The following is a 144,179-nucleotide window of genomic DNA, read 5'->3' as shown; positions in this document are numbered from 1 at the left end:
AGGAATAGATAAACTTTGACTGATATGCTTGTACTATTTACTCATTAAATCATACACAACAACACGTTCTATAACATCAAGTTACTGATGCGTTTTCGCATTATCAATGCACAACCAACTTGCAAACAACAACTCATATATCTCGGTTTAAAGATTATACGATATTATCGTCTCACAATCACTCGTGATAAATTCCATGAAGTGATTCAAATGAGCGTGGGTTTAATCCAATACGCAAATCGTATTTCAGAAGTACTCATGAATGTTGCAGCAAACCTTTGCTATGTATAAGCACCTAGACAATCTACAACCAATTCATGACAGTATAATCTCATAACTTACTCCCAAAGTATGATTGACTATGGATAATTTGAACAATCTAATTATGCTGGAAGTAAAACATGCAAAAGTGAAATAATGGTAAACAATCGACACAAGATAGTAGACTTTACTAATAAATAAATCTCCATTACTTAATCATCAAATGTCAATTACATTTATCTATTACAAGTTTCTAAATATCTATCTAATCACTAAAACTAATATCGTCCTTCAGACCAATGCTCTTCGCATGTTGTAAGTGCTTAACCCTGCTCAGCCCCTTTGTAAGAGGATCTGTTGGGTTCGCCTCTGAAGATACTCTCTTGACTACGAGGAATCCTTCTTCTACCCGATGTCTGATGAAGTGGTATTTTCTATCGATGTGTCTGGATCTACCAATCCCTTGGTTCCTTGGTTAAGGCAACCGCTCCTTCATTATCACAGAAAATCTCCATAGGCTCCTTTATGGCTGGTACAACTCCAAGGTCTCCAATGAAGTTCTTCAACAATATCGCCTCCTTCGACGCTTCGCTCGCTGCTATGTACTCTGATTCACACGTTGAATCAGCCACGGTCTCCTACTTGGAACTTTTCCAAGTAATCGCTCCTCCATTAAGGGTAAATACCCAGCCCGACTGAGAGCGGAAGTTATCTCTGTCGGTCTGAAAGTTGGCGTCACTATACCTTGTCACTCTCAAGTCATCACTTCCACCAAGGGTAAGGACCCAGTCCTTAGTCCTTCGCAGGTACTTAAGAATGTTCTTAACTTCTATCTAATGAGTTCTACCCGGGTTCCCTTGATATCGGCTAACCATGATCAACGCAAAAACCACATCAGGGCGAGTACATGTCATAGCATACATGATCGAGCCAACGGCGGAAGCATATGGTACTCGACTCATTTCCGCTATCTCAGCATCGGTACTCGGACTCTGAGTCTTACTCAGCTTGGTATTACTTTGGATTGGCAGTTCCCCTTTCTTGGAATTCTCCATGCTAAAACGTTTTAGCACCTTGTCCAAGTAAGTACTCTGACTAAGTCCTATTAGTCTCCTACTTCTATTTCTCAATATCCTTATCCCCAGAATATAAGCAGCTTCTCCTAGATCCTTCATAGCGAAACACTTCCCAAGCCAGGTCTTAACCTCCTGAAAAGTTGGGATGTCGTTTCCTATGAGTAGTATGTCATCAACATACAAAACTACAAAGCTAACTATACTCCCACTAGTCTTGACATACACACAGGACTCATCCTCGCTTCTCGAAAACCCAAACTCTTTGACTTTCTCATCAAAACAAAGATTCCATCTGGGAGATGCTTGTTTTAATCCATAAATGGATTTCTCAATCTTGCACACTCTATTCGGGTACTTCGCATCTACAAAACCCTCTGGCTGACACATGTAAACATCTTCAGCCGGCTTCCCGTTAAGGAAAGCAGTTTTGATGTCCATCTTCCATATTTCATAATCATGAAACGCAACTATGGCCAGCATAAGCCTTATAGACCTGATCTTTGCTACTGGTGAGAAGGTCTCATCATAGTCAACCCTTAGGGTTTGAGTAAAGCCCTTCACAACCAGTTGTGCCTGGAACATGTGCACTTTCCCATCCATATTGGTCTTCTTCTTGAAGACCCACTTGCACCCAACCATTTTACGACCTGGCACATTTTCAACGAAATTCCAAACTTGATTTTCATACATGGACTGAATATCGCTGTCCATTGCCTCCTTCCACTTTGCAGATTCTGGGGCTGCCATGGCTTCCTTGTAGTTGTTAGGTTCATCCAAATTTATTAGTGTACTATCACTGATAAACGTATCACCCTTAGCAGTTATATGGAAACCATACAACACAGGTGGAACACTAACTCTACTGGAACGTCTCAGAGGTAAGGACTCGTCAACTGGTTCAACAGGAATCTCTTCCTCAGGTTGAGTGCTAGTGTTAGAGGTTCCTTCATCGCTTAACTCTTGAAGCTCTTCAAAGTCAATTTGCCTCCCACTGTCCTCTTGGCATATGAGTTCTCTCTCGCGGAAAACCCCTACCCTTGCTACGAAGACCACGTTGTCACTAGGTCTGTAGAAAAGATATCCGAAAGATTTATGTGGGTAGCCGATGAAAATACATCGCTCACTACAAGGTTCAAGCTTGTCATGAGTCTCTCGTCTTACGAATGCCTCGCAACCCCAAACCTTGATATGTGCCAACGAGGGAACTTTCCCTGTCCACATCTCGTGAGGTGTTTTGGCAACCTTCTTAGTTGGGACTAGATTAAGGATATGGGCAGCAGTCTCTAACGCATACCCCCAGAATGAGATATGTAACGAAGCTTCACTCATCGTGGAACGAACCATGTCCAAAAATGTTCGATTACGCCTCTCAGCTACACCATTAAGTTGTGGTGTCCTAGGAGGCATGAATTGTGAAACAATTCCACATTCCTTAAAATAGTCGTGGAACTCGATACTAAGATAATCACCACCCCTATCAGATCTAAGCATCTTTATCTTACTGCCCAATTGATTCTCCACTTCATGCTTAAACTCCTTGAACTTTTCAAAGGTTTCCGAATTGTGCTTGATTAAGCAGATATTTCCATATCTGCTATAATCATCGGTAAAAGTCACATAGAAGCGGTTAGCATCCCTTGTGGTGGATTTGAAGGGTCCACACACATCTGTGTGTATGAGATCCAACAAATCCTCACCTCTTTCACAAGTACCAGTGAAAGGTGATTTAGTCATATTTCCAAGTAAACAAGATTCGCACGTGTCATCTGAATTTAGGTCAAATGACTCCAAGACTCCATCCTTTTGGAGTTGGGCTATGCACTTCTTGTTGACATGTCCAAGACGACAATGCCACAAGCATGCCTTGTCTAAACCAATAGACGAATCGATATGCAACACATTATTTCCTAAGTTGTCTACAACCATCACAATTTTGTATACACCATTTCAAGGCAATGCTTCAAAATATAAAATACCATTATAGAAAGCATTAAAAGAACCAACTTCATTATTAAATGAAAATATAAAACCATGTCTATACAAACCATGAAAAGAAATAATATTCCTTGTCATTTCTGACGAGTAGCAACAATCATTCAACTCTAATCCTAACCCACTACTAAACACTAAAGAATAAATACCGATCTTGGTGACAGGAGATGATTTCCTATTTCCTATTATCAGGTTCATCTTCCCATGCCCCACATCCGTACTTCTTCTTAGCTCTTGCGAATGAGGGATTTATCTTCCTATCCTTCATGTCCTGCAAGTATTTCGGGCAGCTTCATTTCCAATGCCCCTTTTCGTGACAGTAGAAGCACTCTGCTTCTTTTGGATCAGCCGAAAAAGTAGCAGAACCACCTTTTGGACCCACTTGAAGAAGATCCATCATGAGACATTCCCTTTTGATTCTTAGAGGGAGCTTTCCTCTTTTTACCTTTCCCATGTCCAGTAGCCAGGACTGGGGCAGCAGCAGTTGGAGTGGATACGATACACTTACCTTTCAATCTACTTTCACCAGTTCTCAAAAAACCTTGAAGTTTGCTCAAGGTGACTTCATCCTTGTTCAGATGATAAGTCATCTTGAACTGATCATAACAAGGAGGCAAAGTGTGGAGAATGATATCAATCGCCAACTCTTCGTCAAAGCTGACATTCAACTTGAGCAAACGATCCACATACCTTTGCATTCTTTTTAAGTGGTTCGTGATGGACTCTACATCTTTCATCTTGGTTGTTATCAATGAGGCAATAATCTCGTACCTTTCTTGACGCGCATTTTGATGGTACTTTTCCATCAAGTCTTGGCACATCTCGTAAGGCCAGTAGTCCTCGTAGAACTGCTGGAGCTCAGGAGTCATAGTGGCTACCATTATACACGACACTTTTGTCACGTCTTTCTCGTGAGCCCTATACTCAACTATAATTGGTATGTACTTGACCCGAGAGTGGCATGGTCCATTTCGGGTTGCATTTACCAGGGCAATTTGATAGGATGGATATTTGAGAAAGAGGTTATTTGTGATTTATTAATGTATTATAAGTATAATATATTAAATTAGTATTGATCAAAAATTAATTTGGAATTAATTTAGTAATCAAAAGAGACTAATTAAATTAACGGGGACTGATTATGTAAATCAATGATACATATGGTTTGGGCTATTGATCCATGATGGACTAAGTTTATATAAGTTTCCATGAAGAGTTAGTCCATATGCGGTATTGGATCATAAGCCTAAGTGTAAGAATTAGGGTTTTCATACGACTCTTGGAATTCTACACTATATATGTATTTCCCTAAGCCTAAAATCGGACCTATGAGTTCAAAGGAAGACCTAGCTGATTTTGTGTCTCGAAACCTATTTCTCATATTCATCCAATTGTTCATGGTGTCTTGTGAACCGTTTGAGGCATCACACTTGGGGTGGTAAGCTCTTGAAAGGCCAAATTCAACAAGCTACAACAAGAGGTAATCTTCTAATTTACTTTTATGATTCATATGTCAAATTGTATGCTAGTTGTAGACTTCTCGCTTTGGAAATTTTTATTGCATGTATAACTATTGAAAACTTAGATTTAAAGCAATTAGGGTTGTATGTGCACCATAGGAGTGTTATAGTACATAAAAACCAACAGTGGTATCAGAGCCATGGGTGTTTTTCTGTTATATAGATGCATTGCTTAATTGTTCAAAGCTAGAAAAGTCGAAAAACTGCACTCTGAAAGGGGGACTCGACGAGTCCATACATGAACTCGACGAGTCCATTATCTGACTCGATGAGTCGGATAGCCTGTTTGTAGTTTTTCGGGGTTTTTAGCCAGAATTGGATTTGGTAATGGTAATGGCCATCCACATCCAATTAAAAGATAGTTGTCAAATTTTTAAGATAATTGTTAGTTTGAAACTATCTTGCTATAGGAGTTGCATTAGGTCAAATTGATAAAAGATAAAGAATATATGATTATTTATATTAGTTTTAAATTTGGTCTAAATGTTTTAAGAGGTTACAAAACTTATCATCAAGTTTTTGGAACTCAAAAGTTTTTTAAGAAGTTACAAAATTAAGTCCATAAGTTATGGAATCCAAAAGTTTTCAAGAGTTTCATAACTTGCCCTCAAGTTATGGAATATGAGAAGTCTCATTCATGAAAACATTAACTCTTGTAATTGAAAGGTTTCAAAAGATGCAACTCTTAGGTTCATAACTTAAAAATTAATTAAGTAGTTTTTAATTTTGAATTTTTATATTTAGAACCTTGATGCTTTGACTAGTTCAAATTACACCTTTATGGATTTCATTTAATTAATTAAAGTGTTTAATTAAAAGAGATTAATAAATCCATAATCACATGGTTCAAGTTTAATTAAATTAAGAGTATAGTTTAATTAATAAATTAAACCACAAAGTATTTTAAAAGTTTAAAATACACCCTTATACTATATAAAATTAAAAGTTTAATATATTTTATATGTATAAGTAAAAGTTCAGTCTTACCGTTAGTAGGCCTCATTCACGAAGCCGGTCTATAAGGGGCTATAAGGTTACTGCCTATAAAATGGTGATTTAATGGGTGTCCACTCTCACCCACCGCTTCCTTGACTGGTGGAGGATCGTTAGCCGAATGGGTAAGATAGGACACTAAACCCTCATTAAAAGTATAATGAATTATAAAGTAACTAAACCCTTATAAATTTCCAATCTTAGTTACTTTAGGAAAAATGTGAATTTGATACTAACCCATGAAATTGCACTTTGCACCTTACCATGTCGTTAGTGGAGCGTGAGTGGTTAACCGGCACACTAACTTGGACTAGTAACGGTGGAAAAGGGTAGCTCGATGTTTGTCATAGATAAATGGAGCGTGTGTGGTTAATCGGCACATTGATTAGTGATATTGCCATATTTATACATATTTTTAGGCAATATTTGTTTACATTTTTATTGATATATTGGTTATTTGCATGGAATTATGGTACTTATAAGGATAAATTGTTATTTACAGTCACAGTAGAGCATTTTCGAAGAAAGGGACCAGAATTGACAATACTTGGAACATTGGAGAGTTGGAGTACAAATGTTGAAGAAATTCACGGATTTAACCCATGTCACGACGTGGAGTCGTGGAGCACTAGCACATGACGTGGCATGAATATTCCATAAGATAAGTACGCGCGAAGCAAGAATCCTTACCTGATACGGATAACTCTTAAATCACGATGTGAAGCTTTCTGTCACGACGTCGATAATGATTTACGGGAAAACTATATAAACTCTTGGCTATTACGACTTGAAAAACTGTTGGCTGATAGAAGGAAGACCTGGAGACGATTTTCAGAGGAGATCGAAGAAATTCTGGAATAGGGTTTCAACACCAAGGAAGAAGAAGTTCATAATTTGATTCATAGTTTGGTACACTTTTATTATGGTTTTGATTATGGATTGTGTTTGCTTATTTGCTAGGATGTCCAGCTAAATCTAGCTGCTTCTGTTAGCTAGATGAAGCTGGAACTCATGGTTTTATTTAATTAAACTAGACTTTGCTTGTTGGTTATGTATTGTGTTTGATTGGTTTACCTAGCATGCTTGACTTGTTAAATTTATTGCTTAAACTTCTCATTCTTTGTAGTTAATGACCATTATTCTGCATGAATTTGAACACTTAGTAATTTAGTGAACATTAGATTATTAGAGCTAAGATCAAACCAATCTTAGTTAAGAACTTGAATTGATGAAATAAGCTGTGCTAGAGAACTCATATTATGACCATAATTGTGTTTATCAAACCAATCTTACATAGCTCCAATTTCATTTAATAATTGATTATGTGTTAACTATTGTGTGACCATACATAGATTTACATTAATTGATTAATGTTGGTATATTTAGAACTAAATTGCTAATACTGTCTTAATTGGTAACCAACAGTAATTGTCATAGCTAATTTATAATCCATTGAGGGAAAGTGGATTCGAACTAACAGAAGTGTTTGTTTATTGATTGAATTTGTGTTAAAGAATTAAGTTCATCTAAACTTGCAAAATTAAATAAAACCCTTTCCTTTGTTAATAATTAGGTTAATAGTGAGTAGATTAATTAGTTAACACCGTTCCCTGTGATCGACACCCGACTTACCCAACTATTCTATAATTCGACTAGGTACACTGCCTAGGTGCATTTTAGTTAGTTAAGTTCGTTAGGTTATAAATATAAAATTAGTGGGTACTTTTGTGCACATCAACTTTTTGGCGCCGTTGTCGGGGAACGACTTAGTAATTGCTAATTTATTTGCTTTAAATTAATCAATCCTTTTTGTGGGGTAAAACCTGCAAAGAGTTATTTTTTTCAGTTTCAATTTTTTTTCTGCATTACATAACTCACGACGTGAGCTTTACAGGCTCACGATGTGAATCCTGTGATCCTCGTTTTCTTAGTTTTTAGTTTGTATTTCTTAGTTCAGTTTTACGTTCTTTTTCTTTATTTTGTTTATCTTGCAGAAGTACGTGACCAGAGGGTCCAACACACCTTTGGTGCTACCTCTTGAAGATCCAGAGTCTGCCCTTCACAAAAAGAAAGATAAGAACGTGAAAGAAGATCAAACACCAAAGAAGACACCCTTACAAGAACTCAAGTCAGTGTTCTCAAAGAAGTCGGGGAAGAAAACGGGAGAGTCAAGTTCATCTATAAAGGACAAGAGCAAAGTTGAGAGCATCGATCAAATACCGATCCCAAACGAATCCGAATACGAATCGGAGATCGAGTTTGGACTATTTACAAGTGAACCCAAAGACGAGCAAGGTGACGAGATGGAAAACATTGAAGAAATGTCCATGGGAGCTTATAAGAAGCGAATTCGAGACGATGTTGGTCCCGGTTTAGTACAACCCGCGATTCCTGCCACTGCCACATTCGAGCTGAATGGACATATCTTGACTGCACTGAAGGATTCCGCTCTATGGAAAAGATCATGAGGATGCTTTTAAGCACCTAGATGAAGTTAATGACATTGCAGATTATTTTAATGTTCCGAATGTGAATAGAGATACCGTCTTATTAAGGATGCTTCCCGTTACTTTTAAGGGAGCTGCAAAAGACTGGTTGAAAGCACTTCCTCTGGGAACAATCACTACTTGGGCTCAAATGCGTGAGAAATTTCTAGATCAGTTTTGTCCACCTTCCAAGATAGCTAAACTTAAGAAGGCGATAGCCAACTTTGAGCAACAACCGGGGGAGTCATTATACGAAGCTTGGGAGCGCTACAAGGGGTTATTAAGGAATTGTCCTCAACATGATCTAAATGTTCAACAAGAGATGTCTATTTTCTATGATGGGGTCAATGTTATGACAAGACAACTCCTTGACTCTCAAAGGTCATTGACAAAGAAGAATCCAAGGGAGGTCAAGGAGTTAGTTGAAGAATTCGCAAGACACTCTCGTGAGTACCACAACCCAAGAAAAGATGGAGCAAAAGGTAGTGGGGGTGCACATTCTGAAGAAATGACTGCTATGATGGCGATGCTCAATACTATGGACCGGAGATTGACACAAATGGACCAATCAATTCATGCAGTTAAAGTTGGGTGTGAACGATGTAATGGACCATACTTGACTAAAGATTGCAACTTGGATGAGTATGGGAACAAAAGGGCTCAAGTTTGCTACTCGAGTGGGGATAAGTATGATGAGGATTGGAGAAAACCAAAGAAAGAGTGGCTGCCATATGATGAATACAAGAAGCAAAAGGAAGAGAAATTTAAGCAGACAGGCTGAGGCTTTTATCAAAAAGAGCAACCACCAGCCGAGAACAAAGTAAACTTGGAAAATAGTTTGACCCGATTTATGGAAGCATCCGATAAAAGGCATGATGATACCGATACAGTGCTAAAGGAACACATGAATATGATGACAAAACAGCACAAAATGATGATTGACCAGCAAGCTTCATTAAGAAATCATCAAGCATCGATTCATAGTTTAGAAGTCCAAGTTGGTCAACTCACTACTTTGGTGAACAATAAATTATCCTCAAAACTTCCTGAAAAGAAAGCTCAACCTCATGTTATGGCTATTGATACTGAAGAAGAGGCAATCTCTGAGTTTTTGGAGGCACTAGAAGTGGAACCAAAGCAGCCTGATCCAAAGCCGAAGAAGCCGAAGCTCGAAAATGAAGATGTTGTTGAAACACCAGACTCACGTCGTGAGCCCGCCATGCTCACCTCGTGGGCCCAGTTAGAACAAAAAAATTCAGAATCCATTCCGGCTTACCGACCGCCTTTGCCGTTTCCATCCCAAGCTAATTTCAGTCCACTAGAAAGAGAACATTTGGAGTTTATCAAGCAAGTAAAGGGTATTCCTATTAATACTCCTTTTATAGATTCACTACCCAAAATTCCAGAATACACGAAGTTCCTACAAGATCTTGTAAACACTCGTCAGTAACTAAAGAAAAATTCTAAGGTCATTCTTAGTGAACAAAGCTCAAGAGCTGTATTGGGAGAGTTGCCCAAGAAAATGGGAGATCCAGGCCGCCTCGCTCTTCCATGTGAGTTTGGTAACAATTTGAAGACATATGCTTTAGCCGATTCAGGGGCTAGCATAAATTTGATGCCATCTTCATTCTATCAAAATCTGAACATTCAGAAAATGAAGGCTACAAAGATGACAATCCACATGGTCAACCGTTCAGTGACGCAACCAAGGGGAATTGTAGAAGACATCCTTGTTAAAATTGGGAAGTTTGTTTTCCCAGTTGACTTTGTGATCATGGATATGAAGTAGGATGTAAATGTCCCAATCATTCTTGGTCGCCCCTTGCTAAATACTGCTGGCGCTTTAGTTGATGTTCGTGAATCCAAGCTTACATTGCGGGTTGGTGATGATAAGGAAGATTTTGGAATATAAGATGGGTTTCAAGGAATTGATGTTCAAGATGAGGTCTTTAATATTGATGAAGATAATGAACTTGAAGAACTAGAAAAGCTCATGGAGGAAGAAATCAAGACAATTAATCAAGTCAAATGCACAAAACCGAGAGCATCCGTCCCGTTTTTCGTTGAAGTCATTGCATACACAAAACCGACAACTTTGATGAGTAAGGAAAGTGATGATTTATCAAGTGATGAAGACAAGGCTACTTCCAAGGAAACGGTTCCAGTGGTGAAAGAAGAGAAGGTTCCTATTGAGCTAAAGAAGAATGAAGAAAAATTGGAAACAAAAGGGACCAAAAGGAAGCTTGACATAGACGAGGCAAGGGGTAAAAAGAAAATTTCAAAAAAGGCGTACATTCGACGTGTTCAAGCATACAAGAGGCGATGGCAGGAGCAAAAGATACAGGTGGTGGACTCCTCTGACAATTCAACGTAGGAGGCACGAAGTCCAGATCAAGACTCCTCAAAAAGAAGCGCTTCTCGGGAGGCAACCCGAGTTTGGTTTGCATTTTCTTTTCTTTTCTTTTGAGTTTTTACATTTTTAGTTTAGGGAAGTGATCAATTCATCATCTAAAAACTCTTAATTGGTAAAAAAAAAATTAGCTGTGGGGTACTTTAGAGTTAAGTGGTAAACAATTAAACTAAATACATGTAATTAACTTAGTTAATTTTTAGTTCATACTGAAATCATGTCGTGGACATGTGTTTCACGACGTGGCCATAAAGGAATTACGGGGACTGACTTCCAGTAGCCTAATTTTTCAGCCCAATGTTTTTTTTATTTATTTTAATGGACCAGATTAATTTGGCCCCTAAAACAAACCACGACGTGTAAATGCCGTTCACGCCGTGGCCGTTAAAAGGACACGGGGGGTGGGGGACCAGTTACATAAGCACTTTGACCTACCGTTTGTTTACTCCACTGGTTGCACGAACGGGAGCAAGAACACCCCACAGCCGATTTTCTTCATTTTTCTTCCAAATCACTTGCGTTTTCTTATCTTCTAACTCCATTTGGTATGTATTTCATCCTTTAATTGCTGCCATTGCTCTTAATTTTATGCATTTAAATGGTTAGGGTTTGCTTAGAAATTAGAAGTCCCAAATTGGTTAAATTAGTTGGTATTATATGGATGCATGGTCTTAGATTAGTCAGATAAACAAACCCCAAGTGTTATTTTTGCTGGGTTTCGACTGTGTTATGCTCGATCTGAGTTTCATGTTCGCACGCATTTCACGACATGGACCGCTAAACCACGACGTGAATCCTGGGCGACCAGGTTTCCTGTTTCGTTTTTAATGCCATATTTTGGGTGTTTTTGTTTTGTTTTGGTTTGTTTTTGATGATTTCAGGAATGGGACCTAGAAGGGCTGTTCAGCAGGAAAATGACCCGATCGACATGGCGAGCATTCACTTATTGTATCGATTTCCACGGAATATATCTCGGGCATTATTGACAACATATGAGAACCGATTGGGATGGCTATATAATCGGGAGTTTGCGATAGCACCCATTGTAGATTGGAATTGGCTTAGAGGTGTGGGTATGGTTTCAGAATTGGAGCATTTCTGGATGAAGGTGTATGAAGGCAATGATTTTTCTTTTACATGTCACGGTTGGAGGAGCTTGTTTACAATTCAAGAACCCATTTATCGGGAATTGTCGGTGGATTTTTTCTCTACCGTCAGCTTTGAGGAAAGGACTATGGATTTTGATTACAACCGGGCGCTTCTTTTCCGGTTGGGCGGGGTTTATCGCGAGTGCAGTCTTCGCGAGTTCGCATGGCGCATGGGCTTGTACACGGAGGTGGAAACTCAATCTCCATTTTTTGTGCCATTTTTCTTGGATGTGTTCGGGATTTTACACCCGACAATTTCGATGCCCAATATTGGAGGATTATCTTAAATCACGCGTATGATTCTCGTGATTCTAGTGAATCACAGATTTGGAATACCATGTATCGTTTTCTTCATCGCCTTGTCACCTTTTCTATCAATCACAAGCACCATGGTGATAAGGTTTCCCTCCGGAATTTGTTTTACTTGTGGAGTATTATCACTCCTGGGGTTTGTTGCGACCTTTCCTACATGCTTGCTCGATTTTTGGGGAAGAAGGCGGTTAATTCTAGGCCTGGGAGTCCGATAACAGGTGGACATTTGGTCACCCGCCTTGCCCGGTCGTACAATATTTTGACACCTAATTTAGTTCGAAACCTTACCCGATTTCCGGACAATGATTTGACAATTCAAGTATTGGGAGTTATGCGGGTAGTGGTGAATGTAAGGGGGCGGCTATGTTATACCCCCGGAGGATGATGAGCAACAAATGGAGCAACCCGAGCAACAACCTCCACCGAGGCCCAGAAGGCGGAATGTTAGAGCCCGGGGAGACGTGGAGAGATATCGTCAAGCAGTGCAACAATATGAGGGTGGAGTACCCACCAACCCATTTCAAAGTCGGGTTGGTTCTTACTTGGATAATCTTCGCGGCGGGTAGAATTATAACACCCAACTTCTTGAAACCATGTTTTCTCACATGGGTGTGGTTCGGCCACCTTCCGTGCTACCGCAAGGCCCTTACATACCGACTTGGGAGGAGCTTTGGATACCCAGGGGAGATGGAGAAGGACCGAGTGGAGCTCAAGGACGTGAAGATGATGATTGATCGCTTTATTTTACTTTTTATTTGGTTTTTAGTTTTTATTAGCTTTTGTTTGGTTTGGAACTTAATTTGGATTGTAAAACTTGTTAAATTCTTATGTTACTGCTATCTTTCCTTTGGTTGCTATATTTCAGATTTGCTACGGAGTCTAGGGAAGGAAGTCGGGAGTTATGAGCGTTTATGTTTAGCCAAAGGTCGTTTAGAGTTTCAAGTCAAGAGTCGAGACCCACAATTGGAAATAAGTATGGGGTGCGTCAAAAAAAAGAGAATGGAGTCAGAAAGGGTCCTTAAAATACTAAATTAGAAGGGTCTTAACCAATTGCGACATTGGTAAAAATTCCAAAGTTGAAAGAAAAATGGGAAAATTATATTTCTGATAGCCCAGTTTTCACGACGTGGTTCAACATTTCACGTCGTGAATCGCAACTCATTGGAGTTTGCAGAACGCGTTTTAAGCGAAACCACGACGTGGCTATTCTACCCAAGACGTGATTCACAGAAAGAAAATCCATTGATGCATTTTACTTTTTGTCTTGCCATGGTTCTTCGTGGGATCATTATGAAGACAATTATGGCTAGTTTCCTCTACCATACAATGTAGCGTATGCTTTCCCACATTATTCTACACGCTTTGGAGATTTGCATCCACTCTTATGGAAGATTGAAGTTTCGATTAGTTGCTTGTTGGCTCATTCACATATTTCGCGAGTTCAAGGTCCAAGTTCCGATTTAGAAGAAGTCCATATTCAAGATGCACATTTCATCCACACGATTGGAGTGCGATCACGCCACTATCCCAGGGGAGTCTGTTCATTTTTCTCCCTTTTATTAGTTTTATTTAGTTTATGCATACAATTAGGGCATTGTATGTAATAAGTGTGGGGTAGGAGGTCGAAAAAGTAATTGCTTAGATTGCTAAAAGTAAATTGCTAGAATTTAGTAGAATTAAAAATTTGGATATCGATTTGAAATAATAATCTAAATAAAAATTCTAGTTATAATGATAATCTAAAACCTTAAGTTGCTAGTGTTGTGTGGGATGATCCGATAATAGCTCAAATGTTTAGTTGAGCCAATATACGTTATAGTGAATTTGTGGCCTCCTTTATTCTAGTGAAATAATGGGACAAAAACACAACCTCGCTTAGTTTGAGGAATGCAATATGTTTAGCAGCCTGTACTTGAAATGTATCCAGGAAAATTAATATCCTTAACCAATAAAGGTTGAAGTTAAGCGCCCCTGCTTAAGCATGTAGGTTTTGAGTGGAAAAAGTGAGATATTTATATAAAAAAAAAGAGAGAAATGACCAAAAAGTGAAAAATTGAAGAATTTTTGGAGCTATAGAAGTATCAAAGTTGAAGATCAAAGATCAAAAATTCTGAAAAAAATCAAAAGTTAAAGATACCGAAAATTACAAAAGATGGTCAATTCAAGGAAATTGAAGATCAAATATCGAACAAGTGAAGAATTCAAGAGCTCCATAGAGTGGTATCTTAAAAGTTGTAATTCTCTAGTTTATGTATGCTTGGGTAGCTTTACAAAAATACCTTGAGGTTAGAAAGTTTTCTACGGATGGATTCGGAGGGATGCATAAAATGAGCATTGTTCAAAAGAAGTGGGCGCGTGTTTATGAGGATTGTGAGTATTTAGAATTGAGGGGGGTTATTTAGGAAACATTTTAGACACAAATGCACACGTTGAGGTGTTGGTATAATGGCCGAGATTGAGTTGGATCGTTCTATGTGATGTTGGTGATAAAGGTTTAATTTAAAAATAATCAGATTTGATTGAGGGCAAGCAAAGAATAAATGTGGGGTATTTTGATATTGCCATATTTATACATATTTTTAGGCAATATTTATTTACATTTTTATTGATATCTTGGTTATTTGCATGGAATTATGGTACTTATAAGGATAAATTGTTATTTGCAGTCAAAGTAGAGCATTTTCGAAGAAAGGGACAAGAATTGACAATACTTGGAACATTGGAGACTTGGAGTACAAAGGTTGAAGAAATTCACGGATTTAACCCATGTCACGACGTGGAGCACTAGCCCACGACATGGCATGAATATTCCAGAAGATAAGTACGCGCGAAGCAAGAATCCTTGCCTGATAAGGATAACTCTTAAATCACGACGTGGAGCTTTCTGTCACGACGTGGATAACGATTTTCGGGAAAACTATATAAACTCTTGGCTATTACGACTTGAAAAACTGTTGGATGATAGAAGGAAGACCTGGAGACGATTTTTTAGAGGAGAAGAAATTCTGGAATAGGGTTTCAACACCAAGGAAGAAGAAGTTCATAATTTGATTCATAGTTTGGTACACTTTTATTATGTTTTTTATTATGGATTGTGTTTGCTTATTTTCTAGGATGTCCAGCTAAATCTAGCTGCTTCTGTTAGCTAGATGAAGCTGGAACTCATGGTTTTATTTAATTAAACTAGACTTTGCTTGTTGGTTATGTCTTGTATTTGATTGGTTTACCTAGCATGCTTGACTTGTTAAATTTATTGCTTAAACTTCTCATTCTGTGTAGTTAATGACCATTATTCTGCATGAATTTGAACACCTAGTAATTTAGTTAACATTAGATTATTAGAGCTAAGATCAAACCAATCTTAGTTAAGAACTTGAATTGATGAATTAAGTTGTGCTAGAGAACTCATATTATGACCATAATTGTGTTTATCAAACCAATCTTACATAGCTCCAATTTCATTTAATAATTGATTATGTGTTAACTATTGTGTGACCATACATAGATTTACATGAATTGATTAATGTTAGTATATTTAGAACTAAATTTCTAATACTGTCTTAAATGGTAACCAACGGTAATTGTCATAGCTAATTTATAATCCATTGAGGGAAAGTGGATTCGAACTAACAGAAGTGTTTGTTTATTGATTGAATTTGTGTTAAAGAATTAAGTTCATCTAAACTTGCAAAATTAGATAAAACCCTTTCCTTTGTTGATAATTAGGTTAATAGTGAGTAGATTAATTAGTTAACACCGTTCCCTGTGATCGACACCCGACTTACCCAACTAGTCTATAATTCGACTAGGTACACTGCCTAGGTGAATTTTAGTTAGTTAAGTTCATTAGGTTATAAATATAAAATTAGTGGGTACTTTTGTCCACATCAATTAGGTGGTAAATGACTTCGAGAGTACCAAGCTAATTTGCATGGTTATTCACACCTTGTTTGTGATCTTTGGTATCCCAGTCACAAACTTGAAGGGCATAATCGAGATTAAGCATGCCATTGAAAAGTTTAATGAATCTCAAAGAATCGAGGAATTTCAATTCATTTAAAACCAAAAATTCATTTTCGTTTTTCATGGTGGAAATTGGTAAATCGTCATTTACCTACCTTCAAATATTTTACAATTGTATTACGACATCCCTCTTCCGAATTGTAGAATATTGTGTTGGGTCCTAGCCTTATTATCTCATTTTGGGTGTTATATTAAGGACTTAAATCAATTAACTTTAATTTCTCCCTTGTAGATGTCTAGTTCAGACAACTATGGTCTTCCCGAATCTTATGGAAAAATCTTTCCTCATGAAGATGATGTTCACAGAAATCATACTTCACTTCCTCCACCTCCTCCAATTGTTCTCTCTGACCCACATGTTCGTCGACTTGAAAAGTTCAAGGTCACTCAAGCCCTACTGGCTAGAAAACACCAAGATGGAAGGTCTGTGTGTAACGCCCGTAGATCCGGGCTAGTCAATTTAGAGATAATAGGGGTCGAAAACGACTTTTTGGCAAAATATTATTTACAATAAATAATCTTAACCAAGTTGTAGAATACGTCTCAAGGGTTCCGTACATATAAAGAACGTTGAAATCCGAGTTATAACGAAGAAGTTATGGTCCGTCGAAGTTTTACGGCAAAACCGGCACGACACCGGGAGACGTAAATAGTGAATTTACGATGGAGGACTTTTTAGCCTTAGAAATCTAAACAAAAGTTGTAGTATACGTTAAACCGAGAACATACAAAAAACGAACGCCCAAATCTAACTTCGTATGAAGAAGTTATGAATTTTCTAAGATTTGGCTTAACAGTGCACAGCCCGAAACTCGAATTTTAGATCGAGCGGTTTTTGGCCTACGCGACCTAAATGAGAATTGAAGATCTCATTAATAGGAACTCAACGGTAAAAAGACAGATGAAAACAGAGTCCGTATGTAGAAGTTATGAATTTTACGCGGACATTTAACAATATAATCTCCTCGTACTGTTAAATTTAAGATCGGTCGAGAATTAGCCGACAGAGTCAAAATGAAAGTTGTAGATCTTATTTTAATCTACGCGTGGAGATAAAGAACGTCAAAAATGGAGGTCGTATGTGAAATTCACGGATTTTAGAAGTCGGAAGTGTGGTGTGCGAAAATGGGTGATGTGGCACAATCTTGGCCATTGCTTTCTCCCTAAGTCTTGCCACTAGATGGTGACATGTGGCACCAAGTTCAGCCATTTTTCACCCTATAAATAGAACCTCTCCCACCCTCATTTTCTTCACACCTTTCCCATTCTTTCTTCTCTTTACTCTCTCTCTAGAACCTCTCTCTAGCCCCGAAACCCCCCGAAAAACCTAGGGAACCTCCCTAGCACGAGGCGGAAGCCCCGGAGTGTTCGACGGCTCCGAGAAGAAGAGCTTTTCGGCTCGGGAACGCTGCTCCAAGCAAAACCCGGTTTTCTATAAAACCCGCTGTAAGTGAGCTACACCTACGCTATTTTTAATATCGCTTTTATTTAATTATAGTAACGTTATTAGGAACTTATAATAAGTACTTGGGCTATTATTATGGGTTATATAAGTATTTTTTAATGCTTATATAATAGTAATAATAGCTAGACTATTAATTAGTCTCGGCGAATAATATACTAAACTCTACTGGTAATAATACTAGGTTTCGTCGAAGGAAATTATTTTTTAAGAAGCGAAGCGCTGTCTGAGTTCGGAATCACCACCTTTTCAAGTGAGTGCATGGTCCCTTTCATCTTACACATAGATATGAAGTATTTAATATAAATTACGTGCTATGTGCGCATATTGTCTGAATACTTGCTGTCTATGATGGGTGAAATATTTTTATACACGTTTTAAATGATTTAAATTGTATATGTATTTTACATCTACAAAACGTGTTGGGTAAAACATGGGTAGATGTAATAAAAATGAATAAAAATACTAGTGATAATGAATGTAAGTTCTGTTTATGCTTATGCTTCTGTATTGACGATGACATCCCAAATGTTTTAAAATGAATAAAAATACTTTTCTTCAAAAATGCTTTGATAACGTATTTATCATGTTTTACTGGGAACAAATTCCGCAACATTTTTATTAAAAGAGGTACTCTGATTTTTATAAAGCATAAACAAAATCGGTCTTTTCTGGCCGTGAAAATAGGGATGTCACACTGTGTGTGCACATGTCTTGGATATGAAGTCGCACATTGATAGGTTGGGAATGTTGGGTGTCGTTTTCCCAAGGAAGTTGGATGTTGACTCGGTTCTTCAGTCACTTCCCGAGTCATATGGTAAGTTTGTTAAAGACTACTATATGACAGATCACGACGTAACCCTTATCGATCTTACCTATTTGTTAATTGCTGCCAAATCAGCAATGATTTGGCGCACTGGTCAAGCAAATTTGATTGGAAGATCTATTTCCCAAGCTGCCATGGACATAGGCAATGACATAGATAGTCTAGAAATGATCCTTTCTCCTATGGGAAGGGAATTGGATATGGTCAAAAGATTTGACCATAAGAGAAAAGCCAGTTCTGAGATAGTTCCATGTGCAAATTCCAAAGAGTCTACTTGTTTCTACTGCCATTTCAAGGGACATTGGAAGCGAAGCTGCCTTGACTACCTGAAAGATTTAAGAGAGGGTAAAGTCAAAGTATTTGACTCTGCTTCAGGTAAGTCCACTGTCAAACTCTATTAAGTTCCTATTTGTAGATTCTTAATACATGATGTGATAAGATTACATTTTGATGTTTTGTAGAATCGAAGGAAGCTTAAAGGAAGAAGCAAGCTGAGTCTGGTCGCGAATCAGATTTTTGAGTTGTTGCTTAGGAGTTATGATAGATTGCTTAGAAATATTTAGTAACATAGTTTTCATTTGTAGTTGCTTTGTAAGGACACGTTTTCTGCAATTTTATAAATAATTTTTTTATCTTATTTTTATATTTATATTTCCTTGCAATGGAATTTGTGAAAATTGATGTTAGTATGTTTCTATTTTTAGAAATATGGAATTGATTCTTTCGTTTGTGGTACTGTCTAAATTTACCAAATAAGGAAAGATTCTCAGCACCAAAGTTTCGATTGGACAGAAACTTGGAATCATGCAACTTGTATTGTATGATGAATGATAACCTTTCTCTTTGGGATATTAAGACTAATTCCTTGTCCACATGTATATGTGAGTCAAGTGAAGGACTAGGGGATCTAGTACACTTTGGTGTGCACTAGTCAAGTCCACCACAAACAACGATAAGGCTATTCATCATGATTTACTAAAGTTTAGTAAATATGGTTATGCTTACAAGACTAAGTGTAATTTTGAATCATTGAAACAGTTTTAATGTATAGCAGGACGAATAAGAAGAATCAATTAGGCTGAAAGATAAAAGTTTCTCCAATCTGAAAGGAAAAAAGAGTACTTTAGTATCGTGTTTTATGATCATCTTGATGATTATGAAACCATATCAAAATTGATCCTCTAAGGACACCTTAGTGCATTTGTATGGCTAAGAAGAGGAATCGGGAATTGTTGAAATGGTTAAATCAAATAGGTGAATCATACTTCGTTCCAAAATCAAGTCTTAGAATCATACTCCAAGATTGTGCCTTGAGTGACATATCTTAAGTAGGCTTATAACACATCATAGAGTCCAGAGTAGAAAATTTTTCTTACTCATGCACATTTGAAATTGGTAGTTGTAATGTTTTGGATAAAACAAAGACCAACTAAGACCAATTATATGAAGTGTCATTCTTGATAAGAATCCATACTGACTCTTGAATATTTGTTTGTCAAGGAATGTCTTGACAAGAGAAACTTATATGTCAAGAGGTCAGTGGGAGTCTTAAAGGCCTTGAAAAGCTTCAACAACTAATCAAGAGTAAACCTATTGTTTATCACTAGCACACGACTTGAGGTTTGTAACCTATCGTGTTGACATATTTTTATTTCTGTGCCCATTCCAGTTAAAGTTGACTATGCATGTGAGTTCTATGAGTTCTCAGTTGTTTGCATAAGGCAATGCACCTTGATCAGTGAAAGTTCATTGATCAGTAAGGGTGAGTTGCTAAGCAACTTGGAAAACATGGTAGGCCCTTGTGCTGCCAAGCGACAAGAAATTAAGATCAAACAAGTTCAGTCCATATGAGTTTGAATTTGTCATAGACCTTGTCTTATGATAATGGTTGGAAATGACAGATTCACATTGATAGGAACACACACACCATAAAATCGAAGTGTCATAAGGTTTCTCTCCAATTCATGAAAATGATTGTGATGAAACGTTGTCACTAAGTAGACTTTTGAGGAGATAGCAGTTGTGATAATTACGTTCTCAAATTCGATTATGATTACGACATCCCTCTTCATAGTTTGAATTGTGAGAAATGGCAAATAGTTTGAACATTCAGAACTTATTGCTGTAAGTTCTGAAATAGTTTAGACACACAAATAAGCTTTCTAATAAAAGGTGTGTGAGCTTAGATAAAGGATTATCGAAACATCTCGCATTAGAAATCTGAACTTTGGTAAAAAGTCAATAAAGTATTGATTTCTAGAGGTCCAGCTGATTTTGGATACATGTCAAAGCTAGTGGGAGCATAAATGTTATGCTAGTAACAAAATAATTGTTATGCTAGTGGGAGCATAATTATTATGGTAAGTGTTGCGAGTTAGCAATACTTTATATAGGAAACAAAGTTCTAATTTGCAAAGGTTGAAAAGTTGTTTCGCTATAATAAGGGAGAGGATACTTATACTTTATTTAAAATCTAAAAGTTTAGATTGAAGTATTAATAAAACTTAGTCATGGATATATATATATGAATACCATGTTGAAATATTTCAACAATGGAAATTCTATATATGGAAATATTATAGCAAAAGACTGGTCAGGTATCATGTGTTTATGTAAGACATTATGGTGAAGGCAACCCAAAAGGACCATGCTACTATCGATTCAAGTACATACCAATTATAGTTATGGGCTTAGACACCTATTCCAACATTTATATGTGTGTATGAATTTCGGGTGGGGCCTGATGCTAGGCAGGACCTGATAAATATGTTGGGTGGGGCCCATCTCATGTTCTGACAGATCTGTTCCGAGCGGGGCTCGATGCCGGTCAGGGCCCGATGGTTGTTGGGCATGGAACATTGTATGTTTCATATGTATGGTATGAGGTATTTTACGGAACTCACTAAGCTTTGAGCTTACGGTTTTTAGTTATGTTTCAGGTACATCCGGATCGAAAGGGGAGAGCTCTGGGTGATTGCATCGCACACACACACAAATACACGCACCATGATTTCTACTTTATATGACTCTGATGTATTGAGATGATTGTTTGATTTACTTTGATTTTCCTGTATGTTTTTATGAACATGGTTGGTAGGTGGTTTTATTACTATGAAAAATGATATTTTTGGGTCTTGAATTTGGGACGTTACAAGTTGGTATCATAGCTTTTGTTTGAGGGACTCGGGCATACTCTTCGGTGTGTCTGAACTCAAACTGAGGGTTTGGTAAATTTTTATAAAATTAAAGTTTTATTAAAGGATTTTATAATAAAAGAAATGGGGTTTGGTGCGTGCAATCAGCCGAGCTCAAGTAAGTGATTCCCAGAATACCCATACATGTTTGTTATGTTATATGTTATGACAATTGCATGCTAGTAGGGCTAAGGATCTTCTCAGGATTTCATGACTAGGAGAGATGCCTTTATATGCTTAATTGTTTGAGCTTTTAGAATTGCATGCTAGTAAGAATTTCAGATGATTGGATGGATTAGCCTGATATGTAATGCCTTGTTGCCTAAGTGGAATTGGATGTTATACTAGATTTGGAATCTTTTTTGGATGGAAGTGAGCTTGAGATGTGAGTGTTACTGCACGAATGCTTCTTGCTTTGTGTTTTGTGGGACTCTTGATGATGTGAGTTAACTATTAAGTGAATATGTTAAGTCACATGTGGCATAGGTTAAATAATCTCAGAATAACGAATTTAACCCTACTGCGCAACTCTCGTTTGAGTCTAACCGTTGTAGGGATGAGTCTTTTACTTGAAGTATTATCTAAGCTTTGTCGTATGTGATTGTATTCATGACATAGTTAACTGACATTATTGGGAGTTCTTCAGCAGATGATGGTAGGGTGAGGCCAAGAACCTATGAGAGCCTAGGTTGTGCTGTAGTGAGTTGGTTGTGTTGTTTAGTAGATATTTGGTGTATCTGTTTGAGAAGGTGACTTGAGGATTCAGGGTAATTCTTGAGGAAAGTATGGATAGGTGTGGAAGGTAGTATTGGTCCCGTACTACTGAAAGCACATGATCCATACTCGACTCGAGGAGAGTCACATAGAATCTAGGAAGCCAATGCATTGAGGATTCCTTGAGCATGTTCTGATTATTGTCTGGCTGCTTTTCAGAATGGTTATGAGCACACGTTGAGGAGGTTCAGGTTCTGGTCCAGGCTCAGGTGCTGGTACTGAGCTGATGGATAAGCCAGATGCGGGAGGTCATCTCGTCGAAGATCAGCCGCGGTATGTTAGAGCAGAATTAAGTGATGTTTGGTACCATCAAAGAAGGGATCATGGAACTCTTAGATGATCGTCTCGGGCGTTTTGGACCGAGATTGCAGAAGGCCCATCAGGAGCTCAAGGCTTGTGGAGCTCTAAAATATTTGGGGGAGGATGATCCTATTGCTAGCTCTTGTGATGAGAGATCGAGGGTGGATTATGCATCATGCCTTCTGGGGGATCGATTCCATAATTGGATTGCCATTGAGGTTTCGTGAACTTTATGCGAGGAGTTACCCGACATTATTTGTTATGTCACTGATAGATTGGTCGCCATGTTCGAGGATTGAATCTTGGCTGTTCGTGCAGTTGATGGGATGGTCGAGGTGACTCGGGAGCAGGAGCTTGGTTTGGAGAGGCAATAGGGGAAGAGGAAGAAGACTCATGATCCAACTCTTCTAGCATCATCTACTTAGTTGGATGTTACCATGTCAAGTGCTAGAGGCCCGAGGGGCCACAACATTTATGCGAAGGGTGAAGGTACACTCGTGCGTGTGCGCGACAAGTCTAAATGCGACAGGTGGAGATGGAAGGGCCACCTTCGCCAAAAATGCACCCTGGAAGTAGAATTGTGTGATCGTTGTCCCTAGCCTAGTAATATCAGGGCAAATTGCCCATGTTTAGTGGTTGGGGCGGCTCAGGTTCCATTGCATGTGTTTCTGGAGGAAGGGGGAGCAGAACCCTAAGACATTACGGGTATGTATCATATTCTTCTCTTTCACGCTTTAATCATTATGCTAATAATTCCATGTTGGTGTGTGTGAATTGTTATGCTCTGATTACCTAAGAATGGAAGCACCTTTATGAGTAATATAGTTATTTTATTCGGAAAGTTGTCATATGTCATTTTGCATACCATAGGTTGTGATTAGAAGAGGATTGAGTATTCCACTTAGGAGACTAGCATCCGGTCTGATCTTTGGTAGGTATCAACGAGAATTCAAGGAATCCGCAAGGTGGGCATGTCGGGTTTGAAGGCTGGATTTGTAAAGGTTCTTCATGGTTTCGAGGCAATAAGGAATGGGTTTGATGGTGAGTGTAAGATCAGTAGTTGTCAAGTTTATGGTAATAATGAAACTCGAGCTGGTGAAGATCTGTCACGATTGATAGGTATAAAGGATTGTTTAAAATGCAAGTGTCGGATGAGTATCTGCCAATTCATGTCTTCAGGATGTAAGAGGGGTACTCTCATAAGGGGCTTTTAAGAAAGGATCTTGTGGAAACTGGGTATCCCCATCTAGGAAAACGAAGTCAAAATTCAGGAGCACTTGTATGGCTCAAGAGGGATGCCAGGTGATTGGTGTCAGGCTGTGAGTCAACTACTACTGTTGGTAGGGCAAGAGAAGAAAAGTAGCATCACTCCATAGTGTAAGTGGAAAATTAATCGCTTGAGTTGGTTCTGGTGACTGGATTGTCGAGAGGATTTAAATGGACTCTGATAGAGATATATAGAGTGCATTGATTTTTCGATAATTGGGTAGTTAGATTGGTGATCCATCCATTCCGGTCATGGGTTATAGTTCTATGACTCGGGCTGAAGTGGATTAACGATTTGGAGTTGTATTATGGGAAGTACTTGGGATTATTGAGCTCGTTGAGATTTCGGGAAGTACTTATTTGGTTTTGGAATGAGTGTGATCGCTAAGGTTGGCTAGTAATGGAATGCTAGCTTTTGCAAGAGTAGGTTGTTGCAAGTTTGAATTGTAAGGTTGAGAAATGGATTGTGAATCCATCAATTTTTGGTGGAGTGGAAGAGCGTAGTAGAATCAAAGTGGGGGGAATCGTTTGGTTTAAAGGCTGCACAATAGTGGATATTCAAGTTTCATTGCACATCAATAGTAACGCATGATGGGTATGGAGATGGATCCAGGTTGAGGGTTGTGTTAGAGCCTCTCTGCCAGTTCTTGTCTGATGAAAGCTTGGGGGTTCGAAACATAACCCAAACATTTGATTGGGTATGGTCGGAAGCGAGTTCGACTCATAATGATTATGGTTGGTGTAACATTCTGTTTGAATAGAATAATTAAATAATAAATCTGGAAACCCGAGAAGTCAATTTTATTATTATTTTATAACATTATAGCCCAAAATCAAATAATAATTATCGGATTTATTTTGCAAAGGATTTTAGAAGTCAGGGGCTAATTGGTATCATTGGACTTAATATAAAAAGAATTTATGGAAGCAGGGGTTAAAGAGTAAATATCGGACTTAAATTGAAAAGATCTTGGATGATGGGGGCTGATTTGTAAATTCTAGCCTTATTATGAAAATAAATTGGGAAGGAAGGACCAAATGTGTTAAAATGCACATGTTTGATGGTGGACACGGGTTGAACCCGTCACCCTCTTTCAGCTTACATATATATTCATAATGCACCCCATACAAACCGTAACCCTAATTGAGATGCCAGCCGCCACCTCCTTCCTTCATCTTTCGGCTACCAACACACACTCTCTCTCCTCCATTCTCCGGCGTTGTCACCCCTCCAACCGATAGCCGCCATCGCCACCCCATAATCAACGTCGTGAGCCTTCATCGAAGTCGTGCATTGCCGCCGCTGTCCGATACATCGAAGCTGTGAACCGCCGGGGGCCGGCGAACACCGTTGCTCCATTAACCAGTGCAACTGAAGCGCTCTTCTCCATCTTCTTCTTCCACTATGCTCGCCAACGTCGCCGTTTCGGGCGGCTGTTGCGACTAACACCCTTCCCCAACTGCCTCATTTCCTTCCCGTCCCGTAGTTGCTGCTACCGATGTCGAGTGATACCGCCGATTGCTGCCGCTGGCGCCACTCCAAGCCGCCGCCGCTGTTTGCCGCCGTAAGGTGGGTGATTGTACTCATTTCCCGAGCAATAGATGGATGTGGGTTGCGTGATCAGGAAGCGAAAGTGAACCACCACCACCACCATGAGGTGGTGGCTGTCACCCTCTACCACCGCCGGCCACCACAAGGTGGCTGTGTGTGTGTGTTTAGCGTAGCTTAGTGTGTGTGTGTGTGTGTGTTTAGCTTAGTGCGTGTGTGTGTTAATTGAGATTTTCATTGTAAAACTGTAATAGGGTAGGAATAATCAAAGAAAGCTCGAAAACCACCACCGTAGGGTGGTGGCTGCCGCCTCCTGCCTCCACCAGCCACCATGTTGGGTGGCGGTGTGCTTTTGCTTGTGTTTAGTTGCTTGGACAAAAAATGGACTACAATCATAACCACCACCTCGAGGTGGTGGCCGCCGCCGTAAGCCAGCATTGACCACCACTACCCGAGGTGGTAGTGGGTGGTGCCCGACTAACAAAACCCTAATGGGCCTAGTGAAAGCCTAGTGGGCTTAATGAAACCCTAATGGGCCCAATGAAGCCCAAATTGACCTAAAAGCCCAACCATTTGACTAATGGGCTAGTATTGGGTTGGAAAACCCTAATGTCAAGAAACCCAAATTTGGGGATTGATATGAAAACCCTTATCGTCATTTCATATGAAAACCTAAGGCCTAAGGCAATATTGGACTTAATGGATTAAGTCCTTAATGGGTTAAGTAGGAACACTTAACCCTAATCGTCATTTCATATGAAAACCCTAATTGCATTTGGACCTTGAGTTGGGCTATTATTATGGGTTATATAAGTATTTTTTAATGCTTATATAATAGTAATAATAGCTAGACTATTAATTAGTCTCGGCGAATAATATACTAAACTCTAGTGGTAATAATACTAGGTTTCGTCGAAGGAAATTATTTTTTAAGAAGCGAAGCGCTTTCTGAGTTCGGAATCACCACCTTTTCAAGTGAGTGCATGGTCCCTTTCATCTTACACATAGATATGAAGTATTTAATATAAATTACGTGCTATGTGCGCATATTGTCTGAATACTTGCTGTCTATGATGGGTGAAATATTTTTATACACGTTTTAAATGATTTAAATTGTATATGTATTTTACATCTACAAAACGTGTTGGGTAAAACATGGGTAGATGTAATAAAAATGAATAAAAATACTAGTGATAATGAATGTAAGTTCTGTTTATGCTTATGCTTCTGTATTGACGATGACATCCCAAATGTTTTAAAATGAATAAAAATACTTTTCTTCAAAAATGCTTTGATAACGTATTTATCATGTTTTACTGGGAACAAATTCCGCAACATTTTTATTAAAAGAGGTACTCTGATTTTTATAAAGCATAAACAAAATCGGTCTTTTCTGGCCGTGAAAATAGGGATGTCACACTGTGTGTGCACATGTCTTGGATATGAAGTCGCACATTGATAGGTTGGGAATGTTAGGTGTCGTTTTCCCAAGGAAGTTGGATGTTGACTCGGTTCTTCAGTCACTTCCCGAGTCATATGGTAAGTTTGTTAAAGACTACTATATGACAGATCACGACGTAACCCTTATCGATATTACCTATTTGTTAATTGCTGCCAAATCAGCAATGATTTGGCGCACTGGTCAAGCAAATTTGATTGGAAGATCTATTTCCCAAGCTGCCATGGACATAGGCAATGACATAGATAGTCTAGAAATGATCCTTTCTCCTATGGGAAGGGAATTGGATATGGTCAAAAGATTTGACCATAAGAGAAAAGCCAGTTCTGAGATAGTTCCATGTGCAAATTCCAAAGAGTCTACTTGTTTCTACTGCCATTTCAAGGGACATTGGAAGCGAAGCTGCCTTGACTACCTGAAAGATTTAAGAGAGGGTAAAGTCAAAGTATTTGACTCTGCTTCAGGTAAGTCCACTGTCAAACTCTATTAAGTTCCTATTTGTAGATTCTTAATACATGATGTGATAAGATTACATTTTGATGTTTTGTAGAATCGAAGGAAGCTTAAAGGAAGAAGCAAGCTGAGTCTGGTCGCGAATCAGATTTTTGAGTTGTTGCTTAGGAGTTATGATAGACTGCTTAGAAATATTTAGTAACATAGTTTTCATTTGTAGTTGCTTTGTAAGGACACGTTTTCTGCAATTTTATAAATAATTTTTTTATCTTATTTTTATATTTATATTTCCTTGCAATGGAATTTGTGAAAATTGATGTTAGTATGTTTCTATTTTTAGAAATATGGAATTGATTCTTTCGTTTGTGGTACTGTCTAAATTTACCAAATAAGGAAAGATTCTCAGCACCAAAGTTTCGATTGGACAGAAACTTGGAATCATGCAACTTGTATTGTATGATGAATGATAACCTTTCTCTTTGGGATATTAAGACTAATTCCTTGTCCACATGTATATGTGAGTCAAGTGAAGGACTAGGGGATCTAGTACACTTTGGTGTGCACTAGTCAAGTCCACCACAAACAACGATAAGGCTATTCATCATGATTTACTAAAGTTTAGTAAATATGGTTATGCTTACAAGACTAAGTGTAATTTTGAATCATTGAAACAGTTTTAATGTATAGCAGGACGAATAAGAAGAATCAATTAGGCTGAAAGATAAAAGTTTCTCCAATCTGAAAGGAAAAAAGAGTACTTTAGTATCGTGTTTTATGATCATCTTGATGATTATGAAACCATATCAAAATTGATCCTCTAAGGACACCTTAGTGCATTTGTATGGCTAAGAAGAGGAATCGGGAATTGTTGAAATGGTTAAATCAAATAGGTGAATCATACTTCGTTCCAAAATCAAGTCTTAGAATCATACTCCAAGATTGTGCCTTGAGTGACATATCTTAAGTAGGCTTATAACACATCATAGAGTCCAGAGTAGAAAATTTTTCTTACTCATGCACATTTGAAATTGGTAGTTGTAATGTTTTGGATAAAACAAAGACCAACTAAGACCAATTATATGAAGTGTCATTCTTGATAAGAATCCACACTGACTCTTGAATATTTGTTTGTCAAGGAATGTCTTGACAAGAGAAACTTATATGTCAAGAGGTCAGTGGGAGTCTTAAAGACCTTGAAAAGCTTCAACAACTAATCAAGAGTAAACCTATTGTTTATCACTAGCACACGACTTGAGGTTTGTAACCTATCGTGTTGACATATTTTTATTTCTGTGCCCATTCCAGTTAAAGTTGACTATGCATGTGAGTTCTATGAGTTCTCAGTTGTTTGCATAAGGCAATGCACCTTGATCAGTGAAAGTTCATTGATCAGTAAGGGTGAGTTGCTAAGCAACTTGGAAAACATGGTAGGCCCTTGTGCTGCCAAGCGACAAGAAATTAAGATCGAACAAGTTCAGTCCATATGAGTTTGAATTTGTCATAGACCTTGTCTTATGATAATGGTTGGAAATGACAGATTCACATTGATAGGAACACACACACCATAAAATCGAAGTGTCATAAGGTTTCTCTCCAATTCATGAAAATGATTGTGATGAAACGTTGTCACTAAGTAGACTTTTGAGGAGATAGCAGTTGTGTTAATTGCGTTCTCAAATTCGATTATGATTACGACATCCCTCTTCATAGTTTGAATTGTGAGAAATGGCAAATAGTTTGAACATTCGGAACTTATTGCTGTAAGTTCTGAAATAGTTTAGACACACAAATAAGCTTTCTAATAAAAGGTGTGTGAGCTTAGATAAAGGATTATCGAAACATCTCGCATTAGAAATCTGAACTTTGGTAAAAAGTCAATAAGATATTGATTTCTAGAGGTCCAGCTGATTTTGGATACATGTCAAAGCTAGTGGGAGCATAAATGTTATGCTAGTAACAAAATAATTGTTATGCTAGTGGGAGCATAATTATTATGGTAAGTGTTGCGAGTTAGCAATACTTTTTATAGGAAACAAAGTTCTAATTTGCAAAGGTTGAAAAGTTGTTTCGCTATAAGAAGGGAGAGGATACTTATACTTTATTTAAAATCTAAAAGTTTAGATTGAAGTATTAATAAAACTTAGTCATGGATATATATATGAATACCATGTTGAAATATTTCAACAATGGAAATTCTATATATGGAAATATTATAGCAAAAGACTGGTCAGGTATCATGTGTTTATGTAAGACATTATGGTGAAGGCAACCCAAAAGGACCATGCTACTATCGATTCAAGTACATACCAATTATAGTTATGGGCTTAGACACCTATTCCAACATTTATATGTGTGTATGAATTTCGGGTGGGGCCTGATGCTAGGCAGGGCCTGATAAGTATGTTGGGTGGGGCCCATCTCATGTTCTGACAGATCTGTTCCGAGCGGGGCTCGATGCCGGTCAGGGCCCGATGGTTGTTGGGCATGGAACATTGTATGTTTCATATGTATGGTATGAGGTATTTTACGGAACTCACTAAGCTTTGAGCTTATGGTTTTTAGTTATGTTTCAGGTACATCCGGATCGAAAGGGGAGAGCTCTGGGTGATTGCATCGCACACACACACAAATACACGCACCATGATTTCTACTTTATATGACTCTGATGTATTGAGATGATTGTTTGATTTACTTTGATTTTCCTGTATGTTTTATGAACATGGTTGGTAGGTGGTTTTATTACTATGAAAAATGATATTTTTAGGTCTTGAATTTGGGACGTTACAAGTTGGTATCATAGCTTTTGTTTAAGGGACTCGGGCATACTCTTCGGTGTGTCTGAACTCAAACTGAGGGTTTGGTAAATTTTTATAAAATTAAAGTTTTATTAAAGGATTTTATAATAAAAGAAATGGGGTTTGGTGCGTGCAATCAGCCGAGCTCAAGTAAGTGATTCCCAGAATACCCATACATGTTTGTTATGTTATATGTTATGACAATTGCATGCTAGTAGGGCTAAGGATCTTCTCAGGATTTCATGACTAGGAGAGATGCCTTTATATGCTTAATTGTTTGAGCTTTTAGAGAATTTCAGATGATTGGATGGATTAGCCTCATATGTAATGCCTTGTAGCCTAAGTGGAATTGGATGTTATACTAGATTCGGAATCTTTTTTGGATGGAAGTGAGCTTGAGATGTGAGTGTTACTGCACGAATGCTTCTTGCTTTGTGTTTTGTGGGACTCTTGATGATGTGAGTTAACTATTAAGTGAATATGTTAAGTCACATGTGGCATAGGTTAAATAATCTCAGAATGACGAATTTAACCCTACTGCGCAACTCTCGTTTGAGTCTAACCGTTGTAGGGATGAGTCTTTTACTTGAAGTATTATCTAAGCTTTGTCGCATGTGATTGTATTCATGACGTAGTTAACTGACATTATTGGGAATTCTTCAGCAGATGATGGCAGGGTGAGGCCAAGAACCTAGGAGAGCCTAGGTTGTGCTGTAGTGAGTTGGTTGTGTTGTTTAGTAGATATTTGGTGTATCTGTTTGAGAAGGTGACTTGAGGATTCAGGGTAATTCTTGAGGAAAGTATGGATAGGTGTAGAAGGTAGTATTGGTCCCATACTACTGAAAGCACATGATCCATACTCGACTCGAGGAGAGTCACATAGAATCTAGGAAGCCAATGCATTGAGGATTCCTTGAGCATGTTCTGATTATTGTCTGGCTGCTTTTCAGAATGGTTATGAGCACACGTTGAGGAGGTTCAGGTTCTGGTCCAGGCTCAGGTGCTGGTACTGAGCTGATGGATAAGCCAGATGCGGGAGGTCATCTCGTCGAAGATCAGCCGCGATATGTTAGAGCAGAATCAAGTGATGTTTGGTACCATCAAAGAAGGGATCATGGAACTCTTAGATGATCGTCTCCGGTGTTTTGGACTGAGATTGCAGAAGGCCCATCAGGAGCTCAAGGCTTGTGGAGCTCTAAAATATTTGGGGGAGGATGATCCTATTGCTAGCTCTTGTGATGAGAGATCGAGGGTGGATTATGCATCATGCCTTCTGGGGGATCGATTCCATAATTGGATTGCCATTGAGGTTTCGTGAACTTTATGCGAGGAGTTACCCGACATTATTTGTTATGTCACTGATAGATTGGTCGCCATGTTCGAGGATTGAATCCTGGCTGTTCGTGCAGTTGATGGGATGGTCGAGGTGACTCGGGATCAGGAGCTTGGTTTGGAGAGGCAATAGGGGAAGAGGAAGAAGACTCATGATCCAACTCTTCTAGCATCATCTACTTAGTTGGATGTTACCATGTCAAGTGCTAGAGGCCCGAGGGGCCACAACATTTATGCGAAGGGTGAAGGTACACTCGTGCGTGTGCGCGACAAGTCTAAATGCGACAGGTGCAGATGGAAGGGCCACCTTCGCCAAAAATGCACCCTGGAAGTAGAATTGTGTGATCGTTGTCCCTAGCCTAGTAATATCAGGGCAAATTGCCCATGTTTAGTGGTTGGGGCGGCTCAGGTTCCATTGCAAGTGTTTCTGGAGGAAGGGGGAGCAGAACCCTAAGACATTACGGGTATGTATCATATTCTTCTCTTTCACGCTTTAATCATTATGCTAATAATTCCATGTTGGTGTGTGTGAATTGTTATGCTCTGATTACCTAAGAATGGAAGCACCTTTATGAGTAATATAGTTATTTTATTCGGAAAGTTGTCATATGTCATTTTGCATACCATAGGTTGTGATTAGAAGAGGATTGAGTATTCCACTTAGGAGACTAGCATCCGGTCTGATTTTTGGTAGGTATCAACGAGAATTCAAGGAATCCGCAAGGTGGGCATGTCGGGTTTGAAGGCTGGATTTGTAAAGGTTCTTCATGGTTTCGAGGCAATAAGGAATGGGTTTGATGGTGAGTGTAAGATCAGTAGTTGTCAAGTTTATGGTAATAATGAAACTCGAGCTGGTGAAGATCTGTCACGATTGATAGGTATAAAGGATTGTTTAAAATGCAAGTGTCGGATGAGTATCTGCCAATTCATGTCTTCAGGATGTAAGAGGGGTACTCTCATAAGGGGCTTTTAAGAAAGGATCTTGTGGAAACTGGGTATCCCCATCTAGGAAAACGAAGTCAAAATTCAGGAGCACTTGTATGGCTCAAGAGGGATGCCAGGTGATTGGTGTCAGGCTGTGAGTCAACTACTACTGTTGGTAGGGCAAGAGAAGAAAAGTAGCATCACTCCATAGTGTAAGTGGAAAATTAATCGCTTGAGTTGGTTCTGGTGACTGGATTGTCGAGAGGATTTAAATGGACTCTGATAGAGATATATAGAGTGCATTGATTTTTCGATAATTGGGTAGTTAGATTGGTGATCCATCCATTCCGGTCATGGGTTATAGTTCTATGACTCGGGCTGAAGTGGATTAACGATTTGGAGTTGTATTATGGGAAGTACTTGGGATTATTGAGCTCATTGAGATTTCGGGAAGTACTTATTTGGTTTTGGAATGAGTGTGATCGCTAAGGTTGGCTAGTAATGGAATGCTAGCTTTTGCAAGAGTAGGTTGTTGCAAGTTTGAATTGTAAGGTTGAGAAATGGATTGTGAATCCATCAATTTTTGGTGGAGTGGAAGAGCGTAGTAGAATCAAAGTGGAGGGAATCGTTTTTGTTTAAATTCTGCACAATAGTGGATATTCAAGTTTCATTGCACATCAATAGCAACGCATGGTGGGTATGGAGATGGATCCAGGTTGAGGGTTGTGTTAGAGCCTCTCTGCCTGTTCTTGTCTGATGAAAGCTTGGGGGTTCGAAACATAACCCAAACATTTGATTAGGTATGGTCGGAAGCGAGTTCGACTCATAATGATTATGGTTGGTGTAACATTCTGTTTGAATAGAATAATTAAATAATAAATCTGGAAACCCGAGAAGTCGATTTTATTATTATTTTATAACATTATAGCCCAAAATCAAATAATAATTATCGGATTTATTTTGCAAAGGATTTTAGAAGTCAGGGGCTAATTGGTATCATTGGACTTAATATAAAAAGAATTTATGGAAGCAGGGGTTAAAGAGTAAATATCGGACTTAAATTGAAAAGATCTTGGATGATGGGGGCTGATTTGTTAATTCTAGCCTTATTATGAAAATAAATTGGGAAGGAGGGACCAAATGTGTTAAAATGCACATGTTTGATGGTGGACACGGGTTGAACCCGTCACCCTCTTTCAGCTTACATATATATTCATAATGCACCCCATACAAACCGTAACCCTAATTGAGATGCCAGCCGCCACCTCCTTCCTTCATCTTTCGGCTACCAACACTCTCTCTCTCTCCTCCATTCTCCGGCGTTGTCACCCCTCCAACCGATAGCCGCCATCGCCACCCCATAATCAACGTCGTGAGCCTTCATCGAAGTCGTGCATTGCCGCCGCTTTCCGATACATCGAAGCTGTGAACCGCCGGGGGCCGACGAACACCGTTGCTCCATTAACCAGTGCAACTGAAGCGCTCTTCTCCATCTTCTTCTTCCACTATGCTCGCCGACGTCGCCGTTTCGTGCGGCTGTTGCGACTAACACCCTTCCCCAACTGCCTCATTTCCTTCCCGTCTCGTAGTTGCTGCTACCGATGTCGAGTGATACCGCCGATTGCTGCCGCTGGCGCCACTCCAAGCCGCCGCCGCTGTTTGCCGCCGTAAGGTGGGTGATTGTACTCATTTCCCGAGCAATAGATGGATGTGGGTTGCGTGATCAGGAAGCGAAAGTGAACCACCACCACCACCATGAGGTGGTGGCTGTCACCCTCTACCACCGCCGGCCACCACAAGGTGGCTGTGTGTGTGTGTTTAGCATAGCTTAGTGTGTGTGTGTGTTTAGCTTAGTGCGTGTGTGTGTTAATTGAGATTTTCATTGTAAAACTGTAATAGGGTAGGAATAATCAAAGAAAGCTCGAAAACCACCACCGTAGGGTGGTGGCTGCCGCCTCCTGCCTCCACCAGCCACCATGTTGGGTGGCAGTGTGCTTTTGCTTGTGTTTAGTTGCTTGGACAAAAAAATGGACTACAATCATAACCACGACCTCGAGGTGGTGGCCGCTGCCGTAAGCCACCGTTAACCACCACTACCCGAGGTGGTAGTGGGTGGTGCCCGACTAACAAAACCCTAATGGGCCTAGTGAAAGCCTAGTGGGCTTAATGAAACCCTAATGGGCCCAATGAAGCCCAAATTGACCTAAAAGCCCAACCATTTGACTAATGGGCTAGTATTGGGTTGGAAAACCCTAATGTCAAGAAACCCTAATTTGGGGATTGATATGAAAACCCTTATCGTCATTTCCTATGAAAACCTAAGGCCTAAGGCAATATTAGACTTAATGGATTAAGTCCTTAATGGGTTAAGTAGGAACACTTAACCCTAATCGTCATTTCATATGAAAACCCTAATTTCATTTGGACCTTGAGTTGGGCCTTTCTATTTGACTTTGGTGATTGGGCTACTGATGGGCTATCCAAGAACAAGTAAATGGACTAAAATATTTGGATGGGCTTTAGGATAAGGCCCATGCGAGGGTTTGGGCCCAATTTGGAAAATTGGGCCATAGATGGGCCATAACTAGGCCTTTAGGATTATGAGAGGTTGGACCTATTGAAATGCCAAATGTTTGGACTGGACTAAGTGGTTGTGCCTTAGGGTAAGAGCAAGTAGATGTCTGGGCCCAATTTGGAAAGTTGGGGCATATGTTGGGCTTTGGTCCATTGGCTGACTATTGGGCCTATGGAATGTGAGTTGGACCTTAGGCTTGGAACCTAATTATTAATTGGGTGTTGTTTTGATGTTGATAGCTCGGGAATCTGTCAACCAGTAGCTAGAGTTTTATCCGCGGGACTTCAGCAGTGTGAGGTGAGTTTTGCCTCACTGTACCCGTGGGTCTAAGGCACCAAGGTCGGCCCACTAGTATTGATTATCTGCTAGTAGAGGGATGCCCTAGGGACCGTATATAGTCATGTAGGATAGACTGAGGACTCTTGATCTAAGCTCTCTTACCTGTTCCTTGTTTGGTTGTGGTTTTAGAGTAGGGTCACCTGTCCGGGTGACTATCCCACCTATGAGTATATACGGTTATGCATTCCTTGGATTGTTGATATTTAGTATGTTGTTATGCTGTAGTGATCTAGTACATCTGTGTTCTGGTATTGAGTATGCTGTTATGCTGTAGTGATATGCTAGACCTGTGTTCTGGTATTGAGTATGTTGATATGCTGTAGTGATCAGTTAGATCTGTCTCCTGGTATTGAGTATGTTGCTTTGTGGTAGCAACCTGTAGAACTGTATGTTATCTGCGCTTACTGGTTATCATCTATGGGGTGTCCTTAGGGACTGTCGGTGGTTATGTAGGATAGCCTGAGAACTCTTGTCTAGGCTCTCTGGCCTATTCCTTGTTTGGTTGTGGCTCTAGAGTAGGACTATATGTTCCAGTGGCTATCTCACCGCTGGTTACTTATGGTTATGCATCCTATGGGGGTAGCTGGTGGCGGGACTGTATGTGGTGATAGGATTAGTAGGCAGTAGTGATTTGTATGATTGTTGTTGCATGTATTATGTGCCTACTTGACCATGATTGTTTATATGTCGACATATTGTGTTTGGTTGGGTTGAGGCGGTCCTGTTTTGTACGGTAGGCCAAGATACCCTGTGCGGGCCGGCTGTAAGCCGTAGGCACGGAGGCTCGGGAGGAGCGGTAGGGTTGAGGCGGTAGGCCAACAAACCCTGGGTATTCCAACCTAATGGTTGATTGGACCCGACATACTGGTATTCCAGCCCGAGGCTGATCGGTCCAGGCATGAGTATTTGTGTTTATGCTTATTTTATGTAGGGGTATTTTGGGGGAACTCCCTAAGCTTCGGGCTTACAGTTTCAGTTTTGGTTTCAGGTGCATCAGATGTTCGCGGGAAGGAAAAGGCATGATCCTACAGTTCCTCATGTTTATGACTTGTTTCTGGGATACTCTGATATTATACTATTTGAAAACAAGTTTTGTAATAATTAATGGTTTTTAAATATTTTGAAAAAGTTCAAATTTGGCATGATTTTTATGGATATTATAGTTGGTATGGTAGATGGACTTTAAAACCATAGGATAAGTCCATGGCAGTATGGAAGTGTTGTAAGACTACGGGGCAGTCGTAGCATTCACGAGGTTGGCAGGCTTGGGTGGGAATATTGTTAGAGTATGGGGTAGCCGTAGCATACAAAGGATGATTGGCTGTCAGGGAAGTGTTGTAGGTTTGCGATGGGATCATAGCGTTCACCAGAATGAGGTAGGCTATTGTAAGAGTGGTCGTGGGACTGAGTAATGATCAATGCATGCTCAGATTGAGGCGGGCAATATTGTCGGAGGATTACACTTAGCTAGTATGATTATCGTTGTAACCGAGGCAAGGTTACACCTGTACAACACTCGATTGGGTGAGACCCATGGGCGAGGCCCATTCGATTATGCAGTCTGGGTGAGACCCGTGGGCGAGTTTCTATGGTTATGATCATGCGGTTGAGACCCGATGGAGATCGGTTGGAGCAAGGTATTGAATTATGTTTAGAATGGGGGACTCCATGGTCAGTGATTGATATTCATATGATGTATAGGCTAGGGTAACCTTTATCAGTTAGACTCTTAGTAGGAGCCTGGTGGTTGGACTAGGTGTGAGACTGACAGTTACAATGGAAGATTGGGGATTTTATATCTCAGTTTAGTGAAAGGTCACCGTGGAATAAGAATATCTTAGATAAAATGCAGGTGTTAATCTTTAGATTTTGGGATATGGGTCATGTATCGAGTTGGAAAATGGGCGGGACTCGCATTGAAAGATCGTTTCATCATCAATTTATGGTTAAGTAATCTGTTTGTCAAAGGTATCTGTTGGGTAGTACAGGACCAAAAGGGATGTTTTTCAGTTCAGATTGCAGTGCATGGTCCTAGTGGTTATGTTTCGGGATTGTCCTACCTGTGAGGAGGTCAGGAAAATTTTTGGGGGTTTCAGAAACATAGCTATGAGGTGTGGTTTGATAGTTAAGGGATTAATGATTTGTTCAGCATTAGGAGTATGAGTTCTAACAAGCTTGGGTTTCGGTGGTAGCCTTGGAGGGTCGTAAAGAGTATGATACAACCATTCTGGTGATTCGGGAATCAGGAGGTACTGGACGGAGCGTTTGGGTTCAGGGAGGATGGCAAGGATGTGATTTCGAGGACGAATTCTAATTTAAGTGGGGGAGAGTTGTAACACCCTGTTTCGAAACGTTACCTAGTTCAGGGCCGTGACCCGAAGATCAGTTATCATAAGGCTATGGGCGTTAGGGAGGGAGAGATTTAGACCCCTTGGGTCTGGATAATGTAGATTAGGTGATCTGAGAGTTCGACTTGTGTTTTGGAGCCCAAGGGTATAACCGTAAAGTGATAGTTCGGGCCTTTTATGAATTTTGGATTTAAGAATGGGAAGTTTTAAGGTAAAGGAGAGTTGATATAATTCTAGATCTTCTCATTACCTTTCCGTGGTTATAAATAACGTCAAAATCGGACTTAGAACGAAGAAGTTATGGCCTTCGGAAGATTGGGGTGGGGGGGGGGGGGATTGGTCCCTAGCTGAGTACGCTGGACGTACTCTATGAGTACGCTGGGCTTATTGGCCCGTTCGGTTGGTCGCAGAAGCGTCCACGTACACAGGGCATACGTAGGAGTACGTAGGGCGTACGGTCGGCTGGGGCAAACCCTAATTTTTAGGGTTTGTCCCCTATTTAAACACCTTAAGGTGCTCCTAGGCTCTCTTATGACCAGCCTCCACCTCTCCAAACCCTATGAACGAAACTTGAATTGCCTGTTGAGTTTTTTGAGCTTAGAAGTGAACTTTGAGGGTATTTTTGGCGATTTTGAAGGAATAGGAACTCTTGGGAGTTGCATTGGTGTGGCTAGAGCTTGTGGATCCAGAATCATCATCAACATGGAAAGCTTTTTGAGGTATAAAGCTCTTAACTTGATGGTTCATTTTGTTAGATCTAGCTAGGGCTTATTTTTGTGCTTTTTATGGTCCTTTAAGTCATGCATGAGAGTATGAGCTACTCCAGAAGATAAGGATGATAGATCTTAGCATTTTTGAGGTCCATTGTTCATTAAAATGAAATTTTGATGAGTTATAGTGGACCATGCATGAGTTAGGCTTCTTACTATGGATTTAATTGAGTACTGGGTCCCATTAGAACATGAAAACGAGTAAAGTTGCCAACTTTATGTGTTAAGACATCATTTAGGATCAGATCTAAGAATTCGACATAGTGTCTTAACCGATTAAGCACTTAATGGTGATATGGGTTGGATATGGAGTATGCTGGGCGTACCCAGCTCATACGCCGCGTGTACTGGCAAAAGTTGGCGTATGCTTGGCGTAAGTTTGAATACGTCGGGCGTAGTCAGCGGCCGTTGACTTTTTTGAGTTTTGGGCCATTATTAGACTATTAGGGTTTTGGGCCTTGTTGGGCCACTAGTCTTTCTGAATTTTGGCCATTGTTAGGCCTTGGGCCTTCTTGGATTTGGGCCCATATTGGGCTTTGGGCATCGTTTAGGAATTTCAGCTATGTTAGGCTTATGGGTGTCAATGGGTGGGGCCCGGTTATGGTTTATGACTTGATTATTAATTGGGATATTATTTGATGATATCTAGTGTGGAGGTCTCCCGAATCAGCAGTCCAAGCATTTACCTGGTTGTCTCAGCAGTTTGAGGTGAGTCTCCTCATTGTGCTTGACGGGTCGAAGGCATCAATGCCGACCCATGATTTATTATGATTAGTATGCTAGGTGGATGTGTGACTTTTTCATGTGTAGTATGTGATATGTATACCGGGCGGGGTCCGGTGCCAGGCAAGGCCTAATGGGTGTATTGTATACTATTTATCTTAGAGATTGTTGCACGTGTTTATGTGTATGTATGAATGTCGGGCGGGATCTGATGAATGTGATGGGAGGGGCCCATTCCATGTTCTGTCAGATCTGTTCCGAGCGGGGCTCGATGCCGGGCAGGGCCCGATGGTCGTTGGGCATGGCCCATTATATGTTTGATATGTACGGTATGAGGGATTTTGTGGAACTCACTAAGCTTCGTGCTTACGGTTTTCAGTTATGTTTCAGGTACTTCCAGATCGAAAGCGAAGAGCTCGGGGTGATCGCATCGCACACACAACATGATTTCCGCTTTACATGACTATGATGTATTGAGATGATTGTTTGACTTACTTTGATTGTCATGTATTTTTTTATGAACATGGTTGGTTGGTGGTTTTATTACTATGAAAAATGAAAATTTTGGGTTTTGAATTTGGGACGTTACAACATGGGGGCTATGGATGATAAAATTGGATGGAACATGTTCTCAGGATTCCATGGATACAAAGAACGTCCAAAACGGAGATCGTAAGAGAAAATTATGCATGTTTTAAGATTTTAAGCGGGTATATACCTGATTTTACCCGGTACCGGACATTACACTGCTCCATTTGGGATAGTTAGACATCTCGTAAATTAATGTTGAGCACGTTTCTGAACTCATGTTTCTGTCTAGTATTTTCATTTACTATTCCAATATTCTTAGCCCGGACTGAAATCAGAATCGCGAAAACTGCTGAATCGGAACCCGATTAACGCGAAACTTTGAAAGTCGTTTCTGGAGATCCGTATATCGGATTTGAGTTCCATATGAATATTTGAAACCACCACGACCATGACATTTTCCCGACACTTTCAAAATGTTTTTATGATCTCTAAAACTAACGTCACGTAAATCGAGGCAACTAGTGATGGGTTTTATAGATAACAAAAATCATATTTGTTTGCAGAAAACATATAACCCTAAATTTGCATACACCCTAAAGGATCTATATTTTCACTATGATATGAAAACAACAATTTGAATTCAAGAACCCTAAATTCGATTGTTATGTTTGAAATTGGAGAAGGGTTATTAGAAAACATACTAATAACATGCCCTAGCAAGCAAGAGAAGAGTTGCACCCGGCCGCGACAGAACGCCTCAACGCATAGCGCGCCCGGCAGGACAGACCCAACGGAGCTTAGCGCCCGCCAGCGCCCCAGAGAGCAGGGCGCTCCCATAGAAAGGATTGTGCCCGCTTAGGGTGCCTCCCGCTCCAAGACAAATGTTACGGTCAAGCGACAAAGCACACGTCCTGGGCATTACTGCTAGAACCAATCACAATGCTCTGACAGATAGAGGAGCACGATCCTCCAATCAGCGCTCCTGATCCTGTTGGCTCTAGCGATGCTGTCCCGTACGGATGATCAGGAGCGTATAGTATAAAAGGCTACACCTACAGCCCCAACAAGTAAGCAATCTTCTCCAAGTAACATACACCAAACCCTAGAATACCTAACTGACTTGACTGTTGGAGCATCTTTCCAGGAGCTCCTCCCGGGAAACGGCTGACGGCCTTCTTTTCACTGTGACCTTGCAGGAGCAGCGAAGCAACCTTTGCCTGAGTTCGAGCTGACGGAGATTAAGGTCGCATCATTTGGCGCCATCTGTTGTGTGAACAAAAACAAAACTAAAGGCACACCGTTCATCAAAAAGAAATGGCATTTGGCGACACCGGCGGTACCAGTGGGACACCGACCAGTCCCATTCCATCCATGACGTCGTTAGAAGAAACACCACCACCCATAGTGGTTGCCAGAGAGGTGCCAGATAAAGGTGGTTCGGTGGTAACCGCCGAACCATTAGATAGACAACAACAACCGGCCGACGAGGGACACCTTTCCTCCGCTGTCGTCCTAACAACAATCACTCCGACGCAGACGTCTCAACCACCGCTTACGTTGTCAACGGAAAACGCCCATGTCGCAGCACCGGTCCCACCCCAACAGCCGACGCCAGTCCAGAAGACAATGCCACAACCCATATTTCTTCAAACGTCGACACTGGGCCAACTGGTAGCGGTGCAACCGATAGTCTCTCAGATACCGCCGTTGTTTCACCTAGTGGCGAGAGAACAACAAACGACCCTTCAAGCAATGCTGCCACTAAATCAGACGACCGGCATCCAACCAATATTCCACCCATCGTCGACAATCCAAACACCAGCGGAGGCACAAGCAACCCCCTCAATGCCGCCGTTGGTCCAAACGATTGAAACTCAAACACCAGTTTTCTTGACATCGTTGTTTCTGGCGAATGCACCCCTCCTCCCTGCAATTTCCCATTACCAACAAGCTACGCCGAACAACCTCCATACCCAATACCTGCCCACATCATCCAACCAACTGCTAAAATTATCGTTTCCGCAACAAGCGTTCTATGGTCCAAACCATGGTTATTATACACCTTATAATAACTCAATTGTGCAATCGCATGTCGTAGCCCAGCAGTACAACTTGCAAGGCATGCTGCCGATTCCAAACCAAGATTGTTTATCACGTAACGTGGCATCTCTGTTCGCCAAAGAACTACTAGACTACGAAATCCCAAAAACAGCTAAACTCCCAAATCTAAAAACCTACAACGGAACCACAGACCCGGACAGCCACATCGATACATACGAATGGACGATGACGTCACTTAAGCTGGACGAACGATTCTCGTGCACATACTTTCCGACATCCCTGGATGGCAACGCCGAATATTGGTTCAAAACGCTCCTTCCAGGAAGGATATACAATTTTGGGAAACTGAAGTACCTATTCCTCACAAACTTCATGCAGCTACGGAAGTATAAAGGCGACTCACATTCCATTATCGGTTGCAAACAGAAAGAAGGGGAAACGGTAAGAGAATACCGCACAAGGTTCACAAATGACACGCTGGATGTCCCATGGCATGACGAAGGCTTAATAGCAGGGGCCTTCACATGGGGATTCCTACCAGGCCCTTTGTCCCAAAAGCTTATGGGCAAAAAACCGCAGACACGGGCCGAGCTAAAAGAAAAGGCAGAACGATACTTGATACAAGAGTAAGGAGAAGCGACGAAACAGGCATACCTGAACGCCATGACCAACCCCAAAAAGCGCCACAGCCCGCCTCATTCAGAGGCGTAAGGTGGGAACATGCATTTTGGGCGAGGAAAATGCTTGCATGGGAGTTTCAGGCTATTCACCAGGGATGACAGGCGGGGCCGACGACCTGACATCTATGTGGTCGCAGACAAGAAGCCAGCAAAAGCAGGGAAGGAACGGTTCTGCGAATACCAAAAGAGCAAAACACATGACACCACCAACTGTTCAGTGTTGAAGAGAGAAATGGAGGAAAAGCAGTTAAAGGGAAACCTCATCGAGGTAGGGCGGAGCCTCCGTGCCATATTTGACGCTGGAAACGCCAAGGATGCAACAAAAGAGCATGCCTAACCCAGGGAAATTCTCATGATACGAGCTAAGCGGGAGCGAAAAGACGAACAGGACGACCTGACATGCCTTACCACGACAATGCAAGGGCTCACATTTTCAACGAGAGACCCCCGACCCAAAGGCTGGAGGGAAGACAACCCGCTCATAATCCAAGGGTCCATTGAGAATGTAACAATCCATAGGGTGTACATCGACACAGGTAGTTCGACGGACATCATCTACGAACATTGCTTCCGCCTCCTCCCCGACAGATGGAAGGATAATCTCAAGCCCGCCACAAGCAGGCTCGTAGGTTTTACGGGGCATAGCCTGTGGCCCATAGGCACGATTCACTTTCCCCTCACGCTGACTAGCTACGACAAACAACGAAGGAAGACGGACCTAATCCACTTCGTAGTCATACGACACCCAGAAGAGCATAATATTATTCTGGGGAGGACAACTCTACTCAATCTTAGAGCAATCCCGTCGACAATGCACGGGATCGTAAAATTCACCACCACCGAGGGGCCATGCACGGTCCTCGCAACCCCACCAAAAGAGCTGTAATGTTTCGAGATCATGCAACCGGATGAGATAGCACATGAAAGCAAGAAGGCACGTGTCGAGTTAACAAATGGAAAAGAAATTATCCGCGAGGAATACCCAGACCAACCGGTAAGCATCGACAGCAACCCTCTAGACAAGCGCTGATTAGCCTCTTAAAACAGTATAAACATGTGTTCGCATAGACCCCACTGACATGGTAGGGGTAGACAGGGAAGTTATAGAGCAGAAGATGATCAAGACGGGTACAAAGGAAGTTAAGTAGAAAAAAGGGTTCAAGGGGGAGACCGCAACAGAGCAAGTAATGCCGAGGTAGCCAAGCTAACAAAAGCAGGAATCCTAAGGGAAGCGATCTTTCCAACCTGGATCGCCAATCCCGTTATTGTAAAGAAGCACGACGGCTCATGGCGTATGTGCATCGACTACTATGAGATGAATAAGGCATGTCCCAAAGACTGTTATCCCCTCCCAGAAATCGATCAGAAACTAGAATCGTTGTAGGGGTTCAAGTTAAAATGTTTCTTGGACACGTACAAAGGGTACCATCAGATCCTGATGAGCAAGAAAGACGAAGAAAAGACATCCTTCTACATAGACCACAGAGCCTTCTGCTACACCAAGATGCCATTCAGACTAAAAAACATAGGCGCAACGTACCAGCTACTGGTGGATTCCGTATTCGCTAAACAGATCAGAAGGAATATCGAGGTATACGTCGATGACATGGTCATCAAAAGCCCGGATGAAGGAAAGCTACTAGAGGATGTGGAGGAAACCTTCAAGATGTTAGAGAAAGTCAAGATGAAGCTAAATCCCAACAAGTGCACCTTTGGAGTATAAGAGGGGCAGTTCCTGGGGTACTATGTCACTAGGCAAGGAATACAGCTGTAGCTCCTGGTTCTTGGTATGTATTTTTATTTAAGTATTTTTGCATTTTTGGCCTTGGACTCGGCGAGTTGAAGGACCAACTCGCCGAGTAAAAGCGGGATGAGGCGCGGGATTTAAGTGATGGACTCGTCGAGTCGGGTCCCGGACTCGACGAGTAGACTCTGACTGGACAAAAACCCTAATCCGAGGGTTTGCACCCTATTTAAACAATGTTATGTCGGCCACAACGTCCCTTATGCTCCCAGAACACCTCTCATTGAAACCCTAGCCGTTATTGAAGCAATCTAAGCCTTGTTGGTGGATTTTGGTGCTTGTGGTCTTAAGAAGGAAGGAGAAAGGCTTGAGGAAGCAAGTAAAGACCAAGGGAACCCGAGTTTGTGCACCTTCTACAGTTCATTGAAGGTAAAAAGCTGTAACCTTGCTCTTTCATTTGTTAGATCCCTTTTTGGGGAGATTTAGGGCTTTTATAAGCCACTTTTGATGGCCAACCATGTTTGAAAATATGGTTGGGGGTTAGATCTTCGGAATCACGTCATTAAAGGAGTCACAAGGCAGTTGGGGACTGCTTTTGCACCCATGAAAGGCCCCATGCATCTTAAGAGCTTGTTTTATGTCTTTTTGAGCTCAAAGTCCCATGCAAGCATGTAAAGTTTGTAACTTTACGTGCTAGATCGATTATAGAAGCTTGGATCTATCTTTTGAGCCCCATATCTGTTGAGAGTCAAAGGAACCCAGTTGAGTGTTAGAAGGGTTGTAATCGGACAGGAAGAGTTACCCAATGTATTGGACGTGATTTTAGACCTGGAGTTCATGGGACTCGACGAGTGCTAGAACAGACTCGGCGAGTCCAAGACAATCTTCTTAAGGATGAAGATGAACTCGACGAGTTGTTCATCAACTCGGCGAGTCGAGGACAGAACTTGTTCATAATATGAAGGTGAACTCGACGAGTTGTTCATCAACTCGGCGAGTCGGATGAGCGTCATCCGATGTTCATGTGAGGGAGGAACTCGTCGAGTTGACGGCCCAACTCGACGAGTCGGGTCATGGATAAGGACGAGTAAAGGGTGAGGGACTCGGCGAGTTGACGGCCCAACTCGGCGAGTCGGGTCAACTTGAAGTTGACTTTGACTAGACTTGGACTGACCCTGTTTAGGGTTGTACTGGCTGTTTGTTGACTTGAAGGTCATCGTGTAGGGATCGAGGAGTCGAAGGGAGTCGACTTGTGCGCCGAGGATAATTCAAACACTACACGACATTGAGGTGAGTTACCTTCCAGTAGGGGTGGGTCTAAGGCCACAATGTCGGCCCACCAAAGAGGAGTATTTGTAAGATGATTGTCTTTGTGATAATTATCTTGTTTTGGTTATGTGCTTTGGTCACGAGTATTATATGCATGATATGTTATGTGTATAGTAGGGATTAGGATCCCTGACAGCGGCCCTTAGGGCCGTGGGGTAGGTCAGTACCCGGATATGCCTGACTGTATGATTGTACCTTGCTATTGTATGCTAGTGGTAGGGGGTGGAATAGTCCCCAGTTACCGGTTGAAAGATACCGATGACAGTTACCGGTTGAAAGATACCGACGACAGTTACCGGTTGAAAGATACCAATGATGGTTACCGGTTGAAAAATACCGATGATGGTTACCGGTTGAAAGATACCGATGAAGATTACCGGTTGAAAGATACCGATGTTGGTTACCGGTTGAAAGATACCGATGATGATTACCGGTTGAGAGATACCGATGATTTTGTATGGTATGTGGTATGATGGGGGAACTCACTAAGCTTTGTGCTTACGGTTTCGGTTTTGGTTTCAGGTACCTCTTCGTCTAAGGGGAAGGAGCCGGCGGCGTAGCATCGCATCACACACACACATATGATTTCCGCATGGAGTTTTCTGGGATTGTACTCTGATATGTTATTATTCTATGGCTTGGGTTTTCAGACATGATACATTGTTTTATGAGATGATGTGTTTTCACAGTATTTTCTTATGAATGTTTTTATGTGTTGGTTAATTAAAAAGAAATTTTGGGACCTAAAAATTGGGATGTTACAAGTTGGTATCATAGCCCTGGTTTGAGGGATTCGGACACACCCTCGGGGGTGTCTGGACTCAAACTGAGGGGCTCAAAGGTTTTTACAAGGAAAAATGGTTTTCTAAAATCTAAATGGAAGGATTTTAAGAAAGACGAAGTGTGTGATGCATGCGACCGGTCGGGCTCAAGTAAGCTTTCCCCAAGATACCCATACTTGATATGTTATGCTATATGGTTTTGATTCAGAAAACTGCATGCTAGAATAGGACTAAGGATCTAGGAGGATGCCTTGTGTGCCTGATATATGATTCTGAGAATTGCATGCTAGTTAGGGCTAAGGATCTAGGAGGATGCCTTATATGCATGTTGTATGAGCTGTATGCTAGGACTGTTTAGTCAGCAGTAGGATGGCATGTGTAGGTTATGCCTGATTTAGTTACCCAATGCTCGAATGCTGCTTGCTTGGTGCTATGGGGGTTCTGGCCACCTTCAACTAGCTAAGGAACGGATATGTAACAGTATCCGCAAGTTAGTTAGGGGCAAGTGGTGGGGACTCCTAGTGCAGCTGATGGCGGAGGGTAGGTCGGAGAGTGCCCTAGGAAAACCTAGGATGAGGTCAGTGGAAAGGGGTATCGGTGAAAGGGCCTTGGTGAAGTCGAAGCAGTCCTTGAGGAAAGCACAGATAGATGTGGAAGGTAGTATGGGCCTGTACTACTGGAAGCAGAGGATCCGCACTCGAATCAAGGAGGGCCTAGATGGAACCGGGAACCTTGGAAAGTGTGTTAGGCCTCTTGGGAGTATGTATGATCCTGACATTTATGCGTGTATTTTCAGCATGGTGACCACATGACATGGAGCAAGAGGTTCCGGATCAGGATCAGGGTCGGGCTCGGGTGCAGGATCCGAGCAGGTTGATGAAGGGCTGCGCGAGTTCATCGCGTTTGAGATCACGAGAGGCATTCTGGAGTCGACCCCGGTCATTTTCGGGTCGATCAAGGAAGGGATTGTTGAGATGATGGAGGATCGCCTCCGGGCATTCAGGAGTGATATGGCGTCTAGCCAGACGAGTACGTGCACACTGTCCTTTAAGGACTTCCGATGGAGCGGTGCGCCGGATTTCCATGGGGTGAAAGACCCCATTGCTGCTAGGAGATGGATCGCAGACATCGAGTCTGCACAGCTGACCAGCTTCTGCCCCGAGGGGTCGAAGGTGAGATATGCAGCAGGGTGTTTGAGAGACAGAGCTAGAGATTGGTGGGAGTCTGTTGGTGACTCATTGGGAGCCTCGGCTGTTGAGGCTATGACCTGGTCAGACTTTGTGACCAGATTCAGGGCGGAGTTTGCGCCAGCTGTGGAGCTTCAGTAGTTGGCCAGAGAATTCTTGGACATGAGACAGACTACGGAGACTGTGGCGGAGATCACCGCCAAGTTCCGGGACAGGGCATTGTTGGTGCCCCAGTATGCGGGTGATGAGGACATGAGGAGGGCCCGCTACCATGATATGTTACGAGCTGACATCCTAGAGCATGTCAGTTTCTCAACTTGCCCTACCCTAGATTCCATGATTGCCAGGGCTAGGGAGAGGGAGATTGATCTGGAGCACATCCGGAAAAGGAAGGCAGCGGAGGGGCTGACGACGGGGGCTTCGGGGAAGAAGCCTACGGGATCCGATGGTAGGCCGAAAGGCCAGTCTGGGCGGGACCGCTGTGGGAAATGCGGTTGGTCACACGAGGGAGCTTGCCGCACTGGGCCGGGTTCAGGCTGCTATAACTGCGGCAAGGTTGGGCATTTTGGCAGAGATTGTACCGCCCCTACTCCTGCGGTACATATGACAGACCTGATTTGCTTCCATTGCAATCAGAGGGGCCATAAAAAGGCCAACTGCCCGAGATTGTCAGCAGTGTCAGCAGCGGCGCCAACAGTGGCGCCGGTCTCAGTGACAACGCGGGTTGCAGATGGCCGGAAGGCCGAGACAGAGGCTCCAGTGGTGCGGAGCCGAGCATTTCAGTTGACAGCCGAGGAGGCACGCGTTGCACCTGATGTAGTGACGGGTATGGTTCCTTTCTTATGCTTTTATGATATGACATTGTGATCTTGATATGTTAGGTATGTGCACTGTTTAGGATCGTTCCATGTGAACGGTATCCCAGTTCAGGTATTGTTTGATTCAGGTGCCACTCGATCATTTGTCTCTCTTGCGCTTAGCAAGAAGTTTCCTGAGTCTTCGGGAATGCTGGATTGCCCTCTAGAGATTGAGATTGCGGACGACCGGTCGGTACGAGCGTCGGAGGTTTACCGAGATTGCGTCCTACGACTGTTTGAGGAGCGTTATCTGGTAGATCTGGTTCCCATACCTTTGCGGGGGAACAAGGTTATTATCGGTATGGATTGGCTGAGCCCCAATGGGGCAGTGATTGACTGTGCGCAGCAGTTGGTGCGGATCAGGACCCCACGTGGGGGAGAGCTGGTAATTCAGGGCGAGAGGCCACTGCGAGGACCAGCTTTATGTTCAGCAGCGAGAGCTAGGCATTATCTCCAGCAGGGTTGTGCAGGTTATGTCGCCTATGTTATGGATACCCGGGAGACGGGTAGGGCGACGGTGGGCGATGTGCCCGTGGTGCGAGAGTTCGCGGACGTATTCCCCGAGGAGCTGCCTGGGATACCTCCGGAGCGACATGTGGAGTTCAGGATCGACCTAGTCCCTGGTGCGGCTCCGATAGCCAAGGCACTGTATCGGTTGGCTCCTCCCGAGATGCAGGAGTTGTCTACACAGCTGCAGGAGCTGTTAGACAAGGGATTCATTAGACCGAGTAGTTCTCCCTGGGGAGCCCCAATTCCGTTCGTGAAGAAAAAGGACGGGTCGCATCGGATGTGTATACACTATAGGGAGCTGAATAAGGTAACAGTGAAGAACCGTTACCCACTCCCGAGGATTAATGACCTCTTTGACCAGCTACAAGGAGCGTCTTGGTTCTCCAAGATTCATTTGCGTTCAGGGTATCATCAGATGAGGGTCAGAGAGGAGGATATACAGAAGACGGCGTTTCGGACGCGTTATGGCCACTATGAGTTCGTGGTAATGCCTTTTGGGCTCACCAACGCTCCTGCCGCGTTCATGGATCTCATGAACCGTGTGTGTAGACCGATGTTAGACCGGTCTGTGATAGTGTTTATCGATGATATCTTGGTTTACTCCAAGACGCGTGAGCAGCATGAGGAGCACCTGCGAGAGGTTCTGGAGACTTTGAGGAGGGAGAGCTTGTATGCTAAGTTCTCCAAGTGCGACTTCTGGTTGCGCGAGGTGCAGTTTCTTCGGCACCTTGTCAACCAGAACGGGATTTCGGTAGATCCGGCCAAAGTGGAGGCCGTGATGAGATGGGAGGTTCCGAGGTCTCCATCTGAGATTCGGAGTTTCCTGGGATTAGCCGGCTACTATCGGAGATTCATCCAGGATTTCTCCAAGATAGCCTTACCCCTGACCAGGATAACGGGGAAGGTCGTGGTCTTTCGTTGGGGGCCTGAGCAGCAGGCTGCATTCGAGACACTGAGACAGAGATTGTGCGAGGCGCCAATCTTTGCCCTGCCCGAGGGCATGGAGGATCTCGTCATGTACTGTGATGTGTCCATCTCGGGATTGGGCGCAATATTGATGCAAAGAGGGCATGTTATTGCTTACGCTTCGAGGTAGCTGAAGCCTCACGAGGCAAACTACCCGACGCACGATTTGGAGCTGGGGGTTGTTGTGTTCGCCCTCAGGATTTGGCGTCATTACCTCTATGGGGTTCGTTGTATGATTTACACGGACCATAAGAGCCTGAGGTATCTCATGGACCAGCCAAATCTGAACATGAGGCAGCGTCGGTGGCTTGATGTGGTAAAGGATTATGATTGTGAGATCCTCTACCACCCGGGGAAGGCCAATGTGGTGGCCGACGCGCTTAGCTGCAAGGCAGCGCCGATCAGGGATATCTGTCTGAGGATGACAGTGGTAACTCCGCTGTTGGAGCGGATTCGGGAGGCCCAACAGGAGGCCATGAAGGAGAAACATCGGAAGAGCGAGCGGATTGTGGGGCAGGTTTCCTCCTTCGACTATGATAGCCGAGGGTTATTGACTCTTCACCATAGGGCGTGGGTCCCTTATCATGGAGGCGTGCGCCAGATCCTGATGGAGGAGGCACACAAATCCAGATTTTCTATCCATACAGGACCGACGAAGATGTAGAGAGATCTTCGTCCCGATTATTGGTGGCCCTGCATGAAGCGGGACGTAGCATGGTACGTGGAGCGGTGCTTGACCTGCAGGAAGGTCAAGGCCGAGCACCAGAGGCCACAGGGCAAGATGCAGCCGTTGGATATCCCGCTGTGGAAATGGGAGGATATTACGATGGATTTTATCACAAAGCTTCCCAGGACCGTGCGAGGGGTGGATTCGATTTGGGTCATCGTCGATCGATTGACCAAGAGCGCTCATTTTATTCTGATTCCGGAGAGTATCTCGGCCGAGAAGTTGGCCGACATCTATATCAGGGAGGTGGTGTCGCGGCACGGGGTGCCAGTTTCAGTGATTTCCGACAGGTATGTACGGTTCACTTCTAGGTTTTGGAAGAAGTTTCATGACGAGCTGGGTACTCGTCTGCATTTCAGCACCACTTTTGCACCCGCAGACGGATGGTCAGAGCGAGCGGACCATCCAGACGCTAGAGGATATGCTGCGGGCATGTGTTTTAGACTTCGGAGGTAGCTGGGATACCAACCCTTCGTTGGCGGAGTTCTCGTATAATAATAGCTATCATGCGAGTATCAATCGACCTCCCTTCGAGATGTTGTACGGGAGGAAGTGCAGGACCCCGATATGCTGGGGCGAGGTTGGCCAGAGGGTCATGGGGAGCACCGATGTAGTGCTCAAGACGACCGAACGGATCCAGCAAGTCAGGAGCAGGCTTCAGACCGCTCAGAGTCGGCAGAAAAGTTACGCCAACAAGTGCCGATCGGACCTAGAGTTTCAGGTCGGGGATATGGTTCTCCTGAAGGTGTCGCCATGGAAGGATAATCTCAAGCCCGCCACAAGGAGGCTCGTAGGTTTTACGGGGCGTAGCCTGTGGCCCATAGGCAGGATTCACTTTCCCCTCACGTTGACTAGCTACGACAAACAACGAAGGAAGACGGACCTAATCCACTTCGTAGTCATACGACACCCAGCAGAGCATAATATTATTCTGGGGAGGACAACTCTACTCAATCTTAGAGCAATCCCGTCAACAATGCACGGGATCGTAAAATTCACCACCACCGAGGGGCCAGGCACGGTCCTCGCAACCCCACCAAAAGAGCTGCAATGTTTCGAGATCATGCAACCGGATGAGATAGCACATGAAAGCAAGAAGGCACGTGTCGAGTTAACAAACGGAAAAGAAATTATCCACGAGGAATACCCAGACCAACCGGTAAGCATCGGCAGCAACCTCCCTGAACCCGCTAGACAAGCGCTGATTAGCCTCTTAAAACAGTATAAACATGTGTTCGCATGGACCCCACTGACATGGTAGGGGTAGACAGGGAAGTTATAGAGCACAAACTGATCAAGCCGGGTACAAAGGAAGTTAAGCAGAAAAAAGGGTTCAGGGGGGAGACCGCAACAGAGCAAGTAATGCCGAGGTAGCCAAGCTAACAAAAGCAGGAATCCTAAGGGAAGCGATCTTTCCAACCTGGCTCGCCAATCCCGTTATGGTAAAGAAGCATGACGGCTCGTGGCGTATGTGCGTCGAATACTATGAGATTAATAAGGCATGTCCCAAAGATTGTTATCCTCTCCCAGAAATCGATCAGAAAGTAGAATCGTTGCAGGGGTTCAAGTTAAAATGTTTCTTGGACGCGTACAAAGGGTACCATCAGATCCTGATGAGCAAGAAAGACGAAGAAAAGACAGCCTTCTACATGGACCACGGAGCCTTTTGCTACACCAAGATGCCATTCAAACTAAAAAACACAGGCGCAACGTACCAGCGACTGGTGGATTCCGTGTTCGCTAAACAGATCGGAAGGAATATCTAGGTATACGTCGATGACATGGTCATCAAAAGCCCGGATGAAGGAAAGCTACTAGAGGATGTGGAGGAAACCTTCAAGATGTTAGAGAAAGTCTAGATGAAGCTAAATCCCAACAAGTGCACCTTTGGAGTAGAAGAGGGGCAGTTCCTGGGGTACTATGTCACTAGGCAACGAATACAGCTGTAGCACCTGGTTCTTGGTATGTATTTTTATTTAAGTATTTTTGCATTTTTGGCCTTGGACTCGGCGAGTTGAAGGACCAACTCGCCGAGTAAAAGCGGGATGAGGCGCGGGATTTAAGTGATGGACTCTTCGAGTCGGGTCCCGGACTCGGCGAGTAGACTCTGACTGGACAAAAACCCTAATCCGAGGGTTTGCACCCTATTTAAACAATGTTATGTCGGCCACAACGTCCCTTATGCTCCCAGAACACCTCTCATTGAAACCCTAGCCGTTATTGAAGCAATCTAATCCTTGTTGGTGGATTTTAGTGCTTGTGGTCTTAAGAAGGAAGGAGAAAGGCTTGAGGAAGCAAGTAAAGACCAAGGGAACCTGAGTTTGTGCACCTTCTACAGTTCATTGAAGGTAAAAAGCTGTACCCTTGCTCTTTCATTTGTTAGATCCCTTTTTGGGGAGATTTAGGGCTTTTATAAGCCACTTTTGATGGCCAACCATGTTTGCAAACATGGTTGGGGGTTAGAGCTTCGGAATCATGTCATTAAAGGAGTCACAAGGCAGTTGGGGACTGCTTTTGCACCCATGAAAGGCCCCATGCATCTTAAGAGCTTGTTTTATGTCTTTTTGAGCTCAAAGTCCCATGCAAGCACGTAAAGTTTGTAACTTTACGTACTAGATCGATTATAGAAGCTTGGATCTATCTTTTGATCAAAGGTTGCACATCAGAAATCAAGGATTTAGAGTGTGGACATGACTGACTCGGCGAGTCCGTTCTTGGGACTCGACGAGTCCGAGGCTTTGAGCCCCATATCTGTTGAGAGTCAAAGGAACCCAGTTGAGTATTAGAAGGGTTGTAATCGGACAGGAAGAGTTACCCAATGTATTGGACGTGATTTTAGACCTGGAGTTCATGGGACTCGACGAGTGCTAGAACAGACTCGGCGAGTCCAAGGCAATCTTCTTAAGGATGAAGATGAACTCGACGAGTTGTTCATCAAGTCGACGAGTCGAGGACAGAACTTGTTCATCAGCTGAAGGTGAACTCGACGAGTTGTTCATCAACTCGGCGAGTCGGATGAGTTTCATTCGATGTTCATGTGAGGGAGGAACTCGTCGAGTTGACGGCCCAACTCGACGAGTCGGGTCATGGATAAGGACGAGTAAAGGGTGAGGGACTCGGCGAGTTGACGGCCCAACTTGGCAAGTTGGGTCAACTTGAAGTTGATTTTGACTAGACTTGGACTGACCCTGTTTAGGGTTGTACTGGCTGTGTGTTGATTTGAAGGTCGTCGTGTAGGGATCGAGGAGTCGAAGGGAGTCGACTTGTGTGCCGAGGATAATTGAAACACTGCACGACATTGAGGTGAGTTACCTTCCAGTAGGGGTGGGTCTAAGGCCACAATGCCGGCCCACCAAAGAGGAGTATTTGTAAGATGATTGTCTTTGTGATAATTTCTTGGTTTGGTTATGTGCTTTGGTCATGAGTATTATCTGCATGATATGTTACGTGTATAGTAGGGATTAGGATCCCTAACAGTGGCCCTTAGGGCCGTGGGGTAGGTCAGTACCCGGATATGCCTGACTGTATGATTGTACCTTGCTATTGTATGCTAGTGGTAGGGGTAGAATAGTCCCCAGTTACCGGTTGAAAGATACCAATAACAGTTACCGGTTGAAAGATACCGACGACAGTTACCGGTTGAAAGATACCGATGATGGTTACCGGTTGAAAGATACCGATGATGGTTACCGGTTGAAAGATACCGATGACGATTATCGGTTGAAAGATACCGATGTTGGTTACCGGTTGAAAGATACCGATGATGATTACCGATTGAGAGATACCGATGATTTTGTATGGTATGTGGTATGATGGGGGAACTCACTAAGCTTTGTGCTTACGGTTTCAGTTTTGGTTTCAGGTACCTCTTCGTCTAAGGAAAAGGAGCCGGCGGCGTAGCATCGCATCACACACACATATGATTTCCGCATGGAGTTTTCTGGGATTGTACTCTGATATGTTATTATTCTATGGCTTGGGTTTTAAGACATGATACATTGTTTTATGAGATGATGTGTTTTCACAGTATTTTCTTATGAATGTTTTTATGTGTTGGTTAATTAAAAAGAAATTTTTGGACCTGAAAATTGGGATGTTACAACAGCCCAGCCCAGTCAAGGTGGATGAATTTATGGAGACCCCATCACCAAGCACCCTCATAGACACCCAAGGCCTGAACGGAAAGCTGACATCTCTAAGCCGTTTTATATCAAAATCGGGTGAGAAGACTATGCCGCTTTTCCACACACTCAAGGGTTGTATCGAGAAAAACAACTTCCAATGGACGGTAGCAGCGGAGGCAGCGCTTAACCAAATCAAAGAAGCCCTGCATAAATTGCCCACGCTGGTCAATCCTATTCCGGGCGAGACATTGCAAATGTACCTCTCAGCTTCAGCAGAAGCCATCCCCTCGGTTTTTGTTGTGGAAAGGGAAGGAAGGCAGGCACCAGTCTACTTCGTCAGTCGGGCATTGCAGGGCCCCGATCTCAATTATCCCACTCTTGAAAAACTAGTGCTTGCACTCATTTATGTTGCGCGATGCTAAAGACGCTACTTCCAAGCGCAGCAGATAGAAGTATTAACAAACTGTCCAATCAAGCAAATACTGCTCAAGCCGGAAACCTCTGGACGGCTCGCAAAGTGGGTAATTGAACTGGGCGAGTACGACATTAACTACCTTCCACGAACGAGCATCAAAGGGAAGGCGCTTGCAGATTTCCTACTTGAAATCCCCAGGGAAGGGGAAGACATGAACCAGGAAGGAATACCAGCGACAGGGAAATCACCAAAGGTTAGTTGGAGATGGACTCTATAGACGGACGGTGCATCTAGCAGGGAAGGCTCAGGAGCGGGCCTAATCCTAACCAGCCCAGAGGGGGAGGAAGTCACATAAACCCACCTTTTTGACTTCCATACCTCGAATAATGAAGCGGAATAGGAGGCTTTCCTCGCCGGCCTGCGGTTGGCCAAACAAATGGGGGCGGAAGCCGTGGTAGCCTTGACAGACTCAAGATTGGCCGCCAACCAAATCAACGGAAGCTTCGAAACAAAAGATAAAATGATGGAGAAGTATGTCAAGATAGTACAGCGGCTTGTCAAGCCCTTCGAAGAGTTTATCATCAAGCAGATACCAAGAAGCGAGAAAGAGAAGGGTAGACGCCCTAAGCAAGCTGGCGTCGACATGATTTGACCACCTGTCCAAAAAGGTCCTAGTGGAGGTGCTCAAAGAAAGATGTATAGTCGAGCGGCAGGTGAACACCTTGACGTTGTCCAGACGCACATGGATGATCCCGTTGATCGAATATTTGCAACATGGTATTTTACCAGACATCCATGAAGAGGCAAGGAAAGTACGCGTTAAAGCGCTCTCATATGCACTCGTGGACGGAGAATTATATCGAAAGGGATTTACGACGCCTTGGCTAAAGTGTTTAGATGAGGCCAAAGGCAGAGAAGCACTCTAGGAGTCACACGCTGGTCAGGCAGCCGCACACGAAGGAGCGCGCGCTTTGACCGGAAAGGTGCTCCGCATGGGCATCTACTGGCTAACCACACATCAGGATGCGGAGAAGTTAACAAAAAAGTGTGTGGAATGCCAGGCTTATTCCCCAGTCAAGGGAAACCCCTTAGCTCCCCTGACAAACATATCCAGCCCATGGCCATTTTACCAATGGGGGATAGACATCGTGGGGCCTTTCCCAGAGGCCCCGGGCAAGGTAAAATATCTGATCGTGGCAGTAGATTACTTCACAAAGTGGATAGAGGCCGAACCATTGGCATGTGTATCGGGGAGGCAGGTAATTAAATTCATGTAGAAAAACATCGTGACCAGATTTGGGATTCCCAAGATACTCATCAGCGACAATGGGCTGCAGTTCACTGAGAACCCTCAGAGATTGGTGCACCGACAAAGGAATCACGCAGATGTTTACATCAGTAGCGCACCCTCAAGCGAACGGTCAGACATAGGTGTCCAATAGAACGATCATAAATTGAATAAAGAAGCGCCTTGGGAAAGCTAAGGGCAATTGGGCCGAAGAACTACCCACCGTACTATGGTCATACAGGACAACACCAAGAGTGGGCACGGAAGAGACTCCATTCAGCCTGACATATGGCGCAGAGGCAATGCTACCAGTGGAACTGACGGTGGGCTCACTAAGAGCAACCCACTCCGAAGAAGAAACCAACTCCCAGGACCCGAGAATGAGTTTGGACCTCCTCAAAGAGCGACGCGAACAATCAAGCGTCCGGGAAGCTGTTACAAACACACTGTTGAAAAGTACTATAACCAGCGGGTCAAGGAAAAAGCTTTCAAAGTGGGAGACCATGTGCTAAGGCGCAACGAAGCAAGTCGGGCCCAACCACTGGGCAAGCTGGGTCCCGTTTGGGAAGGACCATACAGGGTCGTCGAGGCCAGTCGCAGTGGGGCATATACGCTAGAAACGATGGAAGGTAGACAAATTATGAGGACCTGGAATGTGAGAAACCTGAAGAAGTTCTACTTCTAGTACGCCCCCAAGTTGATCACTTAAAGAAAACAACCAATGCCAAAGACTCAGGGTGCTTGGGCAGATAACTTTATCTTTTATTCAATATAGTGTGGGGTCGAGCAACATTTCTCCCCGACTTCAAAATACTCAGTGTATTGAAAACAGGAGTCCTATCCATAATACATAGTGTATTAAATCAAAAATACTCAGTTTCCTATTTTTAATGCTTAGTGTATTAACTCTAAAATACTCAGTGTATTGAAAACAAATGTTCCTTCCATAATACTTAAAGTATTAAGCCTAAAGGCTCAATGCATTGGGATAAGCTCTTTCCGCAGTACTCAGTGTATCAAATACTCAGTGTATTTTCATGGCTCAGTACAGGCCACAAAGGTTTAAATACTCAAAATGTTTATGCAATGGAGATAACAAACACACCCATGCGGCTCAGAGCCATAATTGATATAACATGCATGGGACGCCCACAAAGTAAATAGACTAAGAGGAAAAAAATACATAAGAAGCAATCCATAAGATAGAGGTCTATTACAAAAGAAAGGCCTAAGAGGCCGACATTAACAAACTATCCATTAACAAAACAACAAGTTACAAAGCTTCAAAGTTTTTTGACACCCTAGAGGGGCAGCACACGGTACAGAGTACCTCCAGAAACAGCAGGATCAACACCACTAGCACCATCCTCAATCTCGGATCACCGGCATCAGTGCTGACACCGCCACCCACGTCCTTGCCATTATCATCACCGCTATCACCATCACTAACACCAATATTACCACCAACCCCCTCACTGCCATCACCGTCAATTAGCATACCCTCATGGGTCTCCTCAACACTGTCAAAAGCACAAAGTCTCGGACGCCCTGCATGTCCAAGTCTCCTAAACCTAGCAGAGACGCATGATCCATGCTTGCAAAAGCAAGAAGGGCTTTATTCACACTTAAAGCAGGGCCCAATCGGGAGTCACTAGCATTCAGATTGTGTGAACCATAACTCATTTCAGACATCAAGTTGCTACGAACAGACTCCTCCCCAGCAACAAACGCAATGTGGCCAATGAGACTCACGACACCGGTGAACTCCTGATGCCCGATCAACTTGTCCACAATTTGGACAACGCCCATGCGTAAGAACCAATCCAGATCGCACCGAGTAGCTTCAACGTTCACCTGAACAGTAGCAACCAACTTATCACAGTCAGCAACACCACGCTCAAGACTTTCATTCTGGATCATCAAACCCGCATTTATCTGGGTCAGGGAATCCACTTTTCTCTCCAGGAAAGATCGAACCTCTTCTACATCGGTCTTCTCAGCAACAAGCAGCATGCACTTCTATTCTAAACCCTTTACATCGCTCTCAAGCTCAGAAATGCGATGCCTCAAACCACCTTCACGGGCGCTACACCCCGAATGAGTGACCTCCATTTCGCTAAGTAACTGAATCCGACAGGCACCTGCAACAAGGTAAAACATGTCATGCGCAGCAGCATAGGACATATTGTGGGACAGGGCAGGACTGCCCATGGTTTGCATATCAGAGACAACGGCAGGTGGAAACGCATGATGGGCGAACTCCATCTCATTCACACGAACAGATAGACGAGAACCATTCTTAAGACTCCAAGCGGGAACAAATGTGCAGGGCCTAGGAAGATCCCTAGAGACCCCCTCGCGGGGAGGGGTCTGGTGCTGCTCAGTGTCACCAGAACCCCTAGGGGGAGAAAGACCAGAAGGAGTTTGAGGAACAGGTTGGATAAGAACTTCGGGATACTCAGTCGCCCCTGATTCCCCTCAGAATGTTAAATGTCATCATTAGGAATCACAACAACCGCTTCCAGCGTCGAAGAAATCGAATTCAGGAGGCGAGTAAAGTTGCGCCTTGACTGAACTCACTTACCAATGTTAAGCGCACCGGTAACCGCCTCACCCATGGCGAAAACGGCTTTCCTTTTGGCATGCACACAACGGGCGTCTAAGATTATACCATCCTTACTATCTTCAACCACCTACGTGGAGCTAGAGTAAGCACCAATAGGAGGGGAGACAGTCGAGATAGGGCGGGCGGTCAAAGGAGTTTCCTCGACCGACGCTGATGCTCCTTCAGTCATGGGTGGGGCAGGAGTAGTACCGGTTAAAGCAAGCTGGTCGATGCGACGGGGAGGAGGGAGATTTTCGACCAAGTCGGTCTCCCGATGCTCTAGTTTTCCTCGATAGCGCTTCCGCAAGACCTCATCCATAGACAGCGGGAATTCGTCGCCTGCACAGACACCAACGCACCAGAAAAATATGAAACCAAGTACAAAATCATTAGCTTGTTAATCTCCTTCAAGAAAAAAAAGGCGGGAAGGAAACGATAATGTATGAAAGAAGCACTTACCATCAACAATAGAGAAAAAGACCGCCATCTTCCCTAGTCGCCGCCAGGAGGGGCTCATCCCCACACCAGGAAGCAGCGCTTCGGAATAGTCCTCAGGGGCGACCTGGACACTCTTCGAAAGATCGGAAACGGCCTGATTATAAGGAAACAACTTAGGAGTGACGTCAGCAAAGGTATTAGCACGATACCGACCGCTACCCACCAAGCCTTGTTTGAACCACAACCATTTGCCCTGCCAGTTTTTGGAGGTCCTTCCATCAGGGACCAAGGTATGTCCTCCTCGTCGGACAGAGAAAGTACATTTATCTCTGGTGCAGCAGAACTTGAAGAAATATTTGAAAATGAAATAATCCGGGAGCAAGCCGTTAGCACTACAAATCATCTTGAATGCCACCACCTTATTTATGGCGTTGGGGGTAAGCATCTGAACGTTGCACCCAACTTTTTGCAGAACTTGCTCTTGAAAGTCCGTAAGAGGAAAACGTAAACCAGCGTCAAGATTCTTCAAGTAGACCCCCACCTTACCTGGTGGGGGGGGGGGGATAGAATCGATGAACCAGGCAACACGAACTCAACACCGTCCGTCGGGGAAAGACCATATGTATCCCCAAGAAACTTGAAGTCGGCCTCAGAAGGGAGTGCACCAGGTTGACCAGCCATGAGAAAATAGATAGAAAGAACCCTAGAAGAAAAAAAGGAAGGGGGGAAAGGTAGCGTGAAAAGAGGGTGTGAAGTACCCTTATAAAGAGAGGAAAAGGCGGGATGTTCAAAATCCCTGACACAGTGACGTAACTGACAGCCATGATGAGCGGTCGCGTCGCCATTAAAATCGAAATGGAGGATAAACCAGCGACAGACACGTATACAGGGTAGTTGAGTCCAGAATGTTGTAGCTAGCGCAGCAATGCTACGACTACCAGACTAGAGGACTTGATAACGTGCCCTAGCAAGCACGAGAAGAGTCACACCCAACCCTCGACGGAACGCCTCAAGGCATAGCGCGCCCGGCAGGACAGACACAGCGGAGCTTAGCGCCCGCCAGCACCCCTGAGAGCAGGACGATCTCATAGAAAGGCTCGTGCCCTCTTAGGGCGCCTCCCGCTCCAAGACAAATGTTATGGTCAAGCGAAAAATCAAATGTCCAGGGCATTACTGCGAGAACCAATCACAACGCTCTGACATATAGAGGAGCACGATCCTCCAATCAGTGCTCCTGATGATGTCGGCTCTGGCGATCCTGTCTCGTACGTGATGGGTTTGAGCCATAAGAACTTTCCTGTGTGCACATGAAAACCCTAATGCTTGGATCTAGGTTTCTCTAATTGAACATGCAATGTTTCCAAGGCTTACAATGCTAGATCTAGAGATAACAATTGAATCATAACACATGAAATCAGATCTAGAAGAATACCTTAAGTTGCTTGCTTGAATCTTCTTGTTCTTGGAGCTTACAGTCACAATTGTCACTCCTCTAATGGCTTACAAACACCAACTAGCAAGAGGATGATTTGGAGAGAGGGGGAAGATGAGAAAATCGGCTCTAGGGTTTCAGTCTAACAAGAGTGGCCGATTTCCCTCACCCATAGGGTCTATTTATACTATGAGCTAGTAGGGTTACATCCTTAACCCTAATTGAATAACTTAGGCCCTAAGCAATCTAAGGATCCTTCTAGATATGAGGCTTGGACGAATTTAAGATATCCTAACCCTAAAATTCGGCCACCCTAATATCCATAAGGATTCATAGCCCAAAAACACAACTATCACACATTTGACAGTTTAAGCCCCTTTATTCAATTAACCTCTTTTAGTTACCAAATTAAGCCCTAATTAATTTATGACTAACATTAATCAAATAATATTATTATTCTTTTAATATATTATTCTCATAATATATTAATATAATAATATCTCTTCTCTCTTCATAAATCGCCCTGTCACGTTGCTATGGTGAAGGCAACCCAAAAGGACCATGCACAATCGGGTCAAGTACTTACCAAATATAGTTACTGGCTTAGACACTAATCCAATAGTCTCCCACTTGGATAAGTCTAGTAACTATAAATGCAAACACAATCCGATTAGCAATCGTAGCTCTCAAAGATGCTGTCAAACTCTGATCTTATCAGTATCATGTCCTTCAGATAAGGGATCGTATAATCCTCTGTTGTAGATATCGTGCGGACAATTACACGGAACATGATCATACTTATTGTCCTGCAATTGGTTTCTCGATCTCAGATTCATTTGACATAGAACTTAATTGAACACATCAATTCAGTCCTGACTGGGCCCGACACATAAGTCAAATCAAATCATCAAGGGGCCCTGATATCGCGTTTACCCTCTTAGAATAAAAGGAATAGATAAACTTCGACTTATATGCATCTACTATCCACTAATCAAATCATACACAACAATGTGTTTTATAACATCAAGTTACTGATGCGTTTGCGCATTATCAATGCATAACCAATTAACAAACAATAAACCATATATCTAGGTTTTAAGACCATATGATATTACCATCTTGCGATCACTCGTGATAAATTCCATGAAGTGATTCCAGCAAGTGTGGGTTTATTCCAATGCTCAAATCAAGTTCATAATCACTCATGAACGTTGTAGCAAACCTTTTCTATGTCTAATACACTTTAGACAATCTACACACCAATTCATGACAGTCTTCATTCATATCTACTTCCAACATATGAACGACTGTGGACCGTTCGAATAATTCGATTATTATCAAATAACTTAATTATTCAGTAAGTCAAAACATGCAAAATGAAACAATAGGTAAAAGATTAACATAAGACAGTAACATTACTAATAAATAATACTCCTTTATTTAATCATCAAATGTTAATAACAACTTATCTATTACACGTTTCCAAACTATCTAATCTAAACTAATATCGTCCTTCAGCCCAATGCTCCTAGCGTGCTGCAAATGCTTAACCCTGCTCAGTCCCTTCGTAAGCGGATCTGCTGGGTTATCTTCTGACGATACCCTCTTCACTACGAGGAGTCCTTCTTCCACCCGATGTCGAATAAAGTGATATTTTCTGTCGATATGTCGAGATCTACCGTGATCTATTGGTTCCTTGGTCAAGGCAACCGCTCCTTCATTATCACAGAAAATCTCCATGGCTCCTTTATGGTTGGCACAACTCCAAGGTCTCCAATGAAGTTTTTCAACCATATTGCCTCCTTTGACGCTTCACTTGCTGCAATGTACTCTGATTCGCACGTTGAATCAGCTACAGTTTCTTGCTTGGAACTCTTCCAAGTTACTGCTCCTCCATTGAGGGTAAAGACCCAGCCCGACTGTGAATGATAGTTGTCCCTGTCGGTCTGAAAACTGGCGTCGCTGTACCCTCGCACCTTTAAGTCATCACTCCCACCGAGGACTAGAAACCATTCCTTGGTCCTCCGAAGGTACTTAAGAATGTTCTTGACTGCTATCCAATGCGCTCTGCCAGGGTTCCCTTGATATCTGCTGACCATGCTCAAAGCGAAGGCCACATCAGGGCGAGTACAAGTCATACCATACATGATTGAGCCAACTGCAGAAGCGTAAGGTACTCGGCTCATTTTTGCTATCTCGACTTCAGTACTCGGACTCTGAGTCTTACTCAACATGCCATTACTTTGGATTGGTAACTCCCCTTTCTTCGAATTCTCCATACTAAAACATTTTAGTACCTTGTCCAAGTAAGTATTCTGACTAAGTCCTATTAGTCTCTTACTTCTGTCTCTCACTATCCTTATTACCAAAATATAGGAAGCCTCTCCGAGGTCCTTCATAGCGAAGCACTTCCCGAGCCAGGACTTAACCTCCTGCAGTGTCGGGATGTCATTTCCTATGAGTAGTATGTCATCGACATACAATACGAGGAAGCTTACTACATTTCCACTGGCTTTGACATATACACAAGACTCATCTTCGCTTCGCAGAAAACCAAACTCTTTGACCTTCTCGTCGAAACAAAGATTCCATCTACGAGATGCTTGCTTAAGTCCATAAATAGACTTCTCAAGCTTACACACTCTATTAGGATGCTTTGCATTGACAAAACCCTCTGGCTGAGCCATGTAAACATCCTCAGCCAACTTCCCATTAAGGAAAGCGGTTTTGACATCCATCTGCCATATTTAATAGTCATGAAATGCAACAATGGCCAGCATCACCCTGATAGACTTTATCTTCGCAACTGGTGAGAAGGTTTCGTCGTAGTCAACTCCAGGAGTTTGAGTGAAACCCTTCGCAACCAATCGTGCCTTATAAGTGTGCACGTTACCATCCACGTTAGTCTTCTTCTTGAAGATCCACTTGCACCCGACCGTCTTACGACCTGGTACATTGTCAACTAAATTCCAAACTTGGTTGTCATACATGTATTGGATCTCGCTATCCATAGCCTCTTTCCACTTTGCAGACTCTGGGCCTTCCATGGCTTCCTTATAGCTGTTAGGCTCCTCCATATTCACTAGTGTACTATCACTAATGAACGTATCCCCTTCCATAGTAATATGAAAACCATAAAACTGGGGTGGAACACTAACTCTTTCGGAACGTCTAAGAGGTAAAGACTCGTCAATCGGTTCAACCGGAGTTTCCTCCTCAGGTTGAGCGCCAGTGTTAGAGGTTCCTTCATTACTCGACTCTTGAAGCTCTTCAAGATCGATCTGCCTCCCACTGTCTCCTTGGCTTATCAGTTCTCGCTCTAGGAAAACCCCTCTCCTCGCAACGAAGACAACATTGTCACTCGGTCCGTAGAAGAGACATCCAAAGGATTTCAATGGGTAAGCGATGAAAATACATCGCTCACTACGAGGTTCGAGCTTGTCGTGAGTTTCCCGTCTTACGAAAACCTCGCAACCCCAAACCTTGATATGTGCTAACGAGGGAGCCTTCCCTGTCCACATCTCGTGTGGTGTTTTGGCAACCTTCTTCGTAGGTACTAAGTTAAGGATATGTGCGGCAGTCTTTAAGGCATACCCCCAGAAAGAGATAGGTAGTGAAGCACGACTCATCATTGAACGAACCATGTCTAGCAAGGTTCGATTACGCCTCTCAGCTACACCATTCAATTGTGGTGTCCTAGGTGGCGTCAATTATGAAACTATTCCACATTCCTTGAGGTAGTCGTGGAATTCAAGACTTAGGTACTCTCCACCTCGATCAGATCGAAGCATCTTGATTTTCCTGCCCAATTGATTCTCCACTTCTTGTTTAAACTCTTTGAACTTTTCAAAGGTTTCTGACTTGTGCTTGATCAAGTAGATATACCCATATCTTCTATAATCATCTGTGAAAGTCACATAGAAGTGATTCGCGTCCCTTGTGGTGGATCCAAAGGGTCCACATACATCTGTATGTATGAGATCCAATAAACCCTCACCCCTCGCACAAGTGCCAGTGAAGGGTGACTTGGTCATCTTTCCAAGTAAACAAGACTCGCATACGTCATCGTCCCTAAGGTCGAATGACTCCAACACTCCATCCTTTTGGAGTTGGGCTATGCGTTTCTTATTGACATGTCCAAGACGATAATGCCACAAGCATGCTCTATCCATATTATTGGAAGAATCCACACATAATACATCATTTCCTAAGTTGTCTACAACTATCACAGTTTTATATATTCCATTACAAGGCAATGCTTCAAAATATAAAACATTATTAAAATAAGCATAAATAGAACCCTTTTCATTATCAAATGAATATCTAAAGCCTTGTTTATATAAACCATGAAATGAAATGATGTTTCTAGCCATATATGGCGAATAGCAACAATTATTCAAATTTAAATCTAAACCATTACTAAGCACTAAGGAATAAACTCCAATCTTGGTCACAGGCGACGATCTTCTGTTTCCCATGATCAGATTCATCCTTCCACGCTCCACATCCTTATTTCCTTTTAGTCCCTGCAAATCAGAACATATGTGAAAACCACATCCTGTATCAAGAACCCAAGAAGTAGCATGTGACAAACTATTAGATTTAATTGTGTAAATACCTGCGAAAGATGGCTTGATCTTTCCATCCTTGATGGCCTGCAGATATTCTGGGCAGCTTCTCTTCCAATGCCCTATCTTGTGGCAGTGGTGACACTCTGCCTCCTTGGGGTTTGAGTTGGGTTTAGCATAACCAACTTTGGTTCCACTAGAAGAGGTGTCATCTTGAGACTTTACCTTGTGGTGACCCCTTGAGGAGGCCTTCCTCTTCTTACCCTTCCCTTGCCCTATTGCCAAGACAGGGGCAGCAGCTGGAGTGGGATGTGATGCAACCGATTTATCCTTGAGGTTGCTCTCAGCAGTCCTCAACAAGCCCTAAAGCTTGCTCAAGGAGACCTCTTCCTTATTCATGTGATAGGTCATGCGGAACTGGCTATAGCAGGAATGCGATGAGTGAAGGATAATGTCAATCGCTAGCTCTTCATCGAAGTTCACATTCAACTTCAGCAGGCGATCAACGTATCTCTGCATCTTTTGCAGATGGGCAGTAAGAGACTCTCCATTTCCCATTTTGATAGTGATCATCGAAGTGATGATCTCATACCTTTCTTGCCTGGCGCTCTGGTGGTAGCGTTCCAGCAGATCCTGATGCATCTCGTAGGGGTACTTGTCCTCATAGGACTTTTGAAGTTTAGCAGTCATAGTCGCGAGCATGATGCAATGGACTTTCGTGGCATCACGCTCGTGGGCCTCGTAGGCCGCGATCTCATCGGCAGTAGCAGTTTCGATGTCAATCTCCTTAAGCTTCTCGTCGAGGACATACTCTTTGTCCTCGTAGCGAGTGACCATGCGAATGTTGCGGATCCAATTACTGAAATTGGTCCTATCGAAGATCACTTTCCCACACAAGTTCATGAGTGAGAATGAACCAGAGGAGTTTGACCCAGAAGCGTTGTTGTTTGCGTTCGACATCTGAAATGGAAAAAGAAAAAAGTTGATTAGAAATGAATTTCCCAAATTAATCACCCAAATGAAAAATTAGGGCTAGGAACCAACAACATTATTCACTAATTAGAAGAGGGATGCCGTAATCTAATAAGTAAATAATTTGAAGGCAAGTGAATGTCGATTCACTAATTCTCCACCATGAAAAACGAAAAAGAAATTAGGTTTTAAATGTATTGAAAACTCCTAGATCTTTTGAGATACATTGAACTTTTCAATGGCATGTTTAAATCTCGATATGCCCCTCTCGTTTGTGATTGGGATGCCGAGGATCACAAAGTGGGTGTGAATAACCATGCAAATGTACATGGTGCCCTCATTGTTACAGTTACCTATTCAATGTGCTGGTTAACCACACACGCTCCATTGAACTATAACAAACAACGAGTCACCCTTTGTCACCTTTGCTTAGAACCCAATTAATGTGTCGGTTAACCACACACGCTCCATTAATGTCTTAGCAAGGGTACAAAGGGTAATTTCATGGAATTGCATCAATTCACTTTTGCCTAAAGTAACTAAGACTGGGAATTTTTGTAAAAACATTTAGTTACTTAATATAGATTCATTATACTTTTAATGAGGAAAGGTTTGCCCGATCCTACCTGTTCGGCTAACGACTCTCCACCAATCAAGGAAGCGGTGGGTGAGAATAGACACCCATTAAACGACCATTTTATAGGCCATAACCTTATACCCCCCTTATAGATTGGCTTCGTGAATGACGCCTACTAACGGTAAGACTAGCATTTAAGTTATACATATATATATATATATATATATATATATATATATATATATATATATATATATTAATCTTATAATATTATAAGTATAGGGTTGAATTTTAAAACTTGTAAAAATCTAGGGTTTGAAATTTAAATTATTCAAATTAAACTTTTAATCACAAAACTTAAATTTCAAAACTTGAGGGCAATTTTTGAACTTTTCAAAACATAAAGGATCAAATAGCAAATAATATAAATCAACTAATTAATTTAATGATTATCTAAATTTGACCTAGTCAATATTACTTGCAAGACAATTTACCAATTTAATTCAAATAATCAATTATTATCATATAAGGAAATTATCATTCAATCAAATGGTAATTATCTTTTGTTTGGTCAAAGATATACTCAAATATATGATAAAATTCGGATTTTAATGACCCAAAACAATTAAGGCAAGTATCCTCAAGCAAAAGCAAAAGAAATCCCGAAATCTGCTCTAATTGACTCTCGAACTCGCTGAGTTCCATTATGGACTCGCCGAGTTCATGCTACTCGCTGAGTCCACAATGGGACTCGCCGAGTTCACCAGTCAGGGGCATAAAAAAATGATTTTTTATGTAAAAAGCAATCAACCAAAGCATCAATTCAATAGAAATCAATCTAAGCTCTGATACCACTGATGGGTTTGAGCCATAAGAACTTTCCTATGTGGACATGCAAACCCTAATGCTTGGATCTAGGTTTCTCTAATTGAACATGCAATGTTTCCAAGGCTTACAATGCTAGATCTAGAGATAACAATTGAATCATAACACATGAAATCAGATCTAGAAGAATACCTTAAGTTGCTTGCTTGAATCTTCTTGTTCTGGGAGCTTACAGTCACAATTGCCACTCCTCTAATGGCTTAGAAACACCAACTAGCAAGAGGATGATTTGGAGAGAGGGGGGAGATGAGAAAATCGGCTCTAGGGTTTCAGTCTAACAAGAGTGGCCGATTTCCCTCACCCATAGGGTCTATTTATACTATAAGCTACTAGGGTTACATCCTTAACCCTAATTGAATAACTTAGGCCCTAAGCAATCCAAGGATCCTTCTAGATATGAGGCTTGGACGAATTTAAGATATCCTAACCCTAAAATTCGGCCACCCTAATATCCATAAGGATTCATAGCCCAAAAACACAACTATCACACATTTGACAGTTTAAGCCCCTTTATTCAATTAACCTCTTTTAGTTACCAAATTAATTCCTAATTAATTTATGACTAACATTAATCAAATAATATTATTATTCTTTTAATATATTATTCTCATAATATATTAATATAATAATATCTCTTCTTTCTTCATAAATCACCCTGTCAAGTTGCTATGGTGAAGGCAACCCAAAAGGACCATGCACAACCGGGTCAAGTACTTACCAAATATAGTTACTGGCTTAGACACTAATCCAACAGTACGGACGATTAGGAGCGCCTAGTATAAAAGGCTACACCTACATCCCCGACAAGTAAGCAATCTTCTCCAAGTAACACACACCGAACCCTAGAATACCCTACTGACTTGACCGTCAGAGCGTCTTTCCGGGAGCTCCTCCCGGGAAACGGCTGATGGCCTTCTTTTCACTGTGACCTTGCAGGAACAGCGAAGCAACCTTTTCCAGAGTTGGAGCTGACGGAGATCAAGGTCGCATCACATACCTTTTAGTTTATTATTACAAATAAACTAGAATTCATTCTTTGTAGAACTTCAGAAAGCCAGCACCAGAAATCTCGTGCCTCTGATGACTCACACCCAAACACTAGAAGTCGGAGGCTATTGAAGAGAGAGGGAAAGGATATGATTTTAGGCTCTTAGAGTTTCTTGGAAGAGGTGAATCCGAAACTCCTAAGGGGTGGGAGTATTTATGGGGCTTAAGGAGGTGCATAAAAGGCAGGTTTCCTTATGGATAACCCTAACCCTTTTCTTTCCCCCCAAACTAACCCTAGTATTCCTTATAGCCCAACAAAGGCTCCCTTTACCCCTCTAGAACCGTCCCATCTCTTAGGAAGGTTCTAGAATCAGTCAATGTTCAACTTCTAGACATTGACACTTTTAGTCCTTCCACTTTTAATTATTCCAATTAATCCCAAAACTAATTCCAATTAACTTCTGATTAATTTATAATTAAACAATATAATTTCGAATTAATATATTTTTCTCAAAACATATTAAAAAATTATTTATTTTGATATCTAATTAATTTATTAATCATATAATAAATTAATAAATCGGTCTCTCTCTCTCTCTCTCTCTCTCTCTCTCTCTCTCTTCAAATAGCATTCTAGTCTCTTACTAGGTTTGAGGGAAACCCAAAAGGACTTTGCTAATAATTCAAGTTTATTATAATTTAGTTAATGACTTAGACACCTAACATAATAGTATCCCACTTGGATAAGTCTATAACTAAATTACAACTTCCAAGAATGATTGAAACTCTTCAGAAGATGGTTCATGCACTTGAAAACCTTTAGGGTTTTCTGCAATTCCAATTGCTCTGTGAAAAGTTGCCTTGTAAGCAGGTACAGTCTTGTTGTCAGTGATCATCACTTCAAGAACACTATCTTCAATCTTCACACGTTCGAAGGATTTATGAAGAAGTATGAGAGGGAAAATAGGGTTAGGGATTTTGGTGAGAGGAACGACGATGGGATGAAGAGAGATAAACTCGATCATATTCTCATAGATTCATCATAATCCATCAGATCAAGCGAGAACAACTGGGTATTTTGTCTGAGAATGATTTTGGTTGAAGAAGATGAAACAGACCCTTTGGAAGATTTCTTCTTGGTTGCAGGTTTCGATGATTTAGGAGCCACAACAGATTATTTCAAAGCCATTGCAGGAAGTGAGAGAAATTTTGAAGAATAGAGTATGGAAGAAAGAGCTCTAAGAAGACGATAGCCAAAGTGAAAAGTAGGAACAGTTAGGATTCAAAATCAGTACATATGTTGGAATTTCTGGGTCGGTTCAAAGAGTTCAATGATGACACCCGAGATCCGAAACGGGTTGCATTTAATGCATAGGCCAAAAAGGCCTCCTATGTGATAGTTAACATCCAAATGATAAGACGTTTGTTTGTTCAATTTTGGAAAATCGTCGATTCAGTTCAGAACACTCAGTACTTTTATTGGAACATGTGCCAAAATCGTGTTAATTGCCAATTTAGATGATAATAATCAAAGAAATTACCGTTAAGATAATCATGAAAAAACATTTTGGAGACAGAACTTAAATGGTAACCTTAAAATTCATTTATTGCTGAGAATCTCGGAACAACCAGATTACGATATGGAATGTCATAAGATGCGTCGGAAGGAAATGAAACTCATCATTGATACATGATATAGATTTGGAGATGGCACAATCTCTAAATGAATATCAGAGGTAGCAATTACATGAAGATCTTAGAGGAAAAGTTTTAGAACAAGAGATTTAAAATTCCAAGAACTGAAGGAACAGAGCTCGGAGAGAGACAAGTGATGAAATCACATTATTATGTTGGATTTGAATTCCGAGGTGTACTTCATAGAAAAAGTTTCGAAGAAAAATGTTCAATGTATCTGATGTGACTATATCGGACGAATCTTCAAGTAAGGTAGTATTCAGAAAATCTTAGGACTAGAAGAAAAGGTTAGACAAAAAGACACATAATGATCCTTTATTTTTCGAGAGGAAACAATTCCGAGGAAAAAAGTTTTAATTCGGAATTATTTGACTTTCTAATGTTTCCATTAGAGAGTACAAACTTCCTGAAAGAATTAGGGATCAGGCATCGTCATTCCCATTTTGTTCAGAAACCCTATCAATTTGGTTTCTCTAATGCCTTAGTAAAGACATCAACAATTTTATTGTCAAATGGAAAAAAAAATGAGCTCAATGTTACCTTTTAGAACATGATCTTCAATAAAGTGGTACTGTCACACCCCCAAACCGGAACAGCGAAAACGTTCGGGGGTGGAGGACGTCATGTATAGTATCACAACAATTGCATCATAGTAACCAAAGTAAACACAACCACTACATTGAATGTATATAAGGTAATTACATATGTTCGATACATAGTTTGTAAAATAGCAAAAGTGTAACAAAAGTATAAAAGACGCGACTCTAAAAGCTCCGTCTTCTCAAAAACCTGCGGGTATACCTGTCTACCGGTTCCCTAAGAATACAAGCGTTTTTGAAAGAGTACCAACATTAAAGCTGGTGAGTTCATAAGTATGTTTTTGTAATGAAAACCTGTCTGTGAATCTGTAAAATGTTTGCATGTTCTCAAGAAAATCCAATATTTTCTTTAATAATGAAAAGTAGTCTTAAACCCTAAGACCAAAATGTACGTTCGTTACGGTATCCTGTAGTAGTATATGAAAATGTTAGTCTGTATGTCTGGTTACCACCAGTTGTATTGTATATTGTGTTACGTACGAAAACCTTTGTATGAAAACCCTGGCTATCACCAGTAATGTATATTGTGCTCTGTATGAAAACCCTGGCTATCACCAGTATGTATAGTATTTTTATTACTTAAAATAAAACCATGTATTTGTATTCCCTGGAATCCTCCAGTTGTAGTGTATGATAGTTCCATTAATGAAAATAAAACTATTTGAAGAATTGAAATCCCGTAAACAAATGGTTAGTTTATATTGTTGTGAGTTTGGTATAACCATGCTTGATATGACCTAGTGACCTCTGAAACCTTCTTCAGGCGTCGGATGTTATGACATTTGTCACCCGAGGCATGCCTGCCTAACTGTAGCTAGCAGTTTAGGTGTGGGATTTTCAGTCCCGAATAGATCTATTCACAAATCTCACGCTCTCCCTCCAGGAGACTCTGGTTATATTGTGGAAGGATTTAGTTCCGTACCCCGAAGGGTACAATTGAAGTAGTGCCTCACAACCCTGTATTAACTAGTTTACGTGTAGTGTTGTAGTGTTCTCTTGTACTTGAAACTGTATGTATACTTATAGAGTAAAAATAATTATACTTAAATAATTATTTAGTATTGTACTCTTGTTTTCAGAAAATAGTATTGTATTCCATAAACTATATCTATCATAGTTTATATTTTTGTTAATTTATAAGCTCTGGAATTGATAAAACCGTGTGTTGAATCCCACACTATACCTATTATAGTTTGCATGTATGTTATGTATTCGATTCATGTATTGTACTGAAAATTTTGCAATTATGGTTGTATGTTGAAAACTTCCCTTATGCTCAGCATGTTACAAAAGGGGTAAAATATCTAAATATTTTATAAAATGTAGTGATCTCTTGGTTGTATCAATTGCATAAGTTTTAATCATGTTGAAATCCTTTATATAAGAACACAAAATTTCTTTTTGTTTTGCTTGTATCCCCTCCTTAAAACGTTAAAAACAGTAAAAGTGTAGGGGTATGAACTCACAGTTGATTATGTGTATGTGATCGACAGCAAAACCGGAAAGATAACCCTCGAGTTGGAGTACGCGGAATTAACGGTATCCTAATGATAATTAAACACATAATTGCATTTAAATTAGCGAAAACTATTAATTAAAGTGTTATAAAACACTTGCTTTTGGGTTAGAAATGTTACCGAGACTTGTTTGAAATGGAAAAAGAGGGTTTTCAGCCAAGGTTCTTGACTCAAGGCTGTTTGCGGCCGTGAACTGGGTTTACTGCCGTGAACAAGGTTTACGGCCGTGAACAGGGTTTGCAGCTGTGAACTTTGGTTTGTAGCTGTGAACTTGGTTTGCGGCTGTGAACTGGGTTTGCACCCTTTGAAGATATGAAGGTTGTTCTTGGTGTTCTTGGTGAAAATATGAAGATTTGAAGGTTTGTTCTTGAGGATATGAATGTTCTTGGGAGGTTCTTAGGAGCAATTTGAGAGAGTTTTCGGGTGAAAAAGATGAGAAATGGAGAATCTCTCTGGGACAAACCTTTATACCAGTTGGGTTTACAGCCGAAAATGGGTTCTCGGCTGTAAACGGGTTTACGGCCCAGGAGTTTACGGCCTAAGGGTTTACAGCCCACGGGTTTACGGCAGTAAACGTCTGGCTGAATGAGGTTTGCTGATTTTTCACGGGAAATCTTGATTTTTTAAGCATTTTTGGTTCCGAAAAACTTATATAACCTCTAATTATATATTTTAGATTATTTTCTAAACCACAAGAACTTAACGGAACAAATAAAATTCGAAATTTATTTAACGGAAATTGACTTTTGTTGACTAGAAAGTTTCGAGTTGTCACAGGTACCGAATATCAATGTGGTCATGCAGTGCTGAATTGGATTGTGAGAGATCGCAATTGCACTTTGAGAGTCACAGTAGATAGGAATTTGTTGAAATCGATAACCATAGTCCAAAATTTGATATTTCATCCATAGAACTTGCGAGATGCAGCTTGTTGCAGCAATGTATTCTGCTTCGGCTGTTGAAAGAGCAATGCAATTTTGTTTCTTGTATGACCAGCTAACCAATCTTCCACTCAAAAAATTGACAACCACCAGATGTACTTTTTCTATCAAGTTGAAGTCCTCCATAGTTTGAGTCGGAATAGGCTTGAAGAAGGAAACTTTCATTTGCAGGATACCAAATTCCGAGGTTCTTTGTTCCTTTGACATATCAGACGATTTGCTTGACAGCCAAAAGATGAGACATCTTCGGATTAACCTGGAATCTAGCACACAGACACATTGAGAACCTGATGTCGGGACGACTTGCACTGAGGTAGAGTAGTGATCCAATCATTCCCCTATACTTTGTCTCATCTACAGCAACATTGGATGGGTCTGTGAAGATCTTGTGTCCGAAACCCATTGGAACTTTTGTTGAGGCTTAGGTGTCCATTGATTATTTCTTTAGAAGTTTCGAAATGTATTTCTCTTGATGAATGAAGATTCCTCTGTTGCCTTGTTTGACTTGCAGTATGAGAGAGAAGCTTAATTCACGATTCATACTCATTTGGAATCGACTAACCATCAGTTTTGCAAAGTCAGCAACCATGATTGGATCTGTTAACCAAAAAATGGTATCGTCGATATAGATTTGTACTAGCATGAGATGTTTCCCGTTTGTTCTTTAGATTAATGTGGGACCGAGAACTACTCTTTGAAACCCAAAATGCTTCAAAAAATCAGTGAGAGTCTTGTACTAGGGGCAAGGAGCTTGCTTGAGGCTAAAAACAACTTTAGTAATTTTGTAGCACTAGTTCGGATATGAAAGATTCACAAACCCATGAGACTTTTGAAGATATACGTCACTATCAAGTTTACCATTTAGAAAAGCACTCTTGATGTCCATTTGGTAAACTTTAAATCCTTTGTGAGCAGCATAAGCAAGAAAGATTCAGATAGCTTCAAGACGGGCACCAAGAGCAAAGGTCCAGGGTCGGCTCTACGTTGAGCTTTTTTAAGCAAGGGCTTAGGGCCCCCAATTCTAAGGGGCCCCATATTCTCCAAAGTCCAAAAGTTTAGTCCATTAAAAAATCTAATCCGGTAACCACAAAATAAATGAAGCGGAAGATTAAATCAATGATCGCTGCATTCATGAAACTAAAATGACATTGCATTCTTCTACCGATTTTGATTTTTGCGACATATTCATCTTCCGAGTATAGCAAAGGCTAAAGGGCCCCAAATTTTTGGCTCGCTTTGAGCCCCCAAAATGGTTGAGCCGCCCATGCAAAGGTCTCGTCGTAGTCAAGTCCTTCGATCCGAGTAAATCCTTTAGCTACCAATATTGCTTTGTTTCGGATTATGACTCCAGCTTCATCGAGTTTGTTACAGAAGAACCATCTCGTACCAACAATAGGGTGAGCCTGAGGAGGAGGGACAAGAGTCCACACTTGATTTCTATAAAATTCTGCTATATCTTCTTGCATGGCTGTAATCCAATCCAAATGTTCTAAGGCTTATTTGATGGATTTAGGTTCAACCATTAATATGAATGTCGGGAAGTGACACTCATTTTGAATGTTTGTAGTAGAGCAAGTTTGAACTCCAATGTTGAGATTTCCAATAACTTGATTCGGAGGATGATCCTTTATCCATAAATGTCATCTCGGAAGTTCTTGAGGGGCAGATGATCTGATGTCAACAATAGGGTTGATTTTCTCCCCCTGAACAACTTGAATTTGAGGATGATTCTCCCCTTGAACGTCTTAACTGTATATGTCAGCATCGTCAGAGTTTGGAAAGTCAAATAAATTTACATAATCTTCATTGTTGTTCGGACTTGGATGGATTTCAGTGAATTGAACTTCTGCATCTTGAAATCCATCTACATTTGATTCAAGGCTTGGACTGTTATTCTCCCCCTCAAGTCGAGAAGGTTGAGATATATCGGAATCAAATGGAGGAAAGGTTGGGTTCGGACCATAAACATTTTAAGAAACCAGAGTGGAAGATGAGGATGGTCTTGATCGAGATTCTGAATCAAGAGCAGTTTCTATTGGTCCGAACAAGCTTTTGAAATCAACTTCAGATATAATTTGAGGATTAGGAGACCCAGGAGATGGAGCATCGGACTACACGATATATGTTGTAACATGAGTAGGCTCTAAGTTCCGAACAAAACTATCATCAAAAGTAATATCAAAGCTTTCTTCAATTATATGAGTTATATGATTCAGAACTATGTAAGCTTTACATTTAGCTGAGTATCCCAAAAAGATAGCTTCATCGGATTTTGGTTGAAACTTGGTGAGTTGATCATGGTTGTTTTTGATAAAGTATCTACATCGAAAAATGTGTAAGAATGAGATACTCGACTTTCGAGCATTCATTGCTTCATATGGTGTCATGTTGAGAGGACGATTGATGATGCTTCAATTTTGAGTGAAGTAGGTTGTAGAGAAGGCTTCGGCCCAAAGATAGAGAGGAAGATTTGCAAAGTTCAGCATCGACCGAGCGGCTTCAACTAGAGTTCGATTTCTTTTTTCAACAACACCATTTTGCTGAGGAGTGTAGGGAGCAAAAAAATTGTGTTCGATTCCTTTGTCGGTAAGAAATTTTTTTTTAATTGTGGCATTTGTGAACTCGTATCCATTGTCACTTCGAATTCTTTAAACAGGAAGTTTAATCAGAAATTTAATTCCTTGATGAAATTTTTGAGCTCGGAGGCGGTTTCTGACTTTAACCGTAAGAAGAATACCCACATGAACCTTGTGTAGTCATAAAAAATCACAAGAATATACTTTTTGTGATGCAAGCTTTTGACGGTAGATGGTCCACAAAGATCAATACGAAAAAGTTCGAGCGATTCTGAAATGGATATTTCAATCTGAACGGGATGCAGTTGTTTTGATTGCTTCCCACATTCACATGCAGCACAGTGATGATCGTTTTCAAATTTTAGGAGAGGCAGACCTCGGACAATTTCACCAGAAACAACATCATTTATATATCGGAAGTTAAGATGAGTAAGCCTCCGATGCCATAGCCAACTTACATCAGGGAACCCTTTTGATTGAAGACAGAGTTGAGGCTTTCTTATGATCATGTTGATGTCCAAGGGATACATATTCTTGATGCGATCTGATTTGATGAGATATTTTTTCGGTCTTCTATCATGACATAGCTATGTTTCTTGCAGAATTCAACTCTCCAATTTGTATTAGTTAGTTGAGCCACACTTGTTAGATTATGATTGAGATCAGATACATAAGTCACACTGGAGACAGAAAAATTGTCATTGGTTAGGATGCCATAACCTCGAATTTGAGAGTTTGAATTGTTTCTATAAGTAACATAACTAGCAATTGGATTAAGTTTGAGATCACATAGAAAATCTTTGTGCCCAGTAATGTGCATGGAACAAGCACTGTCAATATACCATATTGTATCTTGTTCTGAAGCACAAAAAGCCTGCAAAATCAGTGAGTTTTGGAGTTTTGAGGATCCAAGTTAGATTTAAGGACTTTAGCATGGGTTTGGACTTGGTTTGTGATTTCTAAACTTTGGGTATCTCATAATGCTTTTTCCGAGATTCTTTTGTACTGATGCAGAATGTCAGAGTCCTTTCATTTATCCAAAAATCATATTCAACCATTGGTTGTTTGGGCACTGCTTTCTTCGGAAGAACATTTTTCCGAGATGTTGCTGGAAGAACTGTGTTTAGAGGTGTTTCAATTTAGTTTTCAGATTTCTTAACTTTCCATTCAAATTTTTGGTTTAAAACATTAGGAGGTTTCTGAACTGAAGTGTTCTGAACATCTTTTCCTATATTTAGTGCATTCGCAGGCACCTTTTATTTTGTAAGTTGTTTTGGTTTAAAAACGTGCCATCCGAGGTAGCAATAAAAAGAGAAGAAGATATTTTTCGAGGAGAGTCAGTTTTCTTAGATAAGGTCTAAATAGTAACATTCTTCACACCATTGATACATGCATTACGAATATCCGATAAAATAGGAACAGATGGTCTCTTAAGAATCTTAAGAGACATGAAAGTATTGTGATTTCTAGTAGTTGGACTAACTGTTGAGGCTTTTTCTTCTTGGATTTCTCAAGGAACCTAGAGCATTGTCTAGACTTAGTTTCTTTTTCAAGAGCTTTCCTAGCTTCGGTCTTTGGATGAAAAATGTCTCTCTTGTTCAGCTAAGGTTTCTTCCGAGAGTCAGATGATGATTTGAAGGTTTTTCCAACCGATGGACTGTTGAAGTGAGGCTTAATTGACACTAGAGTCGATTTTGAAACCACATTAGAGTTGGAGACACAGGAATCAGACGAGGTGTCGTAATCACTCTTAAATTCTACATCACTATCAAGGGAAGCCCAAAAGGATTTGAATTAGTCTGAATCATTTCCATTTCTCTCAGGAATGATTTCCTCGATAGCACAATTGTTCGGAGGACCAGAGTTTTGAACACAAACTCCAGTACTGCCTGTGTTATGTAAGGGTTCTGAAGACTGATTCAGGTCCAGGAATATCAGAGGCGGAAATTGTGTGGAATCGGGACATGTAATAGTGATCGCTTTGAACTCAAGGATCAATGATTGATATTTGTCTGAGGTCTCATGAAGGGACGACAATGGTGAGATAGGGGTATCCGAATAAGTGTGTTTCGGAATATCTCCCATAAATGTTAAGTTTTGAAGTTCATTCAGAAATGAACAACAGGATTCGGAAACTCGCTTCCAAGACCAGGTGCTTTGGACCAGGGATGACAAAAATTGTGAGTTATTCTTTCATTAGCTTCAGGAATATCGATCGAATTATGAAAAGCATCAATTTTTATATTAAGATGTTTATTATCAGTAACCAAGATATTTCTTTCACTAATTGAAATTTCACATTTGTCATTCAAAATAATACATTCATTCTTATCCATTACAAGTTCTTTCTCTAATGATTCAATCTTAAGCATGTGGTCTTTAAAACGTAATCTAAGTCTAGTCAAATCACTATCCAACTTCTCGCTAACTTCTATGGCAGACGCATAGGCTTTATGGATAACTATCATATCTAACTGAATTTGAGTTAGATAAGGTTCACAAACAGAAAAATGAAAATTATTATCGTTAGTTATATATTTTACCTGTTGGATGATGCTTCGACAAGGTGGATCATTTTGTTGCTATGTAGCAATAGTTTGGCTCAGTATTGTCATCATCAGCTTCCGAACCAGAGGACTAGTAACCCTCATCACACTCAATTGATTATCTAGCCATAAGACACAAGTTCCTTGCAGAGTTCCCTTCACCTTCATCACCAGATGACAATTAACCATCAACATTCCTTGAAACCGTAGTGACAAATGCTTATTCAATTTCAGCAAGTTCTTCTTCTTGACGAGCATAGTAGGGAAAGTCTTTCACCTTTGGTTTTTGAGGAACTTCAGCCAAACATTACTTAGCATAGTGGTTTTCAAGACCAAATTTGTGATATATAACCTTAGGTTTGACTGATTTCGGAACTTCCTGAGGTTCCGAAGAGCAATTTGGAATGTTGGGTCGATATGTAGGTGGATTTTCAGTTGGTTTAGTGTAACACTCGGTTTCGAATAGTTTCACTATTCGGGGCCGTGGCCCGGTCATCAGTCATCATATGGCTTTGGGCCTTGGGGAAGAAAGTATTTGGCACTGTTTGGATGTGGGTGTTACAGTCTATGTGATCCGGGTGTTCGTTTGGGTTTCGGAGGCCAAGGGTATAATCGTCATTTGATAATTTGGTCCTTAGGAATTTTGGGTTTTTGTTTGGAAAGTTCTTAGGTGAAGGCGAGTTGATAGAAGTGTATGGCGTCTCGTCACCTTTCCGTGGATATAAATTTCCTTGGAAATGGACTTATATTGAAGAAATTATGGCAATTTGAAGTTTTGGCAAGTTTGGCCCTTGGTGGAATAAGTTGGCAGATTGGTCCCATGTGCAGCGCTAAGGAACGCGTAATGGGCAGTGTGCCAAACCCTAATTTTTAGGGTTTGGCTACTATATAAACATCATTATAAAATCAAGGCTCTCTCATTTATCAGCCTTCATTGTCCTAAAACCCTAATTTCGAACCCTAGCCTCCTCTAAGAGTGTTGTGAGCTCATTGTGTGCATCTTTGGTGGGTTTTGGTGAAAATTCTAGAAGTGGAAGCTTGGTGTAAGGTGGTGGATCAAGGGAAGGATTGTGGATCTTAACTCTCTACTCCATTTCCAGCTCATTAGAGGTATAAAGCTCTAACCTTGCTCATTAGAAGCTTAGATCTAACACTATATGAGTTTTGGTCCCATTTTCGTCTCATGGATGAGATCTAGTGGTTTGACACCACTCCAGGAGCTTTGAGTTGTTACTCTTAGTAATTATGAGGTTATTAGTTCATAAAGATGCTTGCTTGATGTTTAAGGATGGACCATGCATGTGTTAACGTGGTTATTATGGATCTTAAAAGGTTAATTTTGATGTTGCGTCCCATTAAGACATGTAAACTGATAAAGTTGCCAACTTTATCAGTTAAGAGCTTATTATGAAGGTTTCATGAGGTTTTGGGGCTAAGTGCTTAAGGGATTAATTCATAAGTCAGTTTTTGAGAAATCGCGAATACGCCCAGCGTAATTGAAGATACGCCCCGCGAACTGAAGATTTTGGGAGTACGCCCAGCGTACCTGTGAGTACGCAGACCATAAATGGCCCAGTGCCATTTTGGGCTCGTTCGACATTTTTGGACTTTGGGCTTTGGATTTGGGTCTTGGGCTTTAAGAGTTGGACTCATCGGTCTAAGGATTTTCTTTTGGTATTGGACTCCTCCTTGTACTAGATTATGGACTTTCCTTGTTGGGCCTTTGTGGGCCCAATGGATTTGGGCCTTTGTGGGACCAATAGATTTGAGCCTTAGTGGGCCCAATGGGCTTGGGCCATTAGCAGGCCTGGTTATTTGGGCCATCTTTGGGCTTAGTGCTTGGGTTTAGCCTTGTTTAGTTATTGATTATGGTTTTGGACTAATAGTTATGTTGAGAAGGCCTACAATGGGTTTGGGCCCAATTTGGATAATTAGGCCATGGTTTGGGCCTTGGCTGGTTTTGGTATTTGGGCCTGATTGGAGTGTTAAGTTTGGTCCTAAGTCTTGGTCCATGTTAGGATGGGGTAAAATGGTCTTTTTACCACGCGCATGGATTTATGGTTATGGATTGGAACCTAATTGTTAATTGGGTGTTGTTTTGATATCGACAGTTCAGGGAATCTGTCAGCCAGCAGCCAGGGATCGTCTGTGTGATTCGGCAGTGCGAGGTGAGTCTTCTCACTATATCCATGGGCCGAAGGCACCAATGTTGGCCCATTATTTTTATGTGGAATGATAGTTGTCTCTGCGATACTTGCATGAAAGACCATAGGGGAGCCCATGACATTCCAGGTAAAGACCATGGGGGGAGTCCATGTCACTCGAATATCAGACCATGGGGGGAGCCCATGGCATTCCAAGTATGTTATGTTTGGGTTGAAATATACCCCAGTGCCGGGCCTACTATGTTATGTTTGGCAACTGTATGTATGTTGTAAGATATTATGTGGTACATGTTATGGTATTTTGGGGAACTCACTAAACTTTGTGCTTACGGTTTTCAGTTTATGTTTCAGGTACTCCTGTTTTCGTATGGAAGAGCTCGGGATGATTGCAAAGCACACACCACAAGTTTTTGCATTATATGAATTACTCTGATTTGATGATGTTTTGTAAATCTTGATTACCTCGGTTTTTTGGGAAAGATATGTAATAACGATTTATTAATCTAAAAAAAATATTATGTCTTGATTTTCAGGACGTTACAAGTTGGCATCAGAGCCTTGGTTTGAGGTATTCAGACATACTCTCGGGTGTGCCTTAACTCAAACTGAGGATTTCGTAAAGTTTTCAAAACAAAAGTATTTTCAAGAAAAGAGTTTTCTATGATAAGAAAAGGGTGTGGTGCATGCAATCAGCCGAGCTCAGGTAAGGTTTCCCAGAATACCCATACATGTTATCTATCTATGATTTGATTTATGAATCTGTGAATCGCATGCTAGTTAGGGATAAGTATATGCTCAGTTATTGCATGATGGAATGCTAGGAGAGATGCCTTTGTATGTATATTGTATGAGCTGGTAGACTTGCATGCTAGTGCTGATTATATGCGGTAGATAGGCATGATATGTGATGCATTGTAGCCTTGGGAGTATTGGATGCTATGTTGAGATGGGAATATCTATTGGAATCAGTAATTGCTAAGTGTATGCTTTAAAAATTATATACGGTTAGGATCTTATACCCCTAGAATAATTGATTTGGCCTTATTTCTTGTTCCTTGTCTGGTTGTGGTTCTAGGGTAGAGTCTATTATTCTACAGTCTATTTGATCCTGTTCTGTGTATAATTTTCATACATAAGGCAACCGACGGTAAGGGTGGAATTTCTAGCATGAGTTGTGGTGTGTGGGCTGAGTGTCCTATGATCGTTCTTTAGATTGGAGTGTTACTGTACGAATGATGCTTGCTTTGTGCTTTGTGGAACTCTTAGATGATGGGAGCCAGCTACAAATTGCATATGATGGTATTCATGAGGTGGGTGACTGGCATTATGGGGAATTCTTTAGCAGCTGATGGCAGGCTGAGGTCGGGAACCTTGGAGAGCCTAGTAAGTGTCGCAACGGGCTTAGTCGTGTTCTTTAGTGAGCTTTTGGTGCATCAGTTTGAGAAGGTGACTTAGAGGATTTGAGAAGATTCTTGAGGAAAGTACGGATAGGTGTGGAAGGTAGTATTGGGCCAGTACTACTGAAAGCACATGATACATACTCGAATCGGGGAGAGTCCAACAAACCTTCACCCCTAGCACAAGTACCAGTGAAGGGTGACTTTTTCATTTTTCCAAGCAAACAAGACTCGCAACTATCATCTGAATTTAAGTCAAATGACTCCAAGACTCCAGCCTTTTGGAGTTGGCCTATGCACTTCTTGTTGACATGTCCATGACGACAATGCCACAAGGATGCCTTATCTAAACTAGTGGAAGAATCGATATACAACACATTATTTCCTAAATTGTCTACGACCGACACAGTTTCGTATACACCATCACAAGGTAATGCTTTAAAATAAAGAACATTATTATAAAAAGCATTAATACCACCACATTCATTATCAAATGAAAAAGTAAACCCTTGTTTGTACAAACCATGAAAAGAAATAATATTTCTCGCTATTTCAGACGAGTAACAACACTTATTCAAATCTAACACTAACCCACTACTTAGCAACAAAGAATAAACTCCAATCTTGGTGACAGGTGTAACTTTCCTATTCCCCATGATTAAGTTTATCTTTCCGTGCTCCACATCTTCACTTCTTCTTAGGCCCTGCAAATCAGAACATATATGAATACCACAACCTGTATCAAGAACCCAAGAAGTATTATGTGGTGAGTTATTAGACAATATAGTGTAAATACCTGCATGGGTAGGTTTGACCTTCCCATCCTTAACATCTTGCAGGTACTTGGGGCAGTTTCGTTTCTAGTGCCCCTTATCATGACAATAGAAGCATTCAGCTTCTTTTGGGTTAGAAGAAGGAGTGACAGAACCACCTTTGGTTCCACTTGAAGAGGATCCATCAAGAGACTTTCCCTTGGTACCCTTCGAAGGGGTCTTCCTCTTCTTCCCTCTACTTTTCCCGATTGCCAGAACAGGGGCTGAGGTAGGAGTAGGAGTAGTAACAACCGATTTTCCCTTAAGACTAGTTTCAGCGGTCTTCAAAAGTCCTTGAAGTTTGCTAAGTGTGACCTCCTCCTTGTTCATGTGAGAGGTCATTCAGAATTAATCATAACAAGAAGGTAAGGAGTGCAGTATGATATCAATAGCCAACTCCTCGGGGAAGTTGACACTCAACTTCAGCAAACGGTCCACATACCTTTGCATTTTCTGCATGTGGCCCGTGATGGGTTCACCATCCTTCATTCGGGTTGTTATCATGGAAGAGATGATTTCATACCTCTCTTGACGAGCACTTTGATGGTAGCGGTCCATCAGATCCATGTTTATTTCAAAAGGGTAAAAGTCCTCATAGGACTTCTGGAGTTCAGCTTTCATTGTGGCCAACATGATACATGCCACTTTGGTAGCATCTCTCTCATGTGCCCTAAAGTCAGCGATCTCCTCTGGAGTAGCAGTAGACTCATCAATTTCCTTCAGCGCCTTGTCAAGGACATATTCCTTGTCCTCGTAATGAGTGACCATCCTGATGTTCCTGATCCAATCATTAAAGTTTGAACCATCAAAGATGACTCTCCCACAAAGATTCATGAGAGAGAAGGAACCGGTAGGGTTTGAGCCAGAAGCAACATTGTTGGAAGACATCTGAAAAGAAGAAATACAAGTTTATATTAGATATAGAATCCTTAAGAAGACACCCAAATGTAATATTAAGGCTAGGACCCAACACAATACTTCATAACTTGGAAGAGGGATGCCATAATCCAAGCTATGAAATATTTGAAGGTAGGTGAATAACGATTCACCAATTTCCACCATGAAAAACGAAGTAAATTATTAGGTTTTAATTGGATTGAAACTCCTAGATTCTTTTGAGATTCATTGAACTTTTCAATGGCATGTTTAAATCTCGATTGTGCCCTCTCAAGTTTGTGACTGGGATGCCGAGGATCACAAACAAGGTGTGAATAACCATGCAAATTTACTTGGTACCCTCAATCTTTATCACCTAATCGATTTATCGGTTACCCACACGCACTCCATCGATCTATGATAAATATTAAGTCACGCTTTGCCACTCTTACTAGTCCATGTTAGTGTGTCGGTTACCCACACACGCTCCCCAACGACTTGGTAAGGTACAAAGTGTAATTTCATGGGTTAGCACCAATTTCACATTTTCCTAAAGTAACTAATATTGGGAATTTATAAAAAGTTTAGTAACTTTATTATTTATCATTATACTTTTAATGAGAATTATAGTCCTTGTCCTACCCGTTCGGCTAACGACCCTCCACCAGTCAAGGAAGTGGTGTGTGAGAGTGGACACCCATCAAGCAGCCATTTTATAGGCAACAACCTTATACCCCCTTATAGACCGACTTCGTGAATGAGGCCTACCAACAGTAAGACTGACTTGATCTTATATATATATATATATATATATATATATATATATATATATATATATATATATATTATTAACTTATAATACTATAAAGTATAAGGGTTGAATTTTAACTTTTAAAACTCTAGGGTTTGGAATTAAAGTGTGTGTGAGACTTTACAAATTCCAAGACTTGATGGCAAGTTTTGAAACTATTCAAGACTCTTCAACTTCATAACTTATGAGTTTAATGGTCTATTAAAATGAAGACTCTTCATTTTATGTAACCTATGGTTCTTTAATGACTCGTTAAAGAAGTGACTTTTGGTAATCCATAACCTGAGGACAACTTATGGACTCCATCAATAGGCATTAAGATTAAGAATTACACTAACAAAAAATTTGCAAATAATTCCTATGATCTACTAAAACTCATAAGTATGGACATTCATATCAACAATTTCAAGAATCATATAAACACATATAAAACTTGAAATTTTGATAATAGCCATTGTAAATGGATCAGCATAATCATTACCACATCAAAAACAGGTTTTACAAGTCCAAAACAGTTTAGGGTAATGATTCTAGTCCATTTCCAGCAGCAAAACTCGAAATTCTGCACACAGGAGCTCCTACTCGCCGATTGCAAGAACCTACTCGACGAGTAGGATGCATTTTCACTTGGACTCGTCCAGTCCCCCCATTGACTAGGCGAGTTCAATGAACAATTTGCATAAAAATCGATTTTTTAAGCATTTTGCATCAAATATCAAGAAAGCAAGCCTAGGCTCTGATACCACTGATGGGTTTTGAGCATTCTCACACTCCTATGGTGTACATGCAACTCTAGAAGCCTTGGATCTATGTTTTCTCTAATATTCATGCAAATTTGAATTCCAAGGTTCTCAACCAAACTAGCATGTTATGGGGTACCTGTATTATAAAAACTTTGGTGGAATAACATACCTTTCCTTATAGTTGATTGCTTGGAGTCTTGAGAGCCTAGAACCAATAATGTGGATGCCTCAAGTGGAATCACAAATCACCAAAACACCTTGGAAGACTTGAGAGAATAGTATGAACCAAGTAGAAATCGGCCCACCCTTTATACTCACACACTAGTGCTATTTCATGTGCCAAAGACCTCTTTATATAGTATGGAGGATTAGGGTTACATCCATGTAAACCCTAATACCCATGACCTTTCATTTCCATAGGGTCCATGGGTTAAAAACTCCATCGACTATCCATGCAAGCTTAGCCCAACCTAAATGAACTTGGCCCATTCTATATATATAAGAGTCCATATTTAATTAGTTCCTTTTGATCACCAAATTAATTCTAAATTAGTTCTTGATCAATACTAATTAAATAATATGATTTCGTATTAATATATTATAACTTATAATATATTAATAAATCATAACTTACATTATTCGCAAAAGATTATCCATATAAATTGTTTCGGTGAAGTGCAACCCAAATGGACCATGCCGGGTCGTGTCAAGTACATACTGAATATAATTACGGACTTGGACACCTTATCCAACAATAGGTGGTTCGTGCTATTTGAGGGAGATGGGTCGGAGATCCATCAAAATTAAGAGGTGAGAGAACTTTGTCGAATCCAAGTGGGGGAGAATTAAGTGGTTGTTCAGATTGAGGTTGTGTTGGTGGGAGTTCAGGAAACTTCCAACCGTTGGTCAGCATCTCCTTTGTTATACATAGTAGGTTGTGGGATCCGAATGCGTGACCCGAACTCCTGATTGGATGTAGGATTCGGCTCAGGATGTGTGGGATTGTGATGGTTTGAGTGTGGTAAGACCATAGGTGGTAACCATGGTTGGTTGAAAGTGTTGTAAGACTCCGATGGGATCGTAGCAGTCGCCAGTTTGAGGTAGACTATCATTGGAGGTGGTCATGAGCGTAAAGGGGGAGTCAGTTCTGCCTTGGGCATGCCGGCCAGGATTGTCGAGAAATATTCTCGGTTTTAGGTTGAGGACCATTGGGGTCCGAGGTGGATTCGGGCATGTGTAGCTCTAGACGGGTGGGACCCATGGGCGAGGCCCGTGTGATTATGGCAAAACGGGTGAGACCTGGTAGGGACCGTTGGGTCAAGGTTTTGGATTCTGAGTTGCAGGATCAAGTGGGTGGTATGTGTGTGACGCAGAAGGGTTTATAGGCTGGGTAGCCTTCTTATTTGGACTCTTGGGAACCTGGTGGTTGGACCAGGCGCGATACTGGTAGTCTCAGCGATGGTTGGGAACCTTTATATCTTGGTTTAGAGAGCGGTTGTCATAAATCAGAAGGTTTAAGGTGAAATGCAAGTGCAGATCTGTGGATCTCGGGTCATGAGTTGTGATCTTGAGTTGGGAATCGCGAGTGTTTATGTGTAGGATTTTTTTTCAGTGTGATAAGAATTGGGGTACCTATATGCCGAGGACATCAATTGAAGGGTTCAAGGGTAGGAATGGATTCAGTTCTGATGTCGGATCAAGCCAGTATGGTTGTGTCTTGGATTGGGCCTATCTGAGAAGGGCATCAAGTTAAGTCAAGGTGGTATCATTGATTAGAACTCGTGTGTAGAGTCACTTGTTATTCAGAAAATATGTCAAGTCACTTGTACTTTGGGTTATCGGAGCCTTCTGTCAAGTTATGAGTGTTCCGCAACAATAATTGGTATGTGATTTTTTTTAGTGGGAACCTAAAATTATTAGAATTTGAGTAGTCAGTCGGGAGATAAATTGGAATAGATTTAGCAATGGTTCAGTATGGGCGGTCTGTCGCGGAGTCAGACCAATTCGAGATTTCTGATTTTAGGAGAAGCAGGGTGGGTTTTCTGCATGAGATTATGGATTTTCTTCTTCAGGTTGCAAAGTTCTTCCTGGGTTGGGTGCGGTTGTCTTGGGAAGGTTATTGTATGCTCAAGGTTGTGACTGTGTCCCTCAGACTGTTGAGCATGCCGGGAATGGTAAGGAATGCTTTCGAGGATGAAATCGAATTTAAGTGGGGGAGAGTTGTAACACTAGATATGGAATAGTTTCACTGTTCAGGGTCGTGGCCCAGTCATAAGTCATCATAACTCTTTCGGCCTTGAGGAAGAAAGGATTTGACCCTTTTTGGATGTGGGTGTTATAGTCTAAGTGATCCAGGTGTTCGTTTGGGTTTCGGAGGTCAAGAGTATAATCGTAATTTGATAATTCAGACCTTAGGAATTTTTAGTTTTTTCTTTGGAAACTTCTTAGGCGGAGGTGAGTTGATAGAAGTTTAGGGCTTCTCGTCACCTTTCCATTGATATAAAGTTCGTTGGAAACACACTTATAATGAAGAAGTTATGGCAGTTTGAAGTTTTAGCAAGTTTGGCTCTTGGTGGAATAAGTTGGCAGATTGGTCCCATGTGCAGCGCTAAGGAACGCGTAGGAGGGCCAGGTACGCCCAACGTACCTAATGGTACACCCCGCATAATGGGCAGAGTGCCAAACCCTAATTTATAGGGTTTGGGCACTATATAAACATCATTTTAACCTCAAGGCTCTCTTATTTATCAGCCTCCATTGTCCTAAAACCCTAAATTTGAACCCTAGCCTTCTCCAAGAGTGTTGTGAGCTCATTGTGTGCATCTTTGATGGGTTTTGGTGAAAATTCAAGAAGTGGAAGGTTGGTGCAAGGTGGTGGATCAAGGGAAGGCTTGTGGATCTTCACTCTCTACTCCATTTCCAGCTCATTAGAGGTATAAAGCTCTAACCTTGCTCATTAGAAGCTTAGATCTAACATTATATGAATTTTGGTCCTATTTTGGTGTCATGGATGAGATCTAGTGGTTTGAAACCACTCCAGGAGGTTTGAGTTACTACTCTTAGTATTTCTGAGGTTATTAGTTCATAAAGATGCTTGCTTGATGTTTAAGGATGGATCATTCATGTGTTAAAGTGGTTATTATGGATCTTAAAGGATTAATTTGGATTTTGGGTCCCATTAAGACATGCAAACTGATAATGTTGCCAACTTTATCAGTTAAGAGCTTATTATGAAGGTTTCATGAGATTTTGGGGCTAAGTGCTTAATGGATTAATTCATAAGTCGGTTTTGGAGAAATCGCGACTACGCCCAACGTAAATGAAGTTACGCCGCCCATACTGAAGATTTTGGGAGTAAGCCCAACGTAAATGGCCCAGTGCTATTTTGGGCTCGTTTGACATTTTTGGACTTTGGGCTTTGGATTTGGGTCTTGGGCTTTGAGAATTGGACCCCTTGGTTTGAGGATTTGCTTTTGGTACTGGACTCCCCCTTGGAATAGATTATGGGCTTTCCTTGTTGGGCCTTTGTGGGCCCAATGGATTTGGGCCTTAGTTGGCCCAATGGGCTTGGGCCATTAGCAGACCTGATTAGTTGGGCCATATTTGGGCCTAGTGCTTGGTTTTATCCTTGTTTAGTTATTGATTATAGTTTTGGACTGATAGTTATTTTAAGAAGGCCTACAATGGGTTTGGGCCCAATTTCGAAAATTGCGCCATGGTTTGGGCCTTTGGTGGTTTTGGTATTTGGGCCATATTGGATTGTAAAGTTTGGGCCTAAGTCTTGGTCCAAGTTAGGATGGGGGTAAAATGGTCTTTTTACCCCGAGCATGGATTTATGGTTATGGATTGGAACCTAATTGTTAATTGTGCGTTGTTTTTTATATCGACAATTCGGGGAATCTGCCATCCAGCAACCAGAGATCGTCTGTGTGATTCGGCTGTGTGACGTGAGTCTTCTCACTATATCCATGGGTCGAAGGCACCAATGTCGGCCGATTGTTTGTTATGTGGAATGCTAGTTTTCTCTATGATGCTTACATGAAAGACCATGGGGAAGCCTATGGCACTTGGATATCAGACCATGGGGGAGCCTATGGCATTCCAGGTAAAGACCATGGGGGAGCCCATGACACTCAGATATCAGACCATGGGGGGAGCCCATGGCATTCCAAGTATGTTATGTTTGGGTTGAAATATACCCCAGGGCTGGGCCTACTATGTTATGTTTTGCAAGTATATGTATGTTGTATGATATTATGTGGTTACATGTTATGGTATTTTGGGAACTCACTAAGCTTTGTGCTTACGGTTTTCAGTTTATGTTTCAGGTACTCCAGTTTTCTTATGGAAGAGCTCGGGATGATTGCAGAGCACACACCACAAGTTTCCGCATTCTATGAATTACTCTGATTTGATGATGTTTTGTAAAATCTTGATTACCACGGTTCTATGGGAAAGATATGTAATAACGATTTATTAATCTAAAAAAAGAAAATTATGTCTTGATTTTCGGGACGTTACATTTAAGTTAGGGTTGAGGATTGCTTTCGTAAGGAGCTTGAAATCTGTTTTGAGAAGGCTTTTGATTGGGATTCCATGGACGTCTGTACTTCATAGATAGAAGTGCAATCTCTTGTTTGAAATGAAGTTCGGAATCATTAGATTCTGGATCAAGGTTTTCTTCAAACAGGTAGTTCAGAACTAGAGAGACTGGTGCAACAGGTGGTGTAGGTTGAACATGTGGAATAGGTGGGATTACTCCAAAAGGATCCGAAGTAGATGGGTTCGGAATCAGTGGATTTACCGAGCTAACTAAAGCGAGAGGACCTCCTCAATGTTCTCTCAATGTTTGAGCAATGTTGGATTCATGACCTTGCAGTTCGTCAAACAACTGATAGAGCTTCAGTTTCTTCAGAGATCCATTATTCTGAAGACATGATTTGACATTTCCCAATCCTTTTCAAAGGCTTTTGATGAACTTGAGGTTGTACTCGAGTGGAGTTCGGACTACTCATGTGTCGTCATGTTGTTCACCACGATCCTATACCGATTTGACGCAGAAGCTACAGATTCACCAGGAGTTGTAGTCAAGGTGTCGAAGTCATTTACAACGGATTTCAAACGCTTATCCTTCATGTTCTCTGAACCTTCAAACAAATCTTGAAGTGTATCCCAAATCTCCTTAGCATATTTGCACAACTTAATGTGCTCAAAGTGAGATATAGGTACACTAAAAAACCATTTCATAGAAGGCGATTTGATATGCATGAAGCTTCTCGATGTCTGTTGCAATCCGTAATCTTGGTCGAGTCTCCTTTTAATCTATGATAATGGAAACAACATCTCTAACCACTTGTCTTATTGGAAAATGAGGACCTTCTTTCACTGACCTCCATATTTCTTCACCTTTTTCTTTACGAAGTAAAAATCTCTCCATTCTAAGTTTCCAGTGACCACACTCTTCAACAACTAGCAATAGGGCACATGTTGGGCAACCCACACTACTTGCTATTTGCATTGAGTACATTTGTTGAGATTGATTAGAAGCGCCCATTGAAGTTAAGATATTAGAGCTGAAGTGGTATATAGAATAACTTTTATCCTAAACACAGAAATGATTGAGATACCAAGCTAATCTTCAACCAACTATAATATGTTCATATGGATTCAAAGGACAGCCACTTAGGCTTTGATACCAATTTTGAGTGTAAATAAATAAGGGTGCATGGACAAGGTTTGAGAACTCAAACCTTGACTTAACTTAAGATCAATATCTGCTAATAATAACAATCCAATATAGTCTGGTAAACCAGTCTAGTCTCAGAATTAATATAATCAACAAAGTACTCAAAAGTGTAAATAATTAAGTAAGAAAAATGTAAAGTAACTCAAGAACAAGAAGAATGTTAGAGAACATGATTGACTGAATAGTTCTTGATAGAAGTAAAAAAGTTGCTTGTTCCACACATGATACATAAGTGACTACTCTTTTAATAGACTAGGAGTAACTAGAAGACAAATGACAAAAAGTAAGCATGGACTGCTAGACTTCTGAAGTTCAACAGACTGACACAGATGTTGTTGTTGATCTTGTCTCATGTACTATACAATATGACAATAGGAACAAAACAAAATATTACTTGTTGCAATTAATGCACATTACTGACACAAAAACACTTTAACACTAAGATGCATCTCAGACTGAAAATGCAACTTCGGAATGGTCTTGACTTTGTAATTCATCACCTCTGAAATTCTTCACTTCGGATTGCTTAAGGACCACTTTTCATGTTCCAACAAAAAATACACACCTCACCAATATCATTATGTAATCCTGCTAGTGAATTATTATTATAGTTAATCTATGGCATACTACATCTTCCAAACACATATGAAAGGTATATCAACATAAATATACATAACATCAAGTGGTAGAATGTAAAGAGGTACACCTTTAAACAAAACAACTTCTAGCATGCATATCCTAGTTTCATTCAAAAGTGACAAAACATAAATATAACATGCATATCATCACAATTTAACCACACAAAAAGTCCTCACTTCTAACATAGACCTAACTCTCTTAATATGCACCAAATGAGTAATTTAAGAATTCTAGCACACAATGTATTCCTAAATTCATTTGCAACCTCAATAACTATACATGTCCAGGTAATAATTAATCCTTGGCATTAAGTTTGTAACACAACATAACATCAAATAGACAAGAACACAAGTATAAGTGCATGCTATATTTCCAAACTAATGCTTAAACCGCATAAGAAACTCACCTCTAGTCCAAGTTATGTGGAGCTATGAACAGAGGAAACCCACCTTATCATAGGTACTCTAATCCCTCCTCAAAGAATACCTAAAGAACTAATAAAAACAAATCATAAAATAAAAATGATTATGTACAGACGAGTCTCACGTTGTGACCAAGGAGGTGTCACGTCATGAGCTCAAGGTCCATCACGATTCTGGTCCGATCAGTTCCACGTCATGGCATTAGGATGTCCACATCATGACACAAAGTAATTGTTAGGGTTAGACCATTCAACTCCATGTCATAACGATATGGAAAATGGAATGCTTATGTCGTGGCTAAGAAACATACGCGGTTCAAATTGTTCCAAGTCTCAACTTCACGACGTGACAAGGTGATGTCTGCGTCGTAAAAACTAGGCAGTTACATGCTCTTGAGCATCGTTTTATGATCTTAATCTGCTCAAGTTGGGTCCGATCAAAACCTCTATTAGGGTGATCTTAACCCATCAAGACCATTTCTAAGTGACTACAATGATAAGGATAAGAATGGGACAATATAACACACCAAAACAAAAATGTTTGCCTCATTCATGGTCTTTTCTTGTGTATGATTTGAAGGACAACAAAAAGAACCATAGGTAGATTTCCTTAACTTCTGGATGTAACATCCCAAAAATGTCGACTCAAAATTTCATTTTTAAAGTTACTAAATCCATAACCCAAAACATCATCAGTTTCAAAAGCAATGTATACATACGGTGATTATAGTATTTAAACAAAACTAGACATAGAAAAGTATTATCAGAGCTTAAGTCCCAAAATCTCTACTGCGAAAAACCATAGTATGATGCGATGTGATAATGCCGTCCCTTTTCCCTTCGAGCTAGAAGTACCTAAAACACAAACTAAAACTGTAAGTGCAAAGCTTAGTGAGTTCCCCCACCATACCATATACACAATAAACATACTGCCAAGCATATCCGGGTGCTGGCCTACCCCTTCGTTCTATTTCAACCGGATACTGCGGAGCATATCTGGGTGCTCGACCTGCCCCTTTGGTCTATTTCAACCGGATAATGCCAAGCATATCTGGGTGCTCGACCTGCCCCTTTGGTCTATTCCAACCGGATATCGGGCCTATTTCACCCCTACCACTATCACATAATATCCCACATAATTCACAGAAGCATCAAACATTACATGATACACAACTGATAATTATCTCAAAGACAATCATCATGCCATATCATAACTAGTGGGCCAACCTTGGTGCCTTCGACCCATATATTCTACGAAAGGAGACTCGTCTCAAATTGTGGGTGTAATAACGTGCTCGGCAAATCACTCGCAAACTCCTCCTCCTATCGCACACCATAAATTTCTAATTAGCTAACAAATTATGAATCCAACCCTAATTCATTTATTAAGGCAAAGATTCCCTAATTCTTGCCTTATTGGGCCTCTTCCTCCTAAGGCCCAATTTCAAACAACCCAAAAAGTGCCCAAGCCCAAACAATTAAATTCTAAGGCCCAAATATCATCCACCAACCCTAGGCCTAAAGGTCTTCATCCACAGATGGGATTGGGGACCAACAAGCCAAGGCCCAACGAATCAACGCCCAACAAATCATTTTTGCATTCAACATGCGTACGTGAAGCGTACTTTGCATGCACGCCCAACGTAACCTCATCTTGACCTTACTCGGGTGATTGACCCAATACGCGCAACATACTAGGGAGTACGCTTAACGTACTGGACAGCCAACCCAAGAACCCTCTTGTGAATTGATCCATTAAGTCCTCACATCCAGAATGTAGATCTAGGTCCCTAAGAACGTCCTAAGCCATAAAGTCATAAACTTCATGCTTTTGCATGCATGCCTGGGGATTAAGACATAGGTTAAGTCCATAAACAAACTTAGTTGGTACGTAGCACTTGCATGGTTGAGGCTAAACCATCAAGGTCCGATTTTTATGGCTCTTAACACTTCCAAGAGCCTAAAAGGACAACTTATATGGACTAAAAGCTCATTTACTCAAACAACCTCAACTATGGGACCAAAATATAACATAAAACATCCTAAAGCTAGATCTAAGCATGCAATGGTCAAGGTTTAAGCTTTATACCTGAAATAGGTCAAAAATGATGCCAAAATTCTAGATCTACAAGCCCTCTTCACAACCTTGCTTCTTCTCCAACTCCTTCTTGTTCAACACCACCAAATAACACCAAAAATGCACAAGGTAAGCTCAAAATGCATGCAAGAGGTCTAGGGTTCGGTTCTAACACTCTAAGGGTGATGGAGGCTGATATAATGAGGGTTAGGAGGGACATAATGTCTTTAAATAGGGTGCAAACCCTAATATTTAGGGTTTTCTTCTTGCCAGACTACTCCCAACATATGCATGGGTACGCCCAGCGTATGCATGGACTTCCCCCGATTTGCGCCTCACCTGTGTACGACGTGCGTACACTATGTATGCCAAGCGTACGTCCCTTCCCCATATATTAATATTATCTATATTTTTTTAGAATAATCAAGAAAAGAAGATACCTGGCAACTCGGGCATTACACTGGAAATCCATAAATAAACCACCAAGAGGATGTTAAGGAAGAATATCTAAGAATCTCACCACAAGTCCACCAAACACTGTAACATCCTTAAAAATCATGCCAATTTAAAACTTTTTAAATCATTCAAAAAACCAATAATTATTACAAATTGTTTTCAAAATAGTTTCATGTTAGAGTATCCTAGAAATCAAAATCATAAAATGTGAGGAGGTGCACGATCACACATTCGCCTTCCCGCAATCATCTGAAGTACCTTAAACAAAATCAACAACTGTAAGCCCGACGCTTAGTGAGTTCCCCCAAAATACCAACGCCATACAAACCATAACAATATCATACAAACGACATGCATATATATATATATATATATATATATATATATATATATATATATATATATATATATATATATATATAGAGAGAGAGAGAGAGAGAGAGGGGGAGAGTCTACAATACGACTGGTCCGCCCGCACCGGGCCTTCAGTCTACCTGGTCCACTCTCAGAGTCTTCAGTATGACTGGACTGCCCTTACCAGGCCTTCAGTCTATGTGGCCCACACTCAGAACCTTCAGCATGTCTGGTCCGCCCTTCCAGGACTTCAGCCTGTCTGGACCGTACTCCAGGCCTTCAGCCTGACTAGTACGCCCTACCGCGTCTGCAGTCTATCCGAGCCGCCCTGGGTATGTTGGCCTAGAGCACAAAGCAAGACCGCCTCAACCCACCCCCAATCACACAATCAACACATAAATGTCATACGCTAGATAGCAAGTACAGGTAATCATACATATCTAACAAATCACTAATCATAGCATCATCCTATATACTAGGATACCGATCTAACAGATCACTAAACATAGGATCATCTTATAACCAGGATACAGATCTACCAGATCACTAACATAGCATCATCCTATAACCAGGATACAAATCAAAAAGGGCCAGCCTTGGGCCTTAGACCCTGTTGATATAGTGAGAAGAACTCACCTCACGAGTAGCACTAGATGATAATGACAAACTCCCAAACACAGCTCCAATATTCAAACACCTACAATCATCATAGGACCAATTCCATTAGGACACAAATTACCAAAATACCCTCAAAAGTCAAACTTGTACAACCCTCGGTCAAAGTCAAAGTCAACGGTCAAGGTCAACCGTCCATGTTGACCCGACTCGTCGAGTGCATCTAGCAACTAGCCGAGTCCCTTCAGAACTTAGAGATCGAAACTCGAGTCAACTCGCGGAGTTTCCAAACAACTCGTCGAGTCCATGTAGTGTCCAGAAGGTTCAGGAAAACCCTAACCAACTCGTCGAGTTGTCTATGCAACTCGTCGACTTCCTTCAACCCTTTTTTCATCCAGATGCTTTTAAGCGAAACCAAAACCCCAAACTGTAGATCTAACTTCCTAGGGTGTAGTTACCACTTAAAGTTGCTAACTTTACGTGCATGCAAGGCCTCAAGAGGCTAAAACACCCAAAACTAGTCCTAGGAAGAGGTTTAGGGCATGGAGAAAGGCCAAGACTAGGTAAAGCTGATAACTTTATGACTAATGGGGCCTAGAGGAGTCCAGATCTGACGTTACAACTTCAAATCATTCTCAACTTCCAAAAATGGATCCAAAGTGGGCTAAAAAGACCCTAAACTCTTGAATGGACAGATCTAACAAGAAAATGATCAAGATAATGACTTTTTACCTTCAAATGAAAGCCAAAACGAAGTAGATACTGGATCTACAAGCTTCTTCTCGTTCCAAGCTCTTCAATCTTCAAGTCTCTTCAAGAAATGCACCAAATGCACACTCTTTAGCCTCACACAAACACTCAAACTAGAAGGTTAGCTCGATTAAGGTTTGTTTCTGGACGTGAAGGTGATAAGGGAGGCTATAGGGAGGACTTTAGGTCCTTTAAATAGGGTGCAAACCCTAAAAATTAGGTTTTTCACATCCAACTTCAACTCGACGAGTTGGGTTCTCCAACTCGTCGAGTAGGTGATAAAGTTCACGCGGCCATATGAGATTCTACAAGAAGAGTTCGGGACTCCCATCTCGTCGAGTAGGATTTCTTAAGTGCATGAAATCCCAAAAAATCTCATTCCTGGAAATCAGGGAGTTACAACTCTCCCCTACTTAAATTTGATTTCGTCCTCGAAATCACTCTTTGCCACCCCTAGCAAGCCCGACACCCTGAGGGGCACCTCCACAAACCGTACACACAACGACCTTCACAAGGTGGCTAACTCAGCAAAAAATTTCAAACCGAAGTAAGTAAATCCATAACCCCATACGGCAAGCTGATCCTACTTCACCTGAAACCTGTGGTCTGGAATCTCGAAATCGGTCTGATTTCCTGACAGGACATCCATACTAACCAACGTTGATGTCATTCCCCTTATGCCTTAGACAGACTACTCAACCCTGAGAACTTGTGGTTCCTACCTAAAAACAGAACCACAAATCATACTCTGTTGCCGACAACTCTTTTCTGGACAAAAGAGATTTGATAATCCTTCCAGAGAAAGCTAATTTTGATGACCATATTTCCTAGGATATGATGACCAATGGGAGACAACTGGTAGATGAATCTTCTAGTGCCGACCGGCAATGCTCCCTTTTGCTTCCCGAACCAATATGCTCATCACTTTTAGCTTATAACCTCAAACACCCATGCCTGGCCCAATCAACCTCGGGCTGGAATACCAATATGTCGAATCCATTCAACCATAGGATTGATATTCTTAGGGTTTGGTGGCCTACCGCCTCAACACTACCGCTCCCCTTGAGCCTCCGTGCCTACGACTTCCAGTCGGCCCACACTGGGTATCTTGGCCTACTGCATAGAGCAGGACCGACTCAACCCAACCAAACACCATATGTCATCATCTAGACAATCAGGATCGAGTATGCACATAATATCGAGAAACAGCAGTCATACCGCTCCCTGTCGCCTACTAATTTCTCATAGTATACAGTCCTACAGGCGATTACCACGAAGCACATGCTGTATACCAGGAGAAAGATCTAACTCGGTTCTAAACTCACGGCCCGAGATTCAAAGATCTACCATTGCATCTCATCCAAAATCTTTTGATTCATCGCAACCTCTAACTAACCCTGGATGCAAGAATTTTCTCCCTGTTGTTGATACTACCAGTCCCACGCCTGATCCAGCCACCAGGTTTCCAAAACCTGGAAGACAGGAAAATTCTAACCCAAACAACCCTGATATCACCATCAATGACATCACACCTTTCACCTGAAACTCGCGTCTCGCACCTTAAACCAAAAGATTTCCCACTTCCCATACCGACTTCCAGAATACATGCCTCACACGGATACACTTGCGATTCCCAATGCGAGTTCCCACTAATAGCCATCCCGAAATGGCCATCCATGAATCCACTCCAAGTTTCTGGCTGAAAATACCACAAATCATGCATAAAAGATCCTCAACAGGTCGATAGCGAAGCTGTCTCCTTCCGAGTCCATGTGATACGCCTAAACTTAGTATAAACTTTGACTCTCCATCATGCCATTACTAACCTTCGAACCGACGAAAGGAGATGATCAAACCAAGAACTTCCGCATTTCATCAGATCCCTAACAACAACTTGCGAACAAACAGAAATACGGAGCAACATTCCACGGATTCATTTTGATACCTGACTGGCACTCCCAATGGCCCTCGACTGCTCCCTATACAAACCAACTAATTTATGGGTTCTCCGATCCCCATCAATGCGTCACTACCGAGAGTATCACAAATAGATTGAACGAATAATCCTGACCATTAGGCCCACAGTCCTTGACTAGAATGCTCCTGATCTCATACCGACCCTTGTCAGTATTACATTGCTTGCCCAACCTTATGGGTCCTAGAGATACTCTCTTCCTCTCACTGTCTCATGGGGACCTAATCACCGTCCCACACAATACTACATGTGCTCCACTATGATGTAACCCTACCATGTACGATTCACTTATAGAACAAGCTGCTACCCAAGCAAAACCCTATGAACCCATGGCCGCACCCATCCCGAGGATAGGATAGTGGTCAAATTCTTGACCCAATTCGGAGGATATAACCCGACAGAACCATGCATATTCTTAGGGAAACCCAAACTTCAACCAAAAGGAAAGGTTTCCTGAGATAAAACGACATACCACTTCCATCAATAACAGAAGACATCCACATCATCAACCGAAACAAGATCCCATCCTTGATCGAGATTGCACAGACCCTACTCCCACGAAACTAGTTCAAGAAGACTTCCAAGACGATCTCGTAGGTTGCCAAACCCAAGTCTGTTATGAATACGAAATTTCCTTCCATCCTTGAGGGCGAACTTTCCCCAAGGACCAAGGGAAACATAAACACATTGCATTGGAGGGTGGGTGACGCATTCTTTGTTCTTAACTGTCGACTCTTGAATCCTTCAAAGAATTCCCACTGAAAGGCGAACTCAACGACCAATGGTCTAGGACACCCTAACACCTAAACCAGAGAACCACAGACCCACCTAGAGCTTAACACACTTGCTTCTTGAAAGGTTCACTGACCCACATCTGCCTATCCATCTGAAAGCAGCATTCGAAGCAACCACTGACAAAGCCTTCCTTGCCTGACGCTGAACTTAAGAATTCCCAATTCTCCCCCACATAGGGTTCTAGTTACTACCCACTGGTTTGAAGCCAACTCACAACTCAAACCGACTCAAGCAGGTATGATCATTCCTGACCATTGAATGGATGACGTACGCAAGATGGTCCTCCCGATACAGATCAATCGAACCCAAGAGAAACCTGAATTCCAGCTAAAAACTTCTGACATGCAGAATGGCATATAACGACCCTCAATAACCCAAAATAGCATAAAGTCAACCCGGGATGTAACTCACCCAATCCAGCAAAGTTCCAACACAATACAATTCCTGTTACAACCCCGAAGAATACATGATATGTCACTCTCTCAAAGGCATTCGAAGAAATCCTGACTTCTTCCTCCTGAGTTACCCTGACCAACCTGAGGGCACGCAGAAAAACTCACCTTCGATCCCAGGTGACACGAACTAATCCTTGTTTGCAATCCAAAAGACAATCTGGCACCCGGCCTACCCGAGGATATGGTACCTAACTTGCCTCGCAAGATACTCATGCCACCTCGACTCACCTATGCTTACCAGCGCTGAAATATTGCCGCCAATCCTTGCGACCAACTGACACCGAGCTGGAAATACAACCTGACCCCGAACTGGTGAATCTTTACTCTAATTTCTCATCCTCAAACGAGTTCCTAAACTCTAACTATCTAAAATCCCTCGTGGTAACAAGATTCCCCTGACACTTCCAACGCCCTAACGAATCAAGCGGAAAGACATATGAGGATTCACAGTACATAGATTAGGAAAAATAGAGAACTAACCCGAAAACACTACTTACCCATACCCAACAATATTCTGAAGCAAAAACAAATACCGATCAAGGACGACTACAACATTAAAATTATTACAGAATGGGGGTTCCATTTACGTACCTGGGATTTCTTGCAGCTCGATCTTGACCTCCTGAGGACAGATGATCGGTGGAACCCGAATTCCTTCCGCCCCCGAAGTAGGACAGCCGGACCTGAAATGACATGGATAATGACAATGAAAACATATCTGATCCTTCTTACAATCTCGTTGCACATGCCCCCTTTCTCCACACTTGAAACACCTGAACTTGTAACAAGCAAATCCGAGAGTGCCTCCACACTTTCCACACACCTCATGATTCTCCTGACTTCCAGTTCCCAGGTCAACAGCCTCAGACTCCTCGTCCTCTACCGAAGGATCCCTCTTCCTCTTTCCTAGTTGTGAACCCACAACTAGCACTCCCCCAGTAGTCATCTCCATAGCAACAACTTTCGCAGTATGTAAGGCTGCAGGTCGCTCCTCGAGCTTGGCGATTACCCTGGCAGTGACCCGATCCATGACACCAGACAATTCTTCTTGCAAAGTCAGATAGACTTCTACGGAAATCATCTCCCGCATCTAATCAATGGACAACACCGACCTATATTCGCTGCTAACTCCCGATCTTGATCCGGATCCCGCCTCAAATCGGCTCGTCATCACCATACTAAACATAAACTAGGGAGATGTCAGATAATCCACATAAACAACGGGGAACCAACTCCCAATGAAGCCCAAGGGGTTGTGACTTCCTTGCTATGTGTATGGGTCCTATGCTTTCCATAGTACGAGCCTATACTACCTGCCACACCCACCCATATTTGTCTCAAGTATCATCAGAACGCCCTAATAGTATACATAAGCATAGGCGACCATTCAATCCTCACTCCTAGAAGAAGGCTAAATATCTCACAACTGACCAACTGACCCTACACAACTCATTCTACCACCAACTGCCACACGACACTCCATTGGTGCCAGTTAACTATTGCATGAATACAATCACATGCCGCACGGCTTGAAAAATCTTAGACTAAAAGATTTAATCCGACAACGATTGGACTCAGTCAAGAGCTGAGCAGCAGGACTAAATCCCTTACCCTAAGGCCATTTAACCCATGTAGCATGTGACTTAGCGTGTTCACTCAATAGTTAGTTCACACACGAAAGTTTCATAGAACAATCAATGAGGTACTCTACTCAAGATAAGGCATCAAAGATCAGTCAATTCTATCATACGATTCCTGAGGATCCCTATCTTATCACTAGCATGTTGTTCTAACGTATCACAATATCAAATAACCGTATGTTATTTTGGGGTCTACTTACTGGCTCCGGCTGATCGTACACTTGCATCCTCCTTTGGTATTTTGAAAATATTGTCCTTAGTTTGAGACTGGATTCACATGAGTGTTCCTCCAATTCACTCAAACCAAGGCTCTGATACCAACTTGTAACATCCTTAAAAATCATGACAATTTAAAACTTTTTAAATCATTCAAAAACCAATAGTTATTACAAATTGTTTTCAAAATAGTTTCATGTCAGAGTATCCCAGAAATCAAAATCATAAAATGTGAGGAGGTGCACGATCACGCCTTCGCCTTCCCGCGATCATCTGAAGTACTTGAAACAAAATCAACAACTGTAAGCCTAAAGCTTAGTGAGTTCCCCCAAAATACCAACGCTATACAAACCATAATAATTTCATACAAACGTCATGCATATATATATATATATATATATATATATATATATATATATATATATATATATATATAGAGAGAGAGAGAGAGAGAGACTCCAGTACGACTGGTCCGCCCGAACCGGGCCTTCAGTCTACCTGGTCCACTCTCAGAGTCTTCAGCATGACTGGACCGCCCTCACCAGGCCTTCAGTCTATCTGGCCTACTCTCAGAACCTTCAGCATGTCTGGTCCGCCCTTCCGGGCCTTCAGCCTGTCTGGACCATTCTCCGGGCCTTCGGCTTGACTAGTACGCCCTACCGGGTCTGCAGTCTATCTGGGCCGCCCTGGGTATGTTGGCCAAGAGCACAAAGCAGGACCGCCTCAACCCACCCCCAATCACACAATCAACACATAAATGTCATACGCTAGCTAGCAAGTACAGGTAATAATACAGATCTAACAGATCACTAATCATAGCATCAACCTATATACCAGGATACCTATCTAACAGATCACTAAACATAGCATCATCCTATAACCAGGATACAGATCTAACAGATCACTAACATAGCATTATTCTATAACCAGGATACAAATCATAAAGGGTTGGCCTTGGTACCTTAGACCCTGTTGATATAGTGAGAAGAACCCACCTCATGAGTAGCACTAGATGATAATGTCAAACTCCCAAACACAGCTCCAATACTCAAACACCTACAATCATCATAGGACCAATTCCATCAAGACACAAATTACCAAAATACCCTCAGAAGTCAAACTTGGTAAACCCTCGGTCAAAGTCAAAGTCAACGGTCAAGGTCAACCGTCCATGTTGACCCAACTTATCGAGTCCCTTTAGAACTCAGAGATCGAAAACTCGAGTCAACCCGCCGAGTTTCCAAACAAATCGTCGAGTCCATGCAGTGTCCAGAAGGTTCGGGAAAACCCTAACCAACTCGTCGAGTTGTCTATGCAACTCGTCGAGTTCCTTCAACCTTTTTTTCATTCAGATGCTTTTAAGCGAAACGAAAACCCCAAACTATAGATCTAACTTCCTAGGGTGTAGTTACCACATAAAGTTGCTAACTTTACGTGCATGCAAGGCCTCAAGAGGCTAAAACACCCAAAACTAGTCCTATGAAGAGGTTTAGGGCATGGAAAAAGGCCAAGACTAGGTAAAGCTGATAAATTTATGACTAATGGGGCCTATAGGAGTCCGGATCTGAAGTTACAACTTCAAATTATGCTCAAATTCCAAAAATGGATCCAAAGTGGGCTAAAAAGACCCTAAATTCTTGAATGGAGAGATCTAACAAGAAAATGATCAAGGTAATGACTTTTTACCTTCAAATGAAAGCCAAAACGAAGTAGATACTGGATCTACAAGCTTCTTCTCGTTCCAAGCTCTTCAATCTTCAAGTCTCTTCAAGAAATGCACCAAACGCACACTCTTTAGCCTCACACAAACGCTCAAACTAGAAGGTTAGCTCGATTAAGGTTTGTTTCTGGACGTGAAGGTGATAAGGGAGGCTATAGGGAGGAATTTAGGTCCTTTAAATAGGGTGCAAACCCTAAAAATTAGGTTTTTCACATCCAACTTCAACTCGACGAGTTGGGTTCTCCAACTCGTCGAGTAAGTGATAAAGTTCACGCGGCCATATGAGATTCTACAAGAAGAGTTCGGGACTCCCATCTCGTCGAGTAGGATTTCTTAAGTGCATGAAATCCCAAAAAATCTCATTCCTGGAAATCGGGGTGTTACAACTCTCCGCTACTTAAATTTGATTTCGTCCTCGAAATCACTATTTGCCACCCCTGGCAAGCCCGGCACCCTGAGGGGCACCTCCACAAACCGTACACACAACGACCTTCCCAAGGTGGCTAACTCAGCAAAAAATTTCAAACCGAAGTAAGTAAATCCATAACCCCATGCGGCAAGCTGATCCTACTTCACCTGAAACCTGTGGTCTGGAATCTCGAAATCGGTCTGATTTCCTGACAGGACATCCATACTAACCAACGTTGATGTCATTCCCCTTATGCCTTAAACAGACTACTCAACCCTGAGAACTTGTGGTTCCTACCAAAAAACAGAACCACAAATCATACTCTGTTGCCGACAACTCTTTTCTGGACAAAAGAGATTTGATAATCCTTCCAGAGAAAGCTAATTTTGATGATCATATTTCCTAGGATATGATGACCAATGGGAGACAACTGGTAGATGAATCTTCTAGTGCCGACCGGCAATGCTCCCTTTTGCTTCCTGAACCAATATGCTCATCACTTTTAGCTCATAACCTCAAACACCCATGCCTGGCCCAATCAACCTCAGGCTGGAATACCAATATGTCGAATCCAATCAACCATAGGATTGATATTCTTAGGGTTTGGTGGCCTACCGCCTCAACCCTACCGCTCCCCTTGAGCCTCCGTGCCTACGACTTACAGTCGGCCCACACTGGGTATCTTGGCCTACTGCATAGAGCAGGACCGACTCAACCCAACCAAACACCATATGTCATCATCTAGACAATCAGGATCGAGTATGCACATAATATCGAGAAACAGCAGTCATACCGCTCCCTGTCGCCTACTAATTTCTCATAGTATACAGTCCTACAGGCGATTACCACGAAGCACATGCTATATACCAGGAGAAAGATCTAACTCGGTTCTAAACTCACGGCCCGAGATTCAAAGATCTACCATTGCATCTCATCCAAAATCTTTTGATTCATCGCAACCTCTAACTAACCCTGGATGCAAGAATTTTCTCCCTGTTGTTGATACTACCAGTCCCACGCCTGATCTAGCCACCAGGTTTCCAAAACCTGGAAGACAGGAACATTCTAACCCAAGCAACCCTGATATCACCATCAATGACATCACACCTTTCACCTGAAACTTGCGTCTCGCACCTTAAACCAAAATATTTCCCACTTCTCGTACTAATTTCCAGAATGCATGGCTTACACGGATACACTTGCGATTCCCAATGCGAGTTCCACTAATAGCCATCCATGAATCCACTCCAAGTTTTTGGCTAAAAATACCACATATCATGCAGAAAAGATCCTCAACAGGTCGATAGCGAACCTTTCTCCTTCCGAGTCCATGTGATACGCCTAAACTTAGTATAACCTTTGACTCTCCATCATGCCATTACTAACCTTCGAACCGACGAAAGGAGATGATAAAACCAAGAACTTTCGCATTTCATCTGATCCCTAACAACAACTTTCGAACAAACAGAAATACGGAGCAACATTCCACGGATTCATTTTGATACCTGACTAGCATTTCCAACGGCCCTCGACTGTTCCCTATACAAACCAAATAATTTATGGGTTCTCCGATCCCCATCGCGTCACTACCGAGAGTATCACAAATAGATTGATCGAATAATCCCGACCATTAGGCCCACAGTCCATGACTGGAATGCTCCTGATCTCATACCGACCCTTCTCGATATTTCATTCCTTGCCCAACCTTATGGGTCCTAGAGATACTCTCCTCTTCTCACTGTCTCATGGGGACCTAATCACCGTCCCACGCAATACTGCATGTGCTCCACTATGCTGTAACCCTACCATGTACGATTCACTTATAGAACAAGCTGCTACCCAAGCAAAACCTTATGAACCCATGGTCGAACCCGTCCCGAGGATCGGATAGTGGTCAAATTCATGACCCAATTCGGAGGCTATAACCCGACAGAACCATGCATATTCTTAGGGAAACCCAAACTTCATCTAAAAGGAAAGTTTTCCTGAGATAAAACGACATACCACTTCCATCAATAACAGAAGACGTCCACATCATCAATCGAAACAAGATCCCATCCTTGATCGAGACTGCACAGACCCTACTCCCACGAAACTAGTTCGAGAAGACTTCCAAGACGATCTTGTAGGTTGCCAAACCCGAGTCTGCTATGAATACGAAATTTCCTTCCATCATTGAGGGCGAACTTTCCCCAAGGACCAAAGGAAACATAAACACAATGCATTGGAGGGTAGGCGACACATTCTTTGTTCTTAACTGTCACCTTTTGAATCGTCCAAAGAATTTCTGCTGAAAAGCGAACTCAACGACCAATGGTCTAGGACACCCTAACACCTAAACAAGAGAACCACAGACCCACCTAGAGCTTAACACACCTGCTTCTTGAAAGGTTCACTGACCCACATCTGCCTATCCATCTGAAAGCAGTATTCCGAGCAGCCACTAACAAAACCCTCCTTGCCTGACGCTCAACTTAAGAATTCCCAATTCTCCCCCACTTAGGGTTCTAATTACTACCCACTGGTTTGAAGCCAACTCACAACTCAAACCGACTCAACCAGGTACGATCATTCCTGACCATTGAATGGATGACGTACGCAAGATGGTCCTCCCGATACAGATCAATCGAACCCAAGAGAAACCTGAATTCCAGCTAAAAACTTCTGACATGCAGAATGGCATATAACGACCCTCAATAACCCAAAATAGTATAAAGTCAACCCGGGATGTAACTCACCCAATCCAGCAAAGTTCCAACACAATACAATTCCTGTTACAACCCCGAAGAATACATGATATGTCACTCTCTCAAAGGCATTCGAATAAATCCTGACTTCTTCCTCCTGAGTTACCCTGACCAACCTGAGGGCATGCAGAAAAACTCACCTTCGATCCTAGGTGACACGAACTAATCCTTGTTTGCAATCCAAAAGACAATTTGGCACCCGGCCTACCCGAGGATATGGTACCTAACTTTCCTCGCAAGATACTTATGCCACCTAGAATCACCTATGCTTACCAGCGCTGAAATACTGCCGCCAATCCTTGCGACCAACTGACACCGAGCTGGAAATACAACCAGACCTCGAACTGGTGAATCTTTACTCTAAGTTCTCATCCTCAAACAGGTTCCTAAACTCTAACTATCTAAAATCCCTCGTGGTAACAAGATTCCCCTGACACTTCCAACGCCCTAACGAATCAAGCGGAAAGGCATATAAGGATTCACAGTACATAGATTAGGAAAAATAGAGAACTAACCCGAAAACACTACTTACCCATACCCAACAATATTCTGAAGCAAAACAAATACCGATCAAGGACGACTACAACATTAAAATTATTACAGAATGGGGGTTCCATTTACTTACCAGAGATTTTTTGCGGCTCGATCTTGACCTCCTGAGGACCGATGATCGGTGGAACCCGAATTCCTTCCGCCCCCGAAGTAGGACAGCCGGACCTGAAATGACATGGATGATGAAAATGAAAACATATTTTATCCTTCTTAAAATCCCGTTGCACATGCCCCCTTTCTCCACACTTGAAACACCTGAACTTGTAACAAGTAAATCCGAGAGTGCCCCCACACTTGCCACAGACCTCATTATTCTCCTGACTTCCAGTTCCCAGGTCAACAGCCTCAGACTCCTCGTCCTCTACCGAAGGATCCCTCTTCCTCTTTCCTAGTTGTGAACCCACAACTGGAACTCCCCCAGTAGTCATCTCCATAGCAACAACTTTCACAGTCTGCAAGGCTGCAGCTCGCTCCTCGAGCTTGGTGATTGTGACATCCCCAAAATCATGTCCAGAAAAGACCGATTTAATTTATGCTTTTAAAATAATTTTCAGAGTAATCCTTTGATTAAAAGAGTTGCGGAATTTGCTCACAAAACAAAATATGATAAATAAAATTTATCAAAGAATTTCTTAAAGAAATGCATTTTCATATATAACAAAACTCGGGATGTCGTGTTCCGATACAGACCAAAAGCATAAACGGCACATTATAAGCCTTACAACAGTTATATACAACTACAGGCCTATAAACAAAATAACTTGATGATTCGTCCATCTTATGCTCTCGCGCCACTACCTGTAATACAAATAAAACTGAGTGGGTCAGGCTTGGGAGCCTGGTGAGCATATAGGGTTTTCAACCCACAATAAATAATTATATTTAATTTCACCAACCAACAATAAACCGATTACCCATTCCCGTTATCCTCACTTTACGTCCCTAAAACAACAACTATCACAAGGGACCTAATCTAGGATTTTTCATCGGGATCGACATTACTGAAAAGGGGTTTCCTTGATAATAGATGTCCTAAAGGCAACCATGAGGGGGATAGAGTACACCGGTGAACACATCGTTCACAACACCTACAGGTTATGAACCTGCCAGCGTTCCACTGGACTGTCTAGAAAGAGTCTGTGGTCGTCATCCATACTCTGCTAGATGACTAGATCAACAACAACATCGAGGCCTCTCATCATTTTTATTTCATCACACATCACTATCTACCTATGTTCTACCCAACATATTTGTAGATAAAATATACTTGTTTATATACAGCTTAAGACATGTATAACATATTCATTCACTACTCATACCACATAACAAATAGTATATAATCACATAGCACGTATTTCATAGAGTATAATTCATATATGTGTATTATAGAAGGCAACTACACACTTACTCATATCATATATCTAATACATTCATAAATACTTGTATTAAAAATTGTGTATATAAAAGAGACTATGCACTCACTTGATAAGATGATTATCGGACAGCACTACGGCTCTTAAAGTAGTATTCTTCGGTGAAACTGTGATCTCTTCACACACCGGGCTTCTCGCGGGCAGAGCTTCGGCTCGGAAACTCTTTTCTTCTCGGGATATTCGGAGCTTCGGGACTCGCTTCGGGTCTCGGGATGATACCGGGGCTTCGAGGGTACTTCAAGACGGCTAGAGAGAGTATCGGGAGTGAGAGAGTGAGGAATTAGCAACCATGGTCGGCTGCCCTTCAACTTCTATTTATAGGGCTGAGAAACTGTGCTCACGTCGTGAGCCACTTATGCTCACGTCGTGAGCTAGAAATATGTCATTGCGTTCGTCATCAATCCACTTGCTCTGGAAGATGTCCAGTCCCTGTTCACGTCGTGAACACAGTGTTCACGTCGTGAACTCTGACACAGCCTCGAAGTTTGTGTTCCGAACTTCAGAAATTCATATCTTTTGCATACGAGCTCCGTTTTTGACGTTCTTTATATCCACGCGTAGGTGAGATTATGCTCTACAACTCTCGTTTAGACTCCGTCGGTTAATTTTGAATTTATTTTTATTATATTATTTTTAGTAGGCCGGGACAGGAAAACTCCGTTAGAAATTCATAACTCCTTCATATGACATCCGTTTTCGTCTGTCTCTTCACCGCTGGACTACTACCGATGAGATCTTCGATTCTCATTTATATTGTTTCGGCTAGAAATCACTCGATCTCATATTTGAACTTTGGGTTGCATACCACTAAGTCGAAACTTCGAAAAATCGTAACTTCCTCATACGAAGTCAGATTTAGACGTTCTTTTTATGCACGCTCTCGGTTTAACGCATTCTACGACTTTCGTTTAGATCATTAAGGCTAAATATCATTCTATCGTAAATTCACTATTTACGTCACGCAGTGTTGTACCGGTTCTGTCGCGAAACTTAGACAGGTCATAACTTCTTCGTTATAACTCGGATTTCGGAATTCTTTACATATTCGGAAACCTTGCCACGACCACTACAACTTCCTTCATAGATATTGGGCTTATCTAATATTTTACTTTATCGTTTATTTTTATCCTTAATTCATTTAAATCACACAATTAAGCAATAAACACATAATACTCAAATAATGCGTTCTTGTTATTTCAAAACGAGTTACAAAGGTTAACCTAGACTGTTACATCATCATTAATTCCTAGCCTAGAAACATGGGTGTTACAATTCTCTCCACCTTAGGATGATTCCGTCACCGGAATTACACATCAACAAACAAGTGCGGATAGCGACTCATCATGTCACTCTCCGTTTCCTAGGTGAGATTTGGCCCATTCGTATGTTTCTAACGGACAAGTACTAATTCGACCATCATGCGTCGCAACATCTTAGTCTTTCGGTCAACGATTGCCTCTGGTTCTTCAATTAACCTTTTGTTCTCATCAATTCTTAACTTACAAATTGGAATTATATCGGGAACTTCTCCCGTGAACTTCCTCAAATAACACACATGGAAAGTGTTATGAATTCCATTCAGTTCTTCGGGTAATTCGAGCTTGTAAGCTTGGTTTCCAATCCTTTGAAGAACTTTAAACGGTCTAATAAATCTTGGACTTAACTTTCCCCTTTTACCAAATCTTATAAGTCCCTTCCACGGTGAGACTTTAAGCAAAACCGAATCTCCAACTTCAAAAGTCATCGGTCTTTGCTTGTTGTCAGCATAGCTCTTTTGACGATCCTGAGCTGCTAACATTCTTTCACTAATTATTTTTAACTTCTCAGCAGTTTGATGGACTATCTCAGGTCCCATAAACTGCTTTTCCCCAGCCTCAAGCCAACAACACTGTGGCACCTGGTTCCTGGTATGTATTTTATTTAAGTAATTTTGCATTTTTGGCCTGGGACTCGGCGAGTTAAAGGCCTAACTCGCCGAGTAGAAGCGGGATGAGATGCGGGATTTAAGTGATGGACTCGTCGAGTCGGGTCCCGGACTCGACGAGTAGGCTCTGACTGGACAAAACCCTAATCTGAGGGTTTGCACCCTATTTAAACAACCTTATACAGCCTTCATCGCCCCTTTATGCCCCCAGAAACCCTCCATAGCAAACCCTAAGTGTTTTGGTGCAAGATCTAAGGCTTTTGAGTGATTTTTGTGGGTTTTGACCTCAAGGAAGGAGGAAGAGCATAGAAGGATCAAGAGGAGACTGAAGGATTCGAGTTTGGTTCACCATTTGCAGTCTTTGAAAGGTATAAAGTATGTACCTTGCTTGCTTGTTTGTTAGGTCCCTTTTTGGGGAAGATTTAGGGCTTTTAAGCCATATGAGGTAGCCAACCATGATTGCAAACATGCTTGGGGGTCAAGACTTCGGATCTAAGTCTTGGGAGGGGTCACAAGGCAGATTTGGGTTGCTTTTGCACTCAAGGAAGGCCCCATGCAACATAAGAGCCATTTTAGAGCCTTTTAGGCTCAAAAGTCCCATGCATTCACGTAAAGTTCGAAACTTTACGTGCTAGATCGAGCTTAGGGGCTTGGATCTATCTTTTGGTCAAAGGTTGTACATCAGAAATCGAGGATTTAGGGTGTGGACGTTATCGACTCGACGAGTCCGTTCTTGGGACTCGACGAGTCCAAGGCATAAAGTCCCATGTCTGTTGAGGGTCAAAAGAAATCAGTTGGGTGTTAGAAAGGTTGTAGAAGGTCCGAAGAAGCGACCCAATGTATTGGACTTAGCCTGAGACCTGGAGTTCATGGGACTCGACGAGTGCTAGAACAGACTCGACGAGTCCAAGGCAATCTCCTTATGGTTGAAGATACACTCGACGAGTTGTTCATACAACTCGGCGAGTCAAGGTTAGAACTTGTTCATCAGATGAAGGTGAACTCGACGAGTTGTTCATACAACTCGGCGAGTCGGATGAAGGTTCATTCGATGTTCATATCGAAGAGGAACTCGTCGAGTCGTTGCTAAACTCGACGAGTAGAGTCGTGGATGAGGACAGTTGAAGAGATAGGGACTCGACGAGTTGGCGGCCCAACTCGGTGAGTCGGGTCAACTGGAAGTTGACTTTGACTTTGACTTGGACTTGGCCAGGGGTAAAATGGTCATTTTGCCCTAAGAATAGATTTCAGACTCTGATTAAGTGGTTTGTGGGGATTATAGCTGGAGGATTTTCGGAGCAGCAGCAGACAGAGATTTCCCGCACAGATTATCAGCAGTTACTCATTCGAGGTGAGTTACCTTCCAGTAGCGGTGGGTCTACGGCCACAATGTCGGCCCACCAGTAGGAGTTGTATGTTGGATGATTGTCTTTGTGATATTCATCTAGGTTTGCTACTACCTGATATGTTATATGCTAGCATGATATGTATATGCGACAGTAGTAGAGTCCGGTTGTTAGGACCGGAGGGTAGGTCAGACACCCCAGATATGTCTGACAGTATGTGATGATATGATTATATGCTGGCATGATATGTTATATGTGATAGTGGTAGTAGGGAGGGAATAGTCCTCAAGTTCGGTTGTCAGGACCGAAGGGTAGGTCGGACACCCCAGAAACGTCTGACAGTATGTTTACGTTATGATATATGTGATAGTAGCAGTAGGGGGTGGAATAGTCCCCGAGGTTCGGTTGATAGGACCGAAGGGTAGGTCAGCACCCCAGAATGGCTTGACATGGGTAGGTCAGCACCCCAGAATGGCTTGACACGGGTAGGTCGGCACCCCAGAATGGTCGTACTGGGTAGGTCGGGCACCCCAGAATTGCCCGGCAGTATGAATACGATATGTATGTATGGTATGTGGTATGATGGGGGAACTCACTAAGCTTTTTGCTTACAGTTTTAGTTTTGGTTTCAGGTACCTCTTCGTCTAAGGGGAAGGAGCCGGCAGTGTAGCAGCGCATCACACACACACACATGATTTCCGCATGGAGTTTTCTAGGATTGTACTTTGATTTATTTTACTTTGACATTATGATTTCAGACACATTGATATAGTTATGTTTGCAAATGATATGGCTTGGGAAATGTTTTGGTAAACTATGTTGAGAATTACTTAATTTTTAAAAAAAAATTGGGCTTGGAAATTGGGATGTTACAAAGACGGCGTACGACATTTTTGTCTGTATATAGCTTGATAAGGTGCCATCTTTATGCTTGAGTGGAAACTATTATTGTAGGAAAATTCTACCAAAGGCAAATGTTCATCCCAGTTGCCTTGGAATTCCAGGGTACATGCTCTCAGCATATCTTCAAGCGTTTGTATCATCTGTTCGCTCTGCCCATCAGTCTGTGGATGGTAAGCTGTACTCAAACACAACTTGGTACCCAATTCCTCTTGTAGACTTTTCCAAAACCTTGAGGTGAAACGGCTATCACGATCCGACAAAATCGTTAACGGAACACCGTGAAGCCTCATAATTTCCTTCACGTAAGAATTCGCAAGCTTATCCATAGACCATTTCTCATTGGCAACTATGAAGTGTGCATTCTTAGTGAAGCGATCCACGACCACCCAAATCATGTTGTGACCATTCTTTGTTCTCGGCAGTTTAGTGACAAAATCCATAGCGATGTCTTCCCACTTACCCATAGGTACAGGTAAAGGTTCTAAACTCCCATATGGTTTCTGATGTTGTGCCTTAACTCTAGCACATGTCACACACTCGGCCACATACTTTGCTACATCAAGGTCCATCGTCGGCCACCAGTAATAGGGTTTTAGGTCCCTATACATTTTAGTGCTACCGGGATGAATCGAGTACATGGTTTTCTGAGCTTCTTCCATCAGAAGATCTCTTATTCCTCCTGACTTAGGCACCCAAATTCGATCTTGGAATACTTTTAGTCCGTGACTGTTTATACCGAACACTAACGTTTTTCCCAAACGTTCTCCCTTTCGTTCATTCTTCTCAGAAGCTTCTTCTTGAGCTTTCTTTATACCCTCCACAGTTTTCGAGACAACTTCTATTCTCAATGCTCTTGGCCTTTTTCTTTCAAGATTGACTTTCCGACTGAGAGCATCAGCAACAACATTGGCTTTACCGGGTGGTAAAGTATGACACAGTCGTAGTCCTTAAGTAACTCTAGCCAGCGTCGTTGCCTCATATTCAATTCTTTCTAATTAAAGAGATATTAGAGACTCTTATGATCAGTGAAAAGTTTGCACTTCGTGCCATAGAGGTAATGCCTCCATATTTTTAGAGCAAATACTACCGCTGCCAACTCCAGATCATGAGTGGGGTAGTTCTTTTCATGCTCTTTTAGCTGTCGAGACGCATATGCTATCACCTTTTCTCTTTGGGTCAACACACAACCCAACCCAACACCAGACGCATCGCTATAGACAGCGAAGTCTTCAACTCCATCAGCTAGAGAAAGAATCGGTGCCTCACATAGCTTCTTCTTTAGCAGCTCGAATACTTCTTTGTGTTTATCACTCCAAGCATAAGTAGCTCCTTTGTGGGTCAAAGCTATTAATGGAGTAGCGATCCAAGAAAAGCCTTGGATAAACCTTCGGTAATATCCAGCTAATCCCAAAAAGCTTCGGATCTCCGTGGGACTTTTCGGTTGTTTCCACTTCATCACAGCTTCAATCTTTGCTGGATCAACCATTATCCCTTCTTGGTTGACCACGTGACCCAAGAATTGGACTTCTCGAATCCAAAAATCACATTTGGAGAACTTGGCATATAGCTTCTCCTTCTTCAAGACTTCCAACACTTCACGCAAGTGTCTGCCATGCTCCTCTTGGCTTTTCGAGTAAATCAGAATGTCATGTATGAACAGTATCACAAATTTATCAAGGAACGGATTACAAACCCTGTTCATTAAATCCATGAATGCTGCTGGAGCATTGGTTAATCCAAACGACATAACCAAAAACTCTTAGTCTCCATATCGTGTTCTGAATGCAGTCTTCTCGATATCCTGCTCTCTCACCTTCAGTTGATGATATCCTGACCTTAGGTCGATCTTTGAAAAATAACTTGAACCTTGTAGTTGATCGAACAGGTCATCAATTCTCCGCAACGAATATCTATTCTTTATTGTTGCCTTGTTCAGCTCTCTGTAATCGATGCACATCCGCATACTCTCGTCCTTTTTCTTTACGAATAACACCGGAGCTCCCCAGGGTGATGAACTAGGTCTAATGAAACCTTTGTCCAATAACTCCTGAAGTTGCATCATCAGCTCCTTCATCTCCGTCGGTGCTAGTCTGTAAGGTGCTTTTGCTATTGGCGTCGTCCCTGGTAACAAGTCTATTCTGAACTCCACTTGTCTATCAGGCGGTAATCCGGGAAGATCTTCGGGAAATACTTCCGGATAATCACACACGACAGGAATGTTGTGCGTCTCCTTTTTCTCCTTCTTTTCATCAATCACGAATGCCAAATATGATGTATATCCTTTGGCCAAACCCTTTCTGGATTTCATTAGAGAAATAATCCCAGAATTCACTCTGCGTTTTTCGCCATACACCATAAATAACTCTTTCCCTGGCGGGTTTACTTTTACAATCTTCTTCTTGCACAGTATTTCGGCATCATTGGCGCTAAGCCAATCCATTCCCAACACGATGTCGAAACCATGTAGCTCAATAGGCAATAATTCCTCATGGAACTTATTCCCATTCAAATCAATTAAGATATTTTTCATACGATGGCTAACAGGTATAAACTTGCCACTAGCAACTTTGACAAATAAAGCATTATCTAGTCTATGAACAGGCAAAACTAGTTTTCTACCAAATTCATGCGAAATAAAGGAGTAGTTGGCTCCAGAATCAAATAAAATTTGGGCAGGCAATTCGTTTACGAGAAAGGTACCTGAAGTGACATCAGCTTCGTCTTTAGCAGCTTCCAGTGTCATCTGGAAGGCTCTCGCCTTCGGCTTTGGTGGAATGTTGGGCTTTGCTGCCTCCTTCTTCTTCGTACATTCCCTCAAGATGTGCCCTTCCTCACCACACCCCGAGGGTCCGTCGAACTTCCTCTTCTCACCAACCTCTGACCTCTCTAGGCCCTTCTCCATGATCTGGGTCTCAACATTTCTAGCAGCCCAGATGGCGGCTTTCAATGTGGTTGCTTGCTTAACCATTGGACCATAGTCCGCTGGTAGTGCGAGGGAAATCTTGTTGACCTTTGAGAGTTCAGTTGGAACTAAATATGGAATAAGCTTCATCTTTTCCGTGAAACTAGCAGCGTATTCAGTAACGCTCATTTTTCCCTTCTTCAAATTCTGAAACTCATTATTGATTTCAAGAAGGTCCTGCTCAGAAGCAGTATTGCAATTTGAGTTGCACCACAAATTTTTCCCAAGACATCTTGCTCACTTCTCCCTTGGGCATCGAGTCACCTAACAACTTCCACCAACTCAACACTCCAGATTTTAACAGAGGGATCACAAGAGCGGTCTTCTGTCTGTTGCTGCATTCGCAACTTTCAAACATTGTCTCCATTCCGGAGATCCAGTTTATAACTTCTACCAGCGTCGGGCTTCCGCATAGACATGGTGGCTTGGATGCCATGAAATCTATATACTTGCATCCTCTTCCATCATTTCCACCATCCAGGTTGTTTTGTCTAACAATCGGTGGGTTAGCTTGACCAATAATCCCTTTGAAGTTTCCTCCTTCCGACTGCCCTTCACTTAATTCGGGCTGTACGATCGGCATCGAAGGTTCTTCATGATTCTGCTGAAGCAGACGTCTAGTTTCTTCCATCTGACGATCCAACATCGTCTGAAACATCAATTGTACACCAGCCATTGTCATTGGCTCAGGTGCTGCTGCTACAACAGGTATTTGCTCAATTACAGGTGGTTGATTCCTGTTTTCGTTCACGTTTCCAACTCCGCTTCTTGTTCTTGCCATTGTTGATCTATACACCGAATAAGGTGAATTTAGATCCTTATTCACGATAGATAATTAAATTATTCAAATCACTTCGAAACGTTTACATGCTAGTTCTAATACCGTAATCCTACGCTTAGAATCCTAAACACATAAGGTTTGCAAATCCGGTTGGCAAAAAAGCGTAGATCCGAACAAATGATATCATATATGGCAAACATATAACATTTAGCACATAAAAGCATTTTAGGCAACTTTCCTAAAATAAACTAGTGCTCGTGTCTTAAATATAACAGACACTCATCTCACAATCTTCACTTAGCATTCTAAGTTTAAGTCTAGAAGTCCTACAAATTCCTAGTTCGCTTAAACTAATGCTTTGATACCAACTGTGCATCCCCAAAATCACGTCCAGAAAAGACCAATTTAATTTATGCTTTTAAAATAATTTTCAGAGTAATCCTTTGATTAAAAGAGTTGCGAAATTTGCTCCCAAAACAAAATATGATCAATAAAATTTATCAAAGCATTTCTTAAAGAAATGCATTTTCATATATAACAAAAATCGGGATATCATGTTCCGATACAGACCAAAAGCATAAACGGCACATTATAAGCCTTACAATAGTTATATACAACTACAGGCCTATAAGCAAAATAACTTGATGATTCGTCCATCTTATGCTCTCGCGCCACTACCTGTAATACAAATAAAACTGAGTAGGTCAGGCTTGGGAGCCTGGTGAGCATATAGGGTTTTCAACCCACAATAAATAATTATATTTAGTTTCACCAACCAACAATAACTTGATTACCCATTCCCGTTATCCTCACCTTACGTCCCTAAAACAACAACTATCACAAGGGACCTAATTTAAGATTTATCATCGGGATGGACATTACTGCAAAGGGGTTTCCTCAATAATAGATGTCCTAAAGGCAACCATGAGGGGGATAGAGTACACCAGTGAACACATCGTTCACAACACCTACAGGTTATGAACCTGCCAGCGTTCCACTGGACAGTCTAGAAAGAGTTCGTGGTCGTCATCCATACTCTGCTAGATGACTAGATCAACAACAACATCGAGCCCTCTCATCATTTTTATTTCATCACACATCACTATCTACCCAAAATTTGTAGATAAAATATACTTGTTTATATACAGCTTAAGACCTGTATAACATATTCATTCAATACTCATACCACATAACAAATAGTATATAATCACATAGCACGTATTTCATAGAGTATAATTCATATATGTGTATTATAGAAGGCAACTACACACTTACTCATATCATATATCTAATACATTCATCAATACTTGTATTAAAAATCGTGTATATGAAAGAGACTATGCACTCACTTGATAAGATGATTATCGGACAGCACTACGGCTCTTAAAGCACTATTCTTCGGTGAAATTGTGATCTCTTCACACATCGGGCTTCTCGAGAGCTTAGGGACTCGCTTCGGGTCTCGGGATGATCCCGGGGCTTCGGTGGTACTTCAAGACGGCTAGAGAGAGTATCGGGAGTGAGAGAGTGGAGAATTAGCAACCATGGTCGGCTGCCCTTCAACTTCTATTTATAGGGCTGAGAAACTGTGCTCACGTCGTGAGCTCGAATATGTCATTGCGTTCGTCATCAGTCCACTTCCTCTAAAAGACGTCTAGTCCCTGTTCACGTCGTGAACTCTGACACAGCCTCGAAGTTTGTGTTCCGAACTTCAGAAATTCATATCTTTCGCATACGAGCTACATTTTCGACGTTCTTTATATCCACGCGTAGTTGAGATTATGCTCTACAACTCTCGTTTAGACTCCGTCGGCTTATTTTGAATTTATTTTTATTATATTATTTTTAGTAGGCCGGGACAGGAAAACTCCGTTAGAAATTCATAACTCCTTCATCTGACATCCGTTTTCGTCTGTCTTTTCACCGCTGGACTACTACCGACGAGATCTTCGATTCTCGTTTATATTGTTTCGGCTAGAAATCACTCGATCTCATATTCGAACTTTGGGTTGCATACCGCTAAATCGAAACTTCAAAAAATCATAACTTCCTCATACGAAGTCAGATTTAGACATTCTTTTTATGCACGCTCTCGGTTTAACGTATTCTACGACTTTCGTTTAGATCACTAAGGCTAACTATCGCTCTATCGTAAATTCACTATTTACGTCACGCAGCGTCGTACCGGTTCTGTCGCGAAACTTCGACAGGTCATAACTTCTTCGTTATAACTCGGATTTTGGCATTCTTTACATATTCGAAAACCTTGCCACGACCACTACAACTTCCTTCTTAGATATCGGGCTTATCTAATATTTTACTTTATCGCTTATTTTTATCCTTACTTCATTTAAATCACACAATTAAGTAATAAACACATAATACTCAAATAATACATTCTTATTATTTCAAAACGAGTTACAAAGGTTAACCAAGACTGTTACATCATCATTAATGCCTAGCCCAAAAACACGGGTGTTACAGCGATTACCCTGGCAGTGACCCGATCCACGACACCAGACAACTCTTCTTGCAAAATATGATAGACTTCTACGGAAATCATCTCCCGCATCTAATCAACGGACAATACCGGCCTATATTCGCTGCCAGCTCCCGATCTTGATCTGGATCCCGCCTCAAATCGGCTCGTCATCACCTTACTAAACATAGACTAGGGAGATGTCAGATAATCCGCATAAACAACGGGGAACCTACTCTCAATGAATCTCTAGGGGTTGTGACTTCCTTGCTATGCGTATGTGTCCTATACTTTCCGTTGTACGAGCCTATACTACCTTCCACACCTATCCATATTTGTCTCAAGTATCATCAGAACGCCCTAATAGTATACATAAGCATAGGCGACCGTTCAATACTCACTCCTAGAGGAATGATAAATATCTCACAACTCACCAACTGACCCTGCACAACTCATCCTATCACCAACTGCCACACGACACTCCATTGGTGCCAGTAAACTATTGCATGAATACAATCACATGCCGCACAGCTTAAAAAATCTTAGACTAAAAGATTTAATCCGACAACGATTGGACTCAGACAAGAGCTGCGCAGCAGGACCAAATCCCATACCCTAAGGCCATTTAACCCATGTAGCATGTGACTTAGTGTGTTCACTCAATAGTTAGTTCACACACGAAAGATTCATACAACAATCAATGAGGTACTCTACTCAAGATAAGGCATCAAAGATCAGGCAATTCTATCATACGATTCTTGAGGATCCATATCTTATCACTAGCATGTTGTTCTAACGTATCACAATATCAAATAACCGTATGGTATTTTGGGGTCTACTTACTGGCTCCGGCTGATCGTACACTTGCATCCTCCTTTGGTATTTTGAAAATATTGTCCTTAGTTTGAGACTGTATTCACATGAGTGTTCCTCCAATTCACTCAAACCAAGGCTCTGATACCAACTTGTAACATCCTTAAAAATCATGACAATTTAAAACTTTTTAAATCATTCAAAAACCAATAGTTATTACAAATTGTTTTCAAAATAGTTTCATGTCAGAGTATCCCATAATTCAAAATCATAAAATGTGAGGAGGTGCACGATCACGCCTTCGCCTTCCCGCAATCATCTGAGGTACTTGAAACAAAATCAACAACTGTAAACCCGAAGCTTAGTGAGTTCCCCCAAAATACCAACACCATACAAACCATAACAATTTCATACAAACGTCATGCATATATATATATATATATATATATATATATATATATATATATATATATGTATATATATATATATATATATATATATATATATATAGAGAGAGAGAGAGAGAGAGAGAGTCTACAGTACGACAGGCCTGCCTGAACCGGGCCTTCAGTCTACCTGATCTACTCTCAGAGTCTTCAGTATGACTGGACCTCCCTCACCACGCCTTCAGTCTATCTGGCCTACTCTCAGAACCTTCAGCATGTCTGTTCCGCCCTTCCGGGCATTCAGCCTGTCTGCACCATTCTCCGGGCCTTCGGCCTGACTAGTACTCCCTACCGGGTCTGCAGTCTATCTGGGCCGGCCTGGGTATGTTGGCCAAGAGCACAAAGCATGACCGCCTCAACCCACCCCCAATCACACAATATACACATAAATGTCATACGCTAGCTAGCAAGTACAGGTAATCATACAGATCTAACAGATCGCTAATCATAGCAACATCCTATATACCAGGATACCTATCTAACGGATCACTAAACATAGCATCATCCTATAACCAGGATACAGATCTAACAGATCACTAGCATAGCTCATCCTATAACCAGGATACAAATCATAAAGGGCCGACGTTGGTACCTTAGACCCTGTTGATATAGTGAGAAGAACCCACCTCATGAGTAGCACTAGATGATAATGTCAAACTCCCAAACACAGCTACAATAATCAAATACATACAATCATCATGGGACCAATTCCATCAAGACACAAATTACCAAAATACCCTCAGAAGTCAAACTTGGTCAACCATCAGTCAAAGTCAAAGTCAACGGTCAAGGTCAACCATCCATGTTGACCCAACTCATCGAGTCCCTTTAGAAATCAGAGATCGAAAACTCGAGTCAACTCGCCGAGTTTCCAAACAACTCTTTGAGTCCATGCAGTGTCTAGAAGGTTTGGGAAAACCCTAACCAACTCGTCGAGTTGTCTATGCAACTCGTTGAGTTCCTTCAACCCTTTTTTCATTCAGATGCTTTTAAGCGAAACCAAAACCCCAAACTGTAGATCTAACTTCCTAGGGTGTAGTTACCACGTAAATTTGCTTACTTAACGTGCATGCAAGGCCTAAAGAGGCTAAATGTAATGCCCATGTTTCTAGGCTAGGCATTAATATTGACTTTATAGTCTAGGTTAACCTTTGTGACTCATTTTGGAGAAATGAAAAGGAATTATGTGAATATTATGTGTTTTATGTGTTTTATGCTTAATTACTAGGAGTTAATTAATTAAGAATAAAAATGAGCGTCAAAAATAAATATTAGATAAAGTCGATATCTATTAAGAAAGTTGTAGTGGTCGTGACAAGGATTACAGATATATAAAGAATGCCGAAATCCGAGTTATAACGAAGAAGTTATGACCTGTCGAAGTTTCGCGACAAAAACCGGCACGGTGCCGAATGACGTGAAAAGTGAGTTTTTGATAAACTACTTTTTAGCATTAGTGATCTAAATGAAACTCGTAGTGTTCGTTAAACCGAGAGTATGTATAAAAAGAACGTCCAAATCTGACTTCGTATGAGGAAGTTATGATTTTTCGAAGTTTCAGCTTAGCAGTAGACAGCTAAAAACTCGATTTTTAGATCGAGTGATTTTTAGCCGACACAACCTAAACGAGAATCGTAGGTCTCGTAAATAGTAGCATAACGGTAAAAAGTCTAACGAAAACGGACGTCGGATGAAGAAGTTATGAATTTTTAACGGATTTCCTGTCCCGGTCTGTTAAAAATAATAATATAAAAATTAAAATCAAAATTAGCTGACGAAGTCTAAACGAAAGTTGTAGAGCGTAATTTTACCTACGCGTGCATATAAAGAACGTCAAAAACGGAGCTCGTATGCGAAAGTTATGGATTTTAGAAGTTTTTGCACAAAAATCAAGAAAATTCGCATAGTCACGTTTTTGCCACGTCACCCTCGCTTAGAACGTGCCACGTGTCCGAAATCAGTGAGTCATGCGAGCTACGTGGTGAAATCTGCTGAGTCATCCAAAGACGTGTCGCAATCCTTCCGAGTCCGAAGCCGCGGTCCACTAAGAATCCGACGTGTGCCCTTCGGTGCGTGTCCGAACCCTCGCAGACTGCCACTGACACCCCCTACTTCGGACCTAGACCTCGGTCCAGTAAGAAGCTACCAGCAAGCCTTCGCACGCGCAGCCCACGTGCGAACCCTCCCCTGCAAGCCTCGGATCTTCGCCATCTGGAGGCTTCCCAGCCGTCGGATCAGGAGCTTCGGCCCCTATAAATAGGAGGGTGCGAGACCTCCCGGGAGTATTTTGAAAACTTGTCAATTGTAGCCCCTAAACCCATATTTCTTTCATTCTAACTTCCCCCAAAGCCCCGGTATCAATTAGAAGCCCGACCTTCGCAGAGCCCGGTTTCGCAATAAAACTCCCGGTTTTATTAGAAACGATCGTTTTAGGAAACAAATTGCTGCCCGATTTTCATTAAATCAAGTGAGTGTGTAGTTACTTTCACTTTACACATAGATATGAAGTATTTGCCTTAAAATACGTGTTATGTGTAAATATATTAATTGTTTATTTGAGGTGACTGTTGAACAGATGTTTTATACAAGTTTTAAACTGTATATGTATTTTATCTACAAATATGTTGGGTAGAACATGGGTAGACGAAATAGTCGGTGTATGTTAAAATGGTGAGAGGCTTCGGTGTCGGTGTCGGTGTTGGTGTTGTTGGTGTTATTCTTGGCGAAGTCGTCTAACGGAGTATAGATGACGACCACAGACTTTTCTAGACAGTCCAGTGGCACACTAGCAAGTTCGCAACTTGTAGGTGTTGGTGAACTAAATGTTTGCTGGCGTACTCCAATCCCCCTCATGGTTGCCTTTAGGACATGTATGGATGAGGAGTCCCCTTAGCAGTAGTGTCCAACCCGATGATATTCCTTAGGATAAGTCCCTTGTGTTAGGTGTTTAGGGACGTAAAGTGAGGACAACGGGAGTGGGTAATCAGGGTTATTGTTGATTGGTGAACTTAATAAGTTATTATTATTGTGGGTTGAAAACCCTATATGCTCACCAGGCTCCCAAGCCTGACCCACTCAGCTTTTTATGATTACAGGTAGTGGACCCCGAGCATAGTCGGAGGACGATGAGAGATTTTTGGATTATAGGCCAATAGTTGTAAATAATTGTTGAAAGGCTTATAATGTCTTGTTTATGCTTTTGATCTATATCGGAACATGACATCCCGAGGTTTTGATATATATGGAAAATATATACCTTCTTAAAGAACGGTTTTGATAAACTTTTATCATGTTTTATTTTGGGGACCTATTCCGCAACATCTTTTGAAAAGATTTCTCTGATTTTATTTTAAAAAGCATAAATCAAATCGGTCTTTTCTGGCCGAGAAATTAGGGGATGTCACAGTTGGTATCAGAGCATTAGTTTAAGCGAATTAGGAATTTGTAGGATTTCTAGACCTAAACTTAGAATGCTAAGTGATGATTGTGAGATGAGTGTCTACCATATTTTAGACACGAGCACTAGTTTATTTTAGGAAAGATGCCTAAAATGCCCTTATGTGCTAAATGTTATATGTTTGCCATATATGCCATTATTTGTTCGGATCTATGGTCTGTTGCCGACCGGATCTGGAAACTTTATGTGTGTAGGATTCTAAGCGTATGATGATGAGATTAGAACTAACATGTAAACATTTCGGAGTGATAAAGAGATTTATACGTCTATCGTAAATAAAGCTTTCTTATCTTAAATTCTCGCCCAGTACACCGAATGTCTGCTTGGGTGTACAAAACATTATGGTGAAGACTCGTAGAGAATTGAGTAGATGGAGGAAATGAAAAGCTTATGATAGTGAATGATACCTATCAGAAGATATCATAAGAGTGGTATCCTGCCTTTAGAATATGTCTAATAAAATAATGGAACGTTTAGAGGGGTACGGTACGTCTGAAGTACACCTCCGATTGGCAGGATGATGAATGGTTGGTGTAATTCTTGAAGTTGTCCCATCGTTTGGAATTTCCATCACCAACCAAGTTGAAGTAGAATTGATGATTGAAGATACACGTGGAAGAAGTCCTAGTAGAGTCTAGGAAAATTCTATGATTAATTGGACACATTCGTATGTGTTAAATTGTTTTGTGATTTTAGGATTTGGGGACTGCGAGACCGTACTTGGGACGAGTATGAGTAGGTGTGAATAGTAGTAGAGATCTATACTACTGGAAGCACAGGACTCACACTTGGATTAGGGAAAGTCACAAGGTTACCAAGGAACTCATAATTGATTCCGTCTTATTCTAGTCTGTCGTTACCATCGTTTCGGTAATGACTAAGAAGATGACTGTTATTCCGACCCTAGTGGTCATATCAAATTAAGTCCGACTACGATGAGTTTGTTATGTAGTTCAGAGAACCAAGTTCGATGTAGCAGTTGACTTAAGCCGAATTGAAGTAAAGGCTGATCAAAGCGATCAATAGAAGTATCGCGTTCGTTGTTAAAGAAGTTGGGTTAGGTTGTATTCTGACCCAAAGGGATGAAGTGATAGCGTATGCATTGAGGCAATTGAAGGAGCATGAAAAGAACTACCCCACTCATGATCGGGAGTTGGCAGTGGTAGTATTCACCTTAAAGATGGGGAGGCACTATCTTTATGGTACTAAATGCAAACTTTTCACTGATTATAAGAGTCTTCAATATCTCTTTAATCAGAAGGAATTGAACATGAGGCAACGGCGCTGCCTAGAGTTACTCAAGGACTACGACTGTGAGATACTTTACCACCCTGGTAAAGCAAATGTTGTTGCTAATGCTCTCAGTCAGAAGGTAAATCTTAAAAAGAAAAGGCCAAGAGCGATGAGAATTAAAGTTGTCTCGACAATTCTGGAAAGTATAAAGAAAGCTTAAGAGGAAGCTTTAGAGAGAAATGACCGAAAGGAGGAACGTTTGGGTGAAACGTTGGTGTTTGATACAAACGGTCAAGGACTGAAGGTATTCAAAGATAGGATTTGGGTACCTAAGGCGGGAGGAGTAAGAGATCTTCTGATGGAAGAAGCTCACAAAACCATGTACTCCATTCATCCCGGCAGTACGAAAATGTATAGGGATCTAAAACCTTATTACTGGTGGCCGACGATGAAGCTCGATGTTGCTAAGTATGTGGCCGAGTGTGTAACTTGTGCTAGGGTTAAGGCACAACATCAGAAACCGTATGGGAGTTTAGAACCTTTACCTGTACCCATGGGTAAATGGGAAGATATCACTATGGATTTTGTGACTAAACTGCCCAGAACAAGGAACGGTCACGACATGATTTTGGTGGTCATTGATCGCTTCACTAAGAGTGCGCATTTCATAGCAGCCAACGAGAAAAGGTCTATGGATAAACTTGCAACTTCTTATGTGAAGGAAATTGTGAGGTTTCACGGTGTTTCGTTAACGATTGTATCCAATCGTGACAGCCGTTTTACCTCAAGGTGTTGGAGGAGTCTATAAGAGGAATTGGGTACCAAGTTGTGTTTGAATACAGCTTACCATCCGCAAACCGATGGTCAGAGCGAATAAACGATTCAAACGTTGAAGGATATGCTGAGAGTATGTACCCTAGAATTCCAAGGTAACTGGGACGAACATTTACCTTTAGTAGAATTCTCCTATAATAAAAGTTTCCACTCGAACATCTAGATGGCACCTTATCACGCTTTGTATGGAGAAAAGTATCGAGCACCGTCATGTTGGCTGGAAGCTGAGGAAAAGCAGTTTATGGGACTTGAAATAGTCCATCAGACTACTGAAAAGTTGAAAGTGATTAGGGAAAGGATGTTCGCTGCTCAAAAGAGCTATGCTGACAAGAAAAGACAACCGATATCATTCGAAGTTGGAGATTCAGTTTTACTTAAAGTCTCGTCGTGGAAGGGACTTATAAGGTTCTGTAGAAGGGTAAAGTTGAGTCCAAGGTTTATTGGACCATTTAAAAGTTCTTCAGAGGATCGGCAATCAAGCTTACAAGCTAGAATTACCGAAAGAACTAGAGGGTATTCATAACACCTGTCATGTGTGTTATTTGAGAGAGTTCACGGGAGGTGTGCCCGACATAATTCCCATTTCTGAATTAAGGTTGGAGGAGAACAAGAGGTTAATTGGAGAACCTGAGGCAATCGTTGACCGTAAGACTAAGAAGTTGTAACGTAAGATGGTCGATTTAGTGCTTGTGCGTTGGAAACATACGAATGGGCCAAATCTCACCTGGGGAAAAACGGAGAGTGACATGGTGAGTCTGTAGCACATGGTTCCTGGTATGTATTTTATTTAAGTGATTTTGCATTTTTGGCCTGGGACTCGGCGAGTTGAAGGCCCAACTCGCCGAGTAGAAGCGGGATGAGACGCGGGATTTAAGTGATGGACTCGTCGAGTCGAGTCCCGGACTCGACGAGTAGGCTCTGTCTGGACAAAACCCTAATCTGAGGGTTTACACCCTATTTAAACAACCTTATACAGCCTCCATCGCCCCTTTATGCTCCCAGAAACCCTCCATAGCAAACCCTAAGTGTTTTGGTGCAAGATTTACGGTTTTTGAGTGATTCTTGTGGGTTTTGACCTCAAGGAAGAAGGAAGAGCATAGAAGGATCAAGAGGAGACTGAAGGATTCGAGTTTGGTTCATCATTTGCAGTCTTTGAGAGGTATAAAGTCTGTACCTTGCTCTTTCATTTGATAGATCCCTTTTTGGGGAGATTTAGGGCTTTTATAAGCCATTCTTGGTAACCAACCATGATTGCAAACATGGTTGGGGGTTGAGGCTTTGGAATCAGGTCTTTAAAGGGTCACAAGGCAGATTTGGGTTGCTTTTGCACCCAAGGAAGGCCCAATGCAACACTAGAGCCATTTTAGAGCCTTTTGGCTCAAAAGTCCCATGCATGCACATAAAGTTCGTAACTTTACGTGCTAGATCGAGCTTAGGGGTTTGGATCTATCATTTGGTCAAGTGTTGTACATCAGAAATCGAGGATTTAGGGTGTGGATGTTATCGAATCGGCGAGTCCGTTCTTGGGACTCGACGAGTCCAAGGCTTTGAGTCCCATATCTGTTGAGGGTCAAAAGGACTCAGTTGGGTGTTAGAATGGTTGTAGCAGGACAGAAAGAGTGACCCAACACATTGGACTTAAGTGTAGACCTGGAGTTCATGGGACTCGACGAGTGCTAGAACAAACTCGGCGAGTCCAAGGCAATCTCCTTATGTTTGAAGATGAACTCGACGAGTTGTTCATACAACTCGGCGAGTCGAGGTCAGGACTTGTTCATTCAGTTGAAGGTGAACTCGACGAGTGTTCATACGACTCGGCGAGTCGGATGAAGGTTCATTGATGTTCGTAAGGAAGGGTAACTCGTCGAATCGTTGCCAAACTCGACGAGTCGAGTCGTGGATAAGGACGAGTAGAGGGAAGGGACTCGACGAGTTGACGGACCAACTCGGCGAGTCGGGTCAACTGGAAGTTGACTTTGACTTGGACATGGTTAGGGGTAAAATGGTCATTTTACCCTAAAAGTAGATATCAGTTTCTAAATGAGTGTTTTGTGGGGATTGTAGCCAGAGGATTTCCGGAGCAGCAGCGGACGGAGGTTTCCCGCACAGATTATCAGCAGCTTCTCATACGAGGTGAGTTACCTTCCAGTAGGGGTGGGTCTAAGGCCACAATGCCGGCCCACCAAAGAGGAGTATTTAGAAGATGATTGTCTTTGTGATAATTATCTTGGTCTGGTTACATGCTTTGGTCATGAGTTTTATTTGTATGATATGTTACGTGTATGATAGGGATCGGTTTCCCTGATAGCGGTCCTTAGGACCAAAGGGTAGGTCAGTACCCGGATATGCCTGACTGTATGTTTATATCTTGTTGTTGTATGCTAGTGGTAGGGGGTGGAATAGTCCCCATTTACCGGTTGAAAGATACCGATGACAGTTACCGGTTGAAAGATACCGATGATGATTACCGGTTGAAAGATACCGATGACAGTTATCGGTTGAAAGATACCGATGATGATTACCGGTTGAAAGATACCGATGATGATTACCGGTTGAAAGATACCGACGATGATTACCGGTTGAAAGATATCGAGGATATTGTATGGTATGTGGTATGATGGGGGAACTCACTAAGCTTTGTGCTTACGGTTTTGGTTTTGGTTTCAGGTACCTCTTCGTCTAGGGGAAGGAGCCGGCGGCGTAGCATCGCATCACACACACACATAGGATTTCCGCATGGAGTTTTCTGGGATTGTACTCTGATATGTATTATTTTATGACTTGGGTTCTCAGACATGATGTTTTGTTTTATGAGATGATGTGTTTTCACAGTATTTTCTTATGAATGTTTTTATGAGTCAGTTAACTAAAAAGAAATTTTTGGACTTGAAAATTGGGTCGTTTCAAGTTGGTATCAGAGCCCTGCTTTGAGGGATTCGGACACACCCTCGGGGGTGTCTGGACTCAAACTGAGGGGCTAAAAGGTTTTTACAAGGAAAAAAAGGGTTTTCTAAAATCTAAATGGAAGGATTTTAAGAAAGACGAAGTGTGTGATGCATGCGACCGGCCGGGCTCAAGTAAGTTTTCCCCAAGATACCCATACTTGATATGTTATGCTATATGGTTTGATTCAGAAAACTGCATGCTAGAATAGGACTAAGGATCTAGGAGGATGCCTTGTGTGCCTGATATATGATTCTGAAAATTGCATGCTAGTTAGGGCTAAGGATCTAGGAGGATGCCTTATATGCCTGTTGTATGAGCTGTATGTTAGGACTGTTTAGTCAGCAGTAGGATGGCCTGTGTAGGTTATGCCTGATTTGGTTACCTAATGCACGAATGCTGCTTGCTTTGTGTTATGGGGGTGCTGGCCATCTTCAGCTAGCTAAGGAACGGATATGTAACAGTATTTGCAAGTTAGTTAGCGGGAAGTGGTGGGGACTCCTAGTGCAGCTGATGGCGGAGGGTAGGACGGAGAGTGCCCTAGGAAAGCCTAGGATGAGGTCAGTGGAAAGGGTATCGGTAAAAGGGACTTGGTGAAGTCGAAGCAATCCTTGATGAAAGTACGGGTAGATGTGGAAGGTAGTATGGGCCCGTACTACTGAAAGCAGAAGACTTGTACTCGAATCAAGGAGGGCCTAGATGGAACCTGGAAACTTGGGAAGTGTGCGAGACCTCCGAAGGTATACGTGACCCTGACATTCGTATGTTTATTTTCAGAATGGTGGTCACGCGACATGGAGCAGGAGGTTCAGGATCTGGGTCGGGATCGGGCTCGGGCGCAGGATCCGAGCATGTGGATGATGGGTTACACGAGTTCATCACGTCCGAGATCACGAGGGGTATCCTTGATGCGACGCCGGTTATCTTCGGGTCGATCAAGGAAGGGATCATTGAGCTGATGGAGGATCGCCTCCGAGCATTCAGGAGTGATATGGCGGCCAGCCAGTCCGGATCGCGCACACTGTCCTTCAAGGACTTCCGAGGGAGCGGTGCGCCGGATTTCCACAGGGCGAAGGACCCCATTGCTGCCAGACGATGGATTGCAGACATTGAGTCTGCACAATTGACTAGCTTCTGCCCCGAGGGGTCGAAGGTGAGGTATGCAGCAGGATGATTGAGAGACAGGGCCAGAGATTGGTGGGAGTCGGTTGGTGACTCTCTGGGAGCCTCAACTGTCGAGGCTATGACATGGCCGGATTTTGTGACCCGGTTCAGGGCGGAGTTTGCGCCAGCTGTGGAGCTTCAGCAGCTGGCCAGGGAGTTCTTGGACATGAGACAGACTACGGAGACTGTGGCGGAGATCACCGCCAAGTTCCGGGAGAGGGCATTGTTGGTGCCCCAGTATGCGGGGGATGAGGACATGAGGAGGACCCGCTACCATGATGTGTTACGAGCTGACATCTGGGAGCATGTCAGTTTCTCAGCTTGCCCTACCCTGGATTCCATGATTGCCAGGGCTAGGGAGAGGGAGATTGATCTGGAGCACATCCGGAAGAGGAAGGCAGCAGAGGGGCTGACGACGGGGGCTTCGGGGAAGAAGCCCAAGGGATCCGATGGTAGGCCGAAAGGCCAGTCAGGGCGGGACCGCTGTGGGAGATGCGGTCGGTCACACGAGGGAGCTTGTCGTACTGGGCCGGGGTCAGGCTGCTATAAGTGTGGCAAGGTTGGGCATTTTGGCAGAGATTGCACTGCCCCTGCTCCTGCGATTCAGATATCAGACCTGATTTGCTTTCATTGCAATCAGAAGGGCCATAAAAAGGCCAATTACCCTAGATTGACAGCAGCAGCGGCGCCGGCAGTGGCGCCAACTCCAGCGACAGCACGGGTTATGGATGGCCGGAAGGCCAAGTTGGAGGCTCTAGTGGTTCGGAGCCGAGCATTTCAGCTGACAGCCGAGGAGGCACGTGCCGCACCCGATGTGGTGACGGGTATGATTTCTTATTTTTATGCTTGTATGTTATGTCGCTGTGATTTTGATATACTATAGGCCTTGCTTAGGATCGTTCCATGTGAACAGTATCCCAGTTCAGGTGTTGTTTGATTCGGGTGCCACCCGATCGCTTGTCTCTCTTGCGCTTAGCAATAAGTTTCCAGAGTCTTCGGGCATGTTGGATTGACCTCTAGAGGTCGAGATTGCGGACGACGGTCGGTACGGGCGTCAGAGGTCTACCAGGATTGTGTTTTGAGGCTGTTCGAGGAACGTTACCTGGTGGACTTGGTTCCCATACCTTTGCGGGGGAACAAGGTTATTATTGGTATGGATTGGCTGAGCCCCAATGGGGCAGTGATTGACTACGCGCAGCAGTCAGTACGGATTAGGACCCCTAGTGGGGGAGAGCTGGTGGTTCAGGGCGAAAGGCCACAGCGAGGACCAGCTTTATGTTCGGCAGCGAGGGCTAGGTGCTACCTCCAGCAGGGTTGCGCAGGTTATGTCGCCTATGTTATGGATACCCGGGAGGCGGGTAGGGCGACGGTGGGTGATGTGCCCGTGGTACGAGAGTTTGCGGACGTATTCCCCGAGGAGTTGCCTGGAATACCTCCGGAGCGACAGGTGGAGTTCAGGATCGACCTAGTCCCTGGTGCGGCTCCGATAGCCAAGGCACCGTATCGGTTGGCTCCTCCTGAGATGCAGGAGTTGTCTACACAGCTGCAGGAGCTGTTAGACAAGGGATTCATTAGACCGAGTAGTTCTCCCTGGGGAGCCCCGATTTTGTTTGTGAAGAAGAAGGACGGGTCGCATCGGATGTGTATAGATTATCGGGAGCTGAATAAGGTAACGGTGAATAACTGTTACCCACTCCCGAGGATTGATGACCTATTTGACCAGCTACAGGGAGCATCTTGGTTCTCCAAGATTGATTTGCGATCAGGGTATCATCAGATGAGGGTCAGAGAGGAGGATGTACAGAAGACTGCGTTCCGGACGCGCTATGACCACTATGAGTTTGTGGTGATGCCTTTCGGGCTCACCAATGCTCCTGCCGCGTTCATGGACCTCATGAACCACGTGTGTAGACCAATGTTAGACCGGTCTGTGATAGTGTTTATTGATGACATCTTGGTTTACTCCAAGACGCGAGAGCATCATGAGGAGCATCTGCGAGAGGTTTTTGGAGACTTTGAGGAGGAAGAGCTTGTATGCTAAGTTCTCCAAGTGTGAGTTCTGGTTGCGCGAGGTGCAGTTCCTTGGGTACCTTGTCAACCAGAACGGGATTTCGGTAGATCCGGTCAAAGTGGAGGCCGTGATGAGATGGGAGGTTCCGAGGTCTCCATCTGAGATTCGGAGCTTTCTGGGATTGGCAGGCTACTATCGGAGATTCATTCAGGACTTCTCCAAGATAGCCGTGCCCCTGACCAGGCTGACGAGGAAAGTCGTGGTCTTTCACTGGGGGCCTGAGCAGCAGGCCGCGTTCGAGACACTGAGACAGAGATTGTGCGAGGCGCCAATCTTAGCTCTGCCAGAGGGCATGGAGGATTTTGTTGTATAATGTGATGTGTCCATCTTAGGTTTGGGCGCAGTATTGATGCAGAGAGGGCATGTCATTGCTTACGCTTCGAGGCAGCTGAAGCCTCACGAGGCAAACTACCCGACGCATGATTTGGAGTCGGGGGCTGTGGTGTTCGCCCTCAAGATTTGGCGTCATTACCTCTATGGTGTTCGTTGTACCATCTACACAGACCATAAGAGCTTGAGGTACCTCATGGATCAGCCGAATCTAAACATGAGGCAGCGTCGGTGGTTGGACGTGGTGAAGGATTACGATTGCGAGATCCTTTACCACCCGGGGAAGGCCAATGTGGTGGCCGACGCACTTAGCCGCAAGGCGACGCCGATCAGGTATATCTGTCTGAGGATGACAGTGGTGACTCCACTGTTCGAGCGGATTCGGGAGGCCCAGCAAGAGGCCATGAAGGAGGAACATCGAAAGAGCAAGCGGATTGTGGGGCAGGTTTCCTCCTTCGACTAAGATAGCCGAGGGTTATTGACTCTTCACCATAGGGTGTGGTCCCTTATCATGGAGGCGTGCGCCAGATCCTGATGGAGAAGGCACACAAATCCAGATTTTCTATCCATCCCGGAGCGACAAGGATGTATAGAGATCTTCGTCCTGATTATTGGTGGCCCTGCATGAAGCGGGACGTAGCATGGTATGTGGAGCGGTGCTTGACCTGCAGGAAGGTCAAGGCCGAGCACCAGAGGCCACACGGCAAGATGCAGCCGTTGGATATCCCGTTGTGGAAATGGGAAGACATTACGATGGATTTTATCACAAAGCTTCCCAGGACCGCGCGGGGAGTGGATTCGATTTGGGTCATCGTCGATCGATTGACCAAGAGCGCCCATTTTATCCCGATTCAGGAAAGTATTTCGGCCGAAAGGTTGGCCGATATCTATTTCAGGGAGGTACTGGCGCGGAACGGGGTGCCAGTATCGGTGATTTCAGACAGGGATGTACGGTTCACTTCCAGGTTTTGGAAAAAGTTTCATGACGAACTGGGTACTCGTCTGCATTTTAGCACCGCCTTTCACCCGCAGACGGATGGTCAGAGTGAGCGGACCATCCAGACATTAGAGGATATGCTGCGGGCATGTGTTTTAGACTTCGGAGGTAGCTGGGATACCTACCTTCCGTTGGCGGAGTTCTCGTATAATAATAGCTATCATGCGAGTATTGACCGTCTTCCCTTCGAGATGTTATACGGGAGGAAGTGCAGAACCCCGATATGTTGGGGTGAGGTTGGCCAGAGGGTCATAGGGAGCACCGAAGTGGTGCTCAAGACGACAGAGAGGATTCAGCAGGTTCGGAGCAGACTTCAGACTGCTCAGAGTCGGCAGAAAAGTTATGCCGACAAGCGCCGATCGGACCTGGAGTTTCAGGTCGGGGATATGGTTCTCCTGAAGGTGTCGCCATGAAAGGGCGTCATCCGATTCAGGAAACGGGGCAAGTTGGGTCCCAGGTATATTGGACCTTTCAGTGTTATAGCCCGGGTGGGCAAGGTGGCTTATAGGTTGGAGCTGCCAGCCGAACTCAGCCAGATCCACAGCACTTTCCACGTCTCCCAACTACGGAAATGTTTGGTGGACGACTCGGCAGTGGTACCATTAGAGGATATTCAGGTCGATGACAGCCTGAATTACATTGAGCGACCTATAGCGATTCTCGACCGGAAGTCGAAGGATCTGAGGAACAAGAGGGTAGAGCTCGTGAAGGTGCAATGGCAGCACCGGAAGGGCTCGGAATGGACCTGGGAGCCGGTGGACGAGATGATAGAGCATTACCCAGAGCTATTCCAGGATCGAGCAGCAGACTTCGAGGACGAAGTCTAAAATAAGTGGGGGAGATTTGTAGCACCTGGTTCCTGGTATGTATTTTATTTAAGTGATTTTGCATTTTTGGCCTGGGACTCGGCGAGTTGAAGGCCCAACTCGCCGAGTAGAAGCGGGATGAGACGCGGGATTTAAGTGATGGACTCGTCGAGTCGAGTCCCGGACTCGACAAGTAGGCTCTGTCTGGACAAAACCCTAATCTGAGGGTTTACACCCTATTTAAACAACCTTATACAGCCTCCATCGCCCCTTTATGCTCCCAGAAACCCTCCATAGCAAACCCTAAGTGTTTTGGTGCAAGATTTAAGGTTTTTGAGTGATTCTTGTGGGTTTTGACCTCAAGGAAGAAGGAAGAGGATAGAAGGATCAAGAGGAGACTGAAGGATTCGAGTTTGGTTCATCATTTGCAGTCTTTGAGAGGTATAAAGTCTGTACCTTGCTCTTTCATTCGATAGATCCCTTTTTAGGGAGATTTAGGGCTTTTATAAGCCATTCTTGGTAACCAACCATGATTGCAAACATGGTTGGGGGTTGAGGCTTTAGAATCAGGTCTTTAAAGGGGTCACAAGGCAGATTTGGGTTGCTTTTGCACCCAAGGAAGGCCCCATGTAACACTAGAGCCATTTTAGAGCCTTTTTGGCTCAAAAGTCCCATGCATGCACGTAAAGTTCGTAACTTTACGTGCTAGATCGAGCTTAGGGGTTTGGATCTATCATTTGGTCAAGTGTTGTACATCAGAAATCGAGGATTTAGGGTGTGGATGTTATCGACTCGGCGAGTCCGTTCTTGGGACTCGACGAGTCCAAGGCTTTGAGTCCCATATCTGTTGAGGGTCAAAAGGACTCGGTTGGGTGTTAGAATGGTTGTAGTAGGACAGAAAGAGTGACCCAACGTATTGGACTTAATTGTAGACCTGGAGTTCATGGGACTCGGCGAGTCCAAGGCAATCTCCTTATGTTTGAAGATGAACTCGACGAGTTGTTCATACAACTCGGCGAGTCGAGGTCAGGACTTGTTCATTCAGTTGAAGGTGAACTCGACGAGTGCTCATACGACTCGGCGAGTCGGATGAAGGTTCATTGATGTTCGTAAGGAAGGGGAACTCGTCGAGTCGTTGCCAAACTCGACGAGTCGAGTCGTGGATAAGGACGTGTAGAGGGAAGGGACTCGACGAGTTGACGGACCAACTCGGCGAGTCGGGTCAACTAGAAGTTGACTTTGACTTGGACATGGTTAGGGGTAAAATGGTCATTTTACCCTAAGAGTAGATATCAGTTTCTAAATGAGTGTTTTGTGGGGATTGTAGCCGGAGGATTTCTGGAGCAGCAGCGGACGGAGGTTTCCCACACAGATTATCAGCAGCTTCTCATACGAGGTGAGTTACCTTCCAGTAGGGGTGGGTCTAAGGCCACAATGACGGCCCACCAAAGAGGAGTATTTAGAAGATGATTGTCTTTGTGATAATTATCTTGGTCTGGTTACATGCTTTGGTCATGAGTTTTATTTGTATGATATGTTACGTGTATGATAGGGATCGGTTTCCCTGATAGCGGTCCTTAGGACCAAAGGGTAGGTCAGTACCCGGATATGCCTGACTGTATGTTTATATCTTGTTGTTGTATGCTAGTGGTAGGGGTGGAATAGTCCCCATTTACCGGTTGAAAGATACCGATGACAGTTACCGGTTGAAAGATACCGATGATGATTACCGGTTGAAAGATACCGATGATGATTACCGGTTGAAAGATACCGATGACAGTTATCGGTTGAAAGATACCGATGATGATTACCGGTTGAAAGATACCGATGATGATTACCGGTTGAAATATACCGATGATGATTACCGGTTGAAAGATACCGACGATGATTACCGGTTGAAAGATACTGAGGATATTGTATGGTATGTGGTATGATGGGGGAACTCACTAAGCTTTGTGCTTACGGTTTTGGTTTTGGTTTCAGGTACCTCTTCGTCTAGGGGAAGGAGCCAGCGACGTAGCATCATATCACACACACACACATGATTTCCGCATGGAGTTTTCTGGGATTGTACTCTGATATGTATTATTTTATGACTTGGGTTTTCAGACATGATGTTTTGTTTTATGAGATGATGTGTTTTCACAGTATTTTCTTATGAATGTTTTTATGAGTCAGTTAATTAAAACGAAATTTTTGGACTTGAAAATTGGGTCGTTACAGAGTCGCTACCCGTGGTTGTTTGTCGATGTGTGATTCCGGGGACGGAATCATCCTAAGGGGGAGAGAATTGTAATGCTCGTGTTTCTAGGCTAGGCATTAATATTGACTTGATAGTCTAGGTTAACCTTTGTGACTCATTTTGGAGAAATGAAAAGGAATTATGTGAATATTATGTGTTTTATGTGTTTTATGCTTAATTACTAGGAGTTAATTAACTAAGAATAAAAATGAGCGTCGAAAATAAATATTAGATAAAGCAGATATCTATTAGGAAAGTTGTAGTGGTCGTGACAAGGATTACGGATATATAAAGAATGTCGAAATCCGAGTTATAACGAAGAAGTTATGACCTGTCGAAGTTTCGCGACAAAAACCGGCACGGTGCCGAATGACGTAAAAAGTGAGTTTTTGATAATCTACTTTTTAGCCTTAGTGATCTAAAAGAAACTCGTAGTGTTCTTTAAACCGAGAGTAGGTATAAAAAGAACGTCCAAATCTGACTTCGTATGAGGAAGTTATGATTTTTCGAAGTTTCGGCTTCGCAGTAGACAGCTAAAAACTCGAATTTTAGATCGAGTGATTTTTAGCCGACACAACCTAAACGAGAATCGAAGGTCTCGTAAATATTAGCACAACGGTAAAAAGTGTGACGAAAACGGACGTCGGATGAAGAAGTTATGAATTTTTAACGGATTTCCTGTCCCGGTCTGTTAAAAATAATAATATAAAAATTAAAATCAAAATTAGCCGACGAAGTCTAAACGGAAGTTGTAGAGCGTAATTTTACCTACGCGTGCATATAAAGAACGTCAAAAACGGAGCTCGTATGCGAAAGTTATGAATTTTAGAAGTTTTTGCACAAAAATTGAGAAAATTCGCATAGTCACGTTTTTGCCACGTCACCCTCGCTTAGAACGTGCCACGTGTCAGAAATCAGTGAGTCATGCGAGCTACGTGGGGAAATCTGCTGAGTCATCCAAAGACATGTCGCGATCCTTCCGAGTCCGAAGCCGCGGTCCACTAAGAATCCGACGCGTGCCCTTTGGTGTGTGTTCGAACCCTCGCAGACTGCCACGGACACCCCCTACTTCGGACCTAGACCTCGGTCCAGTAAGAAGCTGCCAGCAAGCCTTCGCACGCGCAGCCCACGTGCGAGCCCTCCCCTGCGAGCCTCGGATCTTCGCCACCTGGAGAATTCTCAGCCGTCGGATCAGGAGCTTCGGCCCCTATAAATAGGAGGGTGCGAGGCCCCCCGAGGGTATTTTGAAAACTAGTCAATTTTAGCCCCTAAACCCATATTTCTTTCATTCTAACTTCCCCCAAAGCCCCGGTATCAATTATAAGCCCCGGAATACGCCACGAAGTGCCCGAGAAGCCCGGAAAATTTATCTTTTCGGTTTCGAAGCCCGACCTTCGCAGAGCCCGGTTTCTCAATAAAACTCCTGGTTTTATTAGAAACGATCGTTTTAGGAAACAAATTGCTGCCCGATTTTCATTAAATCAAGTTAGTGTCTAGTTACTTTCACTTTACACATAGATATGAAGTATTTACCTTAAAATACGTGTTATGTGTAAATATATTAATTGTTTATTTGAGGTGACTGTTGAACAGATGTTTTATACAAGTTTTAAACTGTATATGTATTTTATCTACAATTATGTTGGGTAGAACATGGGTAGACGAAATAGTCGGTGTGTGTTAAAATGGTGAGAGGCTTCGGTGTCGGTGTCGGTGTTGGTGTTGTTGGTGTTATTCTTGGCGAAGTCGTCTAACGGAGTATAGATGACGACCACGGACTTTTCTAGACAGTCCAGTGGCACACTAGCAAGTTCGCAACTTGTAGGTGTTGGTGAACTAAATGTTTGCTGGCGTACTCCAATCCCCCTCATGGTTGCCTTTAGGACATGTATGGATGAGGAGTCCCCTTAGCAGTAGTGTCCAACCCGATGATATTCCTTAGGATAAGTCCCTTGTGTTAGGTGTTTAGGGACGTAAAGTGAGGACAACGGGAGTGGGTAATCAGGGTTATTGTTGATTAGTGAACTTAATAAGTTATTATTATTGTGGGTTGAAAACCCTATATGCTCACCAGGCTCCCAAGCCTGACCCACTCAGCTTTTTATGATTACAGGTAGTGGACCCCGAGCATAGTCGGAGGACGATGAGAGATTTTTGGATTATAGGCCAGTAGTTGTAAATAACTGTTGAAAGGCTTATAATGTCTTGTTTATGCTTTTGATCTGTATCGGAACATGACATCCCGAGGTTTTGATATATATGGAAAATATATACCTTCTTAAAGAAAGGTTTTGTTAAACTTTTATCATGTTTTATTTTGGGGACCTATTCCGCAACATCTTTTGAAAAGATTTCTCTGATTTTATTTTAAAAAGCATAAATTAAATCGGTCTTTTCTGGCCGAGAAATTAGGGGATGTCACACTAAAACACCCAAAGCTAGTCTTAGGAAGAGGTTTAGGGCATGGAGAAAGACCAAGACTATGTAAAGCTGATAACTTTATGACTAATGGGGCCTAGAGGAGTCCAGATCTGAAGTTACAACTTCAAATCATGCTCAACTTCCAAAAATGGATCCAAAGTGGGCTAAAAAGACCCTAAATTCTTGAATGGAGAGATCTAACAAGAAAATGATCAAGGTAATGACTTTTTACCTTCAAATGAAAGCCAAAACGAAGTAGATACTGGATCTACAAGCTTCTTCTCGTTCGAAGCTCCCCAATCTTCAAGTCTCTTCAAGAAATGCACCAAACACACACTCTTTACCCTTACAAAAACACTCAAACTAGAAGGTTGGGTCGATTAGGGTTTGTTTCTGGACGTGAAGGCGGTAAGGGAGGCTGGAGGGAGGACTTAAGGTCCTTTAAATAGGGTACAAACCCTAAATATTAGGGTTTTCACATCCAGCTTCAACTCGTCGAGTTGGGTCCTCCAACTCGTCGATTAGGTTTTAAAGTTCACAGGTCCATATGAGATTCTACCCGACGAGTTGGGGACTCCCAACTCGTCGAGTAGGATTTCTTAAGTGCATGAAATCCCTAAAATCTCATTCCTATAAATCGGGGTGTTACAAAGACACTAAGGATTTCACATTTCTTCTTCACTTTAACTCACCACCAAATGCAAGAGCCCTAGAACACTCTCTCAAGAAGATGGAAGCTTAGAGTAGGGTTTGTTGGCTGCAAATGAGAAATTAATCCCGGATTAAGGATTTGTGGTGTATAAATATGATCCAATCTTTCATGTTAGCCCCTCAAAATGTGTAAAAATGACCATATGACCCACATTCATGATCAAGAAATCGTTTTCTACACTTAAGACCCTTTAAGATGACTTTAATCAATAGAAAAGTAACTTAACATGAAGATATAACGAAACTAACCTTCATTTCAAAGAGGAAAATTTAGGTCGTTACAATTATCCCCTCCTTAAGAGGATTTTGTCCCAGAATCAGGGACCGGGACGAACAAGTGACGGTAACGAGCCCTCATATCATCGTCGAGCCCCCAAGTCATGTCACCTCCATGCTTATTCTTCCATAGTATCTTCAGTAGTTTCACCCACTTCTTTCATAGTTGCTCGGTTTCCCTCTCCAAGATTTCTTCGGGCTCCTCCACTAGTCGTTTAGACTCGTCAACCCGTAGTTTGTCCTATGGTAAGATACTTGGTTCCTTTGCTAGGCATTTCCGCCAGTAGAAAACATGGAACACATCATGAATCCCCTCTAACTCTGGTGGAAACTCCAATCTATAAACCTGGTCGCCAATACGCTCCAACACAACAAGTGGACCAATATATCGAGGTCCTAACTTGCCTTGTTTCCCAAAGCGAATAATCCCCTTCCAAGGTGAGAGTTTCAACATCACTTTATCGCCCACCTTGAAAGTCTTCGACATGTGCTTCTGGTTAAATACTTCTTTTGTCTCTCTCATGCCACTCACAAACGATCACGAGCTATTCTCACTTTTTATTCAAAAATTTGCACAATTTTTGAACTTGGGAACTGTTTCTCATCCAACTCCAACCAACATGTGGGAGTGTAACATTTCCTCCTATAAAACATCTCATATGGTGCCATATCAATACTGGAATGGTAGGTATTGTTGTAGGAAAACTTCACCAAGGGAAAATGGGTGTCCCAACTCCCACCATACTTAATAACACAAGCTCGTAACATATCCTATGGTGTTTGAATTGTCCTATCGCTCTGCCCATCAGTCTTGGGATGATAGCTTGTCCTCAAGTGCACTCTCGTATTCAGTTCCTCTTGAAGTTTCTACCAGAATCTCAAAGCAAACCGACTATCTTGATCGGAAATGATAGGTAATGGTACCCCATGATGTATAAATATCTCCTCCACGTACATCTTGGTCAACTTTTCTAACTTCTCGTTCTCCCTGGTCGCCAAAAAGTGGGCACTCTTTGTCAATCGATCCAATATCATGCAAATCATGTCATTACCCCGCAAAGTCTTGGGTAACTTTGTAACAAAATCCATCGTATTCTTATCCCACTTCCACTCAGGAATCTCCGGATGCTTTAATTCACCATAGGGTTGTTGGTGATTAGCTTTAACTTGCGTACAAGTCACACATTCCGTCACATACTTTGCTATCTTTCACTTCATACTCGGCTACCAATAATTGGTTTTCAGGTCTCGATACATCTTCGTCGTACCTGGGTGGATCGAATACTTCAATCAATGTGTGTCTCGTAACAGTGTATCATGAACACCACCTACCTTTGGGACCCATAATCGACCCTGAAAGGCCATAAGTTCCAACTCATCCATAACCAAACGTGAATGTTGCTTAGCCATAACATCTTCTTTCACATGGTTTTTTTTTTCAAACCCTCAGATTCAGAAGCCTGTAACTGCTCTAATATACCTGGTGACACAACCAGTTCCATATACTTTAGGTGATATGACACCCTTGGCTCCTTACGACTCAGATCATTAACTAACACATTTTCTTTTCCCGGTTGGTAACTAATCTGTGACATCCTCATTTTTATGGCCATTTTAAAACGTTTTATTTATGCTTATTTACAACAGAGTTTATTTATAAATGCGGAATTTGTTCCCGTAAAAGTATTTCCAAAGTAATTTTTTTCATTGATTTACAAAATCTTGGCATGTCATAACTGATACAAAACATAAGCATAAACATGCCTTACAGTACCTTAGACTATCAATATACATCTCCTGGAATCTCTCATCATCCATGTAACTTTGTACTATTACCTATGATACAAAGAAGTTGAGTGGGTCATGTTGGGAAATCTGGTAAGTACATAGGTTTTTCAACCTACAATAATATAGTTTAATATGTTTAATCATCAAACAATTAACCTAATTACCCATCCTCATTTTCTTCTATATTCATTCTAAGAACCTCTCCTAAGGATCAACAACTACATCACAATTCATCACTAAAGTCTTCTCTCCTAAGGTTCATTTCCTAATCATCGTATTTTATATTTTAATCGCTAAATACTTCTCCTATTGGTCATTGCATATCATCGCCTATAATTTCATTGATAGTACTGCTTCGGGGGTTCCTCCACAATTCATGTCGGTAGAGTAAATCGCATGAATACACGGTTCGTACATCGCTTGAACTCGTACTTTATCACCTACAGGTTCAATCATGCCGGTGTTTCACTGGACTGTTTAGATTAGTCTGTGGTTGTCATTTATACTCTGTTAGATGACTACATCACAAACATCAGAATCATCGCAAGTAAAAGTCATGGAATCTCCTATATTTTTAAGGACCTCTCCTAATCATTTTTCATCTCTCATCTCCCATCTCTCATCACCCATCGCTACCTGAAATATATATATATATATATATATATATATATATATATATATATATATATATATATAATGTATGAAAATACTTATATAATTAAATCGAGTAAAATCATATCATATAGGTTCATCCAACATATATTGCAGATAATAGGCACATATATCATTCAATTATCTAAATACTTCATATATGTGTGTAATATGAAAGTAACTATGTTGATAAAAGTGGATGCTTCGGAATTTGGATAGAGCTTCGCCTTAGTACTTTAGCTTTTCCTCTAATTTGACCTAGGTACAAATGTCATTGAGTCTTAATCTTACATTCTTAGCGACAACGATAGTTTATATTCCTCGTTGATCCCAATTTCTACATCAATATCTATCAAGTAAGGAACAACCATGTAGGATCATCTTGGAGGTAGGGTCCATTTGGTATACTGAGTATACTGTTCGGAAATCTCACTTTAAACACCTCAGTAAATTCAGCCTAGACATCATCCCTGTAAGTAGATCAATCAGTATAATAACTTGGAATTACTTAAATCTTATTTATAGGTTCATAATAACGACTATGACTATAAATATAAGTTACACTGAAAGCAATAAGAGTGTAGCTATAACGTGTAGAGATTTTCTAACAAAAATCGGGAAATCGCACAAACAGTAGTCTGATCCAAGAGCTACTATTCACATGCTATCTAACACCGCAAGGCTTCTTTTAAATGGTCAGAAACTTAGGAGCAAAAGGGCTTAAAGGTGGAAAGTGTTTCAAAGAGAATCCGGAAGAAATATGTGAAGAAATAAGGAGAATTCGCAGCATTTTATAGGCGAATTCGGAATGTATGCCATGCATCTGGTCGAGTATGAGATGCGTACTTCGTCGGGGGTGCTCACATGGCATCATCTGAGTGGTGAAACATGTCACGATCTTCGTGGTATGTCATAGGCGCGCAACGCACCTTGTCGGCGTGCGCGCCTGCGTGTGATTTTTTTTCAAAATTCTAAAATTTGTATCTTCTTCATAAGAGTTCTGTTTTCGAAGCATTTCATATCTATTTGTAGCTATCAACGAGGTCTACAACTTTCATTTAGACTCCATTGGCTAATTTTGACTTTATTTTTAAAGTTATATTCTTAAGAGGCTTAGATTGTTAAAGTCCGTTAAAATTTGATAGCGTTCTCGTACGATATTTCGGCTAAAAATAGACCGATCTAAAATTTGATTTATGTGCTAACACAGTTGCACTGAAACTTCGAAAAATCATAACTTCCTCTGACGAAGTCAGATTTAGACGTTCTTTATATGCACGCTCTTGGGTTTACTACTACTACGAAATTTGTTTAGATTACTTAGGCTAAAAAGTAATTCATCATAATTTCACTTTTTACGATACGCAAAGTCATGTTGGTTTAATTGCTAAACATCGAAGTAGCATAACTTCTTCATACAAAGTCAGATTTTAGAGTTCTTTATATGTACATAATCCTTGTCACATATACTATAACGTTGGTTAAGGTTATTTACCCTAAATAACCTTTTCTCAAAATATCATCTTTATCGCTTATTATATCTTAACTAACTAGCCTGGATTTGTTGGCGTTACAATTATCTCCCCATTAGGATGGTTACGTCCCGAAATCATTAGCAACACAGGGCATGTATAATGACTCTGCATGTTACCTTTCCATCCTTGGTAATAACAGTAACTCTTATGTCTTTTCAAATGAGTTTCTAACTCTTGGACTTCTTGACTACTGGTGGTGCTCAATCTTGCACCTGCTCTTCATTCTAAATTCGATCTTCATCAGAGACTCCTGCTCCTTCTAGAATAAACTTACCCTAAGATAAAGTCTTTACTTCGACTACCGTAACAGACTGATGGGTCATGCTCTAATGACTTTTCATCGTATGAGGCAATGGTTTGACTCGGGTCACTTTGAGTTAGACTCTAGTATGGACGATACCTTCCTTCATGTT

The 144,179-nt window shown here is 42.0% G+C and overlaps 1 non-coding gene across 1 annotated transcript; it reads right to left on the bottom strand.

Moving 5' to 3' along the window:
* Positions 1–8,527: 8,527 nt before the first annotated feature.
* Positions 8,528–8,634, bottom strand: LOC145168266 (small nucleolar RNA R71). The gene has a single exon (XR_013741833.1). It is a non-coding gene; the product is annotated as a small nucleolar RNA R71 (small nucleolar RNA).
* Positions 8,635–144,179: the final 135,545 nt, after the last annotated feature.

The sequence above is a fragment of the Lactuca virosa genome, chromosome 3 (genome assembly GCF_052849685.1).
Source record: "Lactuca virosa cultivar CGN04683 chromosome 3, Lactuca_virosa_CGN04683_v6, whole genome shotgun sequence".
NCBI lineage: Eukaryota > Viridiplantae > Streptophyta > Magnoliopsida > Asterales > Asteraceae > Lactuca > Lactuca virosa.
The sequence above is the reverse complement of the archived record's forward strand: the minus strand, read 5'-3'. Positions and strand labels throughout refer to the sequence as shown.